The sequence below is a fragment of the Typha angustifolia genome, chromosome 9 (genome assembly GCF_048772165.1).
Source record: "Typha angustifolia cultivar Huaian chromosome 9, ASM4877216v1, whole genome shotgun sequence".
NCBI lineage: Eukaryota > Viridiplantae > Streptophyta > Magnoliopsida > Poales > Typhaceae > Typha > Typha angustifolia.
The window spans coordinates 11,993,152-12,094,512 of record NC_133247.1 but is presented as its reverse complement, the minus strand read 5'-3'; the positions used below and the strand labels follow the sequence as shown (position 1 = coordinate 12,094,512).

The window sequence follows — 101,361 nt, the reverse complement described above, 5'->3', positions numbered from 1 at the left end:
TAATGCCTGATAAGTAATAGTTAAGGGTATAGTTTTAATCTTTTCTTACAACATTCTGTTTTCAACTTTTAAGTATAATTACGCTCATCAAATGCATACAATCGATACGCTGCTACAATCCAACGGATGTCCGAATCGATGAGTACGTATCTGATCGCAACATTTCTTAGGGTTTCTTGTAATGTTTACCAAGCCACATTAATGACATTCCTAGCTTACCAAACACCCACCATCTTCTCATTTATTACACTATTGCCACTGCCACGTTGGAAAAGCTACTTAGGAGGTGAATTAATAGCCACATTTATGAGTCTTCACGCCGGCCGTTACTCGTCTGACAAAGGAAACGGCGGGTAATTAACGCCCCGGCAAACTAACGGACAGCTCCGTCCGATTTAATCGCGATCAGTGTCAGCCGATTTTTTCGGCCTACTTGGGCCTCGATGCCTTCTCCTCTTCTTAGTGGGCTTGGGCCTCGGTACTTATAGGCCCATATAATACCATTGACAAATTTATGAAAACACCCTCATTTTTGTCTTTATTATTATTCACACCCTGTCATGCATTTCTCATACAATGTCTAAAAGTATTCTGTCTTTAGTTTTCTTAACAATTAGTTAAGTTAAAAGTAATTATAGATGTAAATGACCTTAAATTTTTAGAGCAATTATTCGATACTAACCAATTAGTTATTAAAAATAATTTCCATCCGTTCATAAACTAAAGGGTATATACGACATTTTACATATGTCACTAGATTAATTTGATAAAAAAATTAGAATTTAAGTATTCTCTTATTGTTTATATTTATAATCGTTATGTCAATTTCTACCTATTTATTATTATTATTTTGGAAAATAAATAGCTAAGAGAGAAATAAAATATGACTAATTTACTCTTATAATTTAGAAAAGTAATTAGTACTTCCTGTTCATATGACCGGTATTTCCGGTTCAACCGTTCGATTAGGAGAGAGAAATTAATAGTTATTATTGAATCATTTGTCAAATTTTTAACTAGATTTTAAAATCCATTTTATTTTTTATTTTCAAAAGTAACAAAGTATTATTTACAAAGTTAGCTATTGTTAGGGTAGAATTAACTCCGGATATTTTTGCGGCAATTAATGCAAATGCAAGGTCGAAGAAGATAGAGCGTAAATGATAATAATAAGTAAAAGATAGAGTGTTTTTTGACAAATTTTCTAATAGCCTTGCTGTTTTAATCTCTCTTCCATATGCAAACTCATTTATTAAACTCAGATGAGGTTTAATTATTCATAATTTGGAAGAAGGGATGATGATTAAACTCTCTCTTTAACCATGAGTAATTAACAAAAACTCAGGTGGATGCAAACATTAAAAAACTAAAAAATGAGGTAAAATTTTCAACTTTCAAGATATTTTGTGGCAAATATGCTTACTTGTTATTTTTAAGTTTTTTATGTTGTCTCTTAAGCTTCATATTAATTGTAATAACTCAAAGTTAAAGAATGAAAAGAATGTCAATAAAAACTGCATTTTTATTTGAAGATCTTGGTTTTTGATGAATTTTGCCTTCTGTGCTTTCGAATTATCAGATAATAGTTCATTTTAGTCTTTCAGTAATTAAAGATCAAGAAAGCTTCCTTAGTTTCTTATAGGATGCAAAGTTATGATGATGAAGTACTTTTTTTTGTTCATTCTGATAACTAATAACCTATGTAGTTCTGTCAATTAATTATTTATCTTTATACTGAAAATTATAGCAAGTTAGTTCTTTTTAATTTCATCTACAGCATCTCCTCTATTTCCTCTTTCTTTTTCCTTTTTTTTAATCTTAACTTGGAATCTGCAATGATTTCTATTCAATCAAACTTTCTTTACATTGTGACTTAGATGCATCTAGCTTTTTCACTATAGATTAGTGCAGCATTCTGATGTTACTTATGATAATTTGAGAGAAAACAAAATGAGAAAAAATAAATCATGATCTACTTTCATACTTATGTATACTTGTGAATATTTCATGAGCTAATTCGTCGCAACTAAGTCGGCCTAGAAAAAAACATTCAGAGAGGAAATATGCATCGGAAGAGATCAGATTTTAGCAACTTCTCTTCAAACATAAAGAGTCTAACACGAAAATGCGATACTCTGCAAACAGTTCTGATTTCTGAACATTGTCCTGCTTAATTAGAAGTAAATTTATTAGATACTTTTAAAATGCTAGATTACAATGTTATCAGACAATGATTGCTACCTTTATAGATTATACTAGTGACATTAAAACCAACCTGGATATTATGAATTTATGAATATACTAAGAAAGCTGATGCATTTCCACTTCAGGTAGCTGAGGAAATTTATCAGAAACCTTATTTGGCGCCGTCTTCTGCCATGGAATATTAATATTGTAGCAATCCTGTAAAATGAAATAAGATAGATATCGAGTACTGATTGTATCTTGACAGATTATTGGTAGTGACATCAAAATCATAGGTGATGGATATTATGATTATACCAATTACCAAGTAAGTGCTGTGTGAGTGAAACTAAAGTTTCGCCATGGTTTTGACACTACATAGGCAAGACCGGCATAGGTTCTGAAAAAGTATATATTGTATGAACCTACGGTTGCAATTTCTGATCATAAACTAAACTTTCTCTAAATGAGTATACTTCTAGATGATGTCATACTAATGAAGACTATGATCTGCTTGAAACCAAAGAATAAGCAGAAATAGTAGACTGACATCATGGCTTCAGGAACTATAGCCATATATCGGTAAAATTGACTTTTTGCCGAGTTTGCAGTGAAAGTAAAACTACTTCATACTGTAAAGGAGTGCCTGCTTGAAATATATAAAATATGTTTAGCTGCTAGGTTCATTAATATGTGGTTTGGAAGTGTGTTTAAGATGAATTTGTAATTCTGAACACATTCTATATGCTTCTCTATCAGTTCTCTGACAGCCACCTTTAGCGCCTTGATACAGTAGTTCAATTTTATGTCTGAAATGGCTGCTTTGCTAATCTCTTAAATAAGCATATTGGTAGATTTTATCTTTGTAAAGTTCCTGTAACAAGGTATATTTGGAATCTATGCTCGTCGATTCAGAGGCCAGCCAATGTTCAGAATACTTGTTCTCATAGTTGGAAATTTATGTTGTTGAAGCAGATCATGCCAAAACAGCAATACAGATCATGCCAAAACAGCAATAACAATTCTTATCTGGGTTACTCATGTACTCCTAATTTTCAAGAAATTAGCGATAGCTTCAATATTAACTTAATTTGGATGCATTTTGGTTCTTGATCAGCATAACAAAGACGATCACCCTTACGATGTAAGAAGTTAATTCTCTTTCCTTGCTACATATCGCCATTCGAAATTTATCAAGAGAAAGCATCTCTGATCTGCAAAGTTTCAGCACATATTTTTCTAGACATCTGATACTGATACAAGAAAAAATGAATCTTGATTGACATTAGACTTCTCAACCCTGTAATGCACTATGCTCAGGTTTCCTCAATATCCTGCCAAGAGTTGGCACACTGATATTATAACCTTTACTACCTTCCTTTCAAGTGGATGCAAGTTAGGTCCACTCTGTGAATTAATATGTTCAAATCACACATTTAGAGATTCAAAATGGACTTTTGGATCCAAAACCAATTGCAATAAAGGCCTGCACCAATTGCAATCAACTGCAGTGGAATCTCTTCTTCTACCACTGTGCATCCAACCCACATACCATACAGTATCAGCTGTTTTCTCCACCCCTCCCTGATGTAGTTTGCCATTTGACATTAGAAGTGCAATGCACATTTTTATATATCAGATTTCAGAAAGGTGTCATCCAAATGAAAGGAAAATTTCCATAAACCTCTTGTCAAAATTCCGGTCATAACGACGTCGTGCTCAATTTTGGTGCATCGGAAAAACAAATCTTGATACATATATCAAAGTGGTAGATCTTTTAGCTCCTTGTCGTCGCGGAAGAAAAATCTTTTACATGGCCTTATATATTTATAGGCAAGCCTAAATTAGATGATTCATATTTTTGTCGAAGACCGATGTAAATGATTAGGTCGAAAATTTTCGAAGTCTATAATCGGCAATATATTTCGTCGAAACAAAAAGGCTTAAATGAAAGATTCTCATCCTTGTTTGTTCTATCTTCTAAGCAATCATATGAGATCTATACATAAATAACTTTAGGTGTTGATGAAAATGACATTAAAACCCACGTCACGATCGGACGGCCCAGATCGACCGAAGAGAAACTTGATCATGATTGAAGGGTGAGGGACACTGGATGCAAAGTGTCCATTTCTTTCTTTCTAGAGGTAACAAATAAAAAAGAAGCACAGGGGATTTAAAAGGATCTCTCCCTTTTGAGACATCTTTCTCTTTTATTCCTATAAGACCTTAATAGGCCTGTTTAAAAGAACACCTGGGTGAGAGAGGTTAAGCTTAGGGTTCCCTTCAAAGTTCAAAGAATTTCGGTTTCCAGAAGGGCAGGGGCTTCCAAGAAGCACGTGGGTAACTTCGAGACTCCGTTTCCTCGGTAGAAATTGCTTACCCCCTAATGGATTTCTCTATCCTCTGCTCAAGATTGTCATTACTATGTAATCTTGATTGGTGTCGTTCATTGCTCATGATTTCTTGATCATCTTTAGGACCAGGATGCATCTTTCTCTGTTAAATTGTTGGTATTAGGATATTTGCAGTTTGAGTTTTTAGATTAGGTCTTATAGTTGATAAATTATTTCTGGTTGTCGAGAAATATTTATCTTTCTTGTTATAAATGATGCATGTTTCCTGAAGAAGCAGTCATTAATAAAGAAACGAAGAAATTCGCTCTCTTTCATTTCAGAAACCTCCATGTGATATGATGAGTAGTTTGAGAATTTGTGGATTGCTGAGGTTCATATTTTGTCAGGGTAGATATGTAGGATTGTGGGTTTAAGTTGAAAATTTTAATTTATGAATTCCTCAAGAAACGAGGGAACTGGGGTTCTTGTGCCCATTGTCTACCTTATGTTGCTCCACAAACCAACAGGAAACTTTTGGTCAAAGTATTGCTGTTGAGAAACCTTCCTCAACTTTGGTCTAATATCCTAGTACAACTATGGAAGAGGGAATTAAAAATATGCTTCACAAAAAAGATCAGGAGAAACAGAGGTAAATACATTGACATAGCTCGATCTGAAGTTGGATATTTCGATTCAGGGGCAACATGGGTCGATACTCTTGATAAAAGCTATATCTGCAGGATGTGTTAGACTCATGGCATCCCTGCCAAACAGCATGGGCAATGCTGGGTGAGGAATAATTACCTTGATTTGGAATAGACTCTGTAGGCAAACCTACCTAGACTCCATAATTTTAGTTCCTTGTACTTCCTGGACTAGTGTTAATTTATAGGCAACTCTATGGACACTGTTCCCACTGCAAGGTCACCAATGTGTAATTCTGCCGACATGTCTTCATTATCATCCAAGTATTTTACCAATTATATGGGGTTAACTATAGATAACTTGAATGAAAAAGCTCCAAATATTGAGAGATTCGATAACCAACAATATATGACATTAATTGTCCCACATTTGGTGCCAAATTCATGTTGAAGCAAATTTAGATGAAAGAATGATTGACCATGAGATTTATTTGCCAACTTGGAAAGTAAACCGGTAAAGTAATTTAACATCTTAATTGCAATTTATGCTTATGCAATACAGGAGAAACTTGTCCATAACATTCTATAGACATGATAAAGTTTGGATGAGGGAAAATTAGGATAATATTTGACCTAAGAAACATATATGATATATCCCCTAAATAGTCCCTTACTATTTTATGCAAATTGGGAGTGGGTATAGTGGAGGGAAAGCAAAAGAGGAGTTAGATTCTGAGTAGAAAGAACAAACAACATAGAATCACAAGGTTCTGAAACTCAATATCGAAATCAAGATCAACTGGTTGTCTGAAAAAACAAGTATCGGTTGTATCAACTATGTCGGCCGTCTTGATTGCCCATATATGATCAATCTATTTTTTTAATTACATAAAAAATTAGAATTATTTAAAAATGTAGGATTCTAAAATTTATAAAAAGTGACAGAAAATAAGAAAATAAAATAATTCGCACATGAAGCCTAAAAACTAAAAAAATTATTAACTCAAAACTATAATGAATTTCAAGTTAGATCTAGTAAATTTCTATGCTTATAAATTGCTGTTGTAGAAGTGAGATGAAGGAGGATCTTTTTCTTCACTGTTGTTCGACAGTAGTAAGAAATGGAGAGTTAAAAGGTGGGAGAGAAAGAGAGAGATGAAAAAAGAAAAAAAATACTCACCTGAGTTCACTTGAGTGCGGAATAGCCAGAGGAGCTTGTCGGATTGGCTGTCAGATTAGCTTGATGATGTGTGAGGGGCGGGAGGAGTTGCATGTGTGACGGAAAGAGAGTAAAAGTTGAAAACTTGAAAAGAAGACAGTTATGAACATTAATTACTGATATCCCCTCATGTTAGATCCATTTTATATCCAACCTGAATCTTTGAAAAAACTCATTTTGGTCGGTTTCAACCGAGTTTTGGCCGATACTAGGCCGAAACCAGCCGCCATAGAAGTTCAATGCATATTATTTGATCCAATATCTATTGCGTTGCCTTCTTAGAAAATATGAGGTAAATTTTCTTTTGAAATTTTTCTTGAATTTCTAGTTAGTTCTCATTACAATATTTTGCTATGTGCTTCCAGATGTACTAAAGTCATCATAGGTGTATATAATATTTTCTATTCAATATTTAATTTATTTTAAAATTAATATGGAATATGAAGTAAGTAAATTGGAGAATGAAAGAGTTTATTTATACACTTCTAAGTCATCTAGATTCGCTATCTAATTTTCTTTAGGTTATTTGGCTATTCATGTACTTATCTTCAATCATTGTCTCATTAGAGTTAACATATACTGGCTTTACAAAGTTTGTCTTAATTAGCTTTTCTTTGCCTTCTCATTATCTTGTTCTGTCTTCCAATCTTACAGGAACTTGTTGGAGGAAATTGAGTAGGTTGCTTGTTGAGCTGGCTTATGGTGTATATCCTTGAAAAGTTATTTGTAAGGTCTACTCCACCTATTACTGTTGCATTTCAAATTCTTCTAATGTCAGAATACGTGAAAGGCTGACTGATTGTATTTCTCATCATTGTATGTAGCACATAATTTTAATTATCTTTTGCAATTGAACATGGACAACAACAAAAGCATGGACTTATCATGATTTATCACTATGGTGTGATGCAACAGATGTCTCCAAAATATAATGAATGTTCTGGGAATTGCTGTCCAAAACCTCTTTTGTCTGAGAATGTGGATTGTGAATTATCTTCCATCAATGTTCCAGTTTCATCCACAAGCTCCTCTGATTTATCCATTATCAATAATTTGTGCCCGAACTCTGCACCTAAGTGGGATGGCAATGTGTATAAACGAAGAAAGACGGATAGAAACTTTGCTGCTCTCCTATCAGAAGAAAATATCACAGAAAATATAAACTGCAATGTTTTTTGTCATTCCTGCATAAGTTCCAAAGATCACTCTTCAGCATTACAGAGCAATACAGGGGAAGTTCCTCTGATATCTTTAGGTTCTTGTGCCAAAGATCTTCAGAATACACAAAATCTGTTGAAATGTGAAAAATGCCACCAAAAGAAGCCTATCACTACTCTTAGCTCACAAACTGAGTCAATTCCAGATTCTATGGTGAACAGGGTAACTTCAACATTAGAATGTGAAAAGATGGCAACAGTATCTAATGCTGAGAAACACGGACCTGCATTGGATCTTTACTCGGGTGCAAATGATAGATGGTCTTCATCAATATCAAATATTTCATCATTTCCAAAGACAGAAGCAGAGGATGCTGGGGAGTGTTCTTCATCTGATATTTACATTGTAAAACAATTTAGAGAATCCATGTCACCAAGGGAGCTTTGCATCATTCTTCTAAAAATTCATGGACTCCTTGGAGGAAGGACAGGCAAGAAAACTGATTCTAAAGAGGCACTCTGTGATAATGATCCCAACTATTCTCTGAGTCTGAGATGCAAAATTTGCGGGTTTCCGGAGCACCCATCGAAGATGCTAATTTGTGATCAGTGTGAAGAAGCATTTCATTTGTCTTGTTGCAATGCTAGACTGAAAGAGATGCCAGTGGATGATGAATGGTACTGCCAACCTTGCTTTAGAAAGAAACCTAAGATCTCATCTAGAAAATTGTTAAATTCCAGATGTGAACGATCTGAGCATAGGAACAGAACTCGTGGGGATTTAGTAACTCCTATAACTTCCATGTTAAAAGACATTCAGCCATATACCTCTGGGGTTCGAATTGGCAAAAATTTCCAAGCAGAAGTTCCAAACTGGTCTGGTTCAATCTCCAAGTACGTAATTTTACTCTCTGCAGTATTTTTTATTGCTTTCACTCTTTCATGTTATTACTATATGAATGTAATTATCACATTTGGGATAAAAATAAAAGGAAAAAAAGGGCATGGTATTCCATAATTAGAAGCACAAGCTTTTTCTTCTTTAATTTGTATGGAAACAAGGATACATAATTTTTCTGTGTCACATATCATGCTTCTTTCTTTTAATATCCAGAGATTTTTGTCGTGGTCCCAAAATATGCTTTTACATAGGTGTCACCTGGTGGAATGGTTAAGCTGCTGTATGCACCTTGGTGGCGCATTTGGTAAGCAAAACAACCTCTCTGATAATGGGCAAATGCCACTTCCTTCTGACCTCTCTAAACCTCAAATTGGAGGGAGCCTTGTGCATCTAGACACCCTTGTTTAGTTCCTTTATAGGGACTTTTGTCATGATCTTGTTGAAAGCTTTTTCGGGGGCATTACTTGGAGTACGCTTATGTGTTGCCCTATTCACCTTGGTGGGATGGTTGGAATCATAAAACTGCCTTTCATATAATGGGTAAGGCTGCACATATATTTCTCTAGAACTGTACTGAGTAAGAGCCTTGTGCACCAGGATGCCCATCCCAAATGCTTTACAGTTGCCTTTCCTTTGTTTAACGTAGGCTGAGAATGTGCAAATCAGTATACTGAATACTCAATTAAATTTCCTGAGTACTTCAGATTCCTTTTAATTTTCTTTTTGTTGGATCCAATGTATGTTCTCATATCTGAATTCTGTAATAAATGATCTCAGACCCTCAAGATTCCAAGTAATCCTTTGCATATCATTCATGTGGGGTACATATACTGAATTCTCTGTTGCTCATCTTCTTGCATGGTATGGTAGGCGTGCCGTTCTTTGTTAGCATGTTGGTTGGCACATAAATATGAGCTTCCATTTTTTTATTGATGGAACTAATATAAGCTGATATCTAGATTTGGAAATCCTAAATTTGTCAAAGAGAAACAAATTCTTGATTCTGACCAGTAGTCCATGGCTCATACTTATTCTTGTGATTTATGAAGGGAATATTTGCAGAATAGTTTATTTTACATTAGATGATTACAACCTGTGCATTTCTTTCTTTCTAAACTCTAACGCTCATTTCTCTACTCTATATTGATGGCCTCCCCGTTTTATGATTTTATCATTGAGATAAAACTTTTTGAGCTTAAGCTTCTTGCATTTCTAGATTGTGGAGTCCCAGTTGATAATCTTATATATGCCTTATAGTAGAAACAGATTGATAATGATATCTTTTATTTTTTTCTGATTTATAGTTTCTGTCATGATCCATTGTTCTTTGATGTCTTCTTTGTCATCATTTTCCCTGCAGTAGTCCTGACTATTTTAATGAACCCTCTCAAGTGGATCCCACAGAATTTAGTAAAGTGAGCGTAAGACTTATTGTTCTTATATTGCATTTCATTTTTCTAATGTTGCGATATACTTAGAATGTTTCATTGTATACTTAGGGCTGGAATGCTAAAATTCAGGGGTCTAGACCCAGCAGCATTGGTAACTGGATCCAATGTCGAGCATTATTAGCTGCAAGTGGAAACAACAAGAGAACTATTTGTGGCAAGTGGCGCAGGTAAACTTCGTCAATGCATTACTTAGTATGAAATGAAAGAGTCTTATTTTCTACTTTTCCTTTGGTATTGTTTCATATATGTGATGTCTGTTGCACTTCTAAAGTACTTTGGGAATAAGGAATGGATTTTAATTTAGGATACGACGGCCTTTGGATCATGGAGTACATGTACTTGCTCACCCATGTGTTTTTCTAGGGCCATCTATTTTTATGTGATAACTTGATTGTATTTTGTTCTGATTTTTGAGTATTTTACGATCAGAATCTCAAAGGTGCCACACTATGTGATAGCAGCCTCTTGCATCCAAGAGATCATGGATCCAAGTCATGAAAACAAGTAAAGAACCTTATTAGCAATGAAGGCAAGGTTGTGTACTTCTTCTGCTCTTTAGGCCCCACATTGGTGGGAGCCACATGTATTGAGATGCCTTTTCCCTTCTAAATAAAACTCCTATTTATAAGAGTCAGAGATATTTGAACAATTGAACTTTTAGAGTAAGCTTTTGAAAATCTAACGTAACAGATCAAATTATGACATTTTCAGATGGAGACATAAATCAAGCATCTCAAAATTCAATTGGATTTATTCTGGATAGATTGATGATGAAGATGTTTTTACTTTTTACCTGTCAAGAGGCTTGACTGAAACTTTATATATATCATATATTTGTATTGTTGTGTGACAGTTAAATGATGCTGTCAGGGTAATTAGGAAAATGTCAAGTGGCTTCCCAATCACAATACCTTCCCAAGGAGTCATTTAGTTCTGGGCCATGAGAGGTGGAAGGAGGTGCTTCTGTATATATATATATATATATATATATATATATATATATATAATTTGTTTTTCTGTATTGCTTCTTCATTTTCTTTTGTTTGAGACCTCTCTTCCTACTTCCTGCATCTGGTTGCTTACATTGTATACCTTATGGTTTTCAATAATTATTCTGAAACATTTCTTGGTTTGATTTTGATTTATGTAGAAAATATAACTTATCTCATGCTTCATGTTACAGGGCGCCCCTTTTTATTCTTCAGACTGATGATTGGGATTGTTCATGTTCTGTTCTTTGGGATCCAGCCCATGCTGATTGTGCTGTTCCTCAGGTGACTGCTGACATTGTAGATGTACTTTGCTCACTTAGATATTTAAGTATCTTAGTTATGGTTTCCATGTCATTTTTACCAAATAAAATCTTTTGAATGTCACAGTAGACCAATATGTGACCTCACAATTAATGTATGTTTGGATCTGAGCCCACTATGGTACTATATATTTGACCTTTACCCCCAAAATGTCGTTCAGTTTTCATACCGAGACAGCCCTGGCCCTTTTCAATTGGAGCACTCATCTCTGTTGACCTGAAGCACTGACCTAACTGCTCAGGGGAAAGAGTAAAGAAACACTGGACATAATACTGATAACAGCATGAGCTCTCATATTCTAGCATTCAGCTGATTGTCCAGGGAAACAGTAAAGAAAGGCTTGCACATTATACTGATAGTTGCATAACCTAAGAAATTTGAATGAGATGGCAACATATGGACAATCAATCAAAATCGATGCAATAATAAAAAGGATCTATCTTGATTAAAGAACATACAGACAAACTATGTAGATTCTTGAATTCTATGCAAGGTGATGTGACTATTGCTGAATTTTATATTGGTTGGGAAATATTCTGTTAGATTTAGCTGCACATATAGTTAGAATGCTGAGTGACCAATTATCTGAATAGGCTTCAAGAATCAGTCTTTAGTGTAGCGTAACTGTAGCATATTTTGAGGCGATTATTTGCTCTCTTTTACTAGGTGATAAATGTCCATCAATGTTAGGACATAATATCACCTTTCCCTCACAATAACTATGATAGGTTACCAGAAAATAACCAGTATGGAAGAGATTCCTATGTGGAAGTTCAGCTTGTTTGCTGCACGAAGTTCTGCTTGTATAAAAACAACTGATGAACTATCATGTCAAGTAAAATTTTAAGCTTTTAACTATATGTTCCCACTTGAAAATCATTAGGCTCGTGTTTTTCTCTCCTCAAGCTATGTTCTCTTGGGTGTATGCCTGCTTTTTGATATGTGTCTTCATGTATAATTAGTCAAAGTAACATGTGATAAACAATTGTTTAGCTGTGTTGCAGTAGTTTCTTCCTGTCTTCACTCTTATCCTGATATTTACTTCATTATGCATAGGAACTGGTGACAGATGAAGTTCTTAAGCATTTGAAGTATATAAATATGGTATGCATCAGTAGCTTCTTATAATGCTTTATCTTAAAATGCTTTATACTTGTGAATTCTCTATCTGATTACTCTTCGTACTCATGTATAGTCTGTTGATTACTCTTCTTACTCATGCATACATTGTCAGTTAGGACGACATATTTATTTTGTACTTCTTTGCATGACAATTCCTCTATTTGTATGATTATATAATCATGTTTGTCTTGATAATTTTTTTTAATACCAACAGATGTCCCACACGCACATAGTTTCGTTATAGTATGCCTACTATTATTTTGCTAATAGTTACTATTCCTTTTTCATATTTGATTGATACAGGCAACATACTTTAGATGTTACGCTCTTTCACATTTGCTTGCTTAAAAGCAAAAGAGACCTGTAAGGCTGTAACCACCTTCTTTCTTGCTTGTCTTGTAAAATTCTTTAAATGGGGAACTATAAGGTGGCAGGTTGACTCAGGTTGACAAGTCTTACAGTCTTACATGACCCAATCACATATGGAACTGTTTTCCTAGTCGAGAGTTCGGACTTGATTTTCCGAGTGCAGGTAAGAACAGACCTTAGATGTCCTGGTAGGGATAAAAACAATTAGTTAGTTACAGATACAGTAGTGACAAAACCACATCTATATCCGCTTCTCTTTTTGGGGTATAACTACAACTATGATAATAGATAAATAGTGAGATTGTTTGCTATATTTGCTTTATGGATATGCATGCAGATTGAATATCCCGCATATTCATTATTTGATTTATAAAACTATAAGAAATGTGATATTACTCAAATCTACAACAAAATTAATAAATATATAAGCAAAGTGGAGTAATTGACATAAAATTTGAAACAAACTTATTTTACTCTCCACTCTTTTAATAATCTCTTAAACTGCATGGATATACAAATACATATTCTAATAATATTCTTCAACTCATATTCGTATCCAAATAAGCCAATCTGGATGCAGATATGAATAGGGATTTGAAGAGGGATAGAAATCCATATCTAACAAAACCCGGATATGGCACCAAATTGAATAGGATTGACTGACCTGTCCGTCCAACACCTTAATACAGGAATACGAATTTCGATGCAATAAGGAATACAATGCAGCATTTATGTATGTTGCATGTATGTGTATATATATATATATAAACATGTGCCCATATTCATGCTGAGTTGCATTATAAATTGCCTGATCCAGGTTTGAACCAGCTTACGCTTGGAGAGAATTTTTCATTTAACTTAGTAGGTAGTTGACTGGGTGTGTAGTGCTAAGCAGATCAATAACTTGGTGCCCAATGGTAAAGCAATAACAAATCAATTAAGATTACCAGAATCAGAGAGTACAAGTTTAGCGGCACTTAATTCAAAACAAAATACATGCTTTCCCGTTGTTTTATTAACTTTAAGGCATATCTAAAAGAGATTTTGGTTATAGTAGAGAAACTACTGCAAAATTTGGTCCTGTCACCATAAGTTAGGTTCTTACATCAAATAATCTCAGCTTCAATAAAGGTGGTGATGGACACAGGTTAAGAGTTCCAAGTACAACTTGTGAGATAAGAATATTCTTGTATGACTAGTTATGCTAATGCGTCTATCCTTTGTATCTGCTAAACATTTGAAGGATTCCTTTTAGCAACTTCTCTGTATGATAATATAAAGTACAGGGAATCTCAACAATATTTGGAACTTCTGGAGTCATAATACTGAGTTCAAGCTCTTTCATACTACAATGGAAGCTGAGATAGCAACCTTGTCGGAACAAATCTTAGTCATCATTTGAGATACCGATGTGCTGGCTGTTTGCATTGTTTGTTAATATTCACATCCTATCTAGGATAATAATGTATTTTGCAAGTGAAACCTCACATGGGATTAAAAGTTTCAACTGCAGTTGCAAAACTCACTAAGTCTGCTCTTGGCATACTGAGCACATTCTTCGGCCTAAGCTTGGTTGCCAATATGATAGAACTATCACCATTAGCATCAAATCGGAAGACTTGTTGTGTTACTAAAGTCATAAGATAGTGATATATATTCTAATTTATAGTAGGCCTGCTTATTTGAGTTATTTCATATTCTCTCTCTCTCTCTTTTTTTGCAATGATTTTCATTGTTAGATAGTCAAGTTTATGCTTTTCTGAATGAACATTAATTCTTATGCAGTTAAGGTCTCGCCTTGTTGATAGAGAGAGGAAACTTGGTTAGATTAAGTGATGTTGCTGATAGAGGGATATCAAACAGATAAATGTGAGTTTCTCTCCATTTCAGGCTTTTGATATGCTAGGCTTCTATTATATCCAAATATGTCTATCATTCAACTTCTTGCATATTTTTATCCTGGCACTTCTTGTACATTCCGTTCATGTATATTGTGGTATAAAAGATTAAATAGAACAGCTGTTCCACCTTGATATATTTGGTTTTGGAACACATATGGGGAATCATTTAGGTTCATTAATAGCAGTGGAGCCAAAAAAAAAAAAAAAAAAGAATTCCTGTCGTACCTTGTACTGGAGAAGAAAAAATAAAAATAAAAGTCCATCAATGGAAACTTCCTCTCATTGTTCAAGTCATGTTATTGTTGGTCTCAATTTGCTATTATTTCCTTTTCTTAACTTGAGTTGGGGGTTAGTTGTGGATTTCTTTGCGCCATGAACAGTGATTGGCCCAAGTGCTTGTTTTGTGCTGCCATTTCTCTAAAAATAAACTCATATGGCAACAATGTTGGCCCTTGTATCAAGAGTGCCCCTTTGTGTTTCTTGATTTATCGAGCTTTATCAAGTTAAATAGAGTGTTGAAAACACTAAGATAGGAAAGAATAAGTTGTGTCAAACTTTGGTACCACTTCAGGAATGAAAGAGTCTTAACTCTAGATCAGCAGATGAGAAAATAAACTGTTAGTTTGCTTTTAACATGTCAGGTTTTGTTTCTGATACTGCTCAATAAGAAAATAATTACCTAAACCCTAAACCACTTGAATTTTTTTTTAAGTGCTGCTGCTCTCATAATTTTTTTTTCCTTCATTGAGATAAGTGAGAACTTAACCATTTGAATACTGTCCTATTAGAGTCGTTATTTCTTGTTGATTCCAAAGTATAACTAGTAAATCATGGTAAACATTAGAAGAGGCGATGGGATAATCTTGAGTTAGTAAAATGAACAAATTGTATAATAATTCTTGAATTCTAGAGGCATTGGTATTTAACGAGACATGATTAAGTTCTCACTACTCTAGAAAAAGAAAATAGTAAATATTACAAGAGAACTTAATCTCGAAGCTTCAATTAAAAAACTATAAAGAACCAACAAGGTGGATTAATAATAAAATGGCATGCAAACAGTTAGCCTTCTGATACACATGATTAAACTGGGGCAGAGAGTTAGTAGAATATGCAATCTACCTTTTGGGTGATAGAACAGTATAATACAGCTACAAGCATTATCCATATGTTCAAACTATCAAAAACAATTAAACTTCAAATGTTTTGACTTTCTGAATCAGTATTTCAGCAATCCAAAGAAATCAAACCAAAATCTTTATTGATTTACTGGTGAAGTTCTATGAGATCTGATTCCTTTGAGACTAAGCAGGATAAGTTAAAATCCCATATTCCAATGAGGGGGCAACTATCTTGTACAACAAAAAAGTTTCTAATTTGCCACCATTAAGAACAAGAAACCAAATAAATGAGACAAGGCAAAGCTTATTTTAAGGAACAACCTAGATACTCATCATTCACATCAATTTTCTCAACTAAAGAGAAACCGGCAATGCAGTAGAGCAATCGGAGTCAATATATTGTACTCACAATAAAGCAATGCATTTGCATACAAATCATAAGAAGAAAATATTGTGTTTCAGTATGGAGTTATTCATGGGAGTGAAACACTGATAGCAAAATTAAAAACAAGAGACAAGTTTATTCCAGCCCTTCATGCAAATGAAGCAGATTGGCTCCATCCTGGTTCACCCACAGAAAAGCTCTTCAACCCTGTACTGGTGCGATGTTAGTATTACCACATTGGTCATCAGTATAATAGCGTAATGTAATATACATACTCTTTACGTGATTATTTTCTTAAATCATGTTTTACATATCACTTTCTCACTCAAATCAACTTTTAAATAGCATAAGATAGTGAGATGGTGGGATTGCCCTGGCATGTGTCCAATAAGAGTACCTCCTAAGAAAAACAAACATGACAGCATGCTTCACTTGATGGCAGATCCATATGCTACCATTTACCTTCAGTTCATGAACAGCAGATAACAATGCCATGCATATTGAAATGAGCAACATCCGATGAACTCAGATTCACCATCTGCAGTGACATTTTTCAAATAGAGGAGAAATGTTCGTTCAAATGTCCTGGAAAAAGCATATCTCCAAATGTTCTGTCAATCTCATCTCTATTTTTGCAATTTTTTCTACATCATTTGTTACAGCCTCATTACTGTCAGATTGACACAAGAATATTCAAAAGGATCTTGCCACTAAACCTACATGTCAACAGTCAGCGACTATTATGACGTCATAGTCCATAATGAATCAGGTTATAGCACATCTATCTGCTCATATTTTCTATTTGGGAGAGCTGAATAACTGTCAAAAGGCCTCAGATTATCAATCAAATCCATCGACATCAAAATTACTGGGAAGAGATGTATTTTGTTTGGGGCTAAACATAATTTATTTTTTCCATTCTAATACATAACACATTATATGCTTACTTTCTAGCGAAATGGAAAATTTATAGTTGACATCAAACTTAGTACAACCAAATAGGATGTGTTATTTTTGAAGTTCATTCGCTGAAGTTCTCATAGAAAGCAATATGTGAATTAAACTAGTGAGTTTAAAGTCTAACTAAAAGCGAGCAGTGCTTCGAAAGGCACGTGCAGTATGTGGGCGGTCACCTCACCGCATAGCATCTAGGTAGTATGCAAGCACATATGCAAAATTGCAGATGCCTAAGCGGTCTAGTATTATTAATATATAAAAATATAAAATAATTGCATACGATATATGCTATATACTAATATAGTATATATAAAATTTTTAATAGTCTGCTAAACCCTAAAACCTAAACCTTGCCCACTTCTCTCTCTCTCTCTCTCTTCGACTACCCAATTGTGGGCTCACCTCTTTGTTCTTTCTTCTGACTCTCTTGTGCTCCTCTTTTCTAGGGTTAAGAGTTTGGGATCGACCGAAGAGAATGAAGAGAGTGAAGAAGAGTTAAAATCAAGAGGATTGAGAAGAAATTGGGGCTTCTCAAGAAGACCCATGAGAGTTTTGCTCGCTGCCATGTGCTGCTCGCCTCTCGCCATGCGCCACTGAGAGAGGAGAGAGCTTGAGAGATGGATTGAGAGAGTAGAGGATTTAGGCTACAATATTTTCTTAAAGTAACGCACAACCTGCTATTATTTCCGCCTGATCCCCTACCGTCATCTCAACCCGTCGAGCATGAAATCGGCTCGCTGGAACCTGCTAATGCGTTTCAACTGCAATTTTCCACTTCCTTGTGTGTTGGCGGGGCGACCAATGGCCACCACACTAAGGCAGCCGCTAGAAATGTTTTTCAATAATAATAGCGAGACATAAAGAGAAAAATAAAAATAAACTAGAAGTTGGTTGCCTTGCCATGAACAGTCTATGAGGGGTCATTTTTGGAGGTCCCTAATGGATCATTTTCAATGTGTTTTGTATTAGAATGGATAAAATAATAAAAAAAGAATGGCACAAACCCTTCGATGGATAATTCCAAGACAATTTAATAAATAAAGTGATTATCAATCTATCTTAAATTAGGCACAGGAATTTCTATGAACAAAATCAATAAGCATATGGATAAATTCAACCACTAACACTAACAACTATTATTCCAATGATTTGGTCTAGCTCAGTCAGTACTAATAGCTTTTGAGTTTTGTTACTTGTTTTTCTTATCTATGATACTCCCCCAGTCAACAGTTAAGACAGGGCATCCTAGATCAGAAATGCAACATAGAGAGCCAGATAGACGTTATATTTCATTAAATCCGAATAGAAAAACTTCCAATTTTTGCAAGTAACAAAAGCAAGAGTATCATTTTCTTATTTATACTATTCGATAATGGATTCCACCGAATTAATCTGTAACTAGGCAAAAAACCCCGTCAAACCCATGGTGTAGGACATGTAATATCAAAAAGCCTAGATTCCCATTTCCCCCAAACTCGCCCTCAAATTAAACCACGTATCAATTAAATTGATTATTAAAAAAACATCCAGATTCACATAAAAATTCATATTTCATGCAAAATCTAAACTCCGCAACTCAAACCAAAGATCTAGTAAACAAAGAAACTTATAACAACCCTATATTCCATTCTAAATCAAAGATCTGCGTTAGGGCTTCAGATCAAACCTGTGATGGATAAGACCAGGACTAGTGGTGGCCACCTCCGCCGGCGGCAGCGTGCTGCTGGTGCTCGAGGTGGCGGCGCTCCTCGGGGAGCGCGACGAGGTAGGAGAAGATCATGCCGCCGATGCAGACGTGGAAAAGGGGCTCGACGGAACTCGTGTCGATGTACTTCTCGATGTAGCGATCCACCGCCTTGTCGGTGGTCTTCTTGATGTGGTCCCACGTGAGCCGGGGCTTGAGGAATCCGGGGAGCTCCCTCACCTTCATGCCCTTGATCTCGTTGTAGAACGCCCGCAACGCCATGGGGAGCAGAAGCCAAACCCTAACCCTAACCCAAGAGCTCTCTCTCAATCTCGATTGCTCGACTCGGGTCGATGGTGGTCTTCTTTCGATGGGAGATTGGAGTAAATAAGAAAGGGGTGAAAATGAAAAAAAAAAAACTGAAAGAAAGAGAGAGAATTACAAATAACACCCTATATGTTATTTTATTATAAAGAACCCCATCTTTCATTATTCATAAATAGAACCTCTTATTTGCGAAAAATATCAAAACTACACTCGACCATTTAATAAACATATATAATGCAAGATTAATTCAATTAATTATAGACCAAATGACGTCTCTAAAATAGCTTGAAAATAAATCCAAACATCAATTCTCAAACGGCTTAGAACCAAAACAAGCCTAGAAAATACTAAACTTGCACTAAAATATTGAATTTTACTAAATCAGTTAACCCAAAAATACTACCGTTTGATATCGAATATAATATTAAAAAGATATTATTTGAAATGAACAAAAATTTACGCATTTTATTCTATTCTATCACGTGCTTGGGTGTGACTTGATTGAGTTATATGTAATTCTCGCCGACTAAACTTATCTTTTATTATTAGAAGAAATGGTCGAATGGACAAGGAGAGGAGAGGGAGGAGAGGGCGAGAGCTATAAATTGTAAAGATAAAATAGGCTAAGAAAATTGCCCATGGATTCGTTATTGCCTAAATGTAGTGCCCATGGCGAACTAGGCATTAAATTTTAGGACTCCTTCCCAAATGAAAGAGTAGGAGAAAGGGCAATGCTTCTTCGAAGAAGTTCGTCCATGATAATAAGAGAAGAAGATTATCACTTCTCATTGAAAGGGACGGCCATCCCTGTCATTTTGCTAACAGAGCAATGTTCTAAGGTTTTAGGTTGAGGACTCCAAGCTTGCATTGCTTTCAGCTTTTATAAATTGTGTCATGGTTAATCAGACAGTGAAAATTGTTGATTTTATAAAGTCGATTTTGTAAAGGATGGGAGAAGGCATCAAATCGAAATAAAATAAAAGAAGAGGGTCAAAAGGGTTGCGATGAGAAGAATCTAACTGCCACCAAGGTCCTCGGGGATCCAAGAATGGACACACAATAAGAGGCTTATTATTGATGACTCCAAGCACACAAGATTAAAAGTTGATTGAGACATGAAGCCAATTCGAAGAGCAAGATAATGTTTTTGAGATTGGCGACTGCTTTGATCTCAACTTTGCGAAAGAAGACTGTGTCATCAATAAATTAGAGGATGGATGGCAACACAATCCTCTTATCTTTAAGGATCCAATGTCACTGGGCTACAAGCTATTGTGAAGTAAAGTCGAGTTAGAAGATTATCTTATTTATGGCTACAACGGCATTAAAATGAAAGGAGAATTATTTTTTTAACTGTTTTTATTTAATATTTCTACTCGTCTATTTTGATCCTAATGAGTAATGACAACCAGTTAAATTTTAAAAAAACTTATTTCGCACGAGTTAATTAAACGGCTATAACCTAACAACGGCTATGAATCGCTCTCGGTAAGTTCACCCCATTTATCACAAGCGTACTCCTTTTGGATTGTTCCTATTTGCATATATATATATATATATATATATATAGAGAGAGAGAGAGAGAGAGAGAGAGAGAGAGAGAGAGAGAGAGAGAGAGAGAGAGGCGAAGGACGCGATGGTAATGAAAAGGAGGTGTGATGTTATCAACGACCTTCTTAATCCTTCGAGTTCGGAGAGCGAGGGAGGGAGGATGGAAAGCGCGAAGGAAGCGGCGGGGTATATATACTCGCGGTTACGATCACCGGAGAAATCGCTCTCTCTCGATCACTCTCCTCCTCTCGCGTCTCCTTCCCTCTCTTCTCTCTCTCGATTAGGTTTAGGGTTAGGGCTTCGCAGGCCGGCCGAGGTGGGGGAGGAAGAGAATGGGGACGCTCCAGACCTGGCGGAAAGCCTACGGAGCCCTCAAGGACTCCACCAAGGTCGGTCTTGCCAAGGTCAACAGCGATTTTAAGGTTTGATATCAGAAATCGTTTTAACCATCCAAGAACTTTTTTAAAGAATTCTTCTCGATTTCGACCTCATTCTGCTATTTTTGTGTTTGATTTGTTGGAAGGATTTGGACATTGCGATAGTGAAGGCAACAAACCATGTTGAGTGCCCACCGAAGGAACGACACGTTAGAAGTGAGTGAATTTTGGGTACAATTGGCAATTTGCCCTTATTCGATCTAACCATTTAATAGATACGATTTGGGATTTTTTTAATTACTAAAGGTCATCTTTTTATTTGATAACTTGCATTATTTGTTAATTGTTTATCATTTGCTTTTTCTGTGCTTCAGAAATATTTTTTGCTACGTCTCTAGCACGTCCACGAGCTGATATTGCTTATTGTATCTATGCACTCTCAAGAAGGCTATCCAAGACACGGAACTGGACAGTATGTATTAGCATTAATTTCCTCTTTAAATTTTATTAATTTCGTTCCTTTGGTCAAAGTATTCAATGTATATATTGTGATGGAGAATATCAAACTGTCAGATGACTTGAGTTATTCACATATTTTTAAGTTCCACCATTTACCTTATTTACTTCGTATCCTTTTAACATATCATATACCAGCTTGGAGTATAATTTTCACTTTTCTGAAATCTGAAATATTGCAAGAATCTATTTCTTTTTCATGTATAGTAACTTCCAGCATTTCAAAATTTCAACTATATGCAGTATTATATTTACTTCAAACTTTTTAGAAGCTTGAAATTGAATATGTATTTCTTCTTCGTAGAAACAATAACAAAATTTTTTTTATTGAGATCCCTTGGGAAATGCTATAAGTTGGTAATTATGATCTCTTTTTATTGAATGATGGGTAACTGATCAAATTTTACAGGTGGCATTGAAAACGTTGATAGTTATTCATAGACTACTGAGAGAGGGTGATCCTACATTTAAAGAGGAGATTTTGAACTATTCTCATAGGGGAAATATATTGCAGATATCCAACTTTAAGGATGACTCAAGTCCTCTAGGTTGGTTATGCAATATGTATTAATTGGAGATAATAGCTACTTTGCTTATACAATTTGTCTCCATTTAGCATGGAGAAGTTGAAGCTGAACATTTGATAATTGTCAGATATATCCTTTTGTAGCTTGGGATTGCTCTGCATGGGTACGAACATATGCTCTCTTCCTAGAGGAACGGCTTGAAAGTTTTAGGGTATTGAAGTACGACATTGAAGCTGAGCGTTTATTGAAATCTCCACAGGATACTGCCAAGGTAACCAGGGTGCTTTTCAATTTTAGTGACCTGATAGTGGTAGGCTCTAATGATCGTAATTTTCTTCTTTTTTCGTTTTTTGGCTTTTATGCTGCCAGGGACATAGTAGAACGAGAACTATAGGTTGTCCAGATCTTTTAGAGCAGTTGCCTGCATTGCAACAGCTGCTCTTTCGCCTTGTCGGCTGCCAGGTTTGTTATATCAAATTCAAGCACCGGTACCATGTTTGAACCTTTTTTTCTTTTCCTTCTTATGGATTTTGGTTCCTTTCTTATTTGGTCACTGTAGCCTGATGGTGCAGCCTGCACAAACTACGTTGTACAGTATGCATTGGCTCTGGTATGTTCCATTGTTCTTTACTCTTCAATTATAGTTCTAAATTATGACTATGGAACTCAACTTTCATGAATATTTTATGTGATAGTTTCCTGAAGCTTTTGCTGGACTTCTATAAACATTCTGTCTCCGATAGAAGAAATAAGTTTAACCTTTTACCTTCCATGATTAACATGCCAATAAGCCATTTGCAAACATGTCAGTCTACAGACAACATGGTGCACAAATCTTGTTCCAAATAAACCAATATCGGCTCAGATATGTGAAAAATTAGCGTAATTTGCAATTTGCACCACCATTTTGATATGGAAACTATCGAGTTTGTATACAACTTACTCATGGATGGCAGAGGTCATTCATATTAGATCCTGACTTTGAAATTTTAAGCCAAAACTCTTATGTTTCTAGTGCCCTCTTTTCTTTTGGAGGTTGATATATTTTATTCTATTTTTCTGTTAGAATGCTATTGTGGTTCTTTAAGTGATGCGAAACATCATTTCCTGTTTCCTCCGTCTTTATTTCATAAGGATGCTACATGTCAGTTCTGGAAGATCAAGAAAACATTCCTCCTCTTTATCATCTTACTTTAAGGATGTCTTATGTTTGCTTCTCTTGGTCTTTGAATGCAAGACTTCTGGACTCCCCTATGATTGAGCTTTCTCATTGCTTGTGGGATTTCATATATTAAATTAGACAGGCTAAAAATTATGCTCTCCCCTATGAATAAATATTGGATAAAATATGTATATTTTTGTCTTATCTATAATATCTTATCTTTCTAAACACTTGCAAGAAACTTACGGAACCTTCTAATGTTATTTAGGTTTTGAAAGAGAGCTTCAAGATCTATTGTGCAATTAATGATGGGATCATCAATCTCGTGGATATGGTATTATAGTTCATCCTGATGCTCTAATAGTCGAATGCATTCCTCATGACAAAGAACTTCAGGTGCTTAAGTTTTGTTTGTTCCTGGCTGACCTTTTTAATTTTTTTTAATTATGTTGCAGTTCTTTGAGATGCCAAAATATGATGCCATCAAAGCCCTCGATATCTATAGACGAGCTGGTCAGCAGGTAATTTTTTTTATTGATATATTATGCTTCTCATGGTGGACAACTGTTAAACCAATGGTTGTTTAATCAATGTCTTATTGTTGCAGGCCGAGAACCTTTCAGAATTTTATGAGTTCTGCAAAAATCTTGAATTGGCCAGGAATTTTCAGTTTCCCACTCTGAGACAGGTTAGGTTACATCTTTACTCTAGTTCAGGATGATGTCCATTCTTCACCTGAACCATGAAAGCCTGGCCCAACTTTTAGTGGTTTAAGATTTAAAATTTCCTACATGAATGTTAAGAATGTTTTATGATAAATGCTAAATTTCAGTCAAATTGTGAACTTTTTTGCTCAGGGAATATTAGTTCTCTTTGTGTAACTTAATATGGGTTTAGTTTTTATGAGAACTATTTCTTTCAATCTGTACATTTTTGCCCATAATAGGGGTATTTGTTTTTATTTTAAGCACCAGAACTCCTCATGGTCATTTCTTTCTGTGGTTCACCTTTTTGCAGCCACCTCCTTCATTTCTTGCAACTATGGAAGAATATATTAGAGAAGCTCCTCGGATTGGATCTATTTCAAGTAAGGCACTGGTAAGTTGTATTGGCACCATACTTTTCCAGTGTGTAATATTTGGGCAAATCTCATCCTTAGTCACTCTTAGATACTCTTCTTTGTGAGGCAAGTTTTGTTGTGGCTCCATCTTGTTTATACCTAATCATCTGTAATTAGGCTGTTTAATAATGTCCATTAGCTATTCTGAATAATGTTGTTCAACTGAAAAAAATAATTGCTTATTGAAGACTCTAGAGTAAGACACCAATTTGCTTTTGGATATCTATATGTCAAAGTGATGTTTATTTCCACCATTCTTCACTACCAAAAGTTCTGGCCACGGACAGAAAGTACCAAGTCATATGTTTTAACTCTTCCCATGGTTCTACTTATTTGATTAAAGACCTTGGAAAAATATATGAGCATGCCATGCAGAATCATGCATTTTGGAAGATTGAGACAATCTTGCCTTTCTTTTGAAAGTGTTATGGACCTGTTTATACTCATCCGCATCTTCAGAATAGATACCTGATATTTCATGGGAAAAATATATATTTGATTTGTTACTTCATACTTCAGAAAGAAGAAAATAAATTACTATGTGGATGTCATGTGTTGCCTTCTGACGTCAAAGTATTATGGAAACCTATATAAAATGAACTTATTTTTCTTTCTTTATCTCACCATGTGTAAACCAGGAATACCAGGAAAGGAATCTATTAACCTACAATCAAGAAGAAGCTCCTCCTGAAAGCGAAAAGCATATAGAAGATGAGAAAGAAGAGCCTGCCGAAGCTGAAGAAGTACCAGAACCAGTCTTTGAGACTGTTGAGGCTGTTGAGCCTGAACCTCAACCTTTGACTACTGGAGATTTATTGGTGATTTTATTTTATCAGGAGCTGGATTAACATTTCCTTGCAACTTATTTCCAAGTTAAGAATTATAACTTTTTTATCATCATCATACAGGGCTTGGATGAAATAAATCCCATTGCTGCTGAACTTGAAAATAGCAATGCATTGGCTCTAGCCATTCTACCACCAGGTAGTTCTAATTGTCGTTGAAATTCTGATCATGTTGTCTACTAGAGAAGGTATGCATGCATGAGGAGAAAAAGATATAAATTTTTATTTTATTATCTAACCATGAAATAGAAATCTTATCGTTTCCTTCTACTTGCTTCTAGATAGATAATGCAATAAAGTAACATTTTGTCACCAGTGACTCATCTTTTTATTTCCACAATTATTTATAGGGGAAGATGCAAACGCCTCGACTACTCATGACCTACTTGCTTCTAATACTTCTGGGTGGGAACTAGCATTAGTCACTACCCCAAGCAACAATACTGGACACGTGGTTGATAGCAAACTGGTTAGTACAATTCTCTCGTACATGTTATAAATCTCTACTAGTTTTACTGGAGTGAATACTGCAAATAAAATTACTTGGAAAAAGAAATCACTTGTGGGCTGTTCATATATTTCATTCAAGGAAATGCTTTCCAGTTGATTAAAGCCCATGGTAGATTCCATGATGAACACCATACAGACAGAGGATTGACACTGCTCGTCATGTTTGTTTATTGTACAGCACAAAGTGAAGCTAATTCAATACCCCAGCTGATTAAAAGAACTTTTTGCTGAATATTCATGTAGATGTACTTGATCGTTGATAGGTAGGTATTTGAATGTTCCATAATGTGGCTGATTAATAGAGGAGTTACAAAGTTATGCACCAGGAATATTACAGCTATAAAGCTATTCATCTTGTGGTACGATTATTTGTTATTGTAACTTTCCATTACCAATGTGGAATTACATGCATATAGTAGGAAGGATGATGATAAATAAATTAACACTAAGCAGCAGTGGTTAGCCAAGTCTTGGTGAAAAATAGGAGGGAAGGTGCAAGAAAATCTCTGGCTCTAATATTGGAAGTTAGAATTATACAACCAAGAAGTACATGAAGTTCTGCGTCCTCTATTGATGTCTTATCGATTCTCAGATATATGAAATCTATGTTGCCACTTCTATGTTTCTGAAGAAAATATGCAATCTAAAGGTTATTACTTATTACATGTTAAAGAATAGTGTCTTGATAAAACTAGAATAAGGACAATGTTAAAATGAGATTTCAGAATTGAGTGATCGTTGTCTTTTCAGAGATCTCAATTACCAGGTCATGGCTTTAGCTATTTCAAATCTATAGTTAGATATGAGCAGTATCCTCTATACACATGTAAACACATTCACAGAACATATATGTTGGCTTTGCACATACAAGAGACGCAATGACAGGCTTAAGCAATTAGGTTGTATGCTCAAGCCTTGCTATGTTAATAAATATGCACTCTAAAAATTGTGTATCACTCATCTAGAAGAGAAAGCAAAATTTACTCTTCACTTGCCATCTGTATTCGATTCAACAGGCTGGAGGATTCGACAAGCTATTGCTCGACAGTCTTTATGAGGATTCTGCAAGGCGACAACAAATAGCAAGCACAACATATGCCGGTAGTGTAGCAGCAAATCCGTTTGACTCCAAGGATCCTTTTTCCATGTCTAACAGCATTGCACCACCATCCGGTGTCCAATTAGCTATGTTGGCACAGCAGCAGCTGCAATGTTATCAGACACAGCACCAACCACAGTACTATGAGCAGCAACAGAAGATGATGATACCATACCAGCCTCAAATTCCTCATCCCCAGATGGCGACTGCAAACCCCTTTGGTGATCCATTCATTGGATTATCGCCGAATCCTCCCACACAAGGCAATCCAAGTTTGATATGAAATTATGAACTGGACAGTTTGTTCTTTAAGTGGAGTGTTGTACAATTTTCTCCTCATAATTTCAGAAGGTATAGCAGAGATGGGAGTGTTAACTGTTAATCCTAGGGAATGTCTTGTATAGTTATCCCTGATTGATGTTTTGAATGGGAGATAATTCTTTGTTTGATTCTTCTTTATTGACCAAGGACAGCACTTAGTGTATTACTTTTTCTGTGAAAAATAAGTTGAGTATTCCAGTTTATGTGTGAAGAACTGAAGAATTTGTTTAAATTTTGTTACATTTGAATGCACTCAAAATTTCAAGTTCATCCTAGTGAACTATCTAAAAAATTGTTCAATTTTTTCAACTGCAAATTCTTAACTTATGTTCAACCAGTTGACTTAGTTGGCTGTCGCCAAATTTGAAGGTCATAATTAGAGATATATTCGCTAGATAGCCAGTTAACCCAAAAACTTAAATGGATAGATACTAAATTAATAATGCATATTATATCATTTAATATTATTAATATTTAGAATATTGATGACAAGATGGAGTTAAAATGAAATAATCAAGGTAAACATACAATTTTACAAGTGAGACCCCTTAATAAAGAATTCAATTCAAGGAAATATTTTTGTAAAAAATGCAATTTAACCCTAATAAAAGTTTCTAGAATCAATTTCGATTTTATTTAGATCTAAATTGAAAAATTAGCTGGAGTTTATATTTTATTTAGATCCAACACGTACCCGAAACCCGGCTCCATCTATAATCCTATAAATCTTCCTCTCTATCTCTCTCTCGTTTCGCAGCTCTCTTCTTCTCCGTTTCGATTCGATCTCTCCTCATCTCTCTCTCTTTCAAATGGCTCGATTCCTCTCCCAAACCCTAATCCGTGACTCACAAACCCTAACCCATCTACCCTCTGCCGCCGTGCTAGTCGGCCGCCGCGGCCGCTCGAGCCGCCCGGAGAAGGTGGAGCTCATCGAGGTGGAGGTGGAGGCGGAGTCGCCGGAGGTGGAGGTCCTTGGGATGCGCCGCCTCGAGGACGCCATCCACGGGATCATCGTGCGGCGATCGGCCCCCGATTGGCTCCCCTTCGTCCCCGGCGCATCGTACTGGGTTCCGCCGCCGCTGCGGCGGGGAGGGAGGCCCCTCGGTGTGGTCGAGCTCGTTGGCCAGATAGCGAATTCGATGACGGAGGAGGAGTCGCTCTCTTTCAGCTCAACGCGGGGATGGCCATCGGTGGCGTACTTCGTGGAAGGTGAGTGAGATCTGTGGTACTGGATTCATTTTGGGTTGTTTGGATTGTGATTAGGGTCTCCGAGATCTCGGATCTGGTGTTTTTGAGAGAAATTTTGTTTTTGCGTATAATTAAGCTATCAAAATTAAGATTTTATGTGATTCCGTTAGCCCTTTTTAGGAAGAAAATGCTGTGAGTTAATTTCCGTAAGTTATAAATAGATTGTGTGTTTCTTTTCCTTTAAATCCTGAATTTGGCCAATGGATTCTTGCAAGTATGATGGATTGCACGATTAGGCTTTTATCTTAAGATGCTGGATGCGCCTGTTAGGAATTGAATCTCATAAGTAGAAGCTTGAGGTTTTGAGTATCTTCTTGCAGTGAATACATTTGCCTGAAGATCTATTACAATATGTTCGTGCAAGTTATTTCTTTGGTAGGTTGATCCACTTATGCAAGTTATTTCAGATATGTTTAATTTCTTGGACAATTGAATTTTTTTGCTTAGTATCCTGTTAAGATACAGTTCATGTTTGTACCCGTTTAAAATCCGGTTAAAGCCGATCTGTATTTATATCCGTTTAAGATCCGGTTTGTACCCGAAAATCATCCTTTTCTGTTTAATTAGGATATGATTTTAAATTTCACTATCTGTCCAATATTCGTATCTGAAGTAAAAATATGGATCAAAATATGAGTTGAGTACTATTGACCCTATATTATCTCTAGAATTGTGTCTGTGTAGGATCTTACTCCAAGTAGCTGTTATTAAGTGGTCTGAACCCCCACAAACAGGGGCATGGGGCAAGCCTTAACAATCAGACCAAGTGAAGCTCTTTTCTGATATATATGCCAATTAAAGAAAGTATATACCTCTGATGGATTGGCGTACAGACTAGATCAAATATGCCTTAGGTAGTTCAGTTTTTTTCGTTGCTATTTCAAATACATAGAAGTTCATCAAACAGGGCTGCATGGACACTGGGTAGACCTCCATAGAAGTTCTGTCGTCCTCATCTACTTTCTCTTGTATTTCCTATCATATTGCTGTACATAATTCAGAAATCATAAACAATTTAAACACATGATATCTATTCAAGGAATACCACCACATTAGCAAATGCCTGTTATGTGGACTAGTTGTCTTCTGAATCATACAAAACCAGACTTTTTTTCTAAAAAATTAAATGTCTCCCGATGCTCTTGAGGCCCAGACACTTCCTGGTGCTTATTTGCTTGGTCACTCAATACAATTAATGCTTCCTCAGTGTTGATCCAGCAGCGCGATGAACTGTGCCGATTCATTCTCCAGCCCATCTGTTTGCTGACCTAAATAAAGATAAGTTTCAAGTTTTCCATCAATTGTACCAGTTGACTAGAATCATTTAATTAAACCTTTTGATTTTGTTGGATGACCCTCTTGACATCTTGTGGTGATGCGTGCAACAAATAGAACTGCCCCTTTTTGTTTGCAGTTGTGTGTGTTTTATCATTCCTTAGTCACAGCTGAATGTAAATTAGTCTGAAAGTGGATTGCAAGCCACCATATACCCATTCTAGGATTATGAGGTCTCCTTCCAGGATTCTATCACTGTCTGTTTTGAACTTGTTTCACGCAGAGAGGAATTTAACAATTTTACTGTGCATAATATGTACTCTTTTCTGGTAATTTATGTCTCTATTGTTCTGAATTTTGCATGTAGTTACTATCTTTGTAGTTGGAGGTGGTCACTTCTGTCTCAATTTTTAAGTACAGCTTCAGATTATGAATGGATGGAAAATTAATAAGTTTGCTTCACTTATTTTATGATTCCTTAAAAGAGAATGCTTAAGTGATTCAATAACAGGTAGATTTCCACGTCCAATGAAGAGGAGGGCAAGAAAGCCTGTGACACAAACAGATGATGAAGAAAGCTGACTGGTTCTTGACCTAACAAAGGGTGAGTTATTTTTGTTTCTCATCAGCAGGAAAAGTTATTATGTTTTCATTTATGTACGAGGATTTGAAGGGTTAAGGGTGTGTTGTCTCCATTGCTCTACATAATACTCTAGCACACGTGTCGCTAGAATTTGTACATGTGTATACTAAGGTTGTTGGCAGTTATAGCATTTAATTTTAGGGCTGTATATTGGACTAAGCATGGAACTCCTTTGTAAAGTGGAGCTAAACAGAAGAAAAAGGAAATGTCTTGAGCATTTGGCAGGAAATTTATGGAGGTTTGCCAGTAGCTATTATACCTATAGGCAGCCTTCTCTCCTGCAGACGAAAGGAGGAAGAAGAGATCGTTTTGTGATCAACTCACTAGGAGTCCAGATGTGGAGAGTGTCATGGTTTGCCAGTAGCTGTTATAACTATAGGCAGCCTTCTTTCCTACACACAAAAGGAGGAAGAAGAGATCATTCTATGATTAACTTATAGGGCTTTGTTTGGTTTAAGACTAAGCTCTGAACTTAATTAGTTAATCTAATTTTTTAATATTAATTTTTTAGAGAGTGAACTTAGTTAGATATAAGAAAAATAAAAAGATATTTGATTACTGAGCCAAGTTAGGAGTCCTGAACTAGTTCAAAGAGAGCTCTTGAACTCAAAGCAAACAAGGCTAGCGAGTCCAGAGGTGGAGTGCCATGGTTCGCTAGTAGCTATTATAACTATAGGCATCCTTCTCTCCTACAGATGAAGGAGGAAGAACAGATCATTCTATGATCAACTCACTAGAATTCCAGAGGTGGACTAGATGGCAGGGCATCTACCATTAAGTGGCAGTGTGGCCTTCTCGTTGTGCTAGTAGGTATTTTTCTTGCCTAAATGATATGAGCCAGGAAGTTGGTAACTAATTCTGAAGTATAAAATTTATGCCGTTAGCTGTTTATAAATGCTTGTTGTAATTATCCTTTCACCAAATTGGAGGGATATATCTATCTATTGTTGCATGATCAACATCTTGCATCCGAATATTAGTTTTTGGCAGTCTTTTTTTTGTTGGGCTTTTTCGCTGTTCCAGTTCTGTATACATCTTTGTCAACCTATTCTGAATGTTTTAACCCAAATTCTTTAATGCGCAGGCTCTGCTATAATGGAGAATCGAAATATTAAGCCCTCCTGCTCGTGCCGATTGTACATATAATATGATGTGGGCAATACCGGTCATTCAACTTCATGCCTCATGCAAAAAATATCGATGTAATTTAATTGCGTTAAAAGGCTCTTCCAATGTAATGTCTCTGATTACTGTCAAATGGATTCACAGATGTACTATAGATGTTTATTCAGCAATACTAGTGACAAAATAGTGGTAACAGAAAACATGTTCACCACACCAAGAACAGCTGCATGTGGCATAAAATTTGTGGGCATTTCCTGTACATCAAATTGCCAAATTTAATAATAGAGACTGGATGACCTGCATTTCTAATCTGGCAAGTAGTTTCAGATGATCTGTTGTTTGGTTCTTTGTCATCAACAGCCACTGTTTTCTTTTTTGTTTATTGTCTTCTGTAAGTTTTAATGGTGATGTTATAGTCTGTGCGTATTGGGTCTTTACGTAGACTCTACAAAGCCACACGACTCTTGGACTCTTCTATGCTTTGTAATCTTGCCGTGCCCGGCTCTGGGCCCATCAAGACTTTTGTACGTCAGCTTATTCAAACTTCTGTTACCGACTTAAATCTCTGTTTTTAATTTAGTTTGTAGATATTTAAACAGAGAGATGCTTCCGTAAGTTAGAGAAGACAACTCTCTCTCTCTCTCTCTCTCTCTTTGAAATTCTCATTGAACTATTATTATCTTAAGGTCCCTTTAGTAGACAATTCAAACCTTTTATATAAAGATAAAATGAAACTTAGCTATTAAGGTTTATAAATATCTTTTCTAAATATTTAGAAGACTAGATATAAAAAGACTTTTTAAATATCTCCTGTGACTAGATAAAATCATAAGGTAGTTTTTTATTTTTCTCAAAGTCAACAAAAGTAGTTATCATCTATCCGTTTAATAATATTAGTGTCCATCAAATTTAGTTAGGCTTCTAGATATTTTTGACACTTCGGTTTCAACTAAAATTTTCATTTTTTATTTTTTTATTTCTGACTGTGCATGAATACTTATATTTATTATTTTAGACTTAGATATTATGCTTTTAATGTCGTCTAATTTATTTGTAGATAAGTATAAGATTTGTGAAGAATTTGTTGATATATCTCTTCTTTTTCCTACCTAATAAATTTTAATGATATACCCCCACAAAAAAGAAAAGGAAAAAAGGAAAATCTAATTACTGCCCGTTACTATTGGGTTCGGGTTGGAACTTGGACACCAACCCTGGATCCATAAGCAATATCTTACACAGATCCGACCCGCTTCAAGATGCCCAACCTTACGAGCCTTTCTTCGATCCGACTCCCGCGACACAAAGGAAGCAAGAAAAATACTAGCCTCGGCCATGGACGCGGCCGGAGGCGCGCCGCCGCAACAGGGGAAGCAAACGGCGGCGGCGGCTATGCTACCCACGTCGGCCGAAGCGGCCGCGCCGCTGCAGCCGAAAGCTGAGCGGCTGAATGCGGCGGTGCAGCAGCAGCTGAACCTGGAGTCGGTGAAGACCCGCGCCGTCGGGCTCTTCAAGGCTATATCTCGCATTCTCGAGGACTTCGACGCTTTCTCCCGCACTAATTCCAACCCCAAGTGGTAGTATATTTACTTCTTTGTCCCCCACGACGGGGAATCTACTCTAGGGTTTAGATTCTTCTTGTTTGCTGCTCGTAGTCGCCGTCCAAATTTACCTTCTTTGACATTTCCAAATTCTCATGGTTTTTAATACTATTGGGTTATCCTCGAGCACGGTGTTTTGAAATTGTCGGCGGGCTTTATAGGGGATCTGATTGATAATTTAGGTCCTTAAATCCGTTCAAGTCTTGTTGGTCATTTGATGGATTCAAAATGTTGTATCTGAGATTTTTCGCCTAACATGAGCATAATTTGCACTTGGGGGTATATTATTTGTTAAGTCTCGTTTAGGTTTTCAGTGAAGAGATGACTATTTGGAAAAAATTTCATATTACTACCAGTGAATTTCTGCGGCGTATGCTATTACTTAATCATATACGCATCTTTTCATGGCAGGCAGGATGTACTTGGACAGTTTTCGATGGTAAATATGGAACTTTTCAACATCGTGGAGGATATCAAGAAAGTCTCGAAGGCATTTGTGGTCTATCCTAGAAATGTGAATGCTGAAAATGCCACAAGTATGCTATTATACAATAAAGTCTTTGTTCATGATCAAATAAATTGGTGCATGTAGTTCTGAACTTCCAATAGTGAAATATCTGTTGCAAATTTATCCAATACTCAAATTATTGTACTTTCCAAAATGATTATCTTTGTACCTTCTTCTATTTATTAAGTATGGCCGAAACGATTAATAATGTAAGTGAGTTGGCACTAGGCTCTCCAATTGCAGGATCTTTATGCACCGAGATGCTCTCTATCAAGTATGGAGTAGTAGTTGAGTAAAACTATGTCACTGTTAGACTGCTTTATGATCATTAATGAATCAGAGGGATATACCATCACAAGAAGTAATAGGAATAAATAGTTAATTATAGATATCTAAGCCTAACACATTTCAATAGACACATCATTACGATGGAAGTCCTATAATATGAAATGCTATATTTTTAGCCTAAAAGCTTTTAGTCACTACTTATCTTAAGGTTAAAGCAGCTCAGTTTTAGTCTGCAATACTAGATTGAGAATGTCCTCATTTTCTTTGATGTATGGTTTATTCTTTTCCTTCATATCAAGGGCAGTTTATTGTTATCTGTCAATATGTTACTGCTCAAATTTTTTAATCTTCTAGATTGTTTATATTACTCTGTTCACATTACTAGTACTTTAATGCTTGTGCTCATTCAGATGTTCTTCTTCACTATCTATTTTGCTTAGTATAGTGCTTTAGACTTATTGGCATGATTGTTACAGTACTGCCTGTTATGCTATCATCAAAGTTATTACCGGAGATGGAAACAGAGGATAATGCAAGGAGGGAACAATTGTTATATGGAATTACAAGCCTCCCTGTACATACACAAATTGAGAAGTTGAAGGTAACCTAATATTCCATATAACAATCATTCAGTTAGATAGTTATCAGCTTTTGATCTTCAATTAGATAGTTAACATTTGGAGATATCCAGGCTAGAATTGATATGATTGGAGCTGCTTGTGAAGCTGCTGAGAAAGTGATTGCTGATTGCCGTAAAGCTTATGGATTGGGTTCACGTCAAGGGCCGACACTTGTTCCCACCCTGGATAAGGCACAAGCTGCGAAAATTCAAGAACAAGAGAATCTACTTAGAGCAGGAGTAAATTTTGGGGAAGGTGTTGCTTCTCATATTTGCATTGCTTTCTAAAAAAACTCAAAATAATGATGGAATTTTGTTCTTGTACTTGTGCATTTTGATTTTTGACTTTTATGTATGCCATTGTTTAAGAACAATTGTTATTTCATAACCACCACTATTCTCCAGGCTTACGGATACCCGAAAATCAGAGGCATCCAACCTCTCCTCTTCCTAGCCATTTAGAGGGTGTGATCTCCTATGGAGATGGTGCACAGAATTTTGGGGACACTACTGGTAAATTTCTTTATCTTCTTTATGCCAATGAAATGCTTTATTTTAATTGCATAGCACATGTTGATAGTCCATTATGTGGGATTTTCAATGTTAGGATTATGTTAATTGCTAGGATCTGGTGTTGCTTTTGATATGGATTCATGTTTTCTTTTTTCTTCTTATAGATATTCATCAAGAAGACCTTTATTGTTGAATGCAGCTTATTGATACTTATCATACTCTTTTGTAGGTGTGTATCCAAAGAATACTCCTTCATTTACAGCTAACGGTATTACCAACCAGGGAACTACAATGCAGGTTTTACTTATTAACCATGCAATTAGATTTTGTTTGCGGAAGTTACAGAGAACCTAATCTCGATATTTTAAGTATTAAAGGAAAAAAAACCTAAATAGTTGCTGCAGATTTTTCTGCTTTTCTTCCTATGCTCCTTTACCTTTAATTGGTTGTTTCTTAATTAATTGTCTTGTGAAATTGCTTCCTTTCATCATTTGCGTCTTCTCATCTTCTCAACTTCCATGGTTTTTTTTTTTTTTAATTTCATTGATTGCTTATTTATATTCCTATCCATTATGGTGTTGTTATGTATCATGGTGGTTCAGTTGAACCCTCCAGAAGGATGCAAAAGCCGTGCCAGAACGTAAACCTGAAAAATATAGGGAGATGTAATGGAGAAAAGACTTGGAAAGGAGAAAAGCAAGCTGTAAAACTTGCAAAGAACTAATTACTGGTTGCAATTTTGCTAACTTGCCTGCTTTCTTATGCATATTCCTAGTTTACATGCAAGTTTTGTGTCGTCTATGCAGGTTCCTGGTGGACAGTTAATTGGAAGATCAGCCCCATCACCCTCTGGTATTTCAGGGTCCACTTCCTTTGACAATGCATCTACACCTCCAATGCCATATGCTAATTCACCTAGATCTAGCACAAACATAATGAATACTCCATCTCCTCAGCAACAACTACAACAGCAACAACAGAGACAAAAGCTGATGCAAGTGCCTCAACATCAGCAGCAACTTCATGCTCAACAACAATTGAGGCCATCTTCCACTCCTGGGGTTTTGGGACAGGTAAATCAACACTCCCAGTTACGTTCACAATTTTTTGTTGTTTTGACTCTTTTGTGCTTAGGTTTTTATTGGATTCTTTGTCTTTTTTAGCTATTAGCCTTTTGTTTGTTTGTATTTTGCATACAGAGAAGACATTGCTTTTGATTGGAAGGCCTAATCTTTATCTAACATATATGGAACAACCCTACAACTTTTCTTACTAATTTAGAATTACTATTCTTCGAGATGTCAATTCCTGTGAAATTATCATTTGCTTCTGTAGTGATGAAAAAAAGACTCATGCTACTACTACAAATATCATGAGGTAACTAATGGCATCTTCTAACTTAATATGATGTAGAAAAGTTCTTGATATTTGTGGCTCAGTTAGGTACAAATTGGAGATATATTAAAAACCTAGACCTTTTTTTTTGTCCTTCAGTCATCATTAGAGCGGAAAAAGGTCAATTGAAACCGTAGAAGTATTATATAGGGGATTCACTGAGAAATTGATCCTGGCGAGATTATTCTACACATCTGATGGCCAATAAGTTCAAATCCTTTGTGGGATTTCCTGATATTTCCTCCGTTTTTTTCATTTTTTATGAGAGAAAGTGAGACTGTAGAAGTGAGGGTCTTTCTTAGAGTAATACTTGGGCTGAGCTGGATGAATCATTTTGTTTTCTATTCAGCTCTATATTAGTGAGGCAATGAGCGCAAATCCTAAATCTATACTTTTATGGTTTACATGTTTTTAATACATCAATCTAAATAGTAAAAAAATAGCTCAATTATAAATTATCATAATGTAAATTTTGTTTTAAGTTTTAACCCTATTATTATCTTTATTCCTTCTATGTAGACTACAAAGTACCTAGGGAACTTGATAATTTGATTTAGATTTGTCCAAGTAGTCAGCTGCAACAATGGTTGTGCCGATGGTGGCATGGTATGGCATGCGCTCGGCACGCCCCTACATGCCACTGATACGCCTTTAACATAATTTCAATAAAAAAAAATAGGATATTTAAAGATGGTTTTTTGGTCTTTAGCATGCTAATCTTTGGTTTTGGTGTGAATATATATATATATATATATTAAAACCTACATTATAGTTTTTTATCTTTAGATTATTTTTATAAATGCCCTATTTTATTAAAGAAATAGCAATAGTCAAATATAAATATTATTTAATACACAATATGATTGAATACATTCATTCAAATTAATATTATTGATTGAACACTCCATAATATAATTAAACACATAATAACATTTAACACATAATATTAATTGATAATAGTTTAATAATTTAAAATAATATCTAGTTAAACGTAGAATAACGAAGAAGATCAAAGACTATTCACTGGCACAAAAATAATATGAGAATATACAGTTGGTAATGAAAGATGATTAATTAGTTGGTATCCAGTAAATTAAGTATCTAGGCAGAGATCTTAGTCACTTATATATTCCACTTTTTGACAACATCAGTGATCTAATCATAACAATTTAGAAATGCTTCCTCTTTCTCTGTTTTCTTCCTAAGAGGTAGCTTTGTTCCCCTGAGCATACCATGTGGCCAAGTTTTATCACCTGATTCTTTCTTTGTCAAAATTCGGTGTTTGAATCTTTTGTCATTTCCTTTTTTTGGGATTGTAAAAGCGATCACTTCTGAAACTATTTTGTCATCTAACTTTTCAACCATGAACTGCGTAGTTCCTATTCGTTCGCTCTAGACCTGGCTAGGCCGGATTTCAGTAGTCTCAGATCCTAAATATACTAAAAGAGTTAGCATGATATGATTTGCATCTTGTTGGCAGAGCACAATGTCTCAGCTGCATGATCTACAGGGACAAACTCAACAGAAGTTACAACAGGTAATTTTTGAAACTAATCATTCCCTAATGTATGATGCTCACATAAACGGTCCATCTATTCATCATAACATACTTGGTTCTATTCTAGGTCTCTGGACAGCATCAGATGCAGTATTCTCAGCCCCTATCACAACAATTTCAAAATAGACAGATGCAGAGTGCACATATGCAACAAAGCATGGCACAAAATCAACTCAACCAAGGAAGTCAGCTACGGAACCATTTAAGCCAGCTTGCTGGAGCTGGGAACAGTGCTTTGTTTAGTGCTGCCCAGGCATCACCAAACTCTCAGATGGTTCTCATTTCTTTTCCTAGTTATTTCTTTTTTTTTCCTGGTGTTGTTCAACTACATTGTCAGTAGTATAATTGTCAATGTTAAGGACTCTATTTTTTAATGCAAGTTAGTTTTCTGGTATTCTGCATGACTATAGACTATGAATGCATAGAAGAGGTGTAAAATTCAATTTGTTCTACTATGTGATCTTTCATTTTTCTATGGTTCCAACACAATTTCAAGCCTGTTTGTTTTAGTGATGCCCCATATAGGGCAACTAATACAGTAGTTAAGCTATTAAAAGTGAACCTTTAATCTTCCAGGGATCGATTCTATCAAAGGTAGAACTATTCTTAAATATATCTCTGAAAAAATTGTGGAATGTTTGAAGTGGTGGCCTTTTGCAGTGTTCTGTGATTTCTAAAAGACAATTTTAGACTTTTCAGAGGACACGTGGGTACAACAATGTTGGCTTTATTATGCAGTTTGTCTGTAGGTCAACCATTTGAAAGTAATAATCATCATTTGATTAAATCTCAGGATCCAGCTCCATCACTTCACAAAGCAGAAATTGCAGTAAAATAATCTCCTCTCTGAGTATGTAAATAAAGCTGAGTGCAAGACAAATTTATCTTTAAAGACCAACTGTGCAAAAAGACAGTTTCTCAGTGTTTGTTTGGGATTGCAAGGAGAGAGAGAATGCTAATTAATATGTTGATGTTTCTCCTTCATAGATACCTTGAATTATTTGTGCTGGTTAGATATCAAAAACTTGCTAGCTGAGAGGGAGATTGCTACTTGCAACCATGACAATCGAGATATCAAAACCTTGATATTTTGAAGCTTATGAATGTTGATTTATGTACTTGAAATAGAAGTTACGAAGATCTTGCTTCAGGGATATATTTGTTTCTTATTTTTGTTCTCTCGCTTTCAGATCACGAACATGTCCGCAACAATGCAATCACAATCTCTTTTGCCAAGAATGCAGGTTGGCTTATTCATTGTTCATCTTCTCTCTTAGTTGAACAGTCTATAGATATGAATTTTTTTCAAAATATTTTAATTCTGCACAATCCAGTTACATATATTATCCTTATTTAAGGTTTCTAGTCATCATTAATATCAGAACATGAGTTTAAAAGTAAAGCTAACTTGAGTTAAATACATGCTAGTTACATGAAACACTTTTCTTAGTTCTAAAGTGTAGAATAACTCATTCTCTCTAAACATTAGAAAGCAGAAAATGGAGATCAAGGATTGTATAATAACAAGGTGGAAGCAGTAAGAAAAAAATGAAAAAGTGGAACGCATGCTCTTTTTATAAATTGATATCACATTAATTGTGTCAAACTGCAACATCAAAAACTGATGGCCAAATATATTGACATTTAGCTGCAATTCAATAAATCAAGCACGTAAATGCTGCTCCTTTTTCAGTTTATTTTTAACTCTTCATGTTCAAACAAGAGCATCTCTTAAGTCTTAACTACTTGTTTGCTCTGGCACTTATTTCTGTTCCTTTTGAATCAGTTTGGCTTAACTGGCAGCCATCCTCAAAGGAGTCATCAGTCCCAAATTTTAAATGATCAAAGTATGTGATTTATCCTTCTTCCTTTAGATGAATTTGTACAGCAGTAGTACTGGGAGGGGGGAAAATTAGTGTTTGTGATTTGAAAAAAAAAAGTCATGATTTATGAAGCGTGCTTAGCTAGAATGCAAGGAAAGAGTGTTGGATTTGTAACATTCACTGCTTTGCTTTATGGAAGTAGCTGAAGACAACACTAGCATGTATCCTGAAACTGCTATGGCTGCAATTGGCTCTTTTCTTTTAAAGTTCAAATTTGATGTTTTACCATTAATTCTTTAATTCAAATACTATATAACTAGTTGATACAATAGGGCAGTAGTTGAGACTTGAGACGAGTAATCGTCATTTAATTTTCTAATTGTTGGTAAATTAACTAAACCCTATGCACTCATGGCAAAGAAAATTATATAGAAAGATTCACTTTTTATGTCCTCTTTTTGTGTAGGATAGAAATCAGGATAACAAGCAGATTTTTTTACTTTATACTGTTTATTGTGAAAGGTAAAATAATAGTATGGTCCCTTGATACGTTAAGTTCTCTGTTCTATATTTTTTTTCTGTTCCAATTACTATATGGTTGCAGTTCCCAATATGGGTAGATGTTCTTTTCATCCCTTGCCAACTTCCTGATGCTCTTAGTGGGGCTGTTAACTTTGCTTATCTAATTTACTAACATGACTTTCTTTCCTTATTTAGTGTTTGGTATGGGAGCCTCAAATTCTGCAAGTTTAGTAGGCATGCAACAACAGCAACAAGGTGTGTTTGGAAACATGCCGACAAGTGCTCAGAACCTGCAACCTGGTATGGTAGGCCTTCCAAACCAGACACAGAATCCCAACTTCTCACAGCAGAGGCAGCAGAATCAGCAGTAAGTCATCGCTGACAGTGGCATTACCTAGTGAGGTCTGGAAGAATGCAATTTTTGGGGAACAAGAGGCAAAACATGGTCAGCTGTGGGATAGATAAACAGCATGTTTCCCAACTGTTATTTTCCAGTTAACCTGATAGCAACTATCCGTGGAGTTGGCTAGAGAAGTGGTGATTAGAAGTATTTGTAAGGCGGCACAAATTTGCCCTTAAGGTGTTTTTTTATTTTCTATTGTGGAACTTTAAGAGCAATGTGCATAGAAATACTCTCTTTGACTGGGCAAATTCCATGTACTTTGGCACGAGAAATATGAAAACTTCTTATGGAAGTTGATTTGTTTTGTCAATTCACTCTAGTTATTTTAGCAAAAGGAGAAAGATGAATGAAAACATTTATGAGATGTTTATGATATCGATTGGCACTGATCTTGGATCACCATTCTTGTGTGATTACTAGTTTTTACTTGTATATTTTTGTTTCTCTCCAGTAGAGAGCACCAGTCTGGTTAATTCTCAGAATGTGTTCCTGGAGCCATTTGAGCTGATGCTTGTCTGGCTAATTTTTTACTCGTGATTTGGATAAACCAGAAGAAACAAGAGGTTGGAGAAATAAATACTTTATTATTTCCTTACAAGCAGAACAGATAGATGTACACAAAAATAATGTACAACTATACAAAAAATACTGTTGTTTATCCCTTATGATTCATCCCATGCATTATAGTCTTATCTTTCAGAAAAGTATTCACAACCCATCTCACATCTTGCTAAGTATTAAGACAATATTCACAAATGCATCTCGCACAGTAGGTCGCCAATCTTCTTAAGTTCCTTGAGAGCAGCCAACGCGATAGGTTGCTCTCTGAGTCTTGGGTTGGCGTTTGATGGATTATCCACTGAATCCAGACTCAAGTCTTGCTGGAAGACTGAGTTGATAACCTGGAAGACACAAGAATAAGTATATCCTATGATCAGCATATTCAAATAGGAGACCTTGTCAGCAATGAGCATAAACAAAACAAATGCAAGAGCAAAGTTATGAGTTGCAAGTGATGGGCCAAACACCTGACTCTAATTACACCTACTGATCAAGACTTCCGATAAAATGCAGCTACTATATGTTGTAGAGCTCGCATAGTTATGGCAATCTTTTTCCTTATTGCTTTTTTTAGAAGATAAAAAAAATGTTCCATGAGAAAACCAATGTATAATAAAATAATCCATAAGTTCCTTGGTCACAATCAAGATGGATATAAAGCACATTGTATCATCATCACAAAGCATTAGGGTAGTACATAACTGCATAATAGAAGGAGAACAAAAGAAAAAAAAAAGCAGTATTCCTAGAGCGTATACATATCCTAATTGCTACTGGTTCACAGTACATGGTACTGATACTGGCAATCTGCTATCATAATATCAATGCTAAGCTATTAACTTATGATATTTCATTTGTTGGCTATGCAACTAACTTGTGATCTACAAAATAAGAAACAGTAATTCAGAAAGTTCTGTAGTTTGATTAGAACTGAATTTCAATTTTCTCAATTTACTTCAAATTCATTTAACATATAAATCCTTAACAAAAATAAATAATATATACTTGGCCTCAAGCTAAACAAAATCATCACTGTGAGCCATAAAATCATGAGATGGTTCCTTATCCAATGTTCTAAACTCTCAAACATTTCTCATAATAAACTATGGTTCATAAATGTAGTTCAATGAGATTTTTGGAAGAACATGCACATAATTTCCATTTTGGTTGTGCATATAAGAAGTCAGGTGATGATAAAAAGAGGGGCATTTTTTAATTCCATCGTTAACATGACCTTTCAAATATATCTCACCTGGATACTTTCAAGCACTTTTTGCCCAATACTCCTTAAGAGTCGTATCAGCTCTTCGTCTCGCAGTTCCAAATTCCATCCAACTCCAAATGAATGAGAGGCCTCATCAGAAGCCATCATACTTGAGATTTCCTTGCAGAGCTCTTCAACCCCAGAGGAATTTAGTTTTTCTTCATCAGAACTTCCATTAAACTTCCCAGAACACTGATGTTTACAAGGAGGTCCCTGCTCCTCCAAGGAGGTCTTTATTCTACTTGTTCTTTTATTTAACTTAACCTCAGCAACAGAAGATGATTCAAACTCATTACGTATTTCACTGTCAATGCTACTACTGCATGACTCCTCCATATGACAAGTTTCATCATCATAATCGGCAACAAATGAAAGATAAGAACTGCTTTTCCCAGGATCATGCTGAGGATTTGTTAAAGTGGAAAATCTTAAGGAACAATCAGCACTCAGACACGCCTCTCCAGAAACATTTGAATGCTCTCTGACAATATTTTGATTTATTTCTTCAGCAGAGAAATTCTTTCTGCTTATGTAAAGGGAACTCTTTGCTCTTGAAGTATCTGAAATTCCATCAGCACCAGTAAGATCATTAAAAGTTATATGCCTACCAGAAGACCAATAATCCTTTTTCTTCTTCATAGTCATCACAGTATCTGATTTTGCGGAAGATGAAAGGTTTTCCATGGAAGAACCTTTTTTCATATTACTGATAATCGGTTTATTTTCCTTGTGAAGGTCCTCTGCCTTGTGGAGCACTTTCCACTTTTCTTCCCAGAAGTTGGGTGAAGTAGTGGGAGAACTCATGCCAACAGAGTTATCAGCTTGGCAGACGTCATCTGGTTGATTCATGAGAGTTCTTCCTCGGGAGAAAGAGGAAGACAGATTTGTCTTGAGAGCAAGAGCTTGCACTGATCTTGCTTTCTCTATCAACTTTTTCATGTTTACATCTTCTGGGAAGTTCAATAACCTCTGGAGACAGGTGGTTGCATGCTCACTTGCTAGTAATGAAGATCTTAGATGAAGCAGCATGGAGACTGCCATTGATAAAATGAAGGCTCCTCGAGGAGCACAGAACAACCTAATATTGTACTCAATGTTTGCAATATCAATATAGGATATATGATTTGAATAAGAGAATATCTCATCCCAGACAACTAAAAGATTTTCAAGTGAAAATTCACGCCCAAATAGAACACGCAACCACCGAAGTGCAAAGTATTGAGGTTCTACTCCCAACTCAATAAGGTGACTATGAAGAGATGAATCCACAATAGAAAGCAGATGATATAATGCAGAAGAGGCTTCAATTACAGGTGTTAGTCCTGTACTGGATTCAACAGAAGGATGTAAAGAGAAAAACTCTGATATAGCAACCACACCATGTGCGCCATTCATTAAACCATCAAACATACAGTAAGCATCATGCTCCATGAACTTCTCAGATAAAATCATACCCAACTCGCCCTCTGCTCCATAAGCATCATTCATTAAAAACAGGCTCCTTGTATCAGGATCAAGCTCATTGAGACTACTTGTTTTGACAGCATTACTTTGAAAGCTGTTTGTCTCATCAGTCCCACCCATATTTTTTGTTCTTTTTAATTTGTAATTGGAGATCAACTCTCTGTCCGGAAAAGGTGCTTCATCAAAATTATCATTGAAATTGTCTTCATGGAGGGCTCGTACCTGAGAGAAGTGCTGCACATCTATGTGAAGTACATATAGCAGAGGAGCTAAGAGTTCATGCATTCCTGTAAGAGAAGTGAAATTAGCACTGTATTCTGACAAATGTTTAGGATACTGATATTCAGGATAGTCGATATATGGCATGCAACAAACACACTGTTACCGTGGTGCAAGTACACTATTCTCAGGCATGAATTATTTTCTTATCTTAATAGTCAACTATTCTTCAGTATGTCATGTTACCAAGACCAGCAGAATAGTTCTTTAAAGATAAAGCTGTACTAACTGTTGTGAAGATAAAGCTATACATTACTGGACATGAGCATCTAGACATTCCTTTTCTAATTTCTAGGTTAATAATGAAGCTAAAGAAATTCTTATCCTACTCTAACAACACTATAGCAGCAATTATGAACTAAAATGAATCTATTGTATTTAGTTAATAAAAGCTATTAATCATTTCCTCATAAAATGATAATGTAACTTTTACGGATACAAGCCCTAAGAAATGATCAGTTATGTTATCTATGTGGAATGTTTCTTATAAAATGGAGTAACTAACCATCGAGCTAGAATAAAAAAAGTCAGAAACCATTGGACTGTGAGAATTAGTAAGATCTCGAGTTTCTTTTAATAAGAACTAAAGTTCATAAGAAAAGTTTCAGACAGAAACTATCAAATAATTTGGCTGGCAAAGTTTCCAGAAGTTGCATAGTGAAAGCTAATTTTATAGGACCTTACAAAGTGTTGTCAAGTCAATGAGAATGCATATCAATCATCTAACGTAGTTATGAACTTGCCTTGTCTGTATCCATATTCAGGGTGCCTAAGACACCAAACCAACAGTACATGTCCTAGTATGGATTGGCATGCATCTGTTTGGAAGTAGCTTCCTAGTTCGGGATAGAGCCGTGATAGATCCTGGTCAAGCATTTTCTCTAGCTCAGCATTCCGGAAAAAACGACCCCACATGCTATCTGCAAAGATAACATCCAACAAGATCAATAGCAGAACAACAGAATGAAAAAGGCTAAATAAAGTACCACACAGGAAATTGTAGACATCCATAGGATAGCAAATTAGCAATTTATCATGATAAAAATGTTAGGCGATAAAATTCAAGAAAATATATGATAGGAGAGAGTTCTACAACCTTGTGCATTCAAAAATTTAGAGCATGTACTACATTTCTCAGAAGCAAACAAAACAACTATACCTGGATTTTGTGACAATGGATTTTCGACAGCAGGATCAGGAGATCTTTTTTCATCCTTAGAAAGATGAGGATCTACAAGAAGCCGGCGCCTCAAACTGGCATATCTATCAAAGTAAACCAATACTAAATAAGGTTAGATAAGAAATAAAATGTTAATTTTCTTCAACGTTGTAATAATCTGACTATATGAAAAATACAAAGTTATATTAAGAAAAGTACAATTCTGAAATTCCATAATTAAGGCTTAGCATGAAGTCCACAGTCAAGTATCATTACACTTCCGATTAACAGTTCTAGCCTGTATTTGAGTCCTAATCCAAAAAAGCACTTACAGCTTTTGCACTTTACAGTGGCGAACCTTGAAATTAAGTGTAACCATCTTGAGCTTTGAGAAAGAAAAATGGCTAACTACACCAGAGATGAATAAGGAAATTGTTTCCCACATGAAGGTGCAAATTCAAGAGTACAGATAAACACAGAAACGAAAAACAAGTATGAAACAAAAAGATATAGAAGGGATGAACTTAGCAAGTAGGAGAAAAACAGAAGAAGATTTAGCTTTACGGCTATAATAGTTCCACTGAGCACTTCACCATTGCACATAAAAGCAAAGGCCTTTATAATTAATCAAATAGGTCAATCTTCATCCATTGGGTCACAAATAAGAAAATAAAACAATAACAAAAGGAATCAAAAGATCCAATCCCACCTTTTCCAAGAATCTGCAGCTACTTCTACAGTCACAAAATTTGTATTGAATACAAGTCTCGAATCTCATTTCACTACGATTCCGTCCTGTCGGAATACTACAATAGAAAAAGGAACTTTGTCGAATACAATGGGATTTCATGATTTTAAAGTGCACCCAATATTTTACTTCCACTCTGATCCAATAAATTTTAAAAATTAAGCACAATGACCACAGCCCATTTGAGACAACCTAGATCGTAATTTGTGGAGGAAAAGAAGGTAAATTTTTCATACCTTAACGCCTAAATTACAAAATACCAAGATCAGTTCATAGAATAGTCGTATAAAAAAAAAAGTAATTCAAATTTCACCTCCTCCTAGAGTCTGCAGCAACTCTTCTGAATTCTTCGACCGAAGTGGGAGAGCTGGGGAGTATCCCGAGATCGACTCGCCATCGGACTCCACGAAGATTTGATACATTTTGCCTCGAGAATGTTGGCAATGCGGCCTCGGCCGGGGCTGGGCACAGGGTCATTGCTCCAATTCAAGAAAACCCAAGTCCTCAATTAAAATTCCTCGCAAGCAAAAGATGATCCAATATATCACAAAGATAAAAACTTGTAAACAAACTCGTACTTGTAGAAGAAATTATGAGGAATCTAGAGTTGGGCAAGGGAAAGTTGATCATTTCATGCGGAAAGGACTGGAATTTGGTTATTATTATTATTATTATTATTATTATTATTATTATTATTATTATTATTATTATTATTATTACACCTAAAACTCCCACTGTTTGCCTATTTTCAGTTGTATACGAAAACAGCAGCTCTCTTTTTTAATATAAAAATATTAGACAGCCTTCACCTGCCTTTCTTGGTACCAGGTGGTGGGGTGACCGTCCGCTATCCGTGGTCGCCTTTTAAATTTTGAGGGAGGTGATTTTTAAAACTCAAAGATATCGAGAGTGAAAATAAAGAACGATGAGTTAGTTCGAGATCCTACCCGATATCGAATCAGATTCATCACCATTGGGCTCTCCTGCAAAATAATTTAGTGGGCCGCTCCGACTCGCTATGCGCCTTGGCGATTCACCATGAGATTTAGCCACTAAGAAGGCCTAAATTAAGTAGCCTAGCTGCCAAGCCGAGGCCGTTTGGGCTATTTGTGTGGCGGCCGGCTTGGCTAATTTTAAAAACATTGTATACAACTAATCATCTATTTCTGTGACACATTAACTCTTAATTAAATAATTTGATTGTGGAATAAGTATAGATTTATTTAGTATAATGAGGTTTATACTAATTTAGTATTCAAATAATTATTTATCTTAGCATTAATTTATTAATACCACTTCTCTCTCCTCTCCTCTCCTTTTCCATCTAATATTTTATATTTATTAACAAAATCTAACTATTATTATGCCCTTAATAATACTTCACTTTAATTGACTAAAAAAGCTCCTAAATTTATTACTTTTATTACATCAAAGACGATTAAAAATCATCCCTAAGCTTATCCCAAGGATAACATATCCCCTCTCAATTTTAATCTATTATGTCAATTACTATTTATAATTACTATTAATTATCTCAAACTTAAATTATATCATTAAATTATAATATATTAATTATAAAAAGTAATCAAGTTCAACTAAAAACTAATCAGAATTAAATCAAAAGTCATACAAAATAATAGAATAAGTGATGTAAAAATAAAATTAAAATTTGAGTAATTAAGATAGTTTTGTTATTTATATATTTAAATTCATTATTTTATATATATATATAAGAGTAATATAGTAATAATACCGTTATCCCTCCGCTCGCGGATATCTATATTCTTTTTCCAATCCGAACTTCTAATTTTATCTATTAAATTTATATTATAAAATTTATATTATAAAATTTATATAGGTTCGGATAACTAATCCAACATATATATGGCAATTCATTAAATATCCGTTTACTATTCTTATTCCTATCCTTATCCGATAATTGCCTTCACCAATCTCTTTTATCCACGCACCTTATTCTCATCTTCCCCCCCTTAATTCTCTCCTGCTAATCGCGATTGTAGGGGGCAAAGATGTCATTTTACCACCATATATACCCCCACCCTCCAAATCCTGTTCTTCCTCTTTCCTTCACTCCATTGTGGGCACTCCTATCCATTGCTTTCTCTCTCTTTGCGATCTCTCCCTATGAGAGAGATCGTATCAGGTGAGTTCTTTTCTTTGATTTGTTGGTTATTTCTTTCTCTCTTTTTTGCTCGAATCTAATTTTTGAATCGAGAAGTTTTCTCTAGCCTAATCTCGAAGGAAACAGTCGGATTTATGGATCAATCTAGCGACCGATGTTCGTTATATAGAGTAGTGTTGAGTGCGGATGGTGTGCGAATTAGACGTTGTAGCGTTATACTTTTTGGAATTTCGATCGTTTTTTTTTTCCTTTTGTTTTGATTTGTGACAAGAATTAGTATCCTTAGTAGGATATTGAATAATGAGAGGATTGCTATCAGTTATCGCTTTAGATTCTCTTGTTTTTTGATGCAAATATTGATATTTTTTGTTAAGAGAAAGGATTGGGGAACATTTCTTGATGGTTTATGTTTGGATTGATCTGGGCAGATAACTTGTTGAGAGAAGTATCTTAGGCTTTGCTGTTTCTGGATATGGAGCACTTAGTGAGTGAAATGAATCGATCACAAGGTTCTTGTTATTCTTTATTTATTAAATTTGTGGCGTTGTATAGTAAAAGGAGTCTAAGAAATAATTGATTTTGAATTTGTCTACAGGATAGCATATATTTGTGTCCTTTCCTTTTTCTTATTTGTCTTTGATAGTATCAATAAGTTAATGGTGCAATCAGGGTCGAAGCATCATGGGGAGAAGTTGATGGATGAAATGAAGGAGCTCGGTAAATTGAGGACAGCCGTAATGGTGGAAAAATGCCAAATTGAGAATAAAAAGGTCATGTGTCCTAAACCAAGGAAATGCGGCAGGTCTGTCTCTTTCGCAATTTATTGGAGTTTACATGTGAATTTGATTGTGAATTTAATGCATGGGAAGTTGCTAGTTTGGGGATCAAAGGAGTCTAAAGTTGACTAAATACCAATCCAATGGTCCACAAAGATATAAATCATTGTTAGATCCAACCATTCGAGCTGAAGCAAAAGCGGGAGAATCTTATATTGGACTGTAGTCCAATCCTCAAATCTGAAAATAAATAGATGAAAAGGACACTGCTTTTATAGAAGCTCTGTTATTTCAACCTATAGACTGAGGATTAATTGAAAAATGTGTCTAAAGAAAGAGGTTTAGGACTCTAGGGTTTCCAGAAAGAAAATTTACCAATCCTTCAAGTCCTCAAAAGCTAATATATGCTCACTTAAACAAGCACATTGACTTTAGTGAAGATCTTGAATATCACATATATTACATGGAAGCTTCTATGTGGAATGGCTCTGACTTTGCTAGGCATCACAAAGATGTTGCGTGATGAATTACATATATTTTTAGGCAGTACTGCACTTTTTTCAGTTGAATCCCTTAAATGGCTATAATTAGTAGTATGCAGATGCTTAATATGTAGATCATCATGGCACAAAATCTGCTTAGATTATAAGAATTTTACTTTGTTAGAATGTCATTGTTTGACTGCTGTTATACTTTGTAAAATCCAGGTTGAATAGAGATAACAATGAGTTGAGGGTTTCAAAAGATATTTCTGACATCATCTTGTGCAAGGTTACTTCTTCTTAGCTTTTAATTGCTTTGCAAATCCAAGCTGTTTAAAACTCAATAAGATTGATATCCAATAACTCCACATATGTACTTTAAAACCCACTAATACCACTTCTAAAGCAATTTCTTCTTCATGCTTCAACTGGAGCAAATTCTTTTTTGTTCAGTGATGTATTTCTTTTTGGCTGATTGAGGACAAGTAATTTGAAACAATGTTAGATACTTGCAGGCTTCACCACCATACTATGCTGGTTCTCCACCAATTCGAACAAGAAACCCTCTTATTCATGATTCACAAGGATCATAGTGCACGAGGAATCCTGACAAAAGCTTGACGTTCAGCTACCAATTTTGACTACTTTAGAGTTTGAAGCTACCTTTTCCCTAGTAGAATTGGATCAATCTTCTGCTTCTCTCCACAAGTTGGATGGTGTACATAACTATATATCAGCTTTTCTGCCTAGAAGCCTTCCTGGCTCCCTGTTATTAACCATCTTAGCCCGTGTGCCTGACTATAAGTTGATTCTGATGAATAAATATGTTTCTGAGTTTCGTATATTTGATAAATTCTATTTCTATTGTACACAAATAAACTGTTGCAGCAGAATTTTCTGCAGATTGAATTTTTTTAACCCATTAGATGATTATAGAAGAATATATCCAAAATGTAAGTCTTCTTTGGCATCCAGGTTGAGATGTATATTTTCCATGACTAAATGCTCAAAAGACAGAGAGACGGCTTTCAACGATATTAATTGCATGTTACGTGGAAAATGGATGCAAATTAGTCTATTCTTCAATGCTATTTGCCTTCAAGCGTTCTTCAGATGGAAATGGGTTACATATTTTACGGTAATTCAGAGCAATAAATTGTTTTGTTCACTGAAGGAAAGCTGAAGAGCATAGGGGTGATAGTGTATCTTTTCACACGGTCATATCTTTGAGCATATAATTAGTATACAAATATAATCTCTTTACCTGCATGATGAAGCAAATTCTTCCAAACTAATAATGACTATATGTCGAGTTTATAATTAAATGCAATCTTGTTATGATCAGAACTTTCCTATTTTTGCACATCAGATCAAAATCCCATACTTCGATAGAGGAGAATACGGTGAATTCTCCCCAAGAAAAGAATCACCCAGAATGCAACGACGATATACAAAGATCTCCATCTCGCTTTGTATGAAGGTTGTTCATTTAAGGTACATATTGGATCTTCTTTTATCTCTTTTTACATGATCTTTCTTCTGGTATGTGTTCACAAACTTTAACGGTACAATTTGCTTGATATATGACTGTCCAGGAAAATTCCTTCTCTCCTTCGGAAGTGATTGGAGTTCTGGCAACCAGTAAGCCACATACTCACCTTCAGGATCGTAGGTCTTTGCCTGCAAAAAAGGGATGCATTATTAATGTTCTGATGCCTGAAAAGAGAAGATTGTTTCAGTATCTTCCAAACTGTACAGTGTACTGTTCATATGTATTCAGTACAAAGAAGCTTCTTTGCAAGGATTTTCCATCCTTCAATAGTGTGGTCTTGGAGGAAAAGAGTATGATGCTTACTTGTTTCGGAACGCTGAAATAGCGATCTTCCCTCGGGTCATTACCAACTCCTGTTATAATCATAGACAAGTATCAGACTCAAATTTTTTAAATGAGATCTGTATATATATTTCATTACCAACTCATATTAAGCAACCATAGTGCATCAGATTCAATGAGGTAAGAGCAAAAACAGTTCCTTTTGTCATTGTTCTATTACTTCCTTACTTGCATTATTGGTTTAGATTCGCACAAGACAAAAACTAACCTGCTCCATATGTCCAGTTACCATAATTTGAAGCTGGATCATAGTCTAAGAGGCATGTTTCAAACCATTCTGCTCCCATTCGCCAGTCTATGCCCATATCACGAACCAGAAATGAGCAGACAATCTGCAGATCATAAGATTTAGGCTTTAGTCTTTGTTTTTCGCATATGAGCCTCACTACAAGCTATATTGTAACAATGAAATAAGGCAACCCTACTCAACTTATGTTATGTAAATGGTTGTATGCATAAAGAAAAATATGAAAGAACAACTACTTTTCTCTGTTTAGCTGAAGTTTTTTTGCCTGTAATAATGTGACAGGCTAGAAAATGTTAAAGAACTTCTTTTTTTAATAAAATAACATTAACTTGGTAGATTATGAAAGATGAGTAAAAGACATGCATTAATTTGCAGGAAGGTGATCACAATATCCCTATTCCTGTTAAGCAGTAGAACATTATTTTGTTTCCCTTCTTTTTCTAATCGAACTTTTTCCTTTTGTCAGGGCGTGTAGGAATTAATGTGGATGAAATACTTCCATAGGATAACGAGAGGCAGCTGTTCAGCTGAGTCTAATAATCAGCTTACTTCTTTCAGGAAATAAAAGTCCGAGAGTTTAGAAGAAGTGGCTAACATTCCAAAATATGGCTCTCATGAAAAATGTTAAAGTCTACACATTGTTATAGAGTGCTTCTAATTACCTAGAGACTAGAGTTAGAAGTTCAAAACAAAATTAGTCCTCCCACTGCATGCAGGCTATTAGAGTTATTAAGCTAATATTATTTTTATTTATTTAGATACAGGATGGTTTTGTATAAATAGGTTCAAGGCCCATCTTTCAATAAACACTATTTTTCGATCATCTCTTCTTCTCTCTTTTCCATCAACCAATTTAGGGTTAAGGCTAATATCATTTCACGATACGCTTCCCGATCTCTTGGGGCCTTTTCTTAAGTCGGATCCTCATTGTCCAAACAGTCTCTTTCTTTCTATCCCACCACTCAAAATATAAAAGAGCAGCAACGACAACTGCAGGAGTAGCAACGGCACCCACCTCCGACTTGTCGGAAGCTTCACCAGACTCCTCGAGCTCGCCTGCAGCTACCTTAATCGCCGCAGCAGCCACCGCCAAATATTGCAGCTGTAGCAGCAGCAGACGTGTGCTTTCCGGCCTCCTCGAGCTCAGTCAAAGTCAGAGCATCCCCGTCTTCTTCTCCCTCAGCGCGAGCTCCCCTCTTGGCCGTTCCCTGCAAGTGCAGCAGTAGCAACGACAGCTGCAGCACCCACTGCAGCCGCAGCTGCCACTATTCTCAGCAGCAGCAACACAGTGGCAGCGCGGCCACTGGTCTCCAACCTTTTCTCCCTTTTAGCTCAGCGGCACTATTTTCAGCACAGAGTGTGCTTAGTACTCCCGCTTCTATATCAGCTAGGCCTGATATTTCTGGTGCCGTTTGCGTCACATAACTGACATTTCTAGTGCTGCTTGCGTCACTCATGTGTCCGAACAAGACCGTCACTCATTGCGTCCTATATGCATTCATTGCGATTATCCAGGTCATCTTGTCGCTTACTGCTAACAACTTCATCATGAGCTTATTACCTGATTTAGCAAAAGGGATTCAAGCAAAGACAAGAATTGTCAATTGCCTTTCTCCATCACTATCTCAAATACTAGTCCATCTCATCACTCCACTAATCCCACATTTAGAAGTACGCAACTCCTACAAATTCAATAGCTTATTCATAGAGTTTTTAGTGACACTGGTGTCTCTACTTCTATCTCTATTGTCTATGATTAAATCCTAACCTTTTTATTCTGACGTCTTACATCATATTGACGTCTTACATCATATTGACGTCTTACATCATATGACAAGTGACTCCTCTAATTTTTTTACTAGCCTCACTCCTGCTCCTCTCGCTTTTCCTCATGTTCACACAACAAATGGAACTCATTATCCCATCTCTTACATTGGGTATATTACTTTCACCACAGATCCAATTAGTCGTCTTATTTAATCTGATGTATGACTTGTTCCCAATCTAATCGTGAATCTTATTTATGCTACTTAACTTTTTTACTTTGATTATATTGTATCATTCTCTTCTACTTTTTGTGTTGCACAGGACCCATCTATAAACCAAAAGATTAGGATCAGCCAGAGAATTTGGATCAGTAATTGGATTCACAAGCTTTACTATTTGGATCAAGTTCACCTTCCATCACCTTATCCTAATATCTGTCAGCTACTCATCTCTCTCCTTCAGACTTATGGCATTAGCGTTGAGATCATATATCGAGTCAACATCTCAAGACCTTGTCCTAGTCTGAGTATTTTGGTCTTTTTTCTGTTTGTCTCCTTATATTTGGCTGTTGGTTGACAAAACACCAAACCCTTCATTTCCTCTTAGTGAGAATATATTTGATTCCCATTTTCACCTTGTACACTGTGATATTTGGGGCCCTACTTCGCTCTCTTTGGGTTTTAGTTTTTTATATTATATGTGTTTCATTAATGATTTATCCTATTTCACTTAGGTTTACCTCATAAAATATGTTAAATTTATTATGACTTCTCTTCTTAGGTTCAAATCTATCATACTATGAGGTCATTCACGTGTCAGAATGGCAACAAACCATGACAGATGAGCTCCAGGCCCTTCAGCAAATGCACATCTAGGATGTTATTACTCGTCTACTAGAATCGTGTCTGTAAGCTGTAAATGGATTTCAAGATCAAGTATCAACTCGATGAATCCATTACCAAATATAAGACTCATTTGATTGCTCGGGGCTTTGTTGAGGAATACGAAATAGACTACGAGAAGACCTTTGCTCATGTTGCTCGGATAACTTCTATTCGTACTCTTCTGGCTATTACTTCTAGTTGTCAATGGCCTTTATATTAGATGGACGTGAAGAATGCATTTCTTCATGGTCTTTTATTTCTCTCGGTCATATCTGTTAACTACAACAAGCCATCTATAGGCTCAAGCAGGCTTTTCGTGGTTGATTTGATTAATTTCGTAATGTTCTTATAGACTACAAATTTCGGGAGAGTCCTTTTGAGCCATCTATATTTTTGTAGTTTTTTGCTCAGTATTGGGTTCTTCTTCTGTATGTTGATGATATGATTATCATTAGAGGTGAGTCCTTCAGTGTTTGTTCCCTTCAGCAACATCTTTAGTACCAGTTTGAAATGAAGGACCTCGGTCTCCTTCAATACTTTTTGGTATCAAAATTACTAAGTCATCTCATAGTTTTCTACTATCCCAATAGAAATACATTACATACATTCTCAATCATATCACCATCACTAACACTCATCTTGCTGGTACCCAAATTAAGCTTTTTATAAAGCTTTAGCCTAAAGTTGTTTTACATCCGACTAGATATCATCAGCTAGTTGCGGTTGTCTTCTATTTAAAAATTACTTGGCTTGATATCTCTCATGCAATTAGTCTTATCACTCAGTTTATGCAGACTCCTCGATACCTCCTCAGTTGGCACTCTGGGCTTATCTTGATGCAGATTATATTAATGACATGTCTAATTGAAAATCAAATACTGAATTCTGTATTTTTTTTAGGGGAATTCCTAACTTTCTAGCACAGTAAGAAGCAGAACATTGTCTCTCTAGTACTGAATTTGAGTATCATGATATGTCTACTGCAACTAAAGAAATTATTTGGCTCCGTCGCCTCCTTGGTGATATGGGTGTTGCCACTCCTAACTCCTCTTCATGTCGACAATGACAATGCCAAAAAGTTCATTGAAAATCCTATTTTTAATGAGAGGATGAAACACATTGATGTCAATATGCACTACAATTACTAGGAGTACTGAGCTAGCATCATTTCTCTCTATTGCCTCAGCACTAAGGAATAGATTGCCGACTTTTTTTATGAAGTATTTTCTTTCTTTGTGTTTTGAGTATCTTGTTAGCGAACTCTCAATTTATAATCCAACTTGAGTTTGTGAGAGTTATTAAGTAATTATTTTATTTATTTATTTAGATACATGGGGTTTTGTATAAATAGAAGTGCCCCCTGTTTCAAAAGATCTCAATAATGATACTTAACGATTCAATTATGAATTCATCTGCATAAGATAATTCTAAGGGCCAGTATGTCTTAGAAGATTGTCGTTGCTTCTCTTGAATGAACAAAAAGTAATAGACATCTCGCAAACAGAGGATAGTGAGACGTTCCGAATTACCTGACGCCCTCGGTTTGACATGAAGCCAGTGGTAGACAGCTCCTTCATGTTTGCATCGATGAGAGGGTAACTGAAATTACCACACCAAGTGAACAAATAAGGGGCCATTTACTTCATGATGCTATATTTGCATCTTCAAAACTGAAAATTAAATGGGAAACGTATTAAAAACAAACCCAGTATGACCATCTCGCCATGACTCGAAGAGCAACTGATCCTTGCTCCAGTTAGAAACTATTTTCCGTGGACCACCTACAAAAGAGACAAAATGATTATCCACCTTAGACCATCAATCTTGGAAAAAGAGTATGCATTACTTGTTCCATTGTTCATCTGACTAGTATGGGCACTTCTTGAGTGAATCTTAGAAAACACAGTGGCATTATAATAAAGCATCACATAAAGGTAATTAAGCTTTAATTATCAAACGTGGCCAAAACTACCAGTATGCCAATTGAATTGAAGAGCAGAATCTGCTCTATTGTCATAAAATTTAGCAATCTTCACTCTCATACTATTAGTTTATGATTGAACAGGTAGTGTAGTAAACTTATTTGTCAAGTGGCTGGGGAAAAAGGACTGGTAAAACTCTTAAATCAATACATGAGATACGTCTACGAAGAGAATTTAACGGAGGCTGATAGAAAGTTATAGTACCTAGATGAAAAATGGAATTTCCATATTTAATTGAAACGAATCTGAAGTAGTCCCTCCATATCAGCTCAAACAAAACCCTGAAATCATAACCGTGTCAACAGAGGCCATTTTGTGAGCAAGAACATAATATAAAATTTCAACATCTGGGTTCAGGTTGCATGCTGAAGAAAGATAACCATAGAATTTGGAGATTTATGAATCTAAAATGTCACATTGTGAAAGGAAAAGTATCTCTGTAGTATTCAGGAGTACAGATTAAGTTACCAATATGTCGAATCATTTGCTAGTCTTTGCTTTTCATATCTCTTTACCTAAGAAATCATATGAAAACATAAGAAGGCAGCTCATGAATCATCTTATAAAACTTTAATTAAAAAGCTAGTTAATAAAATGGAGACTCAAACCTCTTCATATATATAACGTGGAGAGATACAACCAGAAGCAAGCCATGGGGAGAATTTGGTGGAGTAATCTGGTCCTAACATACCATTCCTTGTTTCTTTATAGACCCTTAACATATCCTGCATGGAGGTAAAGAAAAACATTTTCTTAGGACATAGCACATAAGGACATTTATAGAATCCATATAAGTTTCAATACTTCCTCCTCGACAATTTGAAGGATTTTGTGCTAATTATGTTGATATTTAGCGTATATCAAAACAGGGCCTCTTTGGAATATTTTGATATACTAGATTAACAGAATCAAGAATATAAATCTTTAGCTGATAAAATTCTTGTGCCATTGTAATTGTAATGCACAGCATATAAGCGATAATAACGGATAACCCTGTAATGATGAATTAAGTGGCATTTGTTGGAAGATGGTGCTAGATGAACTCTAACAAGTTAATTTATCTGGCCTTTCACTTGCCCAACTACTGCATTTCAACTCATAACAAAAGGCTCAAAAAAGATGATAGGTCAAAGTGCATTAATCAAGACCAAATATATAGTCGGAAATGGATCGCTGAATTACAGTTACATGTCGCAAAATGTCAAGACAGGGACCTGCTATAGTTGGAAACTTGGCATTACCTGCAACTTAAAGGACCCTAATATCTTTTGCAATAACCCTATCCATAGATTTTGTCTTCATGGTCGGATCTATTACATATTTATTGTAGCATTAACCATAGGCATTCTGATCTCATATTTTTTCCTGTCTTCATTTGATGGATGATGTTAGAGGGTGGCAGCAACAATATGATATTCATGAAACAGCACAATCAGTTAATCTCAACCTATGATATGCCTGTAACACGTAGCTTTAAGTCTCCAACCCAACAGCCTTATGTCAAAATATCTCAAATGAAAGATGCCTCTGAAAATTTCCTGATTTACAATACATTCCCTTATAAGTTGATGCTTAAAGAGATGGCAGGACAGAATTGTTCATCTAGAATTTTGGAAGAAAAGAGTAAACGAATCAATACCTTCTTCCAGAAGTATTCATCAATTCTTGCTAGTGCTGCATTCTCACCTCCAATAAAGTGCATTCCTTTGTTGCACTGCATTTTCAAAGAAAATATACTCTTGTCAATCTACAACAGTGCAACATTTACCATTATTTATAACAGATGACATATCAAATCATAATTGGAAGCCACACTCAATTACATACCTCTGAACCCTCAAAAATTAAGTTAAAAATCAAAATATCAAACACTAGCTATCACAATAGAATGAAGTTGTATATCACTGAAATAAGATGGCATATTATTCCACCTATCTCATTGCTAGTTGTATAAATTTATAGTTGGGTGCAAAAGTTGATCTGACTTTTAAACAAGTTTGGATTTAATCTAATAAGGTTTGGGTCATAAACGGACCAACCCATCTAACCCGATTATTAAATAGGTCGTATACGTATTTATTATCTCAACCTATATATAACCCAACCCACCAACCCGTTTATGACACAATAACTCATTTATGACACGATAATACATCATATAACACGATAACTCATTTATAACCCGTCTAGCTTATTTATTACACAAAAAAACAAGTTTTGTGACAAAATAAGGACATGCATCTAATTGGCTCAAAAGCCGGCCCTGAAATAGATTTCACGGAAAACCAGCTAAAAAAAGCTAATCTGGAAAGATTGCTTGTCATCACGTTCTATCACTTCCTTTTCTAGATAGAGAGAGCAGCATATTTAAATTGAGTGTTTCTATCTGGTTGAAATCCTTAAGAGGCATAGAAAACAAAAGGAATCATCAACCTGCCTTTTTTCCTTGGATCCCTAGTTCCTCAAGCTTAGGAATGCTTCCCCACCCACCAATCTCATCCATAGTACTGCTGGGAGGTGGCCCAAGTGATAGAGGCAACTTACAACAGCTTCTTATGGAGCACTTAGATTCAACAGCCTGCAATGGAACTTCTTAATGGAATTAGACAACCTACTAATAGATGACTAGGATGCTCATCAAAGCATAAACATTATTTTTTACCTTCCGAAATTGTGTATAAATGTCCGGTAAGTCTCTAGCACTGAATGGAAGGTCATCAACATGGTACATAGTAGTTCCCCAAATAAGTTGCAACTTGGGGTTTAATTGCTTCTGAGTAGAAGGTTCTTTCTGAGGAAGCACTACTTGTTGTAATCCTTTGAGCACAAGACGTTCCACGAGAAGCTCCTCACTGCAGGTTTCCTTATGAGCATAGACCTAATACCGTACATTTTGTCAGTGAAAATAACCAGCAATTCTATCTTAGCAGCTATTGAGGAATTTCTGCCTCTGAACATGTCTGATATAACAGAAGGTCCCACAGTGGCCTTCATTGTCATTACTTTTTTAGATAAGTCTTAAGAAAATACGAACTTCTAGACTAGTTTGCAAATACATAATCTAATAATGACCTTGACATTAATTAGTCAAAAGAAAAGTAGCAGTAATAGTAGGGAAGACAATGGCACAGTAAAAGTGAATAACTCCATGAAAAGCATAGTTCAACAGGAAATGTTGTGCATATTCTTCAATGCAAAAGCCTCCATAAAGGTATTTGTTATGGAGATGCAGGAAGTATTTCATCCAACTGAAACACTCTCTATAATTTATTATGGCCAAACTTTCTACAAGTGTTGCACTTCGTATTCTGTCGGACATTTGTATGTGAGAGAGAGCAGGGGGGGAGGATAGACTTACTGTATGGGCACCAAAAGCTTTTGCAATTGAAGGAAGGATATCCTCAGGCTTCCCATACTTTACTAGCAAATCTAGTCCTCGATTCATCAAGTTCCTTTTTAAGTCAGCAAGACACTCTATCAGAAACTGCGCTCTGAAGGCTGCAAAAATTTGAACAAAGAAATATTTACTAAAAGAATTAACAAAAGAAGAAAAAAAGGAAAATGAAGCTCACATTTACAAGTAAACACAATTGCTCAACACCATGAGAAAAAACATAAAGAAAGATCAGGAACAAAGGACATGTGAGATATGATCTAGTAAGTTGCCATTGACCAACACTTTAGAAGGTCAAAATACCATCTAAAGAATGTAACGACAAAGAATTTAAGCATTTAAACGAAAACCTTGCATGCATAAACTAAGTACATTCACCAATATTGAACTCAGAACTATGAACCCCAAAGATGGATACAAATTTTGTGAAGATACACTACAATTTCCTCAAAATTAACACTATTGAACTCAGAATTATGAGCTTCAAAGAAGAAAAGCATAACATATACCTCCAGTTTTGGGGAACCCAAAATAATGTGTGGTCCCGAAATTGCGAGGATCCACGCAATACACCGGCAGGACCGACTCCGACGCCGCCCACGCCCTGACCAACGCCTCGTTGTCAACAATCCGGAGATCATTCCTAAACCAAACGATCGCCACCCCGACGCCCTTCCTCTTCAAATTCGGAGAGGAGTACCTCTTAAACCCCTCCTCGGAGACCACGGCGACATCCTCCGTACTTATCCCTGGGACCGTAAAGCGTCGCTCCCGGCGGCCATCGCCGGAATGAGAAGCGGGGCTCGCAGAGAGGCTCATTGTGAGCTTGGGATTGGAGAGGTAGGGAATTGGGTTGTTGGGTTTCTTGGAGAAAGGCGAGGGTTTGAGATGGATGAGGGGTGGAGAAGTGAGGAGGCGTGGCGGCATGGTGTTCGGAGTGGAGAATTGGAGGGAGATTTGGAAGGAAATAATAAATAAATAAATAAATAAAAAGTGCCACGTGTAATTTGTTGGTGCTTGAACACGTGGAGGGGCGATAGCCAATGGGGAGATCTCTAGCATCCGTGGGTCAATGGGAGCCACGTAGTTTTGTAAAGGATCGTCTGCAGACCAGATTGCAGGAGTTCGATGCAGCCGTCTTCGATTGGCTTTATCCGGATCCGATGGCGAACCGGGTAACTGCATTCGGATCAACATCCAACAAGAAAAATGCCCGATATCTCTATTTGAATTCAATATCACCAAAATTAAAAGCCTTTTGTTAGTTATTCTCAGGTGTGGATTCTTCTTGACTCACTGGAAAGATTGTTAATTATTAACATTAAATACTTAAGTTGATCAATCATATGATTTCCCTTAAGTACCAAATCTAATGAATCTCAGGAGATAAATAAATAAATTTACCCTATTTTATTTTGGTTCAAATACAGAGTGACCCATGAATTTTAATTTGACATTTTAAATTTTTATTAATTGTATTTTACCCCGACGTAGTTTAGTTTAATTATATAAAAATCATCATGTATTTCCAACCTAATTATTTACCACTTGTGGTCTTGATTATAATAATGCAACCGTTATTTCTTTTATTATATTTGACTATACTATATGTTGAATTTGAAGATCGTTATTATAGATAAAGTTGTAGATAATTGAATAGATTTTATGACGAATCTAAAATAATACTAGTAGAATTGTATAATGCCACAGTTATTTCTTTTATCATATTTGACTATACTATATGTTGAATTTGAAGATCCTTATTATAGATAAAGTTATAGATAATTAAGTAGATTTTCTTATGAATCTAAAATAATACTAGTAGAATGTATATGATAAATTTATGTCCAATATCTTTGTTATATTATTATCGTTTAAAATTCAATCGATATTACTTTACTCTAAATCCAACATCTAGTTTGGTCAAATATGGCCGAAAAAAATAATAATAATTACACTTTTAGCTAAGACCATACGAGAAGTAAGTGCTTAAATTAAAAATACATAGTGTTGTGTTTTATGAAATTGAGCAAAAATCACAAGAGGTAAGTCAGTAAGTGCAATATCTCCTAAATATTTTCCATCAAAAATATAATAGTGAGATGGTTTTCTATCAAAATTTGCCAAATATTTTTTCACATTTTCACTCTATAGATCTTCCGATTCAAAGCTAACATCTGCAGGTTCCTGCTCTTGAGATGGTCGGGCTTCACTCTATTTCCTTCTGAGAGTACTACAACTTTTTTGAGCAAGTCTCAAACATCTGTGATCTTTAGCTCTTCTCTCTCACCTTGTAAAGAATTCTTTGGTTCTAATATGACTGGGACTCTGCCCTTTCTTCTCAAAATTCAAAAGAAAAAATTTCTCAAATGTGAAATGTTCGATTGCAATCAAGAAAATAGACACAATCATACAAGAAAAGTGTTTTATAATTACCATATGTCAACCAAAAGAACAAATGGATCACATTCTAGCAATTTGATAGATCAACAAAATTCACTGTCCAAGAGAACACTAGAAAACTAAAAAAACAGAAACAAAAAGAAACCTAGAAAACATGAGAAAAAAATTACGTCGAGAGGGCGTAGTGCGCCATCAAATAGACAGCGCCTTGATCTTAGAGACTCAGAATTCTGAGTCATCCCAATTGCTGCCACAACCTTCTGTTGGTGTTATGATAGCTGGTCTTGGTTTCACAATTTACAAAAGCTGGAAACTAGTAATTACTGAAGGATCGAGGAATGAAGGTTGAAAGCAGGCACTCGACCAAAGAATCACATGGAGAACTCAAATAGCTGTATAATTGGAGAATAAATTCATCAGATTGTCAAGAGCTTCAGGATAGAATTTTCTGGCAAATAAATAACATGGCCTCTTCATCCCATTCCACATGCAAGCTGTCTCAGTCACAAGTTTCTGCGTCGAAAACCAGAAAGAATAGTGATATGTTTAGTAAACTATCAGTATTTGTTCAAGGCATGAATATTCTGTAAATTTAATTAATCATGACAAAAAAAAAAGTAGATGCATTGTCAGTGAAAGCACTAGTACTACAGCTGTCATTCTTTGGATCTCTGATGTCTTATTTAGACTTTGTTGTCAGATGCTTAGTCTTCATCTGAAATTTTTTTACTCTGATTGGGTGAAGACTCCTTTTGGTTTCTTAGTCAGCAAATTGATCTGAACCCATGTATCTGTTTCTTCCTCATTATTTTTCTAATCTGTAAAAAGAAAAGATGATTCTGCCACTGCTTTTCAAGAAATGGTAACACAAAGATCCAAACAAGAACCGATACTTGTTTGGCCTCCACCTAAAAGGTCATATTACCAGTTGAACAATAACGTACTTCATAGGAATCTCAAACTTGCCATGCTAAACCATGTAATTAAATATTTCTCCTAATAATTTGAATGCCCTAGAGAGTCCAGAATACTAGTACTATTTTAAATGATCCAGATCAAGTATCCCTTAGTGAAAATACAATCTCTACCTGAAGCACCATATGCTACTTTCCTACACTGAATGGTTACAGACTTCATTGTAAATCAACAGACAGCAGTTCATCACAAATCTTAAAAATATTGCATCTTTACAAATATGCTATATGCAAAGTATTCACTGCTATATTTAGAAAAGGCTTCTGAGAAAGGGGAACAACAACAACCAAAATAAGAAGGCAAGAATAGCATATAAGAACTGTTAAACTTACCCTTTCATCACTTGTAACATGGAAACTCTTATCAATAGACTGTCACAGCATCCACATAAGAAAATCAGGTGTGAGCTACAGCTGAGAATGATGATCAATAAATCAATAACAGAGAGGAAGTTAAAAGAAAAACATACAGTTATATTCTTCAAGAGTTCATAAGAGATATCTTGAGCCCGATATGCCTTTGGATGCCACTTTCCTTCAGACCAATCAACATGTGTTATTGACCAATTGGCAATTCCAGTTGGATCGACCATCTGAGGATGCAAGTGCAAGTTCATATATTAGCAAGCAAAAAGAACTAGATATAGCTTAACAAAGTCAAGTGGCCAAAAGGTCTTATGTGCTAACGCTGAATAGGGTTGGCAAATAATGCTCATCAGCATAGCAATTGCGTCCCTCCCATCCTGGCTGCATGAAGATTAAAAAAAACAAATCATTACATCTTTCATGAAACTAACCTCAACTATGCATTTTGCAAGAATTCAGATCTAGCAGAGAAAAAATGGGATTAAAACATAGATTGCAGTGTGATGAATTAGAGATCTTGATTTCATATAAATGCTGTGCAGTTAAAAATATGGCACTTGGGAGACAAAATTGTATAGCATCAACTTTGTTGACAAATAGCCGACACTAGTTACATCAACTAAGGGGGTGGTTTCATGTATTTCAAAATGCAACATCTATAGTGTTAAATGAGAAACCAATGTAAACAAAAGTCTTATATCTTTTCTCTTTCCTTCCAATTAAAGGTTGAGAGAATGTGTTTTGCCATTCACTTACTAAAAGTGAATTTCAAAATGCTGCATATGAGCTCATCTTGAAAGGATATTCTATGAGATCCACAGAGTGAAAAAGTTTCTAATTACATTTTATATGTAGATGCAATTTTTTCAAATACATGAAGCCAAACAACCGCAAAGTGTTTCATGTTTGATTTGTCTTCAATTGTCAATTAGTGGGGATAATGAAAATGTATGTATAAACTATTAAAGACCTCAAGTTGCAAATTTGCAATCCAACTGACATTTAAGGACCCTTCCTTTGCCTTATTATTTTTCTAAGTTTTAGTTTATGAAGTCCAAGTGCACAAAAAATTTCCACCATCAAAAGTAGAGAGTACAGGCTTCATGGAGTTAAGGATCCATTTCAACTTGATATTTACAGACATTTGTTATCAACCGACTGGTCATATAGTACTTCCTATAATAATTTTCATATTCCAGATTTTAGCATACGAATACAAATATTTAAGCACATGTTACACTATCTTGATATCTAGTGAGACAAAATTTGGAGAAGGGCTGCAAATTACCTTGCAATAAAGCTTGAACTTTGTGTAATATAGGTAGTCTGCCAGAATCAGCACAGCATGCTGCCGCTTGATTGAGAACCACTGCAAGACATGTGTGACAGTAAGCCTTTACAGGAATATCAAAAGAAGAGTGGTATATGAAAATTATAAAACTTCTAAATAAGCAAAACAGAAACTTTCTCTTTAAATAAATAAGCTAAGTTTCACATATATGATGTCAGCAGGTAGAAGAATATAATGGAAATATAAAGTTGATAAATCTAATGCAAGCCTACAAGTAGATAGCTAATTTTTCTCTGATAATTGAAAGGTAGGGCAGCACACTTCCATATTATAAACATCAACCAAAAGCTTCAGCGTGTGTTTCACTAGCTCATTTATACAAGCTAACACTTACCCATTCATTCTCATAAATCGTAATAAACACCTCTGGCTACACGGAGTTAATCTTACTGTGATGTATACATACACGTATGGCATGTAACTTTAAGCATGCCTACATGCTAATGATGTATGTTTTCGCAAATCATACATACTTTAAGAGAGAGAGTGCTTGAGCAAGCAAGTGACCTTTTTCACTACTACTACTCTAGTAAGGCAGGTTAACTCATGAGGCAATCAAAAGCCACATTCATAGCCTCCCTTGGAATGTCATCTCCAATATGAACCATGATATGATGTGGTGCACAAACCTCATTTTGACTTTTTCCTTGTGTCAAAAGATTCTAGCCAGGACAACATCAAAAAGTAATATTCCTATGTTATATAAATAGATAAATATATATAGAGAGAGAAAGAGGATGCATGTGGAAAATGAGTTTCAAATTTCCTTAAGATGCACCAACTTGTTCTACAGGTTGGACAACATTTTGACTATAAAGGAGGAATATGGATATTGGATAATGATATGACATTGTACAAAATTCCCATTAGAGTAGCATTTATGGTTAAAAATATATTACATAAAGAATTTTTCCAAGCAAACAGAAAATCTTCAATTTCACTTATCTGGACTCTTTAGTCTAATACATGTATCCTAGAACAATCTGAGTTATATCCCCAGCTTTACTTTTATTTTAAGAATATGTATAGGAAGTATAAGATTACTATATTCTATAGAATATGATATTGACATGGATAGAGTATAAAGGTATTTGTGGTAACTTATGTATACAGAATACGTGCACGTGGCAATTGTGTATTAACTGTTTTTGCATCTTTCATTCATTCCAAACTACTATCAAGAACCACTTTCTTTGTTTGATAAGCTGATGTAAGGATCTCCCTCATTTTAAGTTTCTTTAGCTCTACTGTATAGTTGCAATAAAAACCGAACAGTTGACTAAATAAGCAAAATTTAGATTTAAGAAAGGTAATAAACTTATAAAAGCAGATGCTAAGTTAAGATGGTAAGATCTAAATTAACAATACTTCTTATTAAGTGGCTTCAATGATATCTGTTCTAGTTCTCCTGTGAAATCAGGCTAGAACTTTTGGTATACTCTTTACTATATCATCAAAGAGTCCTTTCAATTTCACTTGAAAATTTATTTGTGGCCAGTTTAAGTATTTTGGTCGAGGAATAGTTTACCTGGGAACCCTTTCGAAAGTCATCCTCCTCAATCTCAGGTAGCATATGTTTTGAGTACCTGTCATTTCCATGTGGTCCAGGATCCTGAAAGCTGGCAAAAGAGACAGCACCAGTAAGAAGAAATAGAGTAACATTCTTGAATGGTTCAGTGAAGATTTTGAAGCAGGCAGGAGAGGACAGATAATGATCTATCGGTACTTGGTAGAGTAATCAAGTTGAATTTATGTAGGTTTTGAATGCACTAACTACTAAGCATTGTCCAGATTACTTCCTTAAACAAAACCATATACAAATTCAGGGGGAAAGCTGATACATGACCTACAATCTTACCAGTCAACGAAGCTGATATTTGTCCCCATCAGATAATTGTAGATATAATCAAAATTGTGAAGTGGAATACAGCTGTCATATGAACAGAAGAATTAAATGTACTGATGAAAGGATGAAAAATAATTTCAATAGTATCAATTCCATACCTGTCAGAAAGCAATACAAAATGCTGATTATCAGTATCTTGGAGTGCATTTGCCAAGAGCCTCTTCTCTGCATCAATCATAGATATCTTCCCCCAGACCACCTGGTGAACAGGTATTCATTCAAACAATAATTCTCTAAAATTAGTAGTTCATGCTCACAAAATTAACGGAACTAATGGATTTCTTGAAAATGATAATTCCACTAAAAATGGCAACAAATCTGCCAGAGTAGCTCCTTCATGCCCATGTCCAGCAAAATGTTCAGTTAGTTAATCTGAGAGGGATAGTACCTTATCACTGCGAATGTCTCTTCCAAAAAATATAGGACTAACATGTACAGGTTTTTCCCTGGATGCATGTACATAAATGGAGAATCTCCCTTCGTGGCCCTAAATAAATAAGAGAGCACGTTAAATTAATGCATAAAAGCTTTAGCTGAATTATTCTAGTAACTGATTTCTTGTTTTGTAGAGAAAATATAGAGGTCATGTCTACTGGCAGTCTTATTAATTCGTACACTATATGGTAGTTGACCATACAGTCATACAATCAAACACTACTGGTTATATCAATGTACACTATTCATCCTTACTAAAAAAAAGTAAGCTCTGTATGGATTGTGCAAACTATCTATTATATTATGGCACGAATTTATTGACTATGTCATTTTTCTATAGATTCTTCTACTAAATCGCATTTCACTTAGCAGATAAAAGCACTTCGAGATCAAGAGGCTTTTCTTTGCTTAATTCTCAAATGTCAGTCACATGTTGAAGATTGAATCCATTACTATTAGCTAATGTAATCACAAAAATGGTGAACTTGCGGTCTTCCACAAAGCATTTTTGTGGTATAACTTTTAGGAAGTCTCAGATTTTGCAAAATGGTAGATTGCACTTGTTCGATGAATGTAACCAAATTGCAAACGTGACAATATTTATCCTCAAAAGTCAGACCATATACAGAGTAGATGAGAAGACTCACTCCACTTGAAAATAGTTGGAATACTAGTAGAAGACCGAATCCACTATAAATACTAATAGGTGAGAAACAAGAAGCCTCTCTTTGGAGCATTAAGGATTCTGTATAAGAAAATGCAAAATAATTAAACAGTAAGTGATCTGTACATTCAGAACAAAGGTTCCGCAGACATCAGAAATATTGAAGAAAGCAGTTAAAGACTCAAAAAAAAAAGAAGAAAAAGAAAGACCTAAAGAAGGCATATATTAGCTAATTTACAGGCGCCTGCATGTCTAATATGTGATTATTTTTAATATTAATGTTTTCCTAGAATCTCCAAATCATGAAAGAGCTGGGTAGGAACCCTACTGCTAAAATTGTGTCAAATTTTGTTACTGAAAAATAAATCATATTAACAAAATCTAGGATCCTATTCTTTCTGAACAAATACTTAGGAGTCTCACAAAAAAATTGATGCCTAAAATATCTAGAGCACTAGAAACAAAAAAAAAAATTTAAAAATTGAGGTCTCAAAACTATGCAGCAAGCTGAATAAGTATATAATGATACCGTGCATTATTTAAGGAGATAGATATGATAGAGTCCACCAACCCTATTGAAATGTGTCAGAGACTCGGACATGAGTTTTTATGATATCTATTGTATGAGTATTAATATTCTGGTATTGTAACTAGCGTCCATTCTGAATCAAACAAAAGCCTCAAGATTTGTTAACTGTCATAAATCACTTCTAGCAGAGAGCAGAGTGAATCTTCCATCCATTTGAATCCAGTACCATTGATTTCTAGCTAATAGGCTTGGGACTCCATCCTATCAGCAGGACCTATTTCAACCGCATCATAGGAATTCCAATGTAAAATCAATGATGACAAGCAAATACACCTTTATGTGACATTATTCTCTCTATGTGATCAATTTGCACACAAGATTCACAGCTGAGTTAACCTCATTTGGTATAGTAGCTTACTAGCTCAGTTTAAAAGTCAATAAGATTCCATTATGGAGATAGAGGAGGTAGATAAAGTAAATTGGATGATTTGCCAACTTCCAAGATTGTAGAAGTCTTTCTCATGGGCCTTCCGTTATATGGAAGATTTCTGTGATCATTTACTCTCTAATAGGCTTTGCATAGATTGTTCTTTATATGTCATCTAGAATTTATATTACCAGAACTTTCCTTCAGTTGTTAGCAAAGCATTTCAATTTTTGAAAACTTTAGAAGCCAATACCCGATAAAGAAAATTCATAAAGACATGTCCAAGTCACATGTACATTTGCAATCTGTTTGTAGTATGAAATGATAAGAATGGCTATGGTCATTTTAGACGTCCAGCTTGCACGTTAAATATCAGAACAAAATTATCTTGACTTTGCAGATGCAACGAAATGCCTAACTTGGAAAGCTTTTCCTATCATCCTAAAAGGATACACATGTGGCAAACAGATAATAAGTTTGAGCCTTACCAGAAAAAATCTCTCCCATAATCTTTCAAATGGCAATGTACCCGGAGTCAAGAACATGAAAGCAATCTTCGGATTCTTCGATGGAACATTAGGCATCGCAAGGATGTCTTTGATAACAACATGAGAAGCAATCTCCTCATCGGTCAGTACCCGGGAATTTATAGCAGGAAGCCAGTCTTTAAAAGGACTACAAACACTTGAAGCAAAGAAGTAGCAAGATGAATAACGCCGAGGTGGATAGATGTAAGCTCCAATTAATGAGATGCAGACCAAAGATATCAAAACCAATATCCACATGGGTCTTTTCGAAGCAGTCCTGTGGCCTGGTCCATGTGGGACTATCATTTCTTTCTTGCGATCCTTCCATGCATGAGGTACCTTCATCTTGTTTCTCTTCTTATATAGGCCTCACCACAATTACAACCATGAGATATTAAACCATTAGACATAACCAGAACCTACATTCCAAACTCTGAAAATGCTATAGACTGGGTATCTCTGGCTGCAAAAGGAAGGGGAAAGAAAAAATATATATATATCAATTAGCCACATGCCAAATACCAAAATCTTGATTTTTTTCTGTTTATGTAGCACAAAAAAGGAAGTAAATTTTGGTTTGTACATTCATATCGACCTTTTATCAGAAGGGCAAATTGAAGAGAGCAATTCCAAGTATGGCCTTAAAGCACATCAACAGGACCATCCTCCATTAAGTATAAAGATTAACAATTGGAAATAAAAGAAAAAGGATCCTGTGGGAAAAAAACAAATCGTATGTTTCCCTTCCTACAAGCTAAAATAAACCTTATGTCATAATGTAGGTGATCAACTTTGCTATATTAGTCAAATTTGGAGACGAGACGAAAGAGATTTTTCTTTCAAACTATTCACCTCCCAAGACAAATCCTCTATCCCCAAGTCCACAAAGGCCATCGAGAAAAGTCAACTCCAACCCAAACAACCAATCTAAAAGATTTTGCAACCCGCAATCCCTTAGTTCAACACCAACCAAAACTTTTGGTGGGACTTCCAGCTACATAAACCTCGAATTCCAAATAAAATTCCCAAAAAAGAAAGGCAAACACATAGGAATCGACATCAGCCACATCCACAAAGAACGCATCACAATTATTTCAGGAAATAAATTAAATTTCTCCACGGAAACGAAAACCGAGACAATGCCCAGATCGGGAGCACCAAATCCCATCAAACTACAGTCGACAAGGACGAAATCGATTACCTCAAACAGCTGAGCTGCCCCCGACAAGGGGAGATCAGAGATCTACGACGAAGGCTGAGAGAAACGGGTAGCGGGAGATCTACGAGATCCGGTATTAGGGCAGGACGAAGAGTGGAGGAAAAATTATATAAATATTTAAAGGTCCATAAGAGCTCTCTCTCTCTCTCTCTCTCTCTCTCTCTCGAAGACGAAGAGGTGAGGGGAATTCGAAAAGGTTAAATAGAATAATAGCGTTTCGTATCCGTTTTCGCGTCTTTTTTACATATAACCACTTTTCTTCTAGTTTATTTACAATAAAGTCCTTGTCCGAGGTTAAATTCCTCCCTTTTAATTTAAGCCTTCTATTTTTGGGAATCATATTTATCGTTGAACTGACTTAGTCTAGCTCTAATTAATAACTAATCAAAATCCTCAAAGTAATGAAGTATATTGTTCATAAGAATATTTCCAAACCATTTTAGAGAAAAAATAATAATATGCACTGAGAATATTCCCTGAGCGAGGACTAGACTGTAAGAGGGGCCAATTAGCAAATGTGCAACAGAGGGTATTTCTATAATAAAACTAAAATGTATGTCGTGATATGCAAAAAAAAAAATTTATACTTTCGCGCTCCGTCGGATTGCCTACAGTACTGGAAGGAGGAAATTACTGGATTTTGATATTTAACAACATTCTGTTTGACGTGAATTTATGCTGCTCGGGCTGGAGAGGATCCGACTCGTTTGTTTGACGACGGACGCAAGGGTGGAAACATTCGTTGTCCCTGAATGGATTGGAAAATTTTCTACGTGGCGGCTTCTTATTGGCTTAAAAGATGAACAAGGGAAAGAGAAGAATTTGGATGGTAACGGGAAACGGATTCTACGAGGAAGGGGAAACGTCTCCTATGTAGGAGTTCGATAAGTGGCGGTGGATGGAAGCTTGTGGTTTTGTTTCTATTACAGGGTGTGTTAGTTTTCCTTCATTGGACTAAAAAGATAGAAAAATAAAAAGGAAACTTGCATAAAAGCCCCTGTATGATGGCTTTTTCATAGTTTGAACCCTACCCTATATTAATCTAAATAAAACAAAATATTTCCGTTCCGTTAGAGCTAATGTGAGTTTAAGTTTAGCTCAGAGATTTTTTTTAAAATATTTTTTGTATCCTATTATGTAGGGGCCTTTTTGCAAAAAAAATGAAAAAAATTGCTAATATATATGTATAAAGATAAAGATCTAAAAAAAATTTTGAGTAAATAAAATGTGCCACATTTTGGCATACAAAATTAGGTTATAATTGGTCATGATGATCAACCATCTAATATATTATACATAATGTAAATAAAAAAAAAGAAAGTGAAGGATATTTCTGCATATATCCCTTATTTTTCACTGGTCTAAATTTCTCAAATTAATTTTATTTTAATGTCAAAATTACTCATGGCACTTTACTAATTTGGCGGCTTTCTCTGATGGCTCTGCTCGCTCTTGTCGTTCTATCTCTCTCAAGACAGGGAGGAGTCCATTCCAAAAAAAGAAGAATTTATTAGACAAAAAAACAAGGGTTTTGCGGAAGAAAGGTTAGGAAATTATTTTTATTTTAATCAATAATTAGGGTTTTACAACCGATGGATATCTAAGAGTATACTAATAATTTCAGTACATTGGGTAAATTTAACTTAAAAGGCACCATTAGGGGGTAATATTTTCTTTTATATATATATATATATATATATATATATGAATGACTCTTTCCTTTGGAAAAAGAAGAAGAAAAGAAATAGATATTGACCAAATCTAGGGGTAGTGGAGAAGGTCAAGTCCAATTTGGTAAGCTCATAGACTATGGAAGTTGTGGGTTGAAATAAGGAGCCTTAGGCAAAGGTTTTGAACATACCATCATCTCCATATCCATTGTGTTGGAAATTGAACAAATCTGGATGGAGTATGGGGGAAGAGTTAGATTGAGTCTTTTGCCTATAAAATATTCAAATGTGAGCCATATTTGGATGTTTTATTCTTTGGGAAATTTGCATTTAATGCCCTATATTTTAATGAATTTATGATTTACATTTTATATTTTAATTTTTTAGCGTATATGTGTAGAAAATACTGTACCATTAGATTCGTTAAAAAAAAAGGGGGAAATCTTTTTTTACACCAATTGCCTAAATGGTGCCAGTATAAATCTAACTCAGAATATTTTCTGTATATAATTACTAAAACATAAATTAATTAAAATACTGGATGTTAAATTGAAAATTTCCCCCCTTTTTTTTCTTTGATGAATTAAACCATTTGCACCCTCTTTTTTTATATTTATATTAAGAGTTGCATACTTTGGATTTTTTCTTTTATTTTTAGAGTTAGATGCCATGTATCTTGAATAAAACTAACACCCTTGTGAGAATGCCATATCAAATTCAGTCAGACTAAGCTTGATTTCCCAAAAATACCCTCTCATATCTTATTTTATTTTTGGTTTAGGGTCCTATTTTAGAGAGAAATGTGAGGGTTATTTTAGGAAGATCTAATAAAATATTCTTAGATTGATACCATAGTTATCATAACCACTAGAGAGAGGAGTTTTGGATTGCTAATTTAATTAGGAATATTTTTACATAGTTAAAATAATATACCTATAGTTGTAAATAATTTTAAAAACTAAAATTAATATCTACAAAATCAATACAATTGTATCATATTTTTAACTAATATTTGAGTGTAAGTACATCAAATCTTATGACTTATATATAAAAAAAAAGAATATCATAAGTACACTTTTATTTTTTAAAAGTATAATTATTTTTTTAGGACTAAATTACTTGTGGGATAAATAATAAAATAATTAAACACTATGAACACCTAAGTAATTAGGAGAATGAAAAATTCGGTCCAAAACCTGTTCGAATTCCACGTCCACTAATTGCATCATTTGCTTTTCTGCTTCTACAATAAAATTGAACTGGCGTAGTCATCGATTCACTGGTTCATCACCGTTAAATTCTCACTTCTCTTAGAGAACAAAAAATTAATACTTAGATACTTCAAAATATGACCGCCATTGTAGCGCAATAGTAGAAGCATACAAACACATAGGAATTAAACTACAAATTCTCTATCAATTAAAAACAATCCAAAATATACTAAGAATTTCTAATTCCTATGTCTTCAAATGTCTCTTTTGGTGGGGTTATCTTGAAAGAAAAATCAAGGATGCCAAGGTGGACTTTAACCTAATTTAATGCAGTATTGATTAAGTTCATTCATACATATTTAGGAGAGAAGTAATTAAAGGGGGAATGAATCACAAAGACTTGATTAAGAGAGTCAAACCAAAGACATCTTATGCAATATTAATCAATGTGAGAATAACTTTTGCACTAATTGAGCAGTGCAAACATGGATCTGGTCAAATAGTGAATGTGAAAATATTCAAATTTCGAATAGAAGGAAGGTTTTGAGAGTAAGATTTAAGACATTTTGATTCATCTGGTGATATTTGATATTTAAAACCACAATTCAACCATAGGAGAAATTGGTTACCAGCAAGATAAGAATTTGAAACACTTATTTTTTATACTTATCATATTAATATCTATTATTTGAATCTTACATCTTACTTTTAGTGCTTAAAAGATATGCTGAACTTAGTTTCCTAGTTTACTTAATGGATAATCGAGTTAAATTAACTACAAATGTAAAATGATATAAATATTCTTAATTTAATCTCGACGGCTAGGGTAATACTAAAAGGGGAGACATTCTTAGGTATTTTGAAAGTTTTTGTTTATCATATTTAAAGGGATGAAATATTCTCTATTTCGTCGATTGTTATTAGGTTAAAATTAACTCTAAGTAGATTGCGAAAGATAAATATTTTTTATAGTAAGATGTGAATGATAATAAAAATAAAACAATGGGTGTTTTAATAATTTCCCTTAGTTATATTATTATAGCTAGTAAAATATTCACTAATCATGAAGTTATAAGTCAAATATAGAAAAAAAAATAGTCAAGTCAAATAGGCAACTAGATGGGGAGGAAAAAAAAATAGAAAAATGTGAAATAATCGCAACTTGCATTAAAAGTAATAATATTATTTGCATCAATGATGAAGTGTTAGCGGAGTATTGGCAACGTGACATAAGGGGTGTCACGCAATACCCTTATAGTAGCTCCGCCCCTCGTCACTTGCCATCGACCAGCCATCACCGTCTCATCTCCCCCCAAGCTCGAGGAGCCGCACACACACACCTCGGTACCCTAGTTGTAAATATTTCATCCTACTCAATCTGCAACTCTTTCTTCTTCTTCTTCGAACTAGGGCACCACAGACACGCGAGAGATTTGCATACAAAACTAAAACTTATTTGTACAAAAAAATAAATAAATAAAACACGTGAAATACACCCATTGAACTTTTCTTTTTTTACCACATAGTCCTCCTAACCTAAGAAAATTCTTAGTTCAAAAAGTTCATGTAGTTATTTCTTTTTTCTTAGTTGAGGGTCAATTTGGACATTTTTCTTTAGTTCAAGAGTTCTATCTATTAAAAAAAGAAGCTTAGGGGACTAAGTGTAACTATCCTTAAAAACAAAAAAGATAACAAAAGTTAACCTTGTCGCCTATCACCAACAAGCTGGACTACTGAAATAGCCAGTTAATGTGGAAGAATATGTCTCCATTGCTACAAGTCTAGAAAGCTTAATTATATACTACTACCTCACATGTCTGCTTAATTTTTTTTAAGTCATCTAATCCAAATGGATTAAGAGCTTATGATTGTGTTCATCTAGGGTTAGTTAGCCATGTCAACCACCTATTTTTAATGTATTTATATATTGGCCCTCCAACTTTCTAAGGGTTATTTGCCTCAACACCTAAAATAATTTTAGAGTCAAATAAATTTTATTTTAAATTGCAAGACTAACTAAATTCTCGTTATACATCGGATATTATTTTTCTGCATGTTTGTCGGTAAAGTTCGTACCGACTATAATTCGAATTCGAGAACACTCATACAACATAAGCCACTTTAACTATTTAAGTATATATTATTCCATTACTTATACCATCAGATTGTTTCATAGTGAAATAAAAAATAATTGGTACTGTAAAATTAGAAGTTCATTTTGACTTTTAGTACAAATGACTCACTTCCTAAGGGGTATATATAATATATATATATATATAGAGAGAGAGAGAGAGAGAGAGAGAGAGAGAGAGAGAGAGAGAGAGAGAGAGAGAGAGAGAGAGAGTTAAAATAATAGTTAAAGTGGAAGATGGCAGGAAGTTGGATGGTTCTAAGAACATGGTGGATTGGGCAAACTTTGTTTTAATAGTAAAACTTGTCTTTCTGAACATTAATTAAGAATCACAAGAAGAACATTCAGAGTGATTGATACCAAGGACAGCTCAAATAGATTTGGGAAAAATAATTATAGAACTGGATCAATTATTATAAGTATTTTTCTACATAGTTAGAATGATATAATTTCTTTTATAAATTAACAAGACCTCCATGATTTCATGGCCAATGTCAACCAAATACCAACCCAGATGCAATCTCAAGAATGGTTCATGGAAATTGATTCAAACTAACACGAATATAACCCGTTTATTAATGAATTAATTAGCCTAAACGGGTTATTTCAAAATGTAAATGTGTTATTTGGATGCAAACGAATTGATTTAAACTATTTGATAATGAAATAAATATAATCATAATTAATAAATAAAAATAAAAAGTCAAAATTAGATGAAATATTCCACTTTAACTCCCGAGTGTTGCATAGCATTTCTGCTAGCAAACTGAGGCTCTATATACAAATAAAGAAAAGAGATGGACCTATTCATAATACGGGCAAAATGCGGGGTGTTATTTATCATTTTCTCTTCAATTATTGACAAAAATCCGGCATTTATCCTCCGTCCATTTCGTTGCCAAATTTTGTTTGACCGAAGAAAAATCTTGGGGGAAAATCTAAGGTGGATCTGGGTCGATGTCTGATGCCTGGACGAGTAGAAATATCCAATTTCTCGGTTGTGGTAGGCCGCAGGGATGCTACTCTAAAGCTACGCCTTTAGGAGGGAGTCCTATAATATCTAGACTATAGATATCATCAAAATAATTGAGCTGAGAAAGAAATAATTGAACTGAGAGTAATTAGAGATAAATATATAATTGTTCTTTTTTCTTTTCAAATAATTCAAGAGCTCAGACTAAGTAATGGGACTAATCCTTCCTGATGATTAGATTGGATAATTATCCGGACAAAAACCTATTGCATGAATGGTTCTTGGAAGGACTTAATTAGTTTGCTAAACATCAGGATAGTTAGTTTCCTTATGGTACATTAAACTAAATGTACCAGCATCAACATACTGATTGGTCTCTTGGCTGTAAAGGGTTACTGTTAGTACTAGCAGACACTGTTCATGTGAGAAATAGGATCCATGACAATTTATGTTACATTTGATTCTAAATTTATAATGAGAAAAGGAGAACTGAAAATTATTGTTAAGAAAAACTGGAACGAGTGCAAAGATCAGGAACCAAGAATTGTACGACAAACAGAGGGATGTGAAGGGAAAAAAGAATTGGTTTCACAAGTGCTTTATCTTATTTCTTATCTACAATGACAAAAAGAAAAACATTGAAATTGAAATGAAAACATTGTTACCATGAGCAGCATATCTAAACATCGGAGTTCAAAGTTCAAACTGGTGGACTGATGCCCTTATCTGGATATCGAGATATCCATCTCTTATTACAAGATAATTTATAAATGGTGATCTCTTCAACCAATACTAGAGTAAAAAAATAAAGAGGCCGAGTTTCATGAACTTGCAAAAAGCTTTGACACAAACACTAACCATATGGTGTGTAGCCAACCACATGCTCAGGAGGAACCAATCAGCTTCCACAATCCTCAACACGGCTACATAAAAGTGCAAGATGTTTATCACCTCATTTGGGTCGGCATCTGCTTGGTAGATCAACGAGCTTCGTCTTCAAGATTGCGGAATCCAGCAGTGAGATCCTCGTATAATTTCTTGAACTTTGCAATCAGAACTTCTTCACCTTCTGCAGGATCTTCGAATTTCTGGGACCTATAAAGTCAGGAGAAGCATTCAAGTATATGCTTTTATAATGAACTTTATGACCTCTATGCGGGAACAAGAAAAAATCTTGTAAACTAAGCCAACAAATCATCATGTGTCCATCATTCAAAAAAGAAATCAAAATTTGGTCATGCTGGAGATGATTTAAATATTTCTGCTGAGTCCATAACTCGATATGATGTGGTGCACACGGTCAAGTTTCTTCTAAGAACAGCAGAATACCTTCAGCAAGCACAATGGGCAAATCTAACAACCTTCTGATATACATATTTATGAGGGAGACGTGGTAAACAAAAGCATCCACCAAAAAAAAAAGACAATGCCATCTATCTCCCTCCAGTTGGTGGTGTTTAGTAGTTAGAAATACACATAAAGAGCTGTTTTCCTAATATGTTTGTCCAAATAAGATGTCAAAGATTAGCAACTTGTGCATTTGAACATGATCAAGAAGTCATGGAAGAAAGGTTTGATATCCAGGAAAAATATCAGATATTGACGTGGCATTAAAGAGTATAATTGCTGTCCTACTTACACTAGACGGTAGAAAAGGTCACCCAATCGATGCTTTATGACACTATATGTTATCTTCTGTCCTTCAGAACCTACAGTTCGCTCCACCGCCTGCCAATAAACCAGAAAAGTATGAAAAATCAGTTCTATAATATATGAATGAAGTATCTGATGAACTCTGTCTCCTTATTATACACTAATTTTTTTAATATAGCATGTATTGTCTCTGATAATTCTTTCAACTGTTCAACTGAATAAATAAAAGAATCATCTGAAACAGGTGTCGATTTCTTTGACCCTCTGAGAGAGGAACTCCACTGTTCACCTTTAAGTTAGTGCTAAAACTTGTAAATACCTTGAGTAAAAGTACAGTAACATGTGGGGCTCAGAGATTCCCCTTATGATGGACATTTTTCAATACTGATATGATGGGATGCATTTTTGGAGAACATTAATTGTGGCCCTTCATCTAGCACCTTTGTTCCTCGAGACAACTTTCAAGCTATTGACTACTGTAGGTCACACTAAAAAGTAAAAGATACTCGGTAACTATACTAATCTTAGTGCCAATGTTTATCTTTAATTTATACTTATTCTCCAAAGATCTTTATATCAGTGTATTTAAATCATGTTTGTGGGGCACACCTATTTCCAGGGTTTATAGAAGGGAACAATCAAATATCCACAGATCATTCGAGAGACAAAATCTATTGCTTTGATCCACATAAGAATTTATTTTGAAATAACACATCAGCCAAACTAGTAATTTTCCATGGAACAGAATAAACATGTAAAAAGATTATTGGATACTTCATGAAAAAAAAATGAAAAAAAAAATCAGCTGACTATGCAAACCAGATGATCGCAGTAAAAATTTCCTGCAAATAAGAGGATTTACCTGATTTGCCAAAGTATTGAAATGGATAATATTACGCATCATCCACACTGATTTGTAGAATGGGCAGAATTTATCATATCTGTTGCAAGAATTAAAAGAATTATAATAGGAGAAACTATATACAAAGGGAACAGAAGACCTGATAAAAGAGGATACAGAATAACCATGATAAATAGTGCTTACGGAGTAAAAGCATTTTGTGCCAGATAGTCCTCCCTAAGAAGCTTTGCTGTCTCTAGAGTAATTTTGTCCGTTTCCGCTAATGCATCTTTACCAACAAGCTGAAATATTAGATAAAAAAAAAATTAGGCAGTAACAACAAATAATATTAGTAAAAGATCTTACAGGTTTGAAGTCCTACAGTTTCAAGCTTTTAATTGCAGTTGAGGAAATATCTACTAGTCAACATAGAATACCAAATATAAGAAATATCAAAAGAGTAATCAGTGATGTACTCGATCTAGTGACAATTCAAGATAAATTATGCTTCAATTTACATAATTTCAGAAATATATGTACTTTCAAAGAATTAAGCTAGATTACCAGCACATTTAAGAACCAATTTCTCTTGAATTGTACTAACTGAGAGAACTAAATTATGAAAAAGGATTTCAAAGAAAATGTGGAAAGCACCAAAAACATGCTGAAAAATACCTGGACAATTTCATTTAAGTCATCCTCTCTCTGTAACACCTCCCGAGCTTTTGTTCTAATGTCAATAAAATCTTGATCAAATTTCTCGTAGAAAGATTCCAAGGCCTGCAGTGCAACAAATATAGAAAAATGTAATTGCCCTCTCCAGAGAAGAAAATTACTTTTAATGGAAAGGAATAGTGAGCATCAATCTCAGAAACTTATATATTATGAGTGTTGATGTTTCCGGATACTAGTGAACTCAATATACAACAATCAATGCTAACCATGGTTAAGTAGTATTAGTTTAGAAACTTATTTCAACTGTTCAACCAATATGGGAGGTTACCAATTTCCAAATTCCATTCATGAAAGCAAAGAATAAATTATCTCAACTGTTGTGTCACTTGAACAAATTATCAGCACATATCTTCTCATTTCTTATCAAAATCCCATTATTCCTTCATCCCAGTATTTTCTGAGATGGGTTTCTACTTATAGTGAAAAAAAAAATTGGTCTTAACATTTACTTGAAGTTGGGCAAAATAGCATAGCATAAAACCTGTGAGTATTTTGAATAAGAAATGAGCCAATTGACAGATGGAAAATGTTTCCTCTGAGCGAGTTTCTTATCCAATCCCCAGAAAACCTACAAAACAATTTAACAGGACGCAAAATCAGTGACACATGCTCAATAAAACTTAGTGGAAACTAATAAAAAAAAATAGTGGGGACAAGCAAGGACAGGTTCCTTTACCTGCACAATACCAAGGGTTGCAGAAGTTACGGGATCGGAAAAATCACCTCCAGGAGGAGAAACAGCACCAACAATTGTTACACTTCCAGTACGATCAGGACTACCCAGACACTTCACTTTACCAGCACGTTCGTAGAAGGATGCTAAACGTGCAGCCAAATATGCAGGGTAACCACTATCTGCTGGCATTTCAGCCTGAGAAGATATTACATTTAGTAATTATTTACAATTAGGTTTCATAAAGCAACAATAAAACTATTCAAGCATTAGATTTCATAATCCATTATATTAGAGATTTGATTACTGTGGAATGTGCAACATTATCATTTTGGGAAAATGTTTCTCAAGAATTGATGACTGAATGATTTGATAACTTCTATTATCAATCTAATCATGTTTCCCCTTTATTAAATAGTACATCAGTCATTTTGATAAAGATGTCTTCTGGGATCCTTTTGAATTTTAAGACTCATCTTAACTAGGGAGCCAGAAAAAAAAACATGAGATGACATTAAAGTAGAGGTGGAAAGGTACAATTTCTTTACATGGAAAAAAGGACTGCATAAATTAAAGAAGATAGCAAATTTTGATAAAAACATAGTCCAAATGAAATTGCAAGCTACCCAGAGAAAAAAGAAAAATTACCAGACGCCCTGATATTTCACGCAATGCTTCGGCCCAACGGGAGGTGGAATCAGCCATCATACTAACATTGTAGCCCATATCACGGAAGTATTCTGCTATTGTAATGCCTGAGAATATTTGATGCAACTGACTATGAGATATGGAGCTCAAGAAGAAAACTTGAGCCATCCAATCTTAAAATAGAGCAAAATGGATGTTCAAATAAAGCCTTGAATATCAAAATAGTATCTATTCGAGGACTTCCAAGTATTCAACATAACCTGGATATCTTATAAGTAAATTGCAGTAAGGAAAATTTTACATCAAAGTAACAAGGTGCATGCATAATCTTTAATCAGTCAAAAGTTACAACTCCTAGATACCAGCAACCTGGAGCTTGAAATGCATATAACTTGTTAAAGAACATTGATGATGGACATTAATGATCTAACTAATGGGAAGTCGGGAACTAACTAAAGTATCTCAATTTGTGTAGCAAATATAATAATAAAAATTGTGTTTTTACTTCAAGAAGAACCAAGCTTCTTTAGCCTGTACCTGTACATATTGCAGAAAGGGTAATCTACCCAGGAGGGACTTGTGAGATAGTGTTTTCCATAAGAACCACTCTCATACATTAAGATATTTTTAAAGGATTGTTTTCCATACGTGTTTTTTCCTGGTTCTTATTAACTTCTACTTAAAACACCCTTAATCAGTCCAGAAACAAATGGAAGATACATAAGAGAGAAAAGTTTTGCCGTGAATCCTACCCCTGCTTTTTTTACCCATAGAAAAAATATTGCACACGACACCCGGCAGATTGGTGAGCAATATGTGGCCAGGTAATATTACCTGCTTTCCCTTTTCAATGGACTCCTAAAAATTTTAAGGGTTAAATACATTTTAACCCCCAATACCGATGCGTAAAATTACTTTACCCCCTTGTACAATTTTTTGTAGCAAATCAATCCTTAACTTACGATTAAGATAAAGCTGTTTCCAAATTAACAGAGCCTACCCATTACCAAGATACCCCATTATAATAAATATAAAAAATTATCAAAACGCCCAATCTACCATTCTTACTAATCAGTTTGTCTAACAAATATAACATGGGCATTTTGTTAATTTGGGTGGGGCTCCATTAAACGGGACAAAAATTCTAATACTTTTACTTTTTTTTTAAGTATATGGAATAATTTGATACAAAAACTTGTACAGAGGAATAAATTAATTTATGCATAAATACAGTGGGGATAAAATACATTTAACCCAAATTTTAACTCTATCAATGCAAAGTAATTATGTGGAAGAATGATTACAGTCTTGTTCTCGCGCAATTTTATTTGGCTCCCAAACACCACTTCCCTAATAACGGGAAGTCCATCATTTGCATTAAACTGAGGGATTATAAATTAATAATTGCTACCCTCATTCTGAAAGGTGATTAGACATGTTACCTGTATAGATGGAGGCCTCGCGAGCAGCCACAGGCATGTTGGAAGTGTTAGCCACAAGAGTTGTTCGTTTCATGACAGACTCTTCACGTCCATCAGGCAATGTCATTGTTAATTGAGGGAAGTCCATAAGGACCTGGATAATGATCCATCTAAATAAGTATTAAAATAGTGAAAAAGAAGCAAGCCATAAAAAATATGTAATGCAAACCTCAGCCATTTCATTTCCTCTTTCTCCACAGCCCACGTAAACCACTGTATCTGAATTAGAATACTGTACAAGGCGATAGTGAGATAACAACCACAAGTTAGTATCACACGTAAACCACTGTATCTGAATTAGAATACTGTACAAGGCGATAGTGAGATAACAACCACAAGTTAGTATCACCAGTAACAAGAAGGCAATTCTGCAAAATAGAGGATAAATAAATGCTAAGTAAATTGTCACCTTGGAAAGTGCCTGACTGATGACAGTCTTCCCACAGCCAAAAGCTCCAGGAATAGCACAAGTTCCTCCAAGAACAGAAGGAAAGAGGGCATCGAGTACCCGCTGAAACAGTTAAGATATTTATAATTACAAAACCCATGTTAACATAGAATAGGAAGAGAATATGAGAAACAGATTGAACCGATCAGCATATTTAAATTTATAAAGAGTGAGAGGAAAAAATTATAGGAATCTGAAAATGCCATGATAGTATTTCACATCTGCTTCATTAGTACCTGCCCTGTTAAAAGAGGTGTATCTGCAGCAAGCTTTGAAGCAACAGGCCGTGGTGTACGCACAGGCCATGTCTGCAGGAAAAAAAAAGGTCAGGCAGGCCTTTATTTATGCATTAAACTGCCAAAGAGAAATGCAAACACCAAAACAAAAGAATACAGCTTATAAACCTGAAGCATAGTGAACTTCTTCTTTACACCTTGAAATTCCAGTTCAAGTACTGTATCCTGCAAATAATGCAAACAGGGAACATATAAATCAAATATTATGAGTGTTACGAGTGTAAAAGCTCATGAAGTAAGCAGACCTTCAATTTAGAGTAACATCCATACTGACCTTCAAGCTGTATTGACCAGATGGGGCGATGTAACTGATTTTCCCCATGGACCCCGGGGGAAGGGCAACAGGGTGTTGCATCAAAGTATTCTCAAAGACAGCCTGAAATGTTATCATCCAATGTTACAATCTACACAGTGATCAAATAAAATTCTAAAGAGAGATTCTACTACCACATGCAAGTGGCATCCTACACATCACAATCACTGTTAAATTTAGCATAACTTACAGCATATAAATCTCCGCCTGTCAGAAGATCTCCAACAGCTGAAATAAATAGAGAAAAAAAAGAATTAACATAAAGATAACGAGAAACAAGAGTCTGACAATATATCTATCATTCGTGTTATTAGATAATAGTTATTGATCATTACCTAGCTTCTTCGGCTCAAAATCCCACAGAATGTCTTTGTCGAGGGCAGGGACTGAAACACCACGAGGGATGTAGACATCACCAGATTTCAGAGCAATTGTTTTAAGAGGACGCTGTGTTGCATTAAAAAAAGTCTCAAAGACTGAACAAATTAATAATCAAATTATCAACCAGAATCACAACAATGGCGTGAAACCAATAGCCCATAACTTTGGGAAATTTAAGGAGATAAGAGTTTTGTGACATTCTGACTATGGAGAAACAGTTTTACCACACAAAAAGAGAGAGTATATCACAGATATAATCTGCTCAAATGCTGCAAATACATAAATCTCAGTAAGTTTATAACGAACCTGAATCCCATCAAAAATGTTTCCTAAAATACCAGGTCCCAGCTCCACTGAGAGAGGCTGCATAGAACACACATGTAAAATAGCACAATGAAATGAACAGGCAGCAGTAGGTGAAACCTCCTAGACATACCTTCCGGGTTCTTAAAACAGGATCATTCACCATCAAGCCAGCAGTTTCTTCATACACTGATAACCAATAGGAAAAACATATGCTATATAAATTCAAAATGAAGATTAAGATGTGATATAGAAAAAGTAAAAACAGGAAAAAAAAAATTGGGCAGATGTATTCATCATCATGTACCTTGAATAGTAGCTGAATCTCCTTCAAGACGGATAATCTCTCCTATAAGATTATCATGACCAACACGAACAAGTTCATACATAGCAGCACCTCCCATTCCATCTGCCACGACAACTGGCCCAGACACCTGCAAGCTTGCAGGACAGAGTGAGTAAAAAGTTCAAATGGCATACCAGACCTCAAAACTCCGAGTTAGTTCAAACAGCACACTTAGGTAGCAGAGCACCAGGACTAATGCTTATTAGTAAAGTCCCAACTTAATAACAGAACATCTATGTTAGGGAACTTAAGCATAATCAAGTTTCTCCTATAGCAAGCCAAGGTGAATGGATGAAAGTCATGATTGTGCAATATTGGGGTTCATCAACAGACAATGGAAATATAACATGGTTAGACCATACAGATGAAAGTATCATGTGCGAAGATTTTGCGTCTCCCAGAGAATATAATTCCATAAAATGGTTAGACCATACAGATGAAAGAATCATGTGAATGAAGATTTTGCATCTCCCAGAGAATATAAATTAGATTCAATTTACAGTTAATGCATGTTCACAATTGCCTCAATTTAAGATCATAATGAACATCTAGATGGTCTGAAATTGGGTTCGCTTTTGACAGAATTTTAAAAAATAGGATACAGAGTGAAAGTAATACATGTATCTACTATCTAGTTCTACAAGACTAGCTAAAGACTTATAAGGAAAAAAGCTAATAGACCTATTCACTGTCTTGACAAATTTGCACATGATAAATGAATATTATTCACACAGCTTACAACATCAACAAAAAAAAAAAACACTGCCAAATATTATGTTTGTACAACCAATTCCCAGTAATTTCATAAAAAAACAATAATTTCCAGAAACTATCTTAAGACAGAATATATCAAAAAACTAATCTTCCATAATGTTTTGACCACTATATTACACGAGTATATGTAGCCGAACAGCTTTTCCCATGGACATGAATTAACTCATCTTTCCGGAAGGGAAATGTCATTCTTCCCCTTCAAAGAGAGATATTACCGGATCTAGCATGTAATGCTAAAGTTTCTACTGATCGGAAGAAGAATTAAACGGAATAATTATTTCTTGCCCCCTATAGATGCAAATCTTAGTTCTTAAATAACCAAACCAGTTGTATCAGTGTACAACAAAAAAATACATATAATACTCATCATCTAAACTTTCCAACTATCACGATCAAGTTACTATCTTCAACGATCCGTTTAATTCCAAATCAAACAAATGAACACATACTACTACCTACAAAATGGAATCTCGAATCAAAAGGAAGCAAATAAGAATCAGGGCATCAAAACCGCGCAACAAGAGCTAGGAGACGATACCTTCCGAACGTATCCATACTCGCTTTCCTTCTCCGAATCCTCGAAGGTCGTGAGCCGATCTCCGTACGCCATAGCCCGTGGGGATCAAGGGATCGAGGGGCGGAGACGAATTCGGAACCTTACGTTCCGGTTTCAAGATCGGATCGACAGAGGGGGAGATCAAGATCGAGGTGGAGGACAGCGGGAGAAGGGAATCTTTAGGGTTTTGAGGGGAGAGAGAGGAAGAGATGAGATCTAGAGAGAGAGGAGACCACGGAAGAGAAGAGAATGGTGCCACGAAACGGGGAGAGGTCTCTGCCTCACGGAAATAAAGCTGTGCGAAGAAAAATATTTACCAGCTTACTATAATGAAAACTTTTCAAACAGCACCTTACATATTTATTATTTTTCTATTAGTACATAAGAATTTTATAAAAGCGACCAATCTTTTTCCCTATATTTTTTTTTTCTGATATCAAATTACCATAAAAGGGTTAAAAGAAAATTTAGATTTTTTAAAAATTATTCTTAGTATTCTAATAGAATACTTCTTATTTGATATTTTCATTTTTAAAAATAATTGGGCTAAATTAATTCAGGGTGTTGTATAAAAAACAGAGGAAAAAAATAAAGGTTTGGAATACTTGATTCAGGAAATAAAAAGAATTAAGGGTGTTATTTGAATATTTCCCTACTATAATTGCTAGCAATCTCGATCAATCGATGAATCAATCAAGGGTCTCTTTTGCATATATAGCCCTCTCGAAGATCATTTACTTGTTGTAACCCTCCAAAAAATCCTTGATATTTGACCTATTACCCCTCTAATAGTTCCTTATTTATGCAGGCACCCTTCAAAATGTTCCCCATCTTATTCACGTGTAAGCATGTAAAAGAAAAGAAAGCAGCGGATCGTAACAATTAGCTGCCAAAAAGAGTAACCAACGAGCAACGCGTTAATTAGACAAAAAAGTAAGGATCTTTTCAGGGTTTAACGTGTAAAAAAGCAAGGTGCTGCTCAGGAATCTCAAATTTGGGGAGGCTCATATGTAATAATAAACTCTCCAGGGGCGTACACGTAAAACACCCAAACATAAAAGGTTATCGTCTACGTGTCGCAGTCGCAAGCAAGTCGTATCGTACGCCCATATCCCAAACGTGCTTGGACCACCGTAATCATCTGCTTAACCCAAACAGCAAACAGCATTCTTATACAAATCAAATCCGCAGACAAGAGCAAAATTTCTAAAAGGACCCCACATTCTCTAATAATTTTTTCTTTTGGCGTGTGTGTGATTGTGGGTTTGTAGTTTAATTTTTAAACAATGCTGTATACTTAAATTACATGCATTATATTATATAAAATATCTTTTTAACTATAGAAGATATTTATACTTATATTATATTAAATCAAAAAATAAATATATTTAAATTACAAAAGCCTCTTATGCCTAGTTAAATCTAGCCGATTCTGGAATAAGAATAATATAAGTAGTTATAATTATATTTAATGTAATATAAAATATAATGTAATAAAAAAATTAATAAATATTTTAAATCAAAAAACAAAAATATTCTTAATTTGATTGTAAAGTAAGAGAAGAAACTAGTAATCATGTGTTATATAGTCCAGAGGCAATATAGTAAAATAAAATATTATTAAATTTATTTACAAAAGTTGTATGAAATAGGAGAAAATAGAAATGGTAAATTAGTATAGCAGGAAAAGCTAAACTATTTAGTTGCTGTACTAGAATAAAAAAAATTTATTACATAAGACTATTCTTATTCAGAGAGGAATAATAAATCTAAGCCCCATTAAAGATATCCATTAAAGAACTCTTGCCTGACCAACGAATCTAACCCAGATAATATTATAAAAAATTTGTTTGATAGTTTAGTTACTTAACTCGATTCGATTGATAGTTCAGTAGTGAAAAATTAACCCAATTGAAAGTGTTTCAACTCCAACAAATATAAGCACAAGTGAACACATTCAGATAGCAGAACGCATTCTATAAGAGGAATATTCTTATGATTCTGCATGACTTGGTTCCAGTTGTAGCATCAATTCAACACTCATTTGGAGAGGTGATCAGTAAACAATGCAGCATTGGCATAAAAAAAGACATTAGTAACTTTACAGAGGAAAATCACACATCTCTATAGATTTTATACATATGGAACCAAACAAGCTACCAAAAAACAAAAAAGCAACTTAATATCATCAGGAAAACAGAATTCTAGTACCAGACTATACATCTCAAACTACAAAGACACAAGCATCTATTCACTGTAAGTGAGCTATGATAGCCCCAGATATGTGACAATTTGTAGCTTATCTGCGTAGAAGTATGTGCCCTGGAACCAAAGTTTTTGTCACCTTTTTAAAATTGAGGAGCAACATCTGCAAGCAAGGAAGAAAATAAATTATCATAAAGCTTATGGTAAGTATCTTTCAAAGGGCAAACATAGGAATGCTATTATATATTGTAAAGTTCCAGGTAGTCCTGAGGACTGTTTATTTAATCACTTTCATAATCTAGTTCTATGCCAAGACTCTGGCTCTCTACTGTGAAGTAATACTCAGTACTGTGGATCATACCCAGGGAAACAGTTTGCTGTTCATTGCACTATTGATTTAGTCTCCCACACTGAAATGGGATTTCTGCATGATGATTTTCTTTTCTTTTTTGGAGAAAGATATAGGGGCATCTGTTCTCATGCTTGCCTTGCCCTCCATTAGGAATTGTCTAACGTGATATTAACTCTCAAAATCAGTTGTGATAAGGGCAGCACATAAAAGATTCTATCCTTGCTAGATTCATCAGAACCCTGCACTTGGTTTTAAAATAGTTCAATTGCTTTAGGAGCTTCATTTAGAGCGCAGAAACACAGTGATATTCTACTGGACAAACTTATCAGGTAGCTGTCAAGTGCAATTAATTTAAGTTCTGAGCTACTTCATGCGGTTAGCTGTTAAGAGTTAACATGATCTTTTAACGTTAATTATGGACATCATGAATAATATTTCTGTTGAAGAAATGATATACATTGTTAAGATATTACCTTACACTGTTACCTCACAATTTAAATTTTTGGTTCAACTGGTTATCTAAATTCTAACATAACATCACAGTTAGTTTTCTCGGAGGTCATGGGTTCAATAGCCCTCTTCTATTCTCTTAACTCTTAATATTGTAGTACGGTGAACCACATATCCTATTATCTATTATTTCTCCACATGCGATAATAGAGGCACACTTAAGGGGGTGTCTTAAAGACATGATGTACATTGCTGGTCCATTACCTAACAATTCAAGTTTTTGGATTAACTAGCTATCTAACAATCTCACTCTCCAAATTTCATATGCAAGTTAACCTTTTTAATATAGAAACATTAAAGTTACTTGAACAGTTGAAAGCATGAATGATCAAAGCAGGAAGCAATAGCTCTAATATGGAAACAGGGTTATAATCTCAAATATCAATTAGAAGATTGTTTACCAAATATATGAAATAAACCACTTGGTTAACCAACATAACCAAATGCAATTGATAGGAGAAATGAAGGTTGCTGAAATGATCTCAAGAAACCATACCTTCAGTATAGCTTAACAAGCACATGCATTCTACTTGTCAACATGCCTGCGTTTGTGCCTTCGTGATGCATGATTGCGTGTAGTTCTAATTATTTTCTTGCTGCAAAATTATAGCAAATCAAGGTTAAAAGTAAGGACAAAACTTTATCCTGGAAGAAGGAAAGCGAAGTCCCAAGATCAAATCAAAATTGCTGGTTAAAGAATGCTAACTAACCTGAAAATCGTAGAGAAGATTTTGTAGAGACAGAAAAGAGGTATAGCAAACAAAGCAGAGACCTAGAACAATTAAAAGAGAACAGTTTAGAATCTTTAGATGGCAATTGTAATATAAAATTATTAAATACCGACTCCTGAAAGGAAAATAGTCAATGCCAGCAACAACAGATCACATTTTACCATGAACGACACCAGCCTTTTGGTAGCAAGAGGTTTTGAGAGCTCATGCTTCTTCAGATTCTCCTGGACAGCATCTTGAACCTACAGAAACAAAGAGTAAATCATCTTCAAATGTCTCTCTTTTGCAAACACTTCAATATGCCATTACTTAAGCCAAAGTGAGGAATGAAGTTGCAAGCGTAAATACATCCTTCTGGACAAATCCAGGCTAGTTCCGGCTGGAATCAATCTGATACCCAAAACTTGATGAGTTTAAACTTTACACAACTAATAAATAGCGAAAGCTCTTTTTAAGCAAAAAGGATCTCTCAGTGTCATCTTTTATGATCTTCTTTTAATCTATGTGGACTCCATTATTCTGGCCAAAATATAACTTACTCCAAAAGCTTCAGATCAGTGGCTCCGCAAGATTCAAAAATGTAAATTCAATGTAAGTCATGTCACAGTCTATATTTATCATCTGACTCACTAAATTTGAGGAACCAAATATAAAACATTTAAATATGCTAAACATAAATACTATTACAGTTGCAACTCTTTTATCTTCTTAAATTTTATATATGTTTTACTAGGGTTTGACTCAAAAGGTATATGTCACATGAAGCTACAGAAATGCTTGGCTAGCTCATTTAAACTCGAACCGACCTTGATTCAGGCATCAAGTCTTTTCAGACTTCTCCTACCAGAACTTGGAAGAATGGAAATTGCCAAAACGAAAACCTAAATCAGAACAAACTTTGGTACAGTGATCTTCACAGTGCAATTTTTTCTAATATGTGGCATTAATTTTAATAGACATAACAGCACATACAAATAAGAGTGCTCTTACATTCACCCAAAAAATATAGATATAAGTATAGACACATTCCAACATAAAATGGACCAAAGAGATGCATTACATGCCTAGGGTTCTGCACTTTGCCTCTCACTTGTTTGCCCCCCCTTATTATATTGTAACTTTAGTGCCATTACAGCTTAAAGAATTATTTTATTACATGTCTCTTGCTGAACTCCCACCTTTTTGAGTTCTAACATTGTAAAGCAAGAAAGGAAAACCATATTGCAGGTAATTACTATCTCACAGATGTAAAAATTGGTATTATTATCAACAGGTAGAATCCAACATCAACTCAATGATCTCCATATTTACTAAGAAATATAACCAAACAGTCAGAAAGAGCCAATGGAAATCAAAATTATTAGCTTACATTTTTCATCCCCGCTTCGATGATCCACTGAATTATTTGTGTAGTACAAGAATTATGCTTAAAGCATGTGAAGACAATGAGGTTCCAATATAATTACAGAAAATTAAATGATACCTGCTGATGATACATACTTGCTGATTCTAAGAGCTTTGCAAAAGCAGACGCGACATGCTTCTTGTAGGGTTCAATGACACGCTGTACTTTCTCAACATTAGGTTTGATGACTGTAGCAATTTGTTCGATGTAAGGCTCAGAAAACCTCTTGGCTTCCTAAAAAAAATTTAGTGGTCTAACTGAGAATCTAAGTGATAAAAATTTAAAATCATAGGAGTGAATACTGTTGACCACAGCATAATCAAAATAAGTGGATCCAAACCAACTTGAATCACTGCCAAAGATACCTGAAAATAGGGACCTGCTAATTCTTTTACTTTCACAATATGTGGTTTAATGGTACTCCTGCAGATAGCATAAGCCTCAGCAGTTCTATTAGATGCCATTAGCACATAGGGCTCACAAGATGTCGTGATCATTATCCAGCGGTCCTTGAGTGCAGGGATCCATTCCTCCAAAATTTGAACAAAATAAAGAAACAAGGACAATCCATAGGATAAAAATGATCAACTAGTTCTTGAGCACATGATGCATTTCGAAAGATCCAGACAACTTGAACAGGAAATATAACTAAAGATTTGCCTGAACATTACGAATTTCAGAACAAAAAGAAATGTAAAACTACTACAATCAGCTAAAACATGAGGAATGAAGCCATAAATTCCACGCAAATTTCCCAACTATCCAAATCTCGTAAAACAGAGGATACCTGCAAATTGAGCCCAATACAACACAACGATATGGCAATAAGAGGTCTTCAGAAACTTACAGTTTTTACTGTTTCAAAGTGAGGTTCCACCAATTTCTGTGCCTTGGCTGACTTTTCTGCAGCCTGAAAGATTTGAGATAAAAATAGGCGTTATTTATTCTTAACTGAAATTAAATTATATGTATCAACGTTTATGTATGTATGTAGGTATGTTTTTGAATGTATACACAAACACATGCAAACACTGGTGCACACATGCACCGGCCTCATCACAGGTCTACCACCAAATATACATAAGAGAGACCTTCACAAGAAGACAATCCACAGCAGGTTTCAGATGCCTATCCCACTTAGTTGATGCAATATCCTATTAAAAACAATGTTTATAAAAGATTAGAAGAGAAGACAAGTAAAATAAGATGCTTTAATACAATTATGTAAATGTACCTGAAAATGCACTAAATGTGTTGCTAGCCAATGTGGTAGCCAGGCCCTGTGAATCTGATGAGGAACCAAACAATTTAGCCTGATTATTGAGTGAGCTACTAATACACGAGAGAATAATTAAAAGCCCACATCTTTATATAATGCAAGAATTTAACCAAACGAAATTATCATATAACGTAGAAAGCAATAGTCTGAGCCTCAATAGGCGCATTTGGTTACAGCCTTGCAGGAAAGTGAAATAGGTAGTTTTGCGAACTACCCTTGTTGTTTGGCTACAAGAAGAAAGTGAGTTTTCTGACTTCCCCTAAATTAATAGATTTCCCTAATTTTAGTCAAATTCAATTTTTCTTTTAAGGAGGAAGAGTCACACTTCCCAACTCTACCTCCCAGTCACAAGCTTTGCATGTGATATTAAATTCCTCATCCCAACCTACCACTACCCTAACTTATAATCTCTTCATTTTCCTCTTCTAAAACAACAGCGACAAAAAAGAAGGAAAGAATCGTACTGTTCATTATAGGTAATACCTCTGATTAAAGTTTCCTTCTGATTAGAGATCATACTTTTCGTATAATAAAAACAGTGCACTTAAATATAGTGTTCATTGTCTTTTCTTTTTTCTGACAAAGCTCTAATCATCATACTTTTCTTTATAAACATACATCATCATAATTTTTTTTTATTAGACTCATCATACTTTTCTTTACAAACATACATCATCACAATTTTTTTAATTAGAAGCATCAATACTTTTCTTCATATGTCGCCATAATTTTTTTAAATTAGAATCATTGTACTTTTTTCCCATTTAGATAAAGCCCCTACATCATTGTTATATTTATTTTTTCATTAGAATCTCATTTTTTCCTGAAAAATGTAGATCTGACTTTTTTAATGGAAATATTCATTTAACATTACTTGACAATGTACATCTAACATTTTCTTCCTTTTTTATTAGAATAATCATCCTTTATTTTTTGAAAAGATGTACATCTAACGTTTTTTAATGGAAATGTGCATCTAACATTTTTTATGGAAATGTACATCTAACATTACATTTGATTCTTTTGATGAAAATGTACATCTGACTAATAAATTTTTTTTAGTAATAGTTATACATTGTGTATGTATATGAATAGTTTTAAGATATTTTCTCGTTAATATTTGGATCTCTACTTCAATTTTCTCATTTTCAAACCAAATGCCAAAAAGTGACAGTCTTACTTTCAGTTCTTAACTTATCTCAGCCAAGTAAGAAAAAGTAAATAACTCTTAGTTCAAATATTATACTTTCTATTCTCACTAAACAATAGGAAGTGATAAATTATTGTTGAAAAGTAACCCTACGAACTTCCACTTTCCAAGACCACTTCACTTTCCCCACTTTCTGACAACCAAACACTCATAAAAGTTTTAAAAAAGGCATTACCATTCGGATTTCATTTTTGTATTTGTGAGATAGTGTCAACAAACAATTACAAGTTTACAACCTTCTGATTCTGAGACTATAATTTCATCCTCCAAAATCTCTTTAATACAAGCCTATAAAGGTAGAGATTCTATGTTGAAAATATCATCAATTTGATAAATCTTATAAAGTGGCTTGTTTTTGGAGAAAACATTTGCTAGAACATTTGATGGGAGGGCTTGTACCTAAAGCCACAACAGAAAGATGAAAAATAAATGCAGCAAATGTATTTAGATCAAAGAGCCAGAATTCACCTTCATCAATTCTTCTGCTTTTGATCTAGCTTCTACTTGTGCTCCCATCAATTTCTCCTGCAGGAAAGAAGTGAGTCGAGCATTGGTACAAGGCTATGAGAATTACCGTGTACAATATGCCTTATTTGAATTAACAAACCTCCGCCACTCGAAGGGCATGCTCAATTTTTTTAATTCTGTTCCTCTGCTCATTATATATCTTTTCAACCTAAAGAGGCAGAAAGAAATGTGACATCATAGACATAGACAAAATAAACATACAACAAATTCCATTCAGGCATCTATCATGTTGAGTTTTTTGTAAGACAGGATGACATGTGGTATCTCTAATGTACCTGATTTCAAAAGAAATTTCTATGAAGAAAAATTAATATTTACCATCTAGGGCTAGTTTTGAGTCATGGACTGTGTTATATATAAACCATTGCCTCCTTAGACATAAGGGCTTTATACCCACTGATGCAGATCATAAGCTCCAAAAGTTGAGAAGGATCCATATTATTTGGTATTTGGCTTATGATATTAGTAATGTAGATCTAAGTAACAGAAAAGAAAAAAAAAACGATAACAAGGATCTACACATGCATGGTGGATGAATAGACCTAAGTCCTATAAAAAGTTTCATACACTTTGTGGCAAGTATTAGGACTTAAAAATCCTTTCTCATTTTTTCTTACATCTTAGCTATTATTGTTTATATAAAGAATTGGAATTCATAAACATGCATGATGGACGAATAGACCTAACTAAGCCCCACAATAAAATTTAATTCATAAACTTTTGGCAAGTAATAGGACTTAAAAATCAAACTTTCTCATTTTTTTCTTACATCTTAGCTATTATTATTTATACAGATATTTGGAATTCATAAACATGCATGGTCAGATTTAACTAAGCCCTATAATAAAATTAAACTCAAAAACTTTTGGTAACTGATAGGACTTAAAGAGACCCAATTTTTTTCATTTCTTCTTACATCTTAGCTATACAAAGAATTGCACACATTCTGGCAGCTTCTATAACAACTTAAGGCAGAGACAAAGTAAACAAAACTAAAATTGTAGAAAAAGGCAATAATGTGCTTACATCTTCCAATTTACTTCTCAGCTTCTCTATATCTCTCTCAGCTTCACTAACCGAACCCTCCAAAGCTTCTCTCTTCTGACTTTGGATCTCCAATTCACCCTTAAGTTTCTCAATCTGGTCAACAAATTGGCATCACAATCATAAATACAATCATCAACAAAAAAAAAACCTTCTTTATTCTAACCTGCTTCTCAAGTTCATTATTGCGTGCCTGCGCACTTCGCAAGGATTCCTCATCATCCACAGGAACCTTCTTCTGCCAAATTAGGAAGCAACAATAATAAATTAAGACAAAGGATGAATGCTAGTTACCAAAGAGGAATGTATCCAACAGCTCACCTGGAGTAACTTAATCTCACTCTCAAGTGAGGCAATATTTGCCGACTTCTCCTTTATTCTATTCTCCAAGTGTGCGATATTGTCATCCTTTCGAGTTAGCTCATCGCTGCTATCTAAAGCCCCGGATTTTATTTTTTATTTTTTTTTGTGGAAAGAAGCAGAAAACCAAAAGTTTTCAAACTTTTGCAAAGAAAAAAATGATTTGCACGAGAGAAAACCGACCTAGAGATGCGATCTTGGATTTGAGCTGCGCGATTTCTTCCTCGGGCGTCAAATCCGAGACATCCGCTACAACTACGCCTTCGAGCTCCGTTTCGGCTCTGATGCCAACGATCGATAGGAACAGCACGATCGAAACGATCCCAAGCTTCGATTCCGCCATTGGGAGAGAAATTTAACGAGAAAGAAACTACGATCTTTTCTTTTGTACTTTGCTTTTTGAGTTCTTTGCAAAGCGGAAGCGGGAGGGAGAGCGAGAGTTTTATGCCATTATTCCTCATTTTCAAAAAAATTAGGAATAATATGACAAGGGCGTGGAAAGTTTCGCCGACACGTGCAGAGCGGAGGTCTCGGTAGGCAGACACGTCTCGTAACGTGCGAGAGAAAGGCTTAGGACACGTGTGGTCGAAGTAACGGCTGAGAAGCCCTCGGATCTGACCATAGTTAGGACCTGACCGTTGGTTCCCTGTGTCGGGGTAACGGACTCTTTCCAACAAGTAAAAGATCATATATTGGGATAATTTCACTAAAATCCCAGGAACTATCAACAAAAAAACTACTTAAGCTTTCCTCTCTTTTTTTTTCAGTTTTAGAGTTTAATATAGTTAATTTTTTTAGTTTAAAAAAATAATACTTTAAAAAATCTAAGTTATATATATATATATATATATATATAGGCTAAGTGTACTGTTATTTATTAGGCTATTTTATAAATCACACTCTACATTTTACTTATTTTGTGATTCATACTTTGTTTTTGACGATTTTGTAACTCAACCGTCCTTATTTTTCTCTATAGTTCTCGTTTAACATCATAATATCAACTAAATTACTAAAATACTCTTACCACTATTTTTTCTCCTCTCTACCCTCCTCTAAAGAAGGTACAGATAATTTATGTATTTATAAATTATTTCATATATTATAATGGAATATTTTTTTGCTAGTACCGTTTAAATTAACAGAGAATGTTAAATAAGAATTATAAAGAAAAAATAGATATCGAATTACAAAACCTCAGAAACAGTATATGAATCACAAAATAAATAAAATAAGGATGTGATTTGTAAAATTCTCTATTTATTATAGAATAAAATTATTCTTATTTTAATATAAGTTTATTTATAATATTACAGTAAGTAAAACAATCACTACATCAAAATATAAGAGTCTCGTGTTGACTACTCACTATTCACACATCATCCACCTAATATATATATATATTTATTTACATATATGCATATTATTATAATAGAAAAGTATTTATTTCTTATCTCGAGTTCCATAAATTATCTCTATAAATAACTTTATAGTGAAAGATATAGTTTAATTTAATTTACGCTATTTATTTGGGGGTGTGGAATTAGATTTTAAATGTTAGCTTAATTATGTGAGTGTAAATGGTATTTTATTTTCCAAAAGTAAATTTAAGGTGCCGAATTTGCCAATGACCATAGTGCCCTTGTCTCGTATTAAAATCTCCCAATTGGTATCTTCCCACTGCCGCCAAAATTTAGATCTCTTTCTCTTCGTGGTTATATCTCCATTTCCCAGTCGCTTCGTCGCGAGGATTTCTCTTCCCCATTCCTATCTCTAACGAAGGTTTTTAATTTGATCTCAGATTTACTTATATTTTCTACTCGCTCGATGATACCATTACTTTCTATGTTGCTATTTTCGAATATCTGGCGTCGATCCTTGGATTAAATTACTGTTAACGCACGGATTATTCACGGTGGATAGATAGGTCAACAGATGAGGATCAAATCCAGTGGTTATGCAGATCGATTCAGTCGATTCCATTTAAGTTTAGGAAGGAATCGGCTACCGTTCATCGGGAAGCAATAGATTCGTGTCGTTTGGGTGTACGATTTAGATTCAGCAATAGAACCTCCCTTTTTTATTAGGTGATTACCATCTAACTTGCTTAGACCGTATTTACTCACTTGTGACTACTTGTGTTGTGACTGCATAAAGCTCCTTGAATGGTGATTTGAGCGGTAAAATTATTGCTTTTGGTTGTTTCTATATTGTCGTTACTTGAACGTGTTATTGGATAGCCATGTCTTGTACGGATCATGAGTTCTATGTGAATAATACAGAAATGCCAGTTTTTGAGCTGATTGATGTCATAACCTTTTGTCATCTTTTTTCCTTTTAGGAATATAGGGTTAGCTAGAGGAATACACAAGTTTGAGATAATTTTCAGAAACTTTGGAAATGTACAATTAATTGTTAATCCTATGGAAGATACTGCAATAATTATGATCAAAGAAAGATCATGTAAGAGGCTAGATGAAGATGAAATATGATAACTTTAGATGTAGCAAGTTCTTTTTGTACAAGTGCAAGCATTTTCTACTCATTCATTTCGAAGGTCAGTTATGCACAAAGTACAACTAAGAAGAATTTAACTGAAATGCTCAGCACAAAATTTTTGTATTTGATTTGTCTGTACTTTGCATGATAAAATATGTATACTTAACTAAAAGCGGACACTTTTATGACTAATCTCCTACTCGGTAATGTTATACTACCTAGTTCTAACCTTCTGTGTTTAAACTCGACCAACCCTCTTTGTGCAATCCTCGTTGTGATTTAAATCATGTACCACGCTAACCAGTCTTCAAAGTATGACATCTTTGGACACGAATATTTTGATTTCTACTTTGTTGCTTTGAAGCAAGTATTGAACTTTAGACAAATTGAAGCTCCACTTTGAAGTTATAGAGGTCACTCATGGAGGCCATTCTTTAGCTTAGGCAATTGAACTAAATAATATGGTTTTACCTCCCAATTAATTAGGATCCATCCATGAATCCCTGTACTTTATTCAGCTCTATCTTGTATAGCAAATTCCACCATTGGAAGGGTTGTCTCTTTTTTTTTCTTCTGAAGGTTGCATCATATATCTTGACGTACGTTAGACTTTCATTAAGACAGTCATTTGCATGAATCCTTCTAGAGGACATGCCTATGATAGGAAATTAAATGGAATACCTAAGAAATAGAAACTTGAAAAGGACCTAGACCTAGTCTTTTCCAACTTGCTTAGCATATTACACAATAACTGTGATATGATTTTGTATACACATATGCCTTTCAATATATATATTGGAGTATAAATAATGCTAGTTGTTTCTTAAATTCGTATAGATTTAAAATAAAGAATGCTGCTCTCTTTCTTAAGTACTTATATCATCAAGTTTCTTGACAGTTAGATATTTAGCAACTTATATGTTAGTGTCCCTCATCTTCATCTTCCCCTTCCCCTTGTCTGGATGCAGTGGATACTGCTGCCTCAAGCTACTGGTTCAAAAGCTGCTTTTTCATGGAGTATCATAAATTCTTCTGAATGCAAAGAAGATGATATACTTTGAGCATAAATTGAAAGATTTTAAATTTTGATATATTTTAAAACTATCAAGACAATTCTCGTTTATGCATTATGCCCTCCGCATAAATATAAATCATGCAATGCTTGTGGTTGAGAAAGAACTATACTGCAGATTATTGCCCCTTGTTTGCATTGACGTTTGGAACTTGGAAATGTTTTTTTTTCTAGTCTTGAGCATCGTTCTCCTCAGCTGCAACTTGGGCCTTGCGCGAGCTTCACATGAGAAGAGGAGAGTCAAATTTAGCCAAGGACAACCTGCCGGAGACCCGGAATTGGGAGTCATCTTTTCACCAATGCCAATGCCGGCAGCTCATCCTTGGCTGCATTCTGCTCTCCTCTCCTTCATGTAAAGCACCACAACAATCTGTCATTCTGATGATTATTATACAAGTTGAAATCTCTTCTCTTCATCTCTTGCCTTCACCTGATTGATAATGTCCCTATATATAGGCTTGTTTGATATAATTCTTGCTTTGTCCAAGTTACTAATATCATGAAAGTGCAAGTGAAGCCGATGGATGCTTATTCTACGTCTGACATTTTTCGAGAATTGTGGCTAATGATGCCAAAGCAATCCAATCTTCTGTATCTACCAAAATCTTACTTCCTTTTTCTCAGAAAGATCTGCTGGGTGAAAAGTAGGAGATGGGCTATCTTTCCATTAGTCAGAAAGAGGTGGTCAGGGTGAAGGACAACATTAGTTTTTCTTTGATGTAATAACGAACCACCAAAATGATTATTGGGTAGTTGCAGGAATATAATCGCAAGTGGAGAATATGATACGGATGGGCCCATTCTTTGCATGTTATGTGATGGATGGAAATGCAAAAAATCTACATTTTTATAAACATTTATGCTATGGGCAATAAGGTTGCTGTTTCTTTTGCAGCTTTTCACCTGATCTAATTGAGATGATATCCACATGAGAATAGGCATATGGCTGATAAACTTATTACATTTTGGTGAATAAGTGTTCAGGCTTCTTGTTCTGTGGTCTTTGTAAGTTTTGAGAGTGGACAAGTTCTTAGAAAGGGAATGATTGGAAAAGCAGTGGTAGAGAGACATACAACCAATAGGGGACAATGCTCCCCTACCCCTGCGGCTTTTAAAAAATTGTAGTGTAATTTTGCACTAGGATCTTATTTTATATGCAATAGGGGACAATGCTCCCCTGCCCCTGCGGCTTTTTAAAAATTGTAGTGTAATTTTGCACTAGGATCTTATTTTATAGGCAATTATACATATAAACCATTACAAGACCTCTTACCATATAGATTAATGCCTATTAGACCTGTTTCTTGATGTGGGTCTGTTGAAGTTTGGTGTTTCTTCTTTTTGTTGGCCATTCAATGATGTAGGCAATTAGATGCACCACTGGAAGATCATGGAAAAAATTCTTACACCTTTTGTAGGGAATGATGAGTCATTCATAATGTTTTATGTATTACTAATTAATGGAACTGTATAGCTCTCTGATAAGGCGCTTACATTTAGAGGATGTTGGTACCGCTTGGTAATAGGCACAGAGACTGAAATAAGGTGGATTACTAGATGCATACTTAAAGAGCAATGCACTTGGGAACAAACTTCTTCATATTTGGTACATCACTAGACAACCGTGGTGAACGGTGTCATGTGCAAGGCCATGCTGGTTTAGAATCATCTTGCATCAGATTTAAGAAAACCATGCATTGCTGTTATTCAGGCTGAAGGAAAATTTCCTGGATTCTGTTAATACAAAAAGTTCCACCATTCATGCAGCAGTAGGCCAATTTAGACAGCTTTCACTAATTGCAGGCAGCTGTTAAGAGAATTATTGGAGACATGGATCCATAAAGAACAGAGACCAACATTTGGCCCTGGCAGGTCAAGCTTGGTGCTATACCTGTTAATCCAATTTAAAGTACTTCTTGAATGAGGGTTGTACTAACGCAAAGATTTAGATCTGTGGAACCTTGCAGACCAAAGAAACTCATGTTTTTATAATGCTATCCAATGGTTGGGCGACAGAAGTGCTAGCATATAATCATCACAATAAACAACATGGACCTATGCACTTCTACGGATTCCTTATATTTTAGAGTCTGGTCCTTATGTGTCTTGCATGAAGTAAAGAGAGGAATCCTGATGGCATAAAGAACATAGAATATGCACAATGTGTAAAAGTTGTTTTACCTTTTCGTTATCAAATGCTTCATTATTCTGTTGGGAATGTCCTAAAAAATAAAAGCAGTTTGTTTATAAGGAGTTCCTATAGCAAAT

At 35.1% G+C, this 101,361-nt stretch overlaps 11 protein-coding genes across 26 annotated transcripts; 5 read left to right on the top strand and 6 right to left on the bottom strand.

Moving 5' to 3' along the window:
* The first annotated feature begins 4,385 nt into the window (after nt 1–4,385).
* On the top strand, nt 4,386–18,720 carry LOC140766767 (uncharacterized). 10 transcript variants are annotated; one of them, XM_073106398.1, is made up of 9 exons: nt 4,463–4,523; nt 7,038–7,109; nt 7,208–8,434; nt 9,802–9,856; nt 9,941–10,059; nt 11,076–11,166; nt 12,262–12,309; nt 14,482–14,565; nt 17,507–18,720. In XM_073106398.1, the coding sequence occupies exons 3-8, from the start codon at nt 7,269–7,271 to the stop codon at nt 14,521–14,523; spliced, it is 1,521 nt and encodes a 506-aa protein (XP_072962499.1). In that variant the 5' UTR covers nt 4,463–4,523; nt 7,038–7,109; nt 7,208–7,268; the 3' UTR covers nt 14,524–14,565; nt 17,507–18,720. The 10 variants fall into 10 exon arrangements, with proteins under 10 accessions (XP_072962501.1, XP_072962500.1, XP_072962502.1 ...); XM_073106400.1 differs by lacking the exon at nt 17,507–18,720 and having other exon boundaries at nt 4,386–4,523; nt 7,299–8,434; nt 14,482–14,887; XM_073106399.1 differs by lacking the exon at nt 17,507–18,720 and having other exon boundaries at nt 4,397–4,552; nt 7,299–8,434; nt 14,482–14,887.
* LOC140766769 (uncharacterized) lies at nt 16,091–19,120 on the bottom strand. 2 transcript variants are annotated; one of them, XM_073106409.1, is made up of 2 exons: nt 18,727–19,120; nt 16,091–16,315 (listed from the first exon to the last, which is right to left on the bottom strand). In XM_073106409.1, exon 1 carries the CDS (start codon nt 19,024–19,026, stop codon nt 18,748–18,750), a length of 279 nt encoding a protein of 92 aa, XP_072962510.1. In that variant the 5' UTR covers nt 19,027–19,120; the 3' UTR covers nt 16,091–16,315; nt 18,727–18,747. The 2 variants fall into 2 exon arrangements, with proteins under 2 accessions (XP_072962510.1, XP_072962508.1); XM_073106407.1 differs by having other exon boundaries at nt 16,091–16,310; nt 18,727–19,117.
* Nucleotides 19,121–20,705: 1,585 nt separating this feature from the next.
* LOC140767281 (putative clathrin assembly protein At5g57200) lies at nt 20,706–27,290 on the top strand. Its single transcript, XM_073107132.1, has 15 exons — nt 20,706–21,044; nt 21,146–21,215; nt 21,374–21,471; nt 21,925–22,063; nt 22,186–22,313; nt 22,412–22,504; nt 22,602–22,652; nt 23,473–23,538; nt 23,660–23,725; nt 23,812–23,892; nt 24,222–24,302; nt 24,963–25,142; nt 25,233–25,308; nt 25,520–25,638; nt 26,696–27,290. Exons 1-15 carry the CDS (start codon nt 20,955–20,957, stop codon nt 27,059–27,061), a joined length of 1,704 nt encoding a protein of 567 aa, XP_072963233.1. The 5' UTR covers nt 20,706–20,954; the 3' UTR covers nt 27,062–27,290.
* Nucleotides 27,291–27,835: 545 nt separating this feature from the next.
* On the top strand, nt 27,836–31,692 carry LOC140767729 (uncharacterized). 4 transcript variants are annotated; one of them, XM_073107740.1, is made up of 3 exons: nt 27,844–28,308; nt 30,134–30,226; nt 31,350–31,692. In XM_073107740.1, exons 1-2 carry the CDS (start codon nt 27,909–27,911, stop codon nt 30,202–30,204), a joined length of 471 nt encoding a protein of 156 aa, XP_072963841.1. In that variant the 5' UTR covers nt 27,844–27,908; the 3' UTR covers nt 30,205–30,226; nt 31,350–31,692. The 4 variants fall into 4 exon arrangements, with proteins under 4 accessions (XP_072963842.1, XP_072963844.1, XP_072963843.1 ...); XM_073107741.1 differs by lacking the exons at nt 30,134–30,226; nt 31,350–31,692 and adding an exon at nt 29,555–30,121 and having other exon boundaries at nt 27,836–28,308; XM_073107743.1 differs by lacking the exons at nt 30,134–30,226; nt 31,350–31,692 and adding an exon at nt 29,566–30,121 and having other exon boundaries at nt 27,837–28,308.
* A 977-nt stretch (nt 31,693–32,669) lies between these two features.
* LOC140766985 (mediator of RNA polymerase II transcription subunit 8) lies at nt 32,670–40,993 on the top strand. The gene is made up of 12 exons (XM_073106716.1): nt 32,670–32,967; nt 33,403–33,527; nt 34,264–34,388; nt 34,479–34,662; nt 34,812–34,919; nt 35,149–35,216; nt 35,726–35,992; nt 37,795–37,851; nt 37,940–38,146; nt 39,063–39,116; nt 39,659–39,719; nt 40,413–40,993. Exons 1-12 carry the CDS (start codon nt 32,726–32,728, stop codon nt 40,586–40,588), a joined length of 1,674 nt encoding a protein of 557 aa, XP_072962817.1. The 5' UTR covers nt 32,670–32,725; the 3' UTR covers nt 40,589–40,993.
* A 197-nt stretch (nt 40,994–41,190) lies between these two features.
* Nucleotides 41,191–46,961, bottom strand: LOC140767089 (uncharacterized). Its single transcript, XM_073106871.1, has 5 exons — nt 46,409–46,961; nt 45,348–45,451; nt 44,932–45,108; nt 42,434–44,196; nt 41,191–41,522 (listed from the first exon to the last, which is right to left on the bottom strand). The coding sequence occupies exons 1-5, from the start codon at nt 46,570–46,572 to the stop codon at nt 41,370–41,372; spliced, it is 2,361 nt and encodes a 786-aa protein (XP_072962972.1). The 5' UTR covers nt 46,573–46,961; the 3' UTR covers nt 41,191–41,369.
* Nucleotides 46,962–48,120: 1,159 nt separating this feature from the next.
* Nucleotides 48,121–50,340, top strand: LOC140766550 (uncharacterized). 2 transcript variants are annotated; one of them, XM_073105952.1, is made up of 5 exons: nt 48,121–48,259; nt 48,667–48,747; nt 48,908–49,040; nt 49,722–49,785; nt 50,012–50,340. In XM_073105952.1, exons 2-5 carry the CDS (start codon nt 48,711–48,713, stop codon nt 50,087–50,089), a joined length of 312 nt encoding a protein of 103 aa, XP_072962053.1. In that variant the 5' UTR covers nt 48,121–48,259; nt 48,667–48,710; the 3' UTR covers nt 50,090–50,340. The 2 variants fall into 2 exon arrangements, with proteins under 2 accessions (XP_072962053.1, XP_072962054.1); XM_073105953.1 differs by having other exon boundaries at nt 50,002–50,340.
* Nucleotides 50,341–50,488: 148 nt separating this feature from the next.
* On the bottom strand, nt 50,489–60,595 carry LOC140766548 (cryptochrome DASH, chloroplastic/mitochondrial). The gene is made up of 13 exons (XM_073105949.1): nt 60,174–60,595; nt 59,629–59,768; nt 58,933–59,148; nt 58,708–58,848; nt 57,910–57,984; nt 56,879–56,995; nt 56,739–56,785; nt 56,475–56,551; nt 55,994–56,069; nt 55,818–55,887; nt 51,599–51,722; nt 51,352–51,401; nt 50,489–51,176 (listed from the first exon to the last, which is right to left on the bottom strand). Exons 1-13 carry the CDS (start codon nt 60,589–60,591, stop codon nt 50,982–50,984), a joined length of 1,746 nt encoding a protein of 581 aa, XP_072962050.1. The 5' UTR covers nt 60,592–60,595; the 3' UTR covers nt 50,489–50,981.
* A 1,480-nt stretch (nt 60,596–62,075) lies between these two features.
* Nucleotides 62,076–70,624, bottom strand: LOC140766549 (glycosyltransferase BC10-like). Its single transcript, XM_073105951.1, has 11 exons — nt 70,448–70,624; nt 69,208–69,709; nt 67,053–67,151; nt 66,763–66,863; nt 66,617–66,688; nt 66,287–66,377; nt 64,696–64,776; nt 63,729–63,788; nt 63,512–63,634; nt 63,375–63,413; nt 62,076–62,580 (listed from the first exon to the last, which is right to left on the bottom strand). The coding sequence occupies exons 2-11, from the start codon at nt 69,589–69,591 to the stop codon at nt 62,452–62,454; spliced, it is 1,179 nt and encodes a 392-aa protein (XP_072962052.1). The 5' UTR covers nt 69,592–69,709; nt 70,448–70,624; the 3' UTR covers nt 62,076–62,451.
* Nucleotides 70,625–77,016: 6,392 nt separating this feature from the next.
* On the bottom strand, nt 77,017–86,196 carry LOC140766744 (V-type proton ATPase catalytic subunit A). Its single transcript, XM_073106337.1, has 20 exons — nt 85,881–86,196; nt 84,530–84,656; nt 84,356–84,411; nt 84,226–84,282; nt 83,874–83,985; nt 83,729–83,766; nt 83,500–83,601; nt 83,334–83,390; nt 83,166–83,237; nt 82,891–82,992; nt 82,651–82,713; nt 82,443–82,575; nt 81,001–81,107; nt 80,356–80,550; nt 80,161–80,247; nt 79,620–79,724; nt 79,149–79,246; nt 78,966–79,044; nt 78,090–78,178; nt 77,017–77,545 (listed from the first exon to the last, which is right to left on the bottom strand). The coding sequence occupies exons 1-20, from the start codon at nt 85,950–85,952 to the stop codon at nt 77,431–77,433; spliced, it is 1,866 nt and encodes a 621-aa protein (XP_072962438.1). The 5' UTR covers nt 85,953–86,196; the 3' UTR covers nt 77,017–77,430.
* Nucleotides 86,197–87,913: 1,717 nt separating this feature from the next.
* On the bottom strand, nt 87,914–95,958 carry LOC140766444 (uncharacterized). 2 transcript variants are annotated; one of them, XM_073105788.1, is made up of 15 exons: nt 95,706–95,958; nt 95,484–95,596; nt 95,329–95,400; nt 95,145–95,258; nt 94,198–94,266; nt 94,059–94,115; nt 92,336–92,389; nt 92,193–92,255; nt 91,949–92,011; nt 91,467–91,631; nt 91,180–91,335; nt 89,858–89,938; nt 89,676–89,737; nt 89,462–89,561; nt 87,914–88,266 (listed from the first exon to the last, which is right to left on the bottom strand). In XM_073105788.1, the coding sequence occupies exons 1-14, from the start codon at nt 95,863–95,865 to the stop codon at nt 89,492–89,494; spliced, it is 1,299 nt and encodes a 432-aa protein (XP_072961889.1). In that variant the 5' UTR covers nt 95,866–95,958; the 3' UTR covers nt 87,914–88,266; nt 89,462–89,491. The 2 variants fall into 2 exon arrangements, with proteins under 2 accessions (XP_072961889.1, XP_072961890.1); XM_073105789.1 differs by lacking the exons at nt 87,914–88,266; nt 89,462–89,561 and having other exon boundaries at nt 89,675–89,737; nt 91,197–91,335.
* Nucleotides 95,959–101,361: the final 5,403 nt, after the last annotated feature.

What these genes read in the sequence shown, in the direction of transcription:
- LOC140766744 (XM_073106337.1), bottom strand. Translation starts at nt 85,952, where the DNA reads ATGGCGTACGGAGATCGGCTCACGACCTTCGAGGATTCGGAGAAGGAA. An exon ending in CTGGTCAATACAGCTTGAAG is followed by an intron (nt 83,391 to 83,499) that starts GTCAGTATGGAT and finishes CATTATTTGCAG; the next exon opens with GATACAGTACTTGAACTGGA. An exon ending in GACCTTTTCTACCGTCTAGT is followed by an intron (nt 77,546 to 78,089) that starts GTAAGTAGGACA and finishes CTGACTTTATAG; the next exon opens with GTCCCAGAAATTCGAAGATC.
- LOC140767089 (XM_073106871.1), bottom strand. Translation starts at nt 46,572, where the DNA reads ATGACCCTGTGCCCAGCCCCGGCCGAGGCCGCATTGCCAACATTCTCG. An exon ending in GCTGCAGACTCTAGGAGGAG is followed by an intron (nt 45,452 to 46,408) that starts GTGAAATTTGAA and finishes TTACTTTGATAG; the next exon opens with ATATGCCAGTTTGAGGCGCC. An exon ending in TGAATATGGATACAGACAAG is followed by an intron (nt 44,197 to 44,931) that starts GCAAGTTCATAA and finishes CTTCTCTTACAG; the next exon opens with GAATGCATGAACTCTTAGCT.
- LOC140766550 (XM_073105952.1), top strand. Translation starts at nt 48,711, where the DNA reads ATGGAGCACTTAGTGAGTGAAATGAATCGATCACAAG. An exon ending in TGAAATGAATCGATCACAAG is followed by an intron (nt 48,748 to 48,907) that starts GTTCTTGTTATT and finishes TGGTGCAATCAG; the next exon opens with GGTCGAAGCATCATGGGGAG. An exon ending in CTGACATCATCTTGTGCAAG is followed by an intron (nt 49,786 to 50,011) that starts GTTACTTCTTCT and finishes AGATACTTGCAG; the next exon opens with GCTTCACCACCATACTATGC.
- LOC140766767 (XM_073106398.1), top strand. Translation starts at nt 7,269, where the DNA reads ATGATTTATCACTATGGTGTGATGCAACAGATGTCTCCAAAATATAAT. An exon ending in TGGTCTGGTTCAATCTCCAA is followed by an intron (nt 8,435 to 9,801) that starts GTACGTAATTTT and finishes TTTTCCCTGCAG; the next exon opens with TAGTCCTGACTATTTTAATG. An exon ending in ATTTGAAGTATATAAATATG is followed by an intron (nt 12,310 to 14,481) that starts GTATGCATCAGT and finishes ATTCTTATGCAG; the next exon opens with TTAAGGTCTCGCCTTGTTGA.
- LOC140766548 (XM_073105949.1), bottom strand. Translation starts at nt 60,591, where the DNA reads ATGCCGCCACGCCTCCTCACTTCTCCACCCCTCATCCATCTCAAACCC. An exon ending in AAGCTTTTGGTGCCCATACA is followed by an intron (nt 59,149 to 59,628) that starts GTAAGTCTATCC and finishes GTACGGTATTAG; the next exon opens with GTCTATGCTCATAAGGAAAC. An exon ending in TGTCAAACCGAGGGCGTCAG is followed by an intron (nt 51,723 to 55,817) that starts GTAATTCGGAAC and finishes TATGATCTGCAG; the next exon opens with ATTGTCTGCTCATTTCTGGT.
- LOC140766769 (XM_073106409.1), bottom strand. Translation starts at nt 19,026, where the DNA reads ATGGCGTTGCGGGCGTTCTACAACGAGATCAAGGGCATGAAGGTGAGG.
- LOC140767729 (XM_073107740.1), top strand. Translation starts at nt 27,909, where the DNA reads ATGGCTCGATTCCTCTCCCAAACCCTAATCCGTGACTCACAAACCCTA. An exon ending in GGTGGCGTACTTCGTGGAAG is followed by an intron (nt 28,309 to 30,133) that starts GTGAGTGAGATC and finishes ATTCAATAACAG; the next exon opens with GTAGATTTCCACGTCCAATG.
- LOC140767281 (XM_073107132.1), top strand. Translation starts at nt 20,955, where the DNA reads ATGGGGACGCTCCAGACCTGGCGGAAAGCCTACGGAGCCCTCAAGGAC. An exon ending in CTCCACAGGATACTGCCAAG is followed by an intron (nt 22,314 to 22,411) that starts GTAACCAGGGTG and finishes TTATGCTGCCAG; the next exon opens with GGACATAGTAGAACGAGAAC. An exon ending in AGTTTCCCACTCTGAGACAG is followed by an intron (nt 23,893 to 24,221) that starts GTTAGGTTACAT and finishes ACCTTTTTGCAG; the next exon opens with CCACCTCCTTCATTTCTTGC.
- LOC140766549 (XM_073105951.1), bottom strand. Translation starts at nt 69,591, where the DNA reads ATGAAGGTACCTCATGCATGGAAGGATCGCAAGAAAGAAATGATAGTC. An exon ending in TATGGGAGAGATTTTTTCTG is followed by an intron (nt 67,152 to 69,207) that starts GTAAGGCTCAAA and finishes TTATTTATTTAG; the next exon opens with GGCCACGAAGGGAGATTCTC. An exon ending in ATTTGCCAACCCTATTCAGC is followed by an intron (nt 63,635 to 63,728) that starts GTTAGCACATAA and finishes TTGCATCCTCAG; the next exon opens with ATGGTCGATCCAACTGGAAT.
- LOC140766444 (XM_073105788.1), bottom strand. Translation starts at nt 95,865, where the DNA reads ATGGCGGAATCGAAGCTTGGGATCGTTTCGATCGTGCTGTTCCTATCG. An exon ending in ATGCCCTTCGAGTGGCGGAG is followed by an intron (nt 94,116 to 94,197) that starts GTTTGTTAATTC and finishes TCTTTCCTGCAG; the next exon opens with GAGAAATTGATGGGAGCACA. An exon ending in CAAGTATGTATCATCAGCAG is followed by an intron (nt 89,939 to 91,179) that starts GTATCATTTAAT and finishes TTGTTTCTGTAG; the next exon opens with GTTCAAGATGCTGTCCAGGA.
- LOC140766985 (XM_073106716.1), top strand. Translation starts at nt 32,726, where the DNA reads ATGGACGCGGCCGGAGGCGCGCCGCCGCAACAGGGGAAGCAAACGGCG. An exon ending in ACCAGGGAACTACAATGCAG is followed by an intron (nt 35,217 to 35,725) that starts GTTTTACTTATT and finishes TCGTCTATGCAG; the next exon opens with GTTCCTGGTGGACAGTTAAT. An exon ending in CTCCTGGGGTTTTGGGACAG is followed by an intron (nt 35,993 to 37,794) that starts GTAAATCAACAC and finishes TCTTGTTGGCAG; the next exon opens with AGCACAATGTCTCAGCTGCA.